The sequence below is a fragment of the Pyrus communis genome, chromosome 17 (assembly GCF_963583255.1).
Source record: "Pyrus communis chromosome 17, drPyrComm1.1, whole genome shotgun sequence".
NCBI classification, from domain to species: domain Eukaryota; kingdom Viridiplantae; phylum Streptophyta; class Magnoliopsida; order Rosales; family Rosaceae; genus Pyrus; species Pyrus communis.
In genome coordinates, this window is record NC_084819.1 from 4,986,718 (window position 1) to 5,130,896 (window position 144,179).

Consider the following 144,179-nt stretch of genomic DNA (forward strand, 5'->3'; position numbering starts at 1 on the left):
TACTGGGGGCAGGGGCATGATGATGGTGGCTACTGACTACTTCATCAAATGGGTAGAAGCTGAGCTATAACAACCCAAAAATTCTTATTTGGAAGCTAATATCCGGTGATAGGCCAAAATTAAAATCATGGTTAATCGCTACGCTGTTAGCCATGAATGAATGAATGAATGGATGGTTAAATGGTGCGGTAAACACTTGTATTTATAGGCTAAGTTATGCACAATTTCTGAAGGAAAAGGACTTCACAATCCAATGTGAAAAGGAATAGGTTTGGCAGAAACTAAAGGGGAAATGGATAGGGAATTTCGCCAGAAATTAGGGCTTCTAGAAACTAGGTATTTTGTGGCAGAAATTAGACTTCTAGAAGGGATACAAGGCAGATTTCTAGAAGAACTTAGGCTAAGGGGTGCGGCACCTTTGTAGGAGAGGGATTACAACTCCTAAACCTTCAAGGAATGGCATATATGCGGCACATAAGGGATTAGGCTTCTAGAATATGAGTTTATGTGTTTAAATGTATAACTAATCCCTTCTAAATAGCTAGATTTAAGGCACAAACTGATTTGGATAAGATAAGATAGGATAGGATAAGGTTTAGGAAAGGATAAGGTTGGTTAGGATAGGATAAGATAAGGTTGGATAATGTTCCTTATTTCTTGCTCTTTCCTTATCTTCTTTGTATTTTAACTTCTTTCTCCAGATTTGTAGCCTTTCCTAGATTCTCTTGACTTCAATTTCGTCCATCCACTTTGCTCCATAGTTAAGCTATCCAATCCATGCCCAAAACTGCCCCAAATGGCTCCAAAATGCACTTTCTTGCTCCTTTTGCCATTAAGACCTACAAACATACGAAAATAGCTTAAAAGACTATAATAAGTAGTAATTAACTAACTGAATGCAAGGAAACAACATAACTAAGTAGCATAACTATGCTCCTATCAATGTTCTATTTGGAGGAAACATGGCAGTGATATTTGATGACAGTAGCCTTGAGAATGTAGTTGCCAAGGTTATTATGACTGGAAACAGATGTTTCCCATTGCAGTTGGAATTCATAAACTCCGTGGCAAGAAAATCATCAACTGTTGATGATTCTTAGAACTGGCATAAAAGACTAGGACACCTAAGCTTTGACAGTATGAGAAAGATGATGCAAAGTGAAATGGTACTAGGCTTGCCTGAGTTCTCAAAAAAGCAGGAATTGTGTGAAAGATGTGTATCTGGAAAGCTTCACAGAGAACCCTTTAATAAGGAAAAAGGATGGAGAGTAAGCTACCCACTTAAGCTTGTACACACTGACCTATGTGGCCCTATGCAAAATGAGTCGGTTGGTGAAAAAAAATACTTTGTAACATTCATTGATGATTTTTCAAGAATGTGTTGGGTGTACTTTCTTAGAAACCAATAAGATGTGTTCAATGTTTTTAAAAAATTCAAGGCATTTGTCGAATTGCAAAGTGGTTTCAGTTTAAAAAGGCTAAGAAGTGATAGAGGTGGGGGGTATACATCTTATGAGTTTCTAAATTATTGCACTGACATAGGAATGGAGAAGCATTTGACAATTGCCTACTCTCCTCAGCAAAATAATGTTGTTGAGAGAAGGAATAGAACAATTAGAGAAATGGCTAGGTCCATGATGGTTGAAAAAAGGATTCCTATTGTTTTTTGGGGAAAAGCTATTGCAAATGCAGTGTATTTGCAAAATAAAAGTTTTAGGCAGGAAACTAGGCATAAAACACCTGAAAGTGTAGACTAAAGTTTGATGAAAAGGCTAACAAGGGCATATTTATGGGATATGTTGGTTGTGAGAAGGGTTATAGAATATATGGTTTACAAACAAACAATATCATCATCTCTAGAAGTGTTGTATTTGATGAGCTTGGAACTAGGAATGTAACCAAGTTAAGTCATTCTCACTACCTCCCAACCTTGTAGTGAAATCCTTGAAAATGAAGTGCAAAAGGGATCAACGGATAAACCTCTTATTAGTGATTCTCATAACCTGCAGCTAAGTTCAAATTCTGGGAGTTCAATAGAAAGTAACTTAGAGAACTCAAGTTAAAACTCAACTCTAAGTTCAACTCCTATGAAGTTGAGAAGTTTAGAGGAAATATATGCAAGATGCCATATGTGCATCATTGAGCCTGAGAGTTATCAAGAAGTTGCAGAAGATCAAGCCTGGCAAGAGGCTATGAACTCTGAGATTAAAATGATTAAAAAGAAAGATACTTGGCAACTAATTAAGTGACCAACTAATAAGCCTGTCATAGAAGTAAAATGGGTATTAAAGCCAAGCTAAACTTGGATGGAACTATTCAAAAGCACAAGGTTAGACTTGTAGCAAAAGGTTATTCACAAAAACCTGGTATTGACTACAATGAAACCTTTGCCCCAGTAGCAAGGTTGGATACAATTCGAACTCTCATTGCTTTAGCAGCATAAAAGGAATGGAAATTGTTTCCACTAGATGTTAAATCAGCATTCCTGAATGGGGTACTTGAAGAAAAAGTCTACACTAAGCAACATGAGGGCTTTGTGGTGAGAAATGCAAGTAACAAAGCATATAAGCTAAGGAAAGCATTGTATGGCTTAAAGCAGGCTCCTAGAGCTTGGTACAGTGAGATTAACAATTACTTGATCAGTTGTAAGTTCAAGAGGAGAACCAATGAAGCTACCCTATATACAACATCTGATGAAGAAAAAGGATTGATCATTGTATCAATATATGTTGATGTTATTGTGTACACATGAAGCAGTGAGAAACTATGAATGATCCTAGAAGTAGGATCTCACTAGCCCTCTATATGCTAGGGTTTTTGAGTGAATCATATAGAAGAATCACTGGGAGAAAAAATAAAATAAAAAATAAAAAATAAAAAACCACCTCTGCCTCTCTGTCTAAGTTTTCTGCAACATTTTCAAATTTCAAAGCTTCAATCTTTAGCTTTAATCAAACAAGAAAAGCCTATGGCCAGGTACCATTTCAACGGATTTTTGAAAGCTGGACTGATACCTACTATAGGTATTTGATTCTGGGAAAATAGCCCTAATATTGTAATGTTTGTTCATGACTCTACTGCGGATTATTTTTCTCCGAACCTAATATTCGAAGTTTCACTTTGATGTTCAAAGTAGGAGCTATATTGTGTTTGGTGTACTGTTTCAAATTTGTTTAGCACAAGTACTAGTAAGCAAGAAATCTTGTTGCCGATGAATCGGTTTTTTCCCTTGTCGAAAATTGCTCTTATTTGGACAGATTTGGACAGAGGCCTAACGGGGGCTTTCGTGATTTGGGATTAGAATAGATTGGAAATTTGGAAGGTTGAAGCGATATGTTTGGGTGTTTGTCTTCTGTTCATTTGCATGATTAAAGGTGGTTTCTACTTTCTATAGCAACAAAATAAATAGTGTACAAGTTATATCCCAAAATAAATAGTGTACATTTTTGTGAAGTAGAATTGGTGAATGAGAAGGGAATGCAGAAAAATTAGAACGAAAACTAATTACTGAAGTTATCATTAGAAAAAAAAAAGAAAAAAAAAAGAAGAAAAAAAAAGTGAATAGAAATTGAAAACGAAAAGTTATCAAAAATAAAAATAAAAAATAAAGAATTGAAAACGAAATGGTTATGAAAGAACTCTTAAAAGAATGAACAAGAAAGTAAGGTGAAGAACAATATGTACGTGTGGACTGCAATCACGGTTGAAAAGGTGGAAACCTATCTCAAAGTAAACAAATTGTAATATATATTTTAACGAACAGAAATCCTGACTTGATAGTAATATAGATTTTCTATGATTGAAAAGAACGAACCAAATAGATGAAGAAACACAAAAAGTAAAAGGCTTAAGAAGGAAGACAGTCACACAACTGGAAATATATTTATGGGTAAATGAAGAGTAAATTGTACCATTGATCCCTCAACTTTAACTACATTAGCGTAATGGTTCCTTAACTCAAAATCCATTAGCATTAGTCCCTTAACTCATCAAAATGTGCAGCTATAGTTTTTTTCGTCAACTCTGTTAGAACTTCCGTCAAAATGAGTCACGTGCCATGCACGTGAGGCTAAATCAAGGGGCAAATATGGAAAATCAAATAAGAAAAATGATATCAATGGTCCCTCAACTTTATTTAAATTGGAGAAATAGTCCCTCAACTTTAACCCAATTGGAGCAATGGTCCCTCAACTTTAACTCAATTGTAGCAATAGTCTTTCTGACATAACTCATTTTAACAAAATTCTAACAGAATTGACAAAAATGACCATAGCTATATGTTTTGATGAGTTGAGGGATCAATGGTAATGAATTTTTAGTTGAGGGACCATTGCTTCAATTTGATTAAAGTTGATGGATCATTACTACAATTTACTCGGTAACAGAAACACAAGGCACATGTTGCATCTCCTTTTTGGAGGGTGAGCACATTTCCTCACAAATAATGTATCTTAATCATACAAATTTCATAATCTCAAACGTTAAATTTTTTAATCTTCATTTGAAGATCACCCCTAAAAAAACATTTCAATCAAAAATTATTTAGGCATGAACGATCCATTTATTCATAATGAACTGGACATTTATTTGATATGTTTGGATGTTTAAACGATCTCGAATTTGAATGATTTCTTGTAGGAGTGATCTTCAAATAAAGATTAATAAATTGAACGGTTTAGACGTTGATTCATTTGGTCCATATATGGTATTCGCAAACAGAGAATATGTGCATCCCCATATACAGGGACGTAAGTATTATCCAATACAAGATTAGAGATAAATCAATGTTGTTACAGACTTACATTAAATTAAAATATAAAATTTTATATATGCTATTAAAAATTAAAAGTGAGAACAGATTTGTAAATGTACAACACAAATTGAGTACATTTCGATTTGGTTAAATGACCATCGATAGAAGCATTGTTCCACAAGAAAGTAAAAATCAGATTTTTGAAAAACCAAAAAACTAAAATCAAACTTTTGCAATTGACGACAAACCCCTTTACATTTTCCAACAGTGGTAAGGACTACTATACTGTTAGAATGTAATTTTTTATGATGAATTTAATGGAGAATTTAACAACCTGAGAATATATCTCAGAAACGATCACAAGAAAATTAGAGGGAATTTCACAGATATTTTTGGAATGCTTATTCGATTGATTGTCTCACAAGGTGTGAGGAATATTACCGTTATAGAGTGGAGCTCTCTCTCTCATGTATCATTACACAAACTGATCTCAGCCGTTGATCCATAACTAAATGAATACAATGATTACACTTGTCATGAGCAATGACTCACTACATCTAATCTAAGATCTAACGGCTCATATTAATCATTACATAAATCAGCAAATACATTACTAGGAACGAAGTGAACGCGCAACTGGGAGGTTGCTTGGATTGCACGAATCCCAACTAAAGTAGTAATCCAATCCGACTACCGAGTTGCTTGCCGCCTTTCCTGTTAGGTCAGGAACTCATAAATTGCAACCCTCCTCACATTTAGAAGTTTAGAAACTTGCCTCTCTCTGTGTCTCCGATCAAAACGCTCTCTAGTTTGTCAAAACTGGTGCTTTTTCCTTAACTTTGTCGCAGATTTCTTTGGCTTTAGTTTACTTCTTCAAGTACTCATAATTCCATCAGTTCCTAGAGACCCATCATGGAAAAGTTCGAGATGATTAAGAAACTCGGGAGTGGTGCTTTCGGGACGGTATTTGCTGCGCGGCACAAACAGACGGGCGAAGTTGTTGCAATCAAGAAATTGAACGGGAGGTGCAGTTCGTTGCAGCAGTGTCTTAGCCTACCAGAAGTTCAGTCCCTTTCCAAACTCAACCATCCCAACATTGTCCAGTTGAAGGGTGTGGTTGCCGAATACGAGTCTGCTTTCTTTGTGTTTGAGTACATGCACAGCAGTCTGCTTGATCTTATTGAGAAAAAAAGGCAAACCGGATTCACAGAGGACGAAATTAGAAACATCTGCTATCAGATGTTTCAGGGCTTGGCCTACATGCACAAAACTGGCTATTTCCATCGCGATATGAAACCGGAGAATGTCTTGGTTAAGGAGGGTGCCGTCAAGATTGGGGATTTGGGTTCTACTAAGGAGATTAATTCGCCTCCTCCCTATACAGACTACATCGGCACTATTTGGTATCGAGCTCCCGAGGTGTTGCTTCGGTCAGAACGCTATTGTCCTAAGGTCGATATGTGGGCAATGGGTGCTATCATGGCAGAGCTGTTCTCACTCCAGCCTTTATTTCCTGGTCGAAGTGATGCTGACCAGATATTCAAGATTTGCAGCGTGATTGGTAGGCCAACTTTGGAGTCTTGGCGCAACGGGTTTCTTCTTGCACACAAGATGAACTATCAGATTCCGCAAATTGACGGGGTTGGTCTATCTGCGATGATTCCTTCCGCAAGTGAATCAGCTATCAAGCTGATTTCTTCCCTTTGTTCTTGGGACCCATCCACGAGGCCTACTGCTGCTGATGCACTCAAGCATCCTTTCTTCATTGGCAACCACAGGATTCCACGCGCCATCCCTTTGAGACAAAGCAATATTCAGCCTGCGTCGAATTCTTCTCTTATTTTCGTGTAGATTGGACACGAGTAATATGGGTAGTTAACTGCTTTTGATTAATTAGCTTTCAAAAAGCTACAGATTTTATTTTAGCGGGTGTATTTTATTTTAATGCTCAAAGAAGAGCGGCAGCAAGCCAACAACTAATGTCTATTGTATGAAACAAGTTTTGTAAGCCCCTCATTAATCTGCAATATATAGCTACAGATTCCATTTTATTGAGTCACATTGTTTTGTTTGGTTCAAATTTCATTATTATCCGAAACATATGACAGACATCGAAACTAGTAAGTTGTTCCATTGAAAATCCTGGCAAAACTGTAGATTGATCAATTCCTTCAAAACCCGATCATGGAACACACACTTGAAATTATAGTAAAGTTCGACAGTCTCTGAGAGCCTCATATCTTGGGACGTTCTCCATCGCATGCCTAAATTGAATATAAGTATCGCATATAGTTTGAATATAAATCTCCATGTTTACAAAACAAAAATAGGAGAAACGTCGAAGGCATGCGGTGACAACCCAAATTCATAAGAAATGCACAAGGTTCTCCAGTCTTCTTATTCCTTTTCTTTCCTGTAATGTGCATACCGTGACAAAAAAAAAAAAAAAAAAAAAAAGTAAATCACTATTTTAAGAACAAAAAATAAAAACAAACCCTTTAACTCCACACATCCGTCCAACTACTACATGTGAAGAAAGCAAGACAGCACAGAGAACTTGATATGACCACACGTATCGGAGTTTTCGCCCAACTCTTTTGACCGAACGATATCCTAATAAGCAGTAACAACTGGACATAGCCCTTTGATGAAAATCACAAAACAAAAAAAAAGCAGTAAATTATGCTTAAAGATAAAAGCTTTTAAATTGTATGTATTCATGAATGCCTTTGTTTTCTCAGCAACCAAACAGATAAAACCCAATTAGACTCGCTAAATTAAAAAGATAAAAACGTTGAAGGTCTCAGAAACCCAGAGCACTACATTGAAAAACAACTTAAATTTGAAAGTGCTCCCAACATTGTCAGCACTAGTGACAGCACCCGATTCCGAGAAGCGATTGAATTGATCTCTGAGTGGCGTATATGGCAGTAGATCATCTGCAATTGTATTTGTAGGCCCGCAGACACACATTGACTTGAACGTAATGTAGTTCCTGATACCTAATTGTTAATGTTAGCTGGTGTAGATACAAAGAAAGCTGATGTGCTGAAAAGGACATGGAAAATTTAGAATAATCAGTTAATATATGCAATGTCCAAAAATATTACAATCGATAAAGTTGAAATACTTACTGTAGAAGTTGCAAAATTTAGGTAATTAAATTTACATCATAACTTATATTTATCACAAAAGCTAAGGCTGGAAACCAATTCATTGGAAACTGCTCACGCGTAAGGTGAGAACGCATCATAGTAATTGTTTTCCATTTTTGGTAGTTACTTCTGAAAGCTCCAGGGATTTACTAGTTCATTGGAAACTGCTTACGGAAAAGATGAGAACATATCTTAGTTTCTATAATCTATTGGACACTTGCTTAGAGAAGACTTGGTTTAGGGTCCCCCAACCCCAAGGGCCAGAAGTACGTAGCTGAAAATCTTCCTTGCTGGGCCTCTGGCCCCTAACCAGAGAATGCACATGGCGCAGGTCAGCACAGATGTCGGGAAATCACAACTGTAGTTGCATAAATTTGATCCTCTTCCTTTCTCGACTGCTCCATAGTCCATGCAACAATAGTACATTGATCAATTCACACTTAAATACTTTAAACAAATAAATTACTCATACATCCATACATTTCAGAACTTGGAAGTGAAAAATCTCACATCCATTGACTGGAAGGACATTGTCTAAATACAATAAATGTGAGCCGGTGCGCGTAAATACCATAGGAAACTGATATAAACAACACTTGTAAAGAAAATATAGGATATGTAATCATGAAAAAGATTACCAAAGAGCTCATCAATTAATGGAGCAAGACTATCACGAAAAAGACTACAAGGGAATAAATTAGTTGAAAGTAAATTTTCAGAGTTGAAATATTTAGGAATGAAATTGACATCAATACTTGCACTTAACCGCAAAAGCTCTTAAGCTAAAGCTCGGCTAGTACATTTGTTGAAGCCTTCATCACTTGCTTGCGCAACGCGGGCGTCGTAGCTCAGCTGGTAGATTGAAACCTTCACCATTTGCAGGCTTCGAATGCCTTTGAGAGCCCATCCTTGCAATTCGATTCAAATTGCACTGTTGGAAATTCAAATTAAAAGTCATGTGATCTGTCCATGTGATGCTAACCTTTCTTTATAGATTGTTTCCAGCAAAATATAATCATCATTGCTCCTTCCATGTTCAGCCGAATGGTGATGAAAGACAGCAAGTGTGTTGCCATGTGATGTGCTAGCAGGAAGACAGCAGTGTGCTGCTGTGTGCAAACCGAAAGGTTGTTATTACAACCTGCCATGATGCAATGCATGTGTATGCCAACTATCAAAGTTGCTGCATGTGTTTGAAAGGGTGTAAAGATGTGGAACACCATCATTCATTATATGTATTGTTGGATTGTTTATTTTTTTAGTTTTGTATAAATAGGCCATCTTGCTAAGCCTTATATCATATCATCCGAATCTCATTTCCCATTCTCATTTTTCAGCTTGTAAGCTATTGATTTTTGTAAACTCTCTTTTCATATATCAAAGTCTAAGTGTTTTATCAAAGCTTGTTGCTTCCCTCCTTTCTCTATTTCTTTGTCCAATTTTATTGAGAGTGAAAGTGAGAGGTGTGATAGAGTTTGTAAACTTAGCACCCACATATTTTGGTATTGAGTTAGTAAACTTTAGAATACCAACAATTGGTATCAGAGCCAGAATACCATTCTGGCAGGTGCAGCAGTTATGGCGTCCAACTTAGTGCAACTCCAAGTTCCCACATTGAAGAAAAAAAATTATGAAAGATGGTGCATCCAATTCAAAGCATTGTTTGGATCACAGGAGCTATGGGAAGTTGTCAGTAGTGGGTATGTTGTACCCACTGCCGAGCAAGAAGCCGTATATACTGCGGATCAAAGGAACACTCTCAAGGACTTACGAAAGAAGGACCAAAAGGCGCTGTATCTTCTGTACCAGGGTTTGGAAGATTCAACGTTCGAGAAAGTTGCAGAAGCAACAACGAGCAAGCAAGTATGGGATACACTCAGTACAATCTACAAAGGAGTAGATCGAGTCAAGAAAGTGAGATTACAGTCACTTCGAGCAGATTTTGAAACTGCTCACATGAATGAAAGAGAGAGCATCTCCGACTATCACACAAGGCTCATTGCGATAGTAAATCAGATGAGGAGAAATGGCGAGAGACTCGATGAAGTACGAGTTGTGGAGAAGATACTCCGGTCACTCACATCTAAGTTTGAGCATGTGGTGACTGCCATTGAGGAATCGAAGGATTTGGAGACAATGAGCACAGAGGAATTGCTAGGATCCCTCCTAGTTCACGAGCAACGCATTCAGAAGAATGCAAGCCCCACAACGCTAGAGCAAGCTTTGGAGTCAAAGTTGAATATTGACAAACCAAATGGAGGTCGTGGGCAGTGGAACTCACGTCGTGGGAGTTCATTCAACCGTAGCCGAGGACGAGCCCGAGGAAGAGGTCGAGGCTATGCACAAAATCAAGGTCAGTCTCAGGAGTGGAGATCTACTCGAGGAAAGGCGCATATCCAGTGTCACAACTGTAAGCAATATGGACATTATGCCAATGAATGTTCACATAAAAATGGTGAGCATGTCAACATGGCAGAATCAAGTGGAAATATTGATGAAGAACTTACAGTATTGCTAGCACACCATGATTCCAGTAGCCAACAAGATATTTGGTATTTGGACTCTGGTGCAAGCAATCACATGTGTGGAAAGAAGGAGTTTTTTGCCGAACTCAAATATGGGGCCTATGGATCTGTAAGTCTTGGTGACTCCTCAAAGTTGCCAGTTGAAGGCAAAGGGAAGATCAAGATCATCCAGAAGGATGGTAGAGAAGAATACATCTCCGATACCTACTACATACCAGGTATGAAGAGCAACATTCTGAGCATTGGTCAACTGCTCCAGAAAGGGTACATTATACATATGGAGAACATGCTTCTCACTCTCAGGAATGCAAGGAGAAAGCTTATTGCACGTGTTCGAATGTCAAAGAACCGGATGTTTCCGTTGAATTTGAACACAAAGATTGGAAGCTGCAACATCGGTGTAATGGAAGATGAGTCATGGAAATGGCATCTTCGATTTGGCCATCTTCATTTCAATGGCCTAAAGTTGCTGTCAAGTGGAGGAATGGTTTGTGGTCTACCCCAAATTGAAGCCACACGCCAAGTATGTGAAGGTTGTGTGCTTGGCAAGCAAGCACGACTATCGTTCCCTGTTGGTGATACATGGAAAGCAAAGGCACCACTGTAGTTGGTGCACACAGATATATGTGGTCTATTGGATCCCATGTCTTATGGAGGTAATAGGTATTTTATTACCTTCATTGATGATTTCAGTAGAAAGACTTGGGGGTCTATTTTCTCAAGGAGAAGTCAGCTGCCCTAAAAATTTTCAAGGAGTTCAAGGCACTCACAGAGGCTGAAAGTAACCACAAGCTTGTGGCTGTGACATCAGATAGAGGTGGAGAGTACACCTCCAATGCTTTCCAAGCATACTGCAAGGAGCAAGGAATTAGGCATCAACTTACTGCTGCCTATACCCCATAGCAAAATGGGATAGCCGAAAGAAAGAATCAAACCATCCTTGACATGACAAGGTCCATGCTTAAGGAGAAGAATTTGCCAAAAGAGTTATGGGCAGAAGTTGTAGCTTGTTCGATTTATTTGTTGAATCGATGTCCAACAAAGAGTGTCAAGAGGATGACACCACAAGAGGCTTGGAGTGGATACAAGCCGAATGTTACACACCTAAGAATTTTTGGGTGTGTTGCATATGCTCAAGTTCCAGAAGCCAAGAGGAGGAAACTTGATGATAGAGGTGAGAAGTGTGTGTTAGTGGGCTATAGTGAAGAGTCCAAGGCATACAAGCTCTACAACCCACTAACTGGCAAACTAGTGGTTAGTAGAGATGTCATCTTCAGTGAGGAAGAGACATGGAAGTGGAACAACAAAGAAGTCAGTAAAGAGAAGATCGTCTCCACTAATTTTGAAGAACCAGAAGTTGTACCACCTATTGAGCAACAGCCTGCTCAAACAATCACAACAACTCCAGTGCACAGAATTGCAAGGAGTGGTCCTACATCTAGTGAGGAAAACAGCTCCTCAACTCCAGTGAGGTTAAGGAGTCTCACAGAGATTTATGGACAAGAAGAAGAAGAAACCAATTTTTTCTGCTTCTATGCAGACCATGAGCCTCTCTCATTCAATGAAGCTGTGGAAGAAGATTGTTGGAAGAAAGCCATGGAAGAAGAGATCCATGCCATCGAGAAGAATGACACTTGGGAGTTAACAAAGCTCCCACCAAATCAGAAGGCTATTGGTGTCAAGTGGGTTTACAAGATCAAACGCATTGCAAATGGAAGTGTGGATCGATACAAATCAAGGCTTGTAGCAAAGGGCTACAAACAGAAGTATGGAGTGGACTATGATGAAGTCTATGCTCCAGTTGCAAGACTTGACACGGTAAGATTACTAATCTCTCTTGCCGCTCAGCATAAATGGAAAATTTATCAATTAGATGTCAAGTCAGCCTTCCTTAATGGAGTTCTTGAGGAAGAAGTGTACGTGGAACAACCAAAAGGCTTCCAAGTACAAGGAAAAGAAGATAAGGTGTATCGTTTGAAGAAAGCTTTGTATGGCCTCAAGCAAGCACCACGAGCTTGGAACTCAAGGATTGACAACTTCCTTCACCAAAATGGATTTCAGAAATGTCCATACGAGCATTCAGTTTACATGAAGAACGGTGAAAAATGGGAGTTCTTAATTATTTGTCTCTATGTAGATGACTTGTTGTTTACAGGAAACAATGAAGCAATGTTCTATGAGTTCAAGCAATCCATGTTCAGTGAATTCGAGATGACTGACAATGGATTAATGTCATACTTTCTTGGCATAGAGGTGAAGCAAGAAAGTGACGGTATCTACATCTCTCAACAAAAGTACATGAGAGATATATTGGAGAAATTCAATATGGACAAGTGCAATATTGTCAACACTCCAGTTGCAACTGGATTGAAGCTGTCCAAGGAAGGAGAAGGTGAGTTTGTAAACTCAACCGTGTACAAAAAGCTTGGTTGGAAGCTTAAGGTACCTTACAATCACAAGACCTGATATAGTTTATGGTGTTGGACTCGTGAGTCGATACATGGAAACACCAAGGGAGTCTCATTGGCTGGCCGCCAAGAGAATTTTGAGGTACATAAGAGGTACTCTAAACTATGGTCTATTTTATAATTTTGGTGAAGATGCAAAATTATTTGGTTATTCAAATAGTGATTGGGGAGGTGACTAAGATGAAAGGAAAAGCACAACTGGCTATGTGTTTTTTCTAGGATCAACCGCTTTCTCATGGACTTCAAAGAAGCAATCAATTGTTGCTTTGTCATCGTGTGAAGCCGAGTACGTTGCTGTAGCCTCAACTGTGTGTGAGGCAATTTGGTTAAGAAATATGTTGAAGTCAGTGTGTCATCCACAAGTGGAATTGACTGTGATTCATGTGGATAACATCTCAGCAATCAAGCTTGCAAAGAATCTTGTTCAACATGGAAGGAGCAAACACATTGATACCAGGTTCCATTTTCTAAGGGACCATGTGAAGCAAAAGACAATTGAGCTTGTCTATTGTCACACGAAGGAACAAGTGGCAGACATCTTCACTAAGCCATTACCAGTTGAATCATTCCGGCTGTTACGTGAAATGCTAGGCATGAAGGGGTTTTAATTTGAGGGGGCATGTTGGAAATTCAAATTAAAAGTCATGTGATCTGTCCATGTGATGCTAACCTTTCTTTACAGATTGTTTCCAGCAAAATATAATCATCATTGCTCCTTCCATGTTCAGCCGAATGGTGATGAAAGACAGCAAGTGTGCTGCCATGTGATGTGCTAGCAGGAAGACAGCAGTGTGCTGCTGTGTGCAAACCGAAAGGTTGTTATTACAACCTGCCATGATGCAATGCATGTGTATGCCAACTATCAAAGTTGCTGCATGTGTTTGAAAGGGTGTAAAGATGTGGAACACCATCATTCATTATATGTATTGTTGGATTGTTTATTTTTTCAGTTTTGTATAAATAGGCCATCTTGCTAAGCCTTATATCATATCATCCGAATACCATTTCCCATTCTCATTTTTCAGCTTGTAAGCTATTGATTTCTGTAAACTTTCTTTTCATATATCAAAGTCCAAGTGTTTTATCAAAGCTTGTTGCTTCCCTCCTTTCTCTATTTCTTTGTCCAATTTTATTGAGAGTGAAAGTGAGAGGTGTGATAGAGTTTGTAAACTTATCACCCACATATTTTGGTATTGAGTTAGTAAACTTTAGAATACCAACATGCACAGGGCAAATCAAAATCACAGGTTAACTCCAAATTAATCGAAAGCTACTAAATTTGAAAATTAAAAACGTGTTTTATAGTATCTGAATCGTTGACAGCTAATGACCCAAGTAAAAAACGTGTTTAAAAGATCCTGACCGTTTGAGAAATCCTTGTGCCCAAAGTAATAAAATCAGATTTTCCAATTGATGAAAACGCCCTTCCCTTTTCCTACAGCAGCAAGGACTAAGTAGCGAAGTGAATTGGCAACTGGGAGGTTGCTTGGATCGCAAGAATCCAAGTATAAATAGTTGACTAGAAATCCAATTAAACCAAGTGAGTGTTTCTTTCCTCATTCTATCAGGAGACGATATAATGGAATGAATTAATGAATCTATAAATTGGAACCCTAATTTCCATTCTCTAATTTTCCAAATCTCAGATCATTAGAAACTTGCCTCTTTCTCTCTCGTTGGCCAGTTGAAGGATGTCATCACCAAATGCGATTCTGCGTTCCTTGTCTTTGAGTATATGCAGAGCAGTCTGCTTGATATTACGAAGAAAAGGCAAACCAAATTCACCGGGGATGAAGTTAGAAGCATCTGCTTTCAGATGTTTCGTGGCCTGGCGCTTATATGCACAGAAATGGCTATTTCCTCCGTGATTTGAAGCCTGCTAACTTGTTGGTTAATGATGGTGCGCGCATGGTCATGATTGAGGATTTGGGTTCGCCTAAGGAGATTGATTCACCTCCTCCCTATACAGACTACGTCACTACTCGTCCATATCTTGCTCCTGACGTGTTGCTTCAGTCAGGCTTGTATGGTCCTAAGGTCGATATGTGGGCAATGGGAGCCATCATGGCAGAGCTGTTTTCATTCCGGCCTTTATTTCTCGGTTAAAGTCCTGACGATCAGATGTTCAAGATTTGCAGTGTCATTGGCAGTCCCGCTTGGGAGTCATGGCCAGAGGGACAGCTTCTTGCCCAAAACTTGAACTATCAGTTTCCACAACTTCACGGCGTTGGTCTATCTGCGATGATTCCTTCTGCAAGCAGATCTGCCATCCAGCTGATTTCTTCCCTTTGTTCTTGGGACCCTTCAGCAAGGCCGACTGCTGCTGAAGTACTCCGACATCCCTTCTTCATTGGCAACTACAAGATTCCACGCGCCATCCCTTTGAGACAAAGCAATATTCTACCTGCATCAAATTCTATTATTTTCGTTTGGCTTTGACGCAAGTGATTTGGTAGTTAATTGCTTTTGATTCATTAGGTTTCAAAAACTAAGTACAAATTTTACTTTAACAAGTGTAGTTTATTTGAATGCTCAACGTAGAGTGGCAGGAAGCCAACAACAACTAATGTATGATACGATTTTGCAATATATAGCTACAAAACTTATAAAAATTGAGTCATGTTGTTTTGTTTGGTTCAAATTTCATTGTTTGAAACATGTGCCAATTATACCTGTTAAAGAGTACAAAAATTTCAAGCTCAGTTCATAACAGTCAAACCAGCAGAGTGTGAGAAAGGTCCGAAGCTTCTTCCAAGAGTATCACACCAATCTTCTTTCTTGATTATTCATTCAGAGACTGAACATTGAACAGACGCTTGTAATCAAATTAGAGTTCGACAACCCCTGAGAGCCACGGATCTTGAGAGGTTCTTCGTTGCAATTGCATGTCTGCATTGAATGTAATCATGTTATGACATCTATTAAAAGCACAAGGATTGAGATGTTTAATTCAGATGTCTGCATTGAATAGAAACCTATATGTTTACAAAACAAAAATAGGAGAAAAGGCATACCATTCACAGGCATACGATGACAGGCCAAATTTATAAGAAATGCACAAACTTCTTCACAGTATTCCTTGTCCTTTACTTTCATGTAATGAACAGACAGTGACAAAAAATAAGTAAATCACTATTTTAAGAAGAATAAAAAACAAATTCCTTTTACTCAACACATCAGTCCAACTTCTACATGTAAAGAAAGCAAGAGAACACATAGAACCAGGAAAAGATTTCAAAACTAAATTAGTAACCAAATGTGCTTTATAAGCTATATCCCAACTCCTTTGACCAAACGATGATCCGAATAAGAAGTAAAAATTGAATGCAGCCCCTTGAAGAAACATCTGGAAAAAAAAAATGCAGCAAGTTATGCTTAAAGAGAAAAGCTTTTCATTTGTATGAATTCATGAATGCCTTTGTTTTCTCTGCAACCAAACAGATAAAACCCAATTAAACTTGCTAAACCAAACAGATGAAGAAGTTGTCTAAAGACTCATTAAAGAAACTCGGAACAGAAAGTTAACAGCAGCCAAAACTCAATCACAAAGTTCTAAGAACAACAGAAACTAACAGATTAAAATGAAGGGTTTCAGAAACCCAGACCATTACATTGAAAAACAAACCTTGAACTTGGAAAGTACTTCCAGCATTGTCAGCACTATTGGTACCACCCGATTCCAAGAAGCAATTTACTTGATCTCTGAGTTTCATATTTGGCAGTGGATCGTCTGCCAATGTATTTCTAGGCCCACAGACACACACTGAATAGAACATAATTTAGTTCCTGATACGTGACTATAAATCCGAGTGTTGTAAATACAAAGGTAACTGATATGATAAACAACACCAGTATGGAAAATCAAGGATAAACAGTTAAAATGATGTACAGAAGACCTCATCAAAGGAGCAAGACGAGTGTTAACATTGGAAGTCTTACTTTATAAGTTGAAAAGTTTAGGCAGTGAAATTTACATCATAACTAAAGTTATCTCAAAAGCTCTTAAAGCAACACTTGCTTGTTGACACAGCATCTTTCATCACTCCCTTTCAATGGGCTATGCTGCAAGGAAGTGATGAAGGCTGTTTTAACTAAAACTTATCACAGAAGCTCTTAAAGAAACACTTGCAAGGGAGTGATCCACCTGAGCTACACTGCAAGGGAGTGATCCGCCTGAGATACGCTTCAATAAGTACCCAATTCAAATGAAGTGGATCACTTATCCTTTTACAACAGAAACATCAATTTACAAACTACAGACATACGAATGCAACCACCATTGACTTGAGGGACACAATATAAATTAACTGGAAGGGTTTTTATCAAAATGGTCTATGATCAGATGATAAATGGCTGCAGAATTTTACTGTGTTAATTAGGCTTTAAATGAATACTCCTAAACGTTTTTCCTCACTATAAATCTAGACCGTTGAAAGCTATTGATGCAAGTAACTAAGCAAACACAGGGTTTTTATCAAAATGGTCTATGATCATTTTAGTCACTCATTTTGACAATCGGTCAATGTTTCCAACACACTTCCCATGAAAAGCATTAGGCAAATATTAGTTTAGCCAACAGTCAATAAAAACTTTACTAATTAGCGATATATCAATAATATATTTTTGTTTTGGACTTAATTAATGAATATTTATATTAATTTAGCATAAGTCAACGATGAATGACACATTAGCTTTAAATCATTATAAATAATTAGAATTTTACTCTTCTATTGTTCCCTCTCTTTCTCTCTATATGAATGTCACATGAACTTTTAAGTCATTATAATATTGTTGGAAAAACAGAACCAACAATATTAGCGTAGGTCCTCTTTTTGTTTAAATGCATTCTTTTGAACAGATGAACCAAATTGCAAAATTCAACCGAAAAACATTGAATTGAAGCTTGAAAATGAAATAAGTCATCTCACCTTAAGGGACGATGTTGTCATTATAATTAGCAAGTACGTTCAACCGAATATCAATCTGAAGTATCGATTATAGAAAAACACTTTCGCTTCTGCCGAGTAATCTCGAATATTGGAAGAGGAGGAGGTCGGTGGTGTGAATCGTATAAAAAGGAATAGGGTACTCCCTCCAACTAAGGGGAAAGATGATAGTTTCCTTAACCCACACATGATTTTGGTAGTCCTTCAAAATCCATAATTTTGCCGATCACCTATTAGCCAAACACCCTTCCATTTCAAATATATTTCCAAGCTTATCGTTAATACCATGAATATCGTAAGCATAATCTTTTGGGAGTGGGATGACTCTGAATCTCTCGTCTTCAAGGTCGAAAACAGCCATAATAATTAGTCTTGATTCATGCATCCAATGTATGGCTCCATGGATGCACACACTTATCCTGTCAAACTGGCACTTCAAGAGATAAAAAGGAGATCGTTAATGTCTGGTTTGTAATTGGCTATTGACTATTAAATTTCAAAGTGTGTCAAATATACACTTTAAGCCATTATAGTGTCAAATATACACTTTAAGCCATTATAGTGTGAAATGTAGGAGGCCTGTGAGTGATGGAAAAATAGAACTAGGAAATGAATATTGCAACGGAGCATCTGAATCCAAATGTAAAAACAGACATGTAGGAGGTGTGTGGGTGATGAAAAAGACGAAACCAGAAAATGAACACTGCAACACAACGCTTGAATTCAAACATGAAAAAAAAAAAAAAAAAAACCAGGAAATGGACGTTGTATTTAGTATCCGAATCCAAATGTAAAAATAGACACGTAGCAGACATGTGATTAATGAAAAAAAATGAAACCAAGAAATGGCAGCATCTGAATCCAAATGTAAAAGCAAACACGTAGAAGATGTGTGAGTAATGAAAAAACGAAACTATGAAATGGACACTGGAACGTAGCGTTTGAATCCAAAAGTAAAAAAACAAAACCAAGAAATGGACACTGTATTATAGTCTGAATCCAAATGTAAAAACAAACACGTAGGAGGCGTTTGAGTGGTGGAAAAAAACGAAACCAAGAAATGGACACTGCAACTAAACGTATGAATCCAAATGTAAAAACAGACACGTAGGAGGCGTGTGGGTGACGAAAAAAACGAAACTAGAAAATGGACACTAGAACACAGCCTCTGAATTCAAACGTAAAAAATAGAACCAGGAAGCGGACATTTCATTTAGTATCTGAATCCAAATGTAAAAATAGACACGTAGGAGATGTGTAAATGATGAAAAAAAATGAAACCAAGAAATGGACAATGCAATGCAGCATCTGAATCCAAATGTAAAAACAGACACATAGGAGATGTGTAAGTAATGAAAAAAAAACAAAACTATGAAATGAAGATTGGAACGCAGCGTCTAAATCCAAAAGTAAAAAACAAAACCAGAAAATGGACACTACATTTTAGTCCAAATCCAAATGTAAAAACGGATACATATGAGGCGTTTGAGTGGTGGAAAAAAAACGAAACCAAGAAACGGACACTGCAATGTAACTTCTGAATCCAAATGTAAAAAACAGAATTAGAAAACAAACATTGCATTACAGTGTCTTATCAGTATTTGACCTATTCCAAAATAAATAAATAAATGTGAAAGTGAGTGTCTGTTAAAGTAGATAACAGTTGTAGTGGCAGATTTTGTTATTTTTTTTATTATTTTAAATGTATTTATGTATCACAGTACATGATTGACATATTTATAATTAACATAAATATTGATGATATTGTAATTTTTTTATTAATTTATACAAAATCACTCTACTTTACCTTTTCTAGCATGAGTCAAATGCCACAACTTGTGGATCATGGCTTTCATGCCATAATTTTTTTTTTTTTTTTGGCATAATATTAGCTATGTATTGATTGTAGTATTCTGTACATAATACCTTGTCCGGGAAAGAATTATTTAATTGAAGAAAATTATTAAAGACAATTCCACCTTCTGTTTTCTTTACAAAAAGCATAACTATCTATTATATATAAAGCAGGTAGTGTGATGAACAGTGGAGAGCAGTCTGATGAACAATGGAATTTGGGGTCACGCATGAGACAAAAATTTTGGTGTCACCCACTTTGACAAAAATAACTGGACCAAACTGCCCCTTAGCTAAAAAAATTCAAAACTTGCCCAAAATAATATATCAAATTATGCAAGGGTAAGTTGGTAATTTGGTCATCATAAAATATAATATAAATATAAATGGGGAGAGATAAAAGAATAAAAAATGAAAGGGAAGAGATAAAATAATAAACAAATGACAAAGTTGATGATGCCCACGTGATGGGGAAGAAAAATATAATAAAAAATAAGAAAATCATGAATGTTGTGTTCAAAACATTTTAAGAGGCACGTAGCGTCAGTGATAAAAAAATTAACGAAATAAAAAAAAAATATTGAAGCAATTCACGCATATAAATACATTTAAAATGTCTAAGTCACGCTTAGCGCGCTGTGATCCAAAAAATGTCTTTTTCACACACACTTAAGAGGTGCATAGTGCCAGTTATAAAAAAATCTCTCACACGCGCATAATAATGTGATTCAATTTCAATTAGTTATTAAATGATCATTTTTTTTTTTTACCAAATGATGTTATCTACACTAAGGGGAGGGAGTGGACTTAGGGCTGGTTTGGTATTGTTGTGCTTTGAAAAAAAATTGCTTCTGCTGTGCTATGAGAATAAGCAGCTGTAAAATAAAGCAACAGAGTGTTTGTTAAACCTTTTTGTAAAAGTGCTTTTGAAAAAAGGAAAAAAAAACAATATTATAGTGTTTGGTAAACTTTTATGTAAAACAGATGTGAAAAAAAGCCGGTTTTTCAAAGCTGGGTTTTGCAGTTTCTTGTTTTTGGCATTTTTTTCACCCAAAACTGTGAAAAAAAGTTAAAGCTGAATGTTTACCAAATACAAAAACAGCTCCCAGCTTTTTTTTATTCCAACTTTTTTCAGAATCACCTCAATACCAAACCAGGCATTAGCCTCACAATGGGCTAGCAATCAGTTGTTTATTAAATATTATTTTTTTTAATCTTAATGTAAATCCAATAAAATGTAGATGAAAATTGAAATACCGCTTTTATTAAATGTATTTATTATTCATTTCCATCTACATTAATAAATTTAAAACATGTAAATCGCGCGTAACACATCATGATTCAAAAAATATCTTTTGCATGCACGCCAGCGCGTGCATGGAGGCTAGTTTTCTATGAAATGGATTGAAGTCAACAAAAGAATTTGAATAAAATAATCAAGTATTTGCATTTTTTTTTTTTCGGGCAAAAGTAATTGTATATTATGCCTGTCTGTCTGAGAAATTTGAAAAAAAAAAAAAAAAAAAAAAAATGAAGAAACAAGATGGAAGTATTTGGAGGAGGTGGTAACTCATATGATTTCAATTGGCCAACAGTGAATAAAAGTCGTCTCCCTTCCAGCACTGATCGACGGTTTTCTCTTATCGAATTTACTCTCAGTCCACCTTCCTTGAATCAATTGGCCAAGACAATGTGTGTGTCATTTACTTCAAAATTGAGACTATTCTCGTAAAATAGAACAATTTAAAATATCACCTCTAAAAAACCCTAACTTTGTTTAAGATTAAAATAAATCAATTTTCTTAACTCACGCATAAATTCCTCTGTCTTCCTCTACGCCTCTGTATAGAAAAAGAAGAAAGATAGTCCAATTATTTGTGAGGGGACAGAAGAAGCTTCATATCTGTTAGGGCCATTCAATCCCACTTGGAGAACTTGCCTAATTTTTATATGTATTAGATTTCTTTCTTCTCCTTCCCATGATTCCCAGTTGCAAAGCCATGCCTCCCTACATCTTCTTTATCCTCCTCAGCTCAATATTTCTTGATACAGAGGCCTCAAATGGAAACTGCACGTCAATTAAGTGTACTCATGACGACGCTCCCGATATTCGGTTTCCTTTCCATGTAAGAGGCCAGCACTCCCAACATCGTGGTCACCATGGTTATGAGCTTCACTGCAACAACACCACTACCTTAATTCACTTCCCATCTTATGGTGATTTGGTAGTGAAATCCATCTCATACAATGTCCGAAAACTCGATCTCATCGATCCCAAGAATTGCATCCATCAAGTCTTTCTTAATCTCAATCTCTCCCTTACCCCATTTCGATATTACTATTCTGTAAAAGAGTACTCTTATCATCAATCGCTCTGTTAGGCTTTCGCCTTCTTTCACACAAGTCCCCTGCCTTAGCAGCTCCGGCTATCATGTTTACACTGTGGAGCCTTCTTTGTCTGTCCCAGATTCTTGCAAGGTAGTAAGAACGATATCGGTTCCTTTTAGGTATAGTCCTTATCTCTCAGATAGTAGGAGAAAAGGCATACCATTCACAGGCATACGATGACAGCCCAAATTTATAAGAAAAGGCATACCATTCACAGGCATACGTTGCTATATGTTTACAAAACAAAAATAGGAGAAAAGGCATACCATTCACAGGCATACGATGACAGCCCAAATTTATAAGAAATGCACAAGCTTCTCCACAGTATTCCTTGTCCTTTACTTTCATGTAATGAACAGACAGTGACAAAAAATAAGCAAATCACTATTTTAAGAAGAATAAAAAACAAATTCCTTTTACTCAACACATCAGTCCAACTTCTACATGTCAAGAAAGCAAGAGAACACATAGAACCAGGAAAAGATTTCAAAACTAAATTAGTAACCAAATGTGCTTTATAAGCTATTTCCCAACTCCTTTGACCAAACGATGATCCGAATAAGAAGTAAAAATTGAATGCAGCCCCTTGATGAAACTTCGGGAAAAAAAAAAATGCAGCAAGTTATGCTTAAAGAGAAAAGCTTTTCATTTGTATGAATTCATGAATGCCTTTGTTTTCTCAGCAACCAAACAGATAAAACCCAATTAAACTTGCTAAACCAAACAGATGAAGAAGTTGTCTAAAGACTCATTAAAGAAACTCGGAACAGAAAGTTAACAGCAGCCAAAACTCAATTACAAAGTTCTAAGAACAACAGAAACTAGCAGATTAAAATGAAGGGTTTCAGAAACCCAGACCGTTACATTGAAAAACAAACCTTGAACTTGGAAAGTACTTCCAGCATTGTCAGCACTATTGGTACCACCTGATTCCAAGAAGCAATTTACTTGATCTCTGAGTTTCATATTTGGCAGTGGATCGTCTGCCAATGTATTTCTAGGCCCACAGACACACACTGAATAGAACATAATTTAGTTCCTGATACGTGACTATAAATCCGAGTGTTGTAAATACAAAGGCAACTGATATGATAAACAACACCAGTATGGAAAATCAAGGATAAACAGTTAAAATGATGTACAGAAGACCTCATCAAAGGAGCAAGACGAGTGTTAACATTGGAAATCTTACTTTATAAGTTGAAAAGTTTAGGCAGTGAAATTTACATCATAACTAAAGTTATCTGAAAAACTCTTAAAGCAACACTTGCTTGTTGACACAGCATCTTTCATCACTCCCTTTCAATGGGCTATGCTGCAAGGGAGTGATGAAGGCTGTTGTTAACTAAAACTTATCACAGAAGCTCTTAAAGAAACACTTGCAAGGGAGTGATCCACCTGAGCTACACTGCAAGGGAGTGATCCGCCTGAGATACGCTTCAATAAGTACCCAATTCAAATAAAGTGGATCACTTATCCTTTTACAACAGAAACATCAATTTACAAACTACAGACATACGAATGCAACCACCATTGACTTGAGGGACACAATGGAAGGGTTTTTATCAAAATGGTCTATGATCAGATGACAAATGGCTGCAGAATTTTACTGTGTTAATTAGGCTTTAAATGAATACTCCTAAACGTTTTTCCTCACTATAAATCTAGACCGTTGAAAGCTATTGATGCAAGTAACTAAGCAAACACAGGGTTTTTATCAAAATGGTCTATGATCATTTTAGTCACTCATTTTGACAATCGGTCAATGTTTCCAATGACAATCGGTCATTTTAGTCACTTCCCATGAAAGGCATTAGGCAAATATTAGTTTAGTCAACAGTCAATAAAAACTTTACTATTTAACGATATATCAATGACATATTTTTGTTTTGAACTTAATTAATGAATATTTATATTAATTTAGCATAAGTCAATGATGAATGACACATTCGCTTTAAATCATTATAAATAATTAGAATTTTACTTTTCTATTGTTCCCTCTCTTTCTCTCTATATGAATGTCACATGAACTTTTAAGTCATTATAATATTGTTGGAAAAACAGAACCAACAATATTAGCGTAGGTCCTCTTTTTGTTTAAATGCATTCTTTTGAACAGATGAACCAAATTGCAAAATTCAACCGAAAAACATTGAATTGAAGCTTGAAAATGAAATAAGTCATCTCACCTTAAGGGACGATGTTGTCATCATAATTAGCAAGTACCTTCAACCGAATATCAATCTGAAGTATCGATTATAGAAAAACACTTTCGCTTCTGCCGAGTAATCGATACTTCAGATTGATACTTCAGAAGCGAAAGTGAAAGTGTTTTTCTATAATCGATACTTCAACTAAAGGAATAGGGTACTCCCTCCAACTAAAGGAATAGGGTACTCCCTCCAACTAAAGGGAAAGATGATAGTTTCCTTAACCCACACATGATTTTGGTAGTCCTTCAAAATCCGTAATTTTGCCGATCACCTATTAGCCAAACACCCTTCCATTTCAAATATATTTCCAAGCTTATCGTTAATACCATGAATATCGTAAGCATAATCTTTTGGGTGTGGGATGACTCTGAATCTCTCGTCTTCAAGGTCGAAAACAGCCATAATAATTAGTCTTGAGTCATGCATCCAATTTATGGCTCCATGGATGCACACACTTATCCTGTCAAACTGGCACTTCAAGAGATAAAAAAGAGATCGTTAATGTCTGGTTTGTAATTGGCTATTGACTATTAAATTTCAAAGTGTGTGAAATATACACTTTAAGCCATTATGGTGTGAAATGTAGGAGGCTTGTGAGTGATGGAAAAATAGAACTAGGAAATGAACATTGCAACGGAGCATCTGAATCCAAATGTAAAAACAGACATGTAGGAGGCATGTGGGTGATGAAAAATAAGAAACCAGAAAATGAACACTGCAACACAATGCCTGAATTCAAACATAAAAAATAAAACCAGGAAATGGACGTTGTATTTAGTATCCGAATCCAAATGTAAAAATAGACACGTAGGAGACGTGTGATTAATGAAAAAAAATGAAACCAAGAAATGGCAACATCTGAATCCAAATGTAAAAACGAACACGTAGAAGATGTGTAAGTAATGAAAAAACGAAACTATGAAATGGACGCTGGAACGTAGCGTTTGAATCCAAAAGTAAAAAAACAAAACCAAGAAATGGACACTGCATTATAGTCTGAATCCAAATGTAAAAACAGACACGTAGGAGGCGTTTGAGTGGTGGAAAAAAACGAAACCAAGAAATGGACACTGCAACTAAGCGTATGAATCCAAATGTAAAAACAGACACGTAGGAGGCGTGTGGGTGACAAAAAAAACGAAACTAGAAAATGGACACTACAACACAGCCTCTGAATTCAAACGTAAAAAATAGAACAGGAAGCGGACATTTCATTTAGTATCTGAATCCAAATGTAAAAATAGACATGTAGGAGATGTGTAATTGATGAAAAAAATGAAACCAAGAAATGGACAATGCAATGCAGCATTTGAATCCAAATGTAAAAACGGACACATAGGAGATGTGTGAGTAATGAAAAAAAAACAAAACTATGAAATGAAGATTGGAACGCAATGTCTGAATCCAAAAGTAAAAAACAAAACCAGAAAATGGACACTACATTTTAGTCCGAATCCAAATGTAAAAACGGACACATATGAAGCGTTTGAGTGGTGGAAAAAAACGAAACCAAGAAACGGACATTGCAATGTAGCTTCTGAATCCAAATGTAAAAAACAGAATTAGAAAACAAACATTGCATTACAGTGTCTGATCGGTATTTGACCTATTCCAAAATAAATAAATAAATGTGAAAGTGAGTGTTGTTAAAGTAGATAACAGTTGTAGTGGCAGATTTTGTTATTTTTTTTATTATTTTAAATGTATTTATGTATCACAGTACATGATTGACATATTTATAATTAACATAAATATTGTTGATATTGTAATTTTTTTATTAATTTATACAAAATCACTCTACTTTACCTTTTCTAGCATGAGTCAGATGCCACAACTTGTGGATCATGGCTTTCATGCCATAATTTTTTTTTTTTTTTTGGCATAATATTAGCTATGTATTGATTGTAATATTCTGTACATAATACCTTGTCCGGGAAAGAATTATTTAATTGAAGAAAATTATTAAAGACAATTCCACCTTCTGTTTTCTTTACAAAAAGCATATCCATCTATTATATATAAAGCAGGCAGTGCGATGAACAATGGAATTTTGGGGTCACGCATGAGACAAAAATTTTGGTCTCACCCACTTTGACAAAAATAACTGGACCAAACTGCCCCTCAGCCAAAAAAATTCAAAACTTGCCCAAAATAATATATCAAATTATGTAAGGGTAAGTTGGTAATTTGGTCATCATAAAATATAATATAAATATAAATGGGGAGAGATAAAAGAATAAAAAATGAAAGGGAAGAGATAAAATAATAAACAAATGACAAAGTTGATGATGCCCACATGATGAGGAAGAAAAATATAATAAAAAATAAGAAAATCATGAATGTTGTGTTCAAAACATTTTAAGAGGCACTTAACGTCAGTGATAAAAAAAATAACGAAATAAAAAAAAATATTGAAGCAATTCACGCATATAAATACATTTAAAATGTCTAAGTCGCGCAGTGATTCAAAAAATGCCTTTTTCACACAGTTGTTTATTAAAAATTATTTCTCAATTTTTAAACACTTAAGAGGTGCATAGTGCCAATTATAAAAAATATCTCTCACACGTCCATAATAATGTGATTCAATTAGTTATCAAATGATCATTTTTTTTTTTTACCAAATGATGTTATCTACACTAAGGGGAGGGAGTGGACTTAGGGCTGGTTTGGTATTGTTGTGCTTTGAAAAAAAACTATTTCTGATATGCTATGAGAATAAGCAGCTGTGAAATAAAACAGCATAGTGTTTGTTAAACCTTTTTGTAAAAGTGCTTTTGAAAAAAAAAAAAAAAAAAGCAGTATTATAGTATTTGGTAAACTTTTATGTAAAACAGATGTGAAAAAAAGTCAGTTTTTCAAAGCTGGGTTTTGCCGCTTCTTGTTTTTGGCTTTTTTTTCACCCAAAACTGTGAAAAAAAACTGAAGCTGAATGTTTATCAAATACAAAAACAGCTCCCAGCTTTTTTTGATATCGGCTTTTTTCAAAATCATCTCAATACCAAACCAGGCCTTAGCCTTACAATGGGCTAGCAATCAGTTGTTTATTAAATATTATTTTTTTAATCTTAATGTAAATCCAATAAAATGTAGATGAAAATTGAAACACCACTTTTATTAATATGGATTCAACTACTTTGATTAGTTAAAATACCGCTTTTATTAAATGTATTTATTATTCATTTCCATCTACATTAATAAATACATTTAAAACATGTAAATCGCGCATAACACATCATGATTCAAAAAACATCTTTTGCATGCACGCGAGCGCGTGTATGGAGGCTAGTTTTCTATGAAAGGGATTCAAGTCAACAAAAGAATTTCAATAAAATAATCAAGTAATTGCTTCTTTTTTTTTTTTCGGGCAAAAGTAATTGTATATTATGCCTGTCTGTCTGAGAAATTAAAAAACCAAAAAAAAAAAAAAAAAAAAAAAAAAGGAAAAATGAAGAAACAAGATGGAAGTATTTGGAGGAGGTGGTAACTCATATGATTTCAATTGGCCAACAGTGAATAAAAGTCGTCTCCCTTCCAGCACTGATCGACGGTTTTTCTCTTCTCGAATTTACTCTCAGTACACCTTCCTTGCATCAATTGGCCAAGACAATGTGTGTGTCATTTACTTCAGAATTGAGACTCTTCTCGTAAAATAGAACAATTTAAAATATCACCTCTGAAAAACCCTAACTTTGTTTAAGATTAAAATAAATCAATTTTCTTAACTCACGCATAAATTCCTTTGTCTTCCTCTACGCCTCTGTATAGAAAAAGAAGAAACATAGTCCAATTATTTGTGAGGGGACAGAAGAAGCTTCATATCTGTTAGGGCCATTCAATCCCACTTGGAGAACTTGCCTAATTTTTATATGTATTAGATTTCTTTCTTCTCCTTCCCATGATTCCCAGTTGCAAAGCCATGCCTCCCTACATCTTCTTTATCCTCCTCAGCTCAATATTTCTTGATACAGAGGCCTCAAATGGAAACTGCACATCAATTAAGTGTACTCATGACGACGCTCCTGATATTCGGTTTCCTTTCCATGTAAGAGGCCAGCATTCCCAACATGGTGGTCACCATGGTTATGAGCTTCACTGCAACAACACCACTACCTTAATTCACTTCCCATCTTATGGCGATTTGGTTAGTGAAATCCATCTCATACGATGTCAGAAAACTCGATCTCATCAACCCCAAGAATTGCATCCGTCAAGTCTTTCTTAATCTCAATCTCTCCCTTACCCCATTTCGTTATTACTATTCTCTAAAAGAGTACTCTTATCTCAATTGCCCCGTTAGGCTTTCGCCTTCTTTCACACGAGTCCCCTGCCTTAGCAGCTCCGGCTATCATGTTTAAACTGTGGAGCCTTCTTTGTCTGTCCCAGATTCTTGCAAGGTAGTAAGAACGATTACGGTTCCTTTTAGGTATAGTCCTTATCTCTCGGATAGTAGCTTTGATCTCGGATTAACTTGGGACTTTCTTGGGCAACAAGATTGTGAAGCAAACGAAGTCCAAAGTATATCGCAGATTGAAACAGGCCAACAAACACCTGCTAAAGGTAGATTAATTACCAGACTCCATCGTCCTTTCCTTTTCTTTCTTTTGATATTTTTATGTTCTTAATGATCATTCTATAACTTGGTTTATAGTAAACATATTAACTCATTTGTTTTCATTGTAGTTGGAGGATATAAAATAATTCCGTCCAGAACAATGAAACGCCAGGTTATCGAGTGGGAACAAGGATGGAGCTATATGCAGGCAGGGATCACAAAGCTAAAGAGATTTATACAAGGATTATCGGAGCCTCAGTTTGGCACGGAAGATTATATGATGCTTTACGCAACTGTCTACAACATGTGTACTCAAAACCCGCCTTATGATTATTCTCAGCAGCTTTATGACAAATATCGGGAGACATTCCAGGACTAGATTACTTCAACAGTCTTGCCCTCCCTTAAAGAGAAGACGGCAAGTTTATGTTGCAGGAGTCTGTCAAAAGTTGGACAAACCGTAAAGTTATGGTTAGAAGGCTGTCGCGCTTCTTTCATTATCTTGATCGCTACTTCATCACTGACAGATCACTCGCGAACCTAAATGAAGTTGGACTTAACAGCTTCCGTGATTTGGTCTATCGAGAGACCAAAGTTGATGCCAGAGTTGTTGTAATTGGTCTTATAAATAAAGGGTGCGAAGGGGAGAAAATTGACAGAAACCTACTGAAGAGTGTGATCAATATATTTGTTGAAATTGGCATGGGACAAATGGATGCTTATGAAGAGGACTTTGAAGCGCATATGCTAACGAACACTGGAAAATACTATTCTCGTAAAGCATCAAGTTGGGTTTCGGAGGATCCTAATATGAATTACATGTTAAAGGCTGAGGAATGCTTGCGAAGGGAGAGGGCTAGAGTTTCTCATTACCTGCACTCAAGCGGTGAGCAGAAGCTAGTGTAGAAAGTCGAACATGAGCTGCTGGCGGTCTACGCAACTCAATTGAAGCATTCAGATTCTGGATCTGGTGCTTTGGCTAGAGATGACAATGTGGAGGGTCTGATTCTTTCTATATAGAAATGCCAAGCCGTTGCCAATGTAATAATGTATTTAAGCTGCAACGTTTCTGCAGATCGAATGTTTTCCTGCGCCAAGTTAATCAAACTATTGCCTATGATTTTTGCTACATAAAAAAACTGAAGAGAACTTCCCTTCCAAAGTAAATTTCCGACTTTGTATAGCTTCAATTTCGCTAAGTCCCTATTAACAGTACAGAAATTCAATGTGGGATTGCGTGGTCTCCTCATAGCGTATCCGTCACATCTGATTTTATTCTTGAACAATAACATGGGGTTAGGGATTTGGATGAAAGTTAATTAAGTTATCAAATGCAGAACTAGAGTTAATTATGTTATCAAATTGCAAAATGGCTCAAATTACATGGACTAAATGTGTAATTTGCTCTTTGCAGTCAAACAATATCCAAGGATCTATGTAGTCGCGTACAGTGAGGAGCATATCTTGTTATACTTAATAAGCACGTTAGGAAGACTAAATTTTTAAATCGAATTTGCAAACCAAATGATATGTCATCAATTCGAAATACGCACGTTAATTAACACTTGAGTAATAATCCAATCATCAATAACCACATCATTTGATTTACAAAATTTGATATAAAAAATTGGTTTCTCTAGCATTACCCAATACTAAAATATGAATTTGGGTGAGGGTAAGCTAATTAGTAATAAATGAGTTAAAGATTTTTATTTTTTATTTTTTTTGTAAGATAGATTTTATTTATAATCGAATGGGAATATTTACATCTTCTACCAAAAAATTGAAAATAAACTCTGACCCAATATAGTTCCGTGAATTGCTCCCCAAGTTTAGGATACATAGAAAGCTATAGCATGCACAGCTTGGTTGCACTTTCGATTGGTGAACTTACATGAGACTGATTGGAGTCATTGGGCAAGGAGCCTAATGTCATGTACGATACTCTCAAGTATAGCATCATGCATGACATTAGGTTAGGTTAATAATGTTAGCAGTGACGTTTAATCTACTAACTCGAAAGCTTGTGACATTCTTAATTTAACTAGAGCATCAGGTGATAATGAATCTCTCATCACTTTAAATTATCCGTCATTCAAATTTTCTGTTAATTACAAAACCGACGCTACCTAGTATCGTTAAAAGTAAAACTAAGAGATAATTAGTGAAAAGCCGGCCCCAATACAAACAATGGGGACTCAACTGAAACAAGCAGAAAACAACGAGGACTTGAAGGTAACAATGAAAACTACACGGACCATATTGAAATATCCTTATTTCTCTGTGGTATATGCAAATGGGTTTGGGCGTTTCTCTCCTCGAGCTCTTAGCTCTGCCTCTCATGGCGTCTGACAATCTGCTTGCTATCAAATGAGCTTCTGAAAAACTACCTCTCCTTTTGCTTCATTGGGATCCTCTTCGCAGTTCTCTCGTCACTTGCTATCCAATTACTTCTTTCAAATTACTTTGATCGGAGACCAAGATTGTTCCCAAATTCACAAGGACCGAAGTCGATTGCGGCCGAAAGGAGAAAAGCAAACCAAAAATTTTCACCGGCGAACAAGTCAAAGGTGAATTCCTTCTTCCCTTTCTGCTGCTTGTTCATAATTTCTGTTCATTTACTTTTTTAATTTTCGGTTATTTTCCTCTTTTAATTCTTTAGGAATTATTAGTATTATAAATACAATCGAAGTGAACAGAATGCAATTGGATTTTAGAACACTTTATTTGAAAAGTAGGAAGTTAGAAACATGAGGAATATTTACTCAAGCTTTGAAAGCATAGGATTATCCAATTCCTCAGACATACAAAATTAATTTTTTTATAAAACGATCGATACATTATACGAACAAGAAAAACTCGAAAACCGTCGTGCTTAAGGTGTAATGAGGAGAGTAGTTGAGATGCTGCAGGGATACAGATGCCGATTTCTCTATAAAAGAAAAATCTGTCCAAATGTGTATATTATTTTTCAGTCATTGCTACCGGCACTGAGTTTAGTCCAATACCCCTTTGAATCGTTCCTCGTAAAGTCAACATCATAGCCCGTTCATGCTGAATATGTCGAAAATGGAAATCAAGGAGAGCTTTCAGTTGGGTTCTGTTGTTTGTATGCTGTTTTTGTCATCAAGGTTAGCTTACGGGGAAAAGGAATGCTATTATGGATTCAGAGTTTACTAGTTTAACATGTTAGCTTGTGGTTGTTATGAATTGATGAAAGGAGAACAATCTGATACAACATCCAAATTGTAAATTTTTAATCACTCAAGGTATCTTGCTTGATGGAAAATCTTGTGTGTGTTTTTTTCAATAGTTGGAGGATTTTAAATTTCTGGCAACAACAATGGGTTACCAAGTTATCGAGTGGGATCAAGGATGGGACTACGTACAGCAGGGGATCGCAAAGATGAACAGGATTATACAAGGATCATCAGAACCTCAGTTCACCTCAGAAGAATATATGAGCCTTTACACAACCATCTATAACATGTCTATTCAACAACCTCCTCATAATTATTCTCAGCAGCTTTATGAAAAGTATCAGGAGACAATTGAGGAATACATTTCTTCAACAGTGCTGCCGCCCCTAATGGAGAAGCATGATGAGTTTATGTTGCAGGAGTATGTCAAAAATTGGGTAAATTATAAAGTTATGTTTAGGTGGCTCTCACACTTCTTTGGTTTTCTTGATGACCATGGCATCACTCGGAATCAGACATCACTTCCTGGGCCGAATGAAGTTGTACTTAACTGCTTCCGTAATTTGGTTTATCAGAAGGTAAATGCTAATGTGAGATATTATGTACTTGGACTTATGCATAAAGAACGCGAGGGAGAGAAAATTGACAGAGAACTACTGAAGAATGTGATAAATATATATGTTGAAATTGAAATGGGAGAATTGGATGCGTATGAAAAGGACTTCGAAGAATACATGCTCATTGATACTCGCAAGTACTATTTGCATAAAGCATCAAGTTGGATTTTGGAGTACTCGTACGCAGATTACATGTTGAAGGTAGAGGAATGCTTGAGAAGGGAGAGGGATAGAGTTTCTTGTTACCTGCTTCCGAGCAGTCAGAAGAAGCTAATGGAGACGGTGAAACATTGCTTGGTGGTGGTTCATGGAAATCAACTGATTCAGAAGAAGCATTCTGTATCTGGATGTACTTTGCTCACGGTTGAAAATCTGGAGGAGCTTTCTAGGAAATTTATTGCTAATTTGGCATTGGAACGCTTGAGTCTCTGCTGAAGGTTCGCCCTTTGTTCGACAGGCAGAAGATGTAGCAATGATTGAGGATTGAGGTGAGTCGCACTGCAACAATTGACCTGTAGAAAAATGGTAAAAAAATGTTCAGTTATTAGGAGTTTTACTTTCGGATATGCAGCAAACTGTGCGCTCCTTGTTTTGAGATCCTTTGACCCACGCTCTGATGTGTCATATAACTAACAACTTGGTGCCAAGTATGTTTTGTAATTGTTGTCACTGTGGCATTAAAATGAATGTTTCGATAACAATGGAAAACGTGGTTGATAAAATCGCTGCCGTTATGTCTTAGCTTTGCGTACTTGTGTTCAAGCATCAAATTGTAGTTTCAATGCAGCGTTTGAATCCAAATGTTAAAAAACAGAATCAAGAAATAGACATTGCTTCACAGTGTCAGAACATCTTCCCCAAATTCCCCCGTGCCCACCCACCCTCGACCCGTGTCCGTCCCCTCCCCCCCCCCCCCCCCCCCCTCCCCCAAGGCAACCCAAACCTTCCTTCACCACCTCATTCTCACGGTCGCAAGTGACGCAGAGGGTCGGGACTCCCTCTCTCGCTCTTCCACATTCTTTCTCTCTCTCTCCCTCGAACCTTCTTCTTCTTCTCCCAACACAGAAAGCAGAAAGCCACGATCTCCCTTCCTCCTCCTTCGGAGACGTCGTTCCCCTCCTAACTTTCTCTCGAATCTTCCCATCCAATCCAGCGACCAACCCCTCTTTCTTTTCTCCCTCTCTGCTTGTCCCTTGCGCTCACCACCAGTGCCAGCACCATCAGCTTGAGTTCGCACTCTACCTGCTCAAGCTTGCCCATTAGATCATACGACGGGCTCTTTCAAGCTGTCAAGATGCCAAGGGGGTCGAAGAGGATGCCGAATTGGTCCCCGTCTCTATCTTGGGCGTCGGTGAATTGAATGGTGAGGCTGTCGAGGAAGAGGAAGGGTTTCTCGAAAGGGTTTCCCGACTTGAACGACGTTGTATGATCTGCGGTTAAATTTGGGGATTATTACAGATTATTGAAGTTGGGAGATGAATTGATGTGGAAATTTTGAGATGATTAGGAAATTGGGATTAAGAAAATACAAATGATGGTTTTGGGGGAGGAAAGGGCGAGTAGCTAGAGTGGGCACAATGCAGATTAGGGTTTGGTGGGTTGGATGGGTGGAGTCGAAGATGGAGGGGGAAGGGTGGATGTATGACGAGTCGAAGAGGAAAGGAGAGGAAGGTTTGGTGGGTTGGTGCAGGGGAGAGAATGGAGGGATATATAAGGGAGGAAGAAGATGTAGGGGGAGAGAATGGAGGGATAAGGAAGGAAGAAGATGTTGGTGGAGGTAAAAGAGGACCAAAAAAGAAAATTATTATTTTTTGAATTTTTAATTTCCACGTGGACCCCTTAATGACACGTGACGTCTAGTCATTGTCCATATGGGCGCTACGTCATCAGATAACGGGAAACTTAACGGTTTGACTAACGGATGTATGAGATTGTCCCAAAATTAACACTTTAGGTATGACTCTGGAACGAAAAAAAAAAAAACTTAATGTAACAAATGTTGAAAACCACGAAACATGAGGGTATTTACCCTAAAAAATTTGATGAAACGGGATTTGACACCCCAGTTACAGTTAGTTGCTGAAGGGCATCCTGCTTCTTACCTTCAAATCCTAGTCAGACGTAACCCTTCGGTTCGAGCACTTTGACGCCCCCAATTAGTTAATGCTCTAAATAAGCCTAAAGTTGCGTAATTAATTAGAAGAATTAGGTCCCTTAGTATTCCGGTCTAGTAGTATTTCTCTTCATTTGTAAGTGAGAGGCCAATAGCCTACGGTTTAGTGGTATTGCTAGCTCATTGTGAGACTAAGTATTGGTTTGGTACTGATGTACTTTTATAAAAAGTGGGTATCAAAAAAAGTTGAGCTAAAAAAGGTGTTTGGTAAACACTTAAAAACAACATATTTTCACAATTTTTGGTAAAAAAACTGAAAACGTGAAGCAGCAAAAATGAGTTTATTCTCACAGCACAATAGAAGCAGTTTTTTTTATTCAAAGCAGAACAATACCAAATCAGCCCTAAGTCTACCCCTCTTAGTGTAGATAATAAAAAAAAATTAAAAAAAATAAAAGGAAAGAAAAAAGAAAAGAAAAGAAGTGAGAGGTCTCAAGTTTGAGCGAATTTAAACCACATTATTGCTGACTCAGGCTAAACCCATCCCTTCTTCTTAGTATGAATAATATCGTTTGTTAAAAAAAAAAAAAATGCATGAGAGATAAAGCTTTGCTGTTATGAGGGGGTTGGTTTTGTTGTTTTTGCCTCTCCTTTTTAGTTTAACGACTTCCGTTTTCACTTCATAGCTTCACACAACCGTGTTTAATATCTGAACCGTTGACAGCTATTGACCCAAGTGAAAACGCGTTTTACAAAATCCTGACCGTTGGAAATCCTACCCTTGTGCCCAAAGTAAAGCCAATTGACGAAAAAGCCCTTTCCTTCCTAGGGCGGTCAGGAAGTCGACTCTCTGAAGTAGCAAGTAGCAACTGGGAGAGTGGGATTGCTTGCGTTGCACGAATCCAATTACAAATCCAATTAAACCAACTGAGTTGCAATCCAATTACAAAGCCCTTTCCTGTTTCAGTCGGGAGATAGTGGAATGAATGAATGAAGCTATAAATTGGAACCCTAATTTCCACACTTCCCAAAATTTCCCGAATCTCAAACCACAATTACCAACTTGCCTCTCTCTCTCGTTATCTCAAAAACTCTCAGCTTTCAAGTCTTCTGTTCTCAGAGATTGGAACCCTAATCAGTGTTCATACGGTCTAGGGTTTTTCCTCAGAGATCGCAACTAGTTCTTTGGCGTTGAGGGGTTCAGTTTGGCCCGACATTAATTGTTGGAGGGTTGGTTCGGTTCCTTACGAGTTACGACCCGATCATGGACAAGTTGTGGATTACTAAGCAACTAGGCGCTGGTTCTTTCGGGACGGTATTTGAGGCGCGGCACCAACTGACGGGTGAAATCGTCGCAATCAAGCATCTGAGGGAGACATTCAGTTCCTTTGAGCAGTGCGTAAGCCTACCAGAAGTTCAGTCCCTTTCCAAGCTCAGGCACCCCAACATTGTCCAGTTGAAGGATGTCATCTTCGAATACGATTCTGTATTCCTTGTCTTCGAGTATATGCAGAGCAGTCTGCTTGATCTTATGATGAAAATGCCAACCAAATTCACCGAGGAACAAGTTAGAAGCATCTGCTATCAGATGTTTCAGGGCCTGGCTTACATGCACAAAAAGGGCTACTTCCACCGTGATTTGAAACCCGCTAACGTGTTGGTTAACGATGGTGCGCGTATGGTTAAGATTGCCGATTTGGGTTCTGCTAAGGAGATTGATGCACCTCCTCCCTATACAGACTACGGCACTACTCGTCCGTATCGTGCTCCTGAGGTGTTGCTTCAGTCAGGGTTGTATGGTCCTAAGGTCGATATGTGGTCAATGGGCGCCATCATGGCGGAGCTGTTTTCGTTCCGGCCTCTATTTCCCGGTCAAAGTCCTGATGATCAGATTTTCAAGATTTGCAGTGTCATTGGCAGTCCCACTTGGGAGTCTTGGCCAGAGGGACAGCTTCTTGCCCAAAACTTGAACTATCAGTTTCCACAGCTTCACGGTGTTGGTCTGCCTGCGATGATTCCTTCCGCGAGCAGATCTGCCATCCAGCTGATTTCTTCCCTTTGTTCTTGGGACCCTTCCGCGAGGCCTACTGCTGATGAAGTACTCCGACATCCCTTCTTCGTTGGCAACTACAAGATTCCACGCGCAATCCCTTGGAGACAAAGCAATATTCTGCCTACATCGAATTCTATTATTTTCGTGTAGCTTTGACACGAGTGATTTGGTAGTTAATTGCTTTTGATTCATTAGCTTTCGAAAACTAGATACAAATTTTATTTTAACGAGTGTAGTTTATTTGAATGCTCAAAGTAGAGTGGCAGCAAGCCAACTACATGTAATGTATGTATGCATGATACAATTTCGTAAGCTCTCGTTAATCTGCAATATATAGCTACAAATTTCATTTCAATTGAGTCACATTGTTTTGTTTGGTTCAGATTTCAGTGTTCGAAACATAATCAGACATCGACGCTTTAGTAAGTAAACGAACAAATTACTTGCAGGCTAATTTGCGAGTAAAAGGAAACTCAGATAACATAACGCAAGGCTTTAATTTACAACTCAATCCGTACTTTACAGTACGGATTAGTCAGGAACTCGTCTACAACCCTATGATTGACCGAGAATTTTAGGCAAAGTACAACAGAAATCGAAGTGAACAAAATCTAAAATCTTCTGTATCTATTGATCTGATCATGCTGAAACCGACTTGAGCTACAGAAACCACTGTTGAAAAACAACGGATATGATACTGGTATCTCTGTGGATCGAAGATGAAAAGGAAAAAGAGGTGAAATTCATACATCGGTCAAGATTAACGAAGATACAATCACAACATATGCCAGGAAAAAGAAAATGGCTATCTGCACGTAGAACTTCGGGTTTTCCCTCATGTTTGGAGATGTAACAGCCCTGTAAACAAAACCATACATTCTATTTGTTAAAGCTAGAAATAAAGCAGCAGTAAGCAGATGAAACTGAGCAAAATGTTGGAGAAGAGAAACCGATTAAGTTCAGGTACTTGACTATCTCTGCGGAATTTATGGTTGCAAAAAAAAATTACCTAGCAATACGCTGAGAAAATCGATGAAAAGGTAAACTCTGAATGAAGACGATGCCTGGCCCAGTTAGAACAGCAGTTACCAGATTGTCACTCTGTGATTTGGTCAACTGTTAGGAATACTTGATTCTTGGAAATTGGAAATGGAAAGAAATAGCATGCTTAAGTTATATAATTTAGGGAGCTGGAAAGCATATTAGAAAAGGTTTTCACTCAAAGTATCTTTTTCAGCTTGGGGGAGGATTCTTTTAATAATCCGCCGGGGATGGTTCAATTAAATTGCCTCTTATGTGTCATGCCGATAAATTTGGACAGCAATATTTTAAATGTAATGCAACTATACAAGGATAACGCTAATTTTGTTCAATGTGCTCCAAAGCAATTCCTGAATCTTTCAGTTGCATTAGCAGCTCATAATATAAACAGAAGCAATAAAAAAGAGTGCAAACTGAAGGAAATGGAAGCAACTTACACCAAACAGTGCTCTTCTCATGGTACCACTAAATTTGATTTGGATATTAACTGTAGCAGTCACGGCAGCTATACAAGACACATCAACAGATAACACCTCGCCGACTTCAAGATTTTTCTGTACAACTGGCAAAAGATGAAACCAGAAAGGCTTGCAATTAGTCTTGGGGTGATAAATCCTTCCGTAACTTAAGTAATCCTTAATCCTAGCTAATTTAGGGGTTCTTTGATAACCATTTTGTTTTGAGTTTTTAGTTTTCATTATTCAAGTTTTCAGTTTTTAGAAAAAGTGAAAACAAAACTGATAATTGATAACATAATGGTTATCAAATGGCACCTTATACTTTCCAAGAAGAGGTAATCAGTCTTTTAACGTTATTTTCTCATGCATAAAAAAGACAAAAAACAAAAAACAAAAAAACAAAAAAAAAAACAAAACAAAACAAAAACAAAAACACACTATAAACAGGTTGGTTTGGAATTCAAGGCAACCTGTCAGATCAAAAACAGAAAGGAAAAAGGTGACAAAAAATGAAGGTAATCCGATTTGGAAAGTACACCAACACATCTGAATTGAGAATTATAAACTAAATGACTGAACAAATTATGGAAAACATGGAAATAAACCACCGAGAAATGTAAACCTTATACAGGCATAAAATGCCTTCACTTTAAAGCAAGAACTGAAATTCTCTGCAGATATTGGGGCACACCCAAATTTTAAAAGGGTGAATCTGAAATTTAAACACTTACCAGATCCACCTCCAAGGATAAATGCAAGACCTCGGCCAGACAGCTTCTGTCTTAGAAATATCTGTAATAGCGTTATCACAGCCGTCAGAAAGATAAAGATAATACAAATGACTTTGAGAAACAATTAAAGTGACGAATTAGAAAAGGCTGTAAGAGCAGCCTAAGAAAATTCAAAAGAAGTTCTGAAACTTCCGTTATATCTCACCTCTGGACCAGGAATAACATTACGTGCCCTTTGGTCGAGTGTAGTACTGACTTTAACATCATTCACAGAACAAAGGAATGCATCTGGCTACAAAAATTGTAAAGAAGTCCATAAATTTCCAGTTGATTAAGACTAGTATAAATTGACTGTAACAGAAAGCATGCAATGGCTAAATTTGTTCACCGAAAACTAGGAGAATAACAGAAACTGACAGGAAACAGTTACTCAACAGAAAAATTATATATACCTGGCACAAAATCTCTCCACCAAACATAGCCAAATCAATCTGTCCAAAGAAACAAAAAAACAGACAACCAAAACTAAACTAAGCCATTTACCGTGTTTGGGGTCGAGCAATGCTAAGTAATAAAAAAAAGTGCTTTATTCACATAAATTTGGCATGCTTAAAATCACCAACCGGGAGAACTCTAGCAAGATAAGGTGCACCAATTCCAACAAATCCATCACCTTGACCAGCATTACGAAAAACTATGCTAATGACTGTCTTCCCAAAAATCCACTGCCACATGCTTCCTTCATTTTCAGGAACAAAGACATTTTCCAATTCCATCGACCCAGACATGAAGCACATTGAACCTAAAATTTATTCCTCAATCAGTTGCAAATGCGATAGCGACAACAAATTACATGTTTTCTAAGGGCTTGGAAACAATTTAGATAACTTCATCATGACAATGCACCTCAAAGAAAGTAAAGCCCAGGCTTGCAACTTACCAGGCTTGGCTACAACCTTTTCGTCTGGCTTCAACATTATCTGATAAACCAAATGCAGAAGTTTTTAAATCTAGTGATGAAAACGAAATTGAGAAGATGAGGAGAAAATACAGACAGGAGACACACACACACACATGATATAGGTTGGGATTCTTATAGCATGTACCTGAACCAGTTGAGCTTCACCACCCAAAATTTGAAAAGGTGTCACGGCATCTTGTGGACTCTACAGTACATTATAGAAGATACAAACATTAGTGACGTTTAAGTTACGCAATCCAACTTCATTTTTTTCCATTAAAGTTGACAATTAAATATTGGCGGAACAAACCAGACACCATAAACCAGCGTAATAACCATTAACATGAGATTACTACCAATACCCACCAATGACTAGACATTTCGATTCAAAGTGTATTATAGATTGCCATGTATCAAACTACAATGTTTATACCAAAAATGTAATTCAACAAAATCTTGCAAAAACGAAGACAAAAGTTGGTTTGTTGAAGGAGGCCTCTTGTTGCAGACAGAAGGAATTCTACTCAAATTACTGCATTTGTCTGCGAATAAATGTCCAAGTGGCAGAAATAGTAGCAGACATAATAATATAAGAAATAAAAATCAGTAGAGAGTAGTCCATGTATAGTTTATACTTCCTATAGAACATGCATGTGTTGGTTTAAATCATATACTTCTATACAAGTCAAAATACATTCACCATTCTTTCTTAATAGTAGTTCTGCTTGTACAAAAGGAAATATGAATGGCTATAGAAGCCACTATCAAGTCAACCCGTTAACGAGCGGCTGAGTATCTCCGTTTGGAGGATGAAGTTATAGGTTAATGGTAGCACAATCCATGGAAGCAGCATCTATCACCTGTACATCCAGACATGTTAATGGCATAATGAACCTCTTACCACCTCAACCGACCACTGAAGTTGGAATGTCGATTTGATGGATCATACTACCCGCGTACCCGCAATTTCTTCCCATAATACATGATTTTCATAAACTACGAGGCAGAGATGCATCCAAACATCTATCAACTGAACACTACCTAAGCAACTCTTACACAATGAATTAAACATTGAAAGAAATTAAGCCAAACAGTACAGCTGATAAATACAGATCAATTTTAGCCAATCACCAGCACCACACGAGTAACACGAATCAAATCCCTAACTTGAAGCAAAAACACCAGATCAAAACCAAACAAAAACCCAAAAAAAAAAAAAATATTCAAATGCTTAATTCAGTCTCTGCAATTCAGTAATCAACTGAATTTATCTACATAACAGATACGGAAACTAACCAATTTTCTATATTTTTTCCAGAGCTTTCTCGGCAACCAAACAGATGACTATAAAAAAATAATAATAATGTATTCATAAAATAATAAATAATAAATGAGTACCTGGTAAACGTAAGGCTGAAAAGGCGTTGAGAAAAACGGAGCAGCCATGGGAGGATGATTAGAAGCTCTGAATTCGACGAAGATCAAACAGAATTGATGAAATCAAAAGTCGCAATCTGGCGATTTCAACAACTACTCACTGCGCCATTTACACACTCTTTTTGTTTTTTATTTTTTATATTTTTTAATTTACGACCAAAATAATTTCATTTCGTTTTTCTTCCGGTCTTTTATTTGTTTTTGTTTATTTATACCCGGTTTTAATGGGTACAGTAATAAGTGTGATTGAATTCCAACAATAAATAAATAAAAACAAAATTATTGTTTTGATTTATGATTTCGTCTAATTGACTAAAATAACCTTTTTTGGAAGCTTTGTTAGGCATTATGTGGAAGGATTATGTAGTTTATGCAAGTGACAATTTTGTCAGTCTGAGAGACGCGTCGACTTAGTTGACGTGGCGATTTCTCATTGGAAGCAATGACAAATCTCGACGTGTTAAGATGTAGTCAGTCATTCCATCTCTCAACTCCTTGTGGCACTAGCAGAGTGCTCTCATAACTATTTAGTGAGGTCGGAGGTCTAATATACAGGAAGATGATCCTCTTCGGATTCATTTTGTAGGTATCTTTATATTCTAGTTGTTCATCGTATATTGTATGGTTAATCTTCATCAGATGTTATTTGTGTTTAATTTTAAATAAAAAAAAATTAAATGATTTCTAACCGCACGAGACATGATGAATGGTTAAAATGTAAGCATCTTTAGGATTCCCACAAAATGGATCCGGATGGAATCCAATTCCTAATATACAATACTTGAAGAGAGAATTGCAGAAATATCTTCCTAGATGAATTTGTAAGCCTTACATTAAACTCTTTATCTCATTAAAAAGAAAAAGATAACAGCAATGACGTTGCCATCCCTGAAATAGCGTCAATAAACCTATGAAACAACTTCAATTTGTAAAGCATGAATTATCATACGTTGAAACAAAACAACATATGCTGACACACTCCAACTCCAGTGGCAAAGCCATGATTTGCCGAGGGGAGGGGCGAAATTCAAAAAAGTGCAATATTCAATCGAAACGGTTGTATATTTTATAACGTCAGAGCATCGGTATAAATGCAGCAGAGCATAGTGTGGAATGAATCCTTAATACAATGCATACAACGTCAGAGCATTGGTATAAATGCAGCAGAAAAGAATATTATCATCCTGGCTATGATGAATATTTTATAACTAACAGCAATAAATTTCCTACACTGTTAAAAGTGTAATATGCTCACTAAAAATGCAGACAGACGAGTTCATGCAAAAAGTAACAGTCTGGGTGCAATAATCTACGCTTTGGTACTACATACATGTGAAGCTAGCGCTAAGCATGTCGTTGAATTTGAATCCTAAGATTAACGTTGAATTTGAATTCAAACAAAAATCAACCTTCAAGTAATCCTACAAATTAGTAGGAATGTAATTACGGACTAATATCAATGATTTAATCACAGGCAATTAGCTTGTTGACTGTTATATATATCAAAGGGCAAGTTAATGTCATGAACTGTTGATATTATTTACCAAAACTAACTACATATTATATCGCTGTGATGGAGAGATTTGACTCTCTTTCATGGACAGAAGTCAAAACCTCCTATGGTAGTCTCTGCAACAACACAACATATGGACTTTCTATTGAGTGTTTATAAGGGTGGGTAGTTTGTAGAAGACAATAGGCATTCAAATTCGCTTCCCACATATATCAAAATCTCCGCATCAATTTATGAACCTCCAATGTCTAAGTCAGATTTTATAGGGAGAGAGAGAGAGAGAGAGAGAGAGAGAGAGAGAGAGAGAGATTTAGGGTTAAGTTATAGAGAATTCACTTCAACTTTGTTGAGAAGTGTGTAGAATGAGTTTTTTATAAGAAGCATGACCGGCCACATGTGTAGGTTTTTCATGCCACATGTTAATGTTTAGTTGGCCAAGGTGTGTTATCCAATGAATGGAGTTGTACTTTTGCAATGATGGTACCACAGATAATTCTTGAAGACATTATTAAAATAATTAATAATATCCTAAGAATTATTTGGGAGAATCCTTGATTGGATGTGAGTGGGTTTGAATAAAGGAATATGTCTTCAATTATGAAAGCTTAAAGGTAGGAATTAGTTATTAATTCTACCTTCAATTCAATTGCCTTATCTCCTTGCTATGGCATAGTCAAATCTCACATCTCTTGGTGGTTGAATTGCGTCTGGAATTGATATGGGCATTGCCAATTTAATCAAGGGCATTCTCGTTAATTGTGAATAAAAGTTCACGTGTCAAGTTTAGGTGTATCCAATCAGAATTTTAAAATAGTTTATGACATTCCAAGTGTACTTAATTAGAAATTATTTTTTAAAAGAATTTTAAAAAGTTTGGGAATTTGAGAGATTTCATAATGTAGTTTAAACATTCTCAAATCTCATATCTCCTCAGAGAATTTGAGGGCATTCGGTCAAATTTACAAGTAAAATCTCTAGAAATCAATTCAATTGGGATTTTGAAAGATTTTAATTCTTTTAAGTGATTCTCTAAAATTTAACCTATATTCAATTAGGATTTTAAGATAGTTTATTAAAATCCATAGAAATCCGAGTGTATTCTATTCAGATTTTGAAGAAGTTTATAACATTCGCATATTCAATTAGAATTGTATTTTAAAGAATTTTAAAAAGTTGAGAAATTCGAGGGAATTGAAGAGATTTTGTAGTGTATTTTAGGGGAGAAAAACTTGTGTGGGGTTTGGCATGCCACTGGACTTTGCTAAGTGGCACTACAATCCACTCAAAAATCACCACGTGACAAATTTTAAATATAATTTTTTTTTCTCATTCTTTTATATTTAAAATTTTCATAATTATTTTTGTCACTAATTAATATGCATCAATTTAATGGGTTATATTTTGTTCGTCCACCCCCCCCCCCCCCTCTTTTTTTTTCCCAAATATTCCCTCCAGTTTATGTTGCAGGGCATGCCTGCCTTCTTTAACTTCCCAAACAATCTCATTGTGTAATATTATTTGATTTATCTCTTCGAATATGCTCTTTACGAAGACTAAACCATTTCCTCATAGCATAAGCATTGTGTACTTGAAAGGCTTCAATGTCAGAATTCACCACCATTCTAATTTTTACATCTTCTTAAAACTCCATTGTCTCAGCAGCAACCTACCAATTTAATAAAAAATAAAAAATAAAAAATAAAAAAAGACTACCACATTAATAAAATACTCATAGTAAAGAACGGAAAAAACTATTGTATAAATATGTGGGTAATTCGTATCAACATATTACCCATAACATTGAATAACATTTGAGCCCAAATATTAGATTAACATGTTAACGAAAACACCTACATATATGGGTTATTCATGTCAAGTTCACATGATCAAATCAAGTATTGTATAAATAACGAAAAAAATTAAAGATTATTGATTGATTTCCATGACAAAAGTTGGAGAAAGTGATTTTGTTTAGGGTACAGAATTTTTTCTGAAGAACAATGAGAGAAAAAAGTCGGAGAGACAAAGAAGTAGGAGAGAGAAGAAAGTGAAAGAGTCCTGCAACATAAATTGGAGGGAATATTTGGGATGGATAACCGTATCTTACCACCAATTGTTCATTTTTTTTAAAAGAAAGAAAACAAAAAAAATATCCATTAGATTGATGTATATTAATTAGTAAGAAATATAATTATGAGAATCCTACATATAAAAGAATGGGGAAAAAAATTACATTTAAGACTTGTCACATGGCGATTTTTTAGTGGATTGTAGTGCCCCTTAGCAAAGTCCAGTGGTAAGCCAAGCCCCACACAAGTTTTTCTCATTTTAGTGGGGTGTATTCAATTGGGATTTTAAGAGAATTTCAAGGAATTAATAATTTCAGGGGTATTCAATTGGGAATTTAAAAGACTTTATAAAAGTCTTGGTGTATTCAATTGAGATTCTTAAAGACTTCTTACAATTCCCTATAAATTTAGGTGTATTCAATCATAACTTTTTTAAAGTCTCCACAAGTTGAGGTGTGTTGAAAAAGGAATTGGATTTGAATGGATTTGTGATTTGGTAGATTTTGAAGGATTTCAAGGTGATATGTGTAAATACCAAAGAGCTTGGCAAATCTCACCTCAACTCTAGAAACTTTGAGAGATTTTGAGCGTGCTGCTCTCTCCTCGAGAGAGTGTCTTCTCCTCTCCAGAAACATCGGGCTCCAAGGTAAAAATTTTCTTACCTTGTACATGTCATCTTTTTTTCTCTCCTTCAAGCTTCATGATTTTTCTTGTTTTGATAGTGTTGTTCTAGGGTTAGGATTTTTCTGGTTACTTTGGAGTCAAGGTTTTTCTTGTTAGGGTTAGGGTTTTTCTTGTTAGAGTTAAGGTTTTTATTGTTAGGGTTAAGGTTTTTCTTGACGACGTTTTGTTAATTTCATACCACGAAACTTTAGTTGAGCACATGATTATGTTTATGGCTTCTTGATATTGCAGTTGATGACTTATGTTTAGGGGCCCTGATGTATTGTTCCAGTATGATCTTTAGAGATATGAATTCACATGGATGTGTTTCTGTAAGCCATAACCTGAGTCTTGCAACCTCATTCTTTATCTTTTCATCTTAAATAATAAAAAATTATTTCATGGCTCAAAAAAATTTGTTTTAGTCGAAACATGGTAGGGTGAAGTTGTTCCCTTGATTTTTCAACCTTTGTATCGAAACCAGTGGACTTTCCCCTCCAAAAGATGTTGAGTTTCTGCTTTCTTTATTCTTTTAAAATGTTTCTTGCTCACTTATATGAATTAGCTGTGAATAAAGAATCCTTGTGATCATATAAATAGACTAATTAATCCTTTTTTATCTTATAGGGAGTTCATTTGGAGTTGCAAGGCATCGATTTCAGAGGTGAGGCATTTTAATTGTATGTTGTATTTTTAATTCCATTGATGTCCAATATTCTTCTAAACTATTGTCCTAATATTCAGAACTCACCTTGATATGTAAATATCTGATTGGAACGATTTATGAGCTTATTTAGATTGTAATCCCTATTACCATGTTATGCTTTTATTGTCATGTCTCATTGTTTTATGATAATGCGTCATCTAGTAAGATTATAAATGGGAGATTCACAACAAGAAAAGGCAAAAAGAAACTATAATCAGTGGTCCGTGCAAGAGAACAACATGTTGTTACAACTACTTGTTGAGGTCGTAAACAATGGATGGCGTGATACTAATGGTATAATAAGCAAGCACACTATAGAAGCCAAAATTGTTCATGTGCTCAATGAAAAACTTGGGTGTAAAAAAACTGAAGATCATGTTAAGAACTATATGAAAACATTGAAGGGTCGATTTCAATCAATTTGCCAGCTTTTTAGACAGTTCTGGATTTGGATGGGACCCTGTCACAAAGAAGTTCACAACTAGTGATGAAGTATGGGAATGTTTCCTTAGGGTGAGTTTTGTTTTTTATTTTTATTTATTTATTTATTTATTTTTAAGAATATATTATTTACACATGATGATCTTTCATGTTTATACATTTTGTATTTAACAATTTTATTTTATTTTATTTTATTTTATTTTTTGCTAGTCTCACCTAAAGAGTGAAGGTGTTCGCAAAGAGACAGACTATGAATATTTGATGATTGTTTTTGGTGATGGAACAGCTAAAGGAAATAACTCAATTGGATTGGGCAATGATGCTGATGCCACAACATATAGAGTTGAAGAAAGTAGGCCAGTCTGTGTTAGCTTGTGCAGGGTTGCACAACTTTCTTCGCAAGTGCCGTTCTAATGAATTTCCAATTGAACTAGAAGACGATGAATCTAGAGATGAAGAAAATGATGATGAACTAGGTAATCAAACTCATTAGCAACAACGACAAATTGCTAATATAGCTACAAATATGTGGACATATGCTGGGAGTGATAGCATTCAAAGATGAGAAATAGATAATTAATTATTTTTACGGATTGGACTATGCAATTTGTGTTTGAGAAATCTTTGATAGCTAGTTTATTTTGTAAGCCTTAACTTTCAAGATTTTGGATGCCAATGTTAATTTCACTTTGATAGCAACTTGAAAACATTGCGATTTGGGTCCTAAGGCCAATTGTTGAGATTAATAGAATAAAACTGATTTTGGCTTGTAAAGGGAAGGAAATTATTGATCAAATTCTTTGAAATTCTCTAACCCCATGTAAAGAATTCTCTTACAATTCATGTGAATTCTCTGAAAATTATAATTAATTCACTCAAAATCTCTAGGAATTCATATTTTTTTTCTTTCTCTCAAACTATCTCAAAGTCCATAGATTTGAATTCTCTGAAACTCTCTCAAAATCCTAATTGAATACACACCCCTTAAGCATTCACAAATCTCACCTCTCCCTGAGAACTCGAGAGAATCAAATCAAAATTTTACAGGGAATCTCTACAATTCAGTTAAACCACATCAGCATTTATGGATTTATAAATCCACTAAAATCCTTCAAAATCTCAATTGAATACCCTCTCCTAAAATTGCATCAAAATCCATGAATTTATAAATCCATTAAAATCTCAATTGAATACACCCTCCTAAATTGCATCAAAATCTATGAATTTATAAATCCATTAAAAATCTCAATTGAATACAAACTCCTAAACTCCATCAAAATTCATAAATTTATAAATTCATTAAAGTCCCTCAAAATCTCAATTAAATACAACTAATTCTAAAAGCAAACGAAAATGTTTAGAAAATTATCAATACAATCCCAAACTTGTATACCCAGACATCATTTACTAAATAAATGTCACGCTATCGACATTTCAATTATCGAATCACGTATTAAATGCAAGAAAAAAAAATGTAAATCTGTGTTGATATCATTTTAATTATTCAAGCAACTCTATAAATTCAATCCCACAGGCCACAGCAACAACAACGAATCACAAATCCAAGTCTAATAGTAAAATTGTTCTATTTTTTTTTTAGAAAATAGTAATTGTAAGGGGATAAGATGGCGAAGGTGGTACCTCAACTCAACCTTGTAATCATCATGGTTATGCTTGGTTCAGGTATATTGCCTTTATGTTCCATATTTGTCAATTACCCAAAGAACAAAGTTTTTAATGACCATTTTGTTGGTGGCATCAGCAATCGTCGCCAAAGCAATCATTCAAGGACGTGACTCAAATGGTAAGTTTAAAATCATTTTATCTTCGTATTATACCAATAATACTCGACCTATTATAAGGTCCAATTTTGATACAAACAATGAGGCTCTAATTAAATGGACTGAATAAGACATTTTCATAGGGTTCGAAACCCGCTACTGTTATGGAAATCAGATTTGTGGTCAGAGAGAGGCTGAAATGCCTCTATGAGTTTTTCTGGCTTCAGAATAAGAAGATAACCGTGTCTTACTACCAGTTGTTTTATTTTTTTTTTTTTTTTAAAAAAAAGAAAAAAAAAAAAGACATTCTCAGATCACTTAACATGTTCATATTAAAATTTCTCAAAAACATGACGTTTTTATGACCATCAACTCCAACTTGGTATGGATAATTTTGTAGGCTCCGAAAACCCCAAATTAAAAATCGAAGCGAACAAGTTTGGGAATTTAAAATATTTATCGAAACCGAACTGTAATGTTTGATTTCTTGAAATTTAGTAAAATTGGAAAAAATTTAGTATTTCGAGTCGGTTCGGCGAAAGCATATCGAAAAGAAGGAAGGAGAAATTGCAGGAGTATTCAAAGTGCTTCAAATTGCAAGAGGATTCAAATCTTAGAAACAACCAACAACTGCAAACAAAAAACAACAGCAACCATCAAAGTCATAACCCTTAAATTCAGCCAATTCTCTAGTAATTTACCCCAAATTCTATAACTCATCGCCAATTTGAAATTAAAATACTTAATTTTAGAATTTCACAATTTGTAATTAGACTTATTTTGAAGGAGGGAGACAAGCAGGATGGACTGGTGGTGTCTGGCCACCGTTTAGAATGAGAGGGAGAGAGACGACCGACAAAGTGGTTGTGGTGGCTTGGTTTGAGATTGCAAAGATGGTATGGGTTCAAGATTTTCCCGATTTGCAATTGAGAGCGACGTTTGGTGTGGGCGGCAACGTTTAGATAGGTAGAGAAGAAAGTAAGGAAAGATCGAGAGACGGCGTCAGGGTCGAGAGAGAGAGGGAGTGAGATACTGAGGTCAGGTTGAGAGAGAGTTGAGTTTAAACGAACGGTTGAGATTCAATCTCAAACAAATCCAACGGCTAATATTAATTCAATTAAATATTAAATTGTATTAAAAACTATATCAGTTCGGTTCGAGATTACTGAACAAATGTTTAATGAAAAACGAAATCATAGCGAAACTTTCGGTTTTAATTTTTTGGTTTTCGGTATAGTTTGTTTTCGAATAGTTCGGTTTTGGGTTCAATAATTTTCGGTTCTAGTTCAGGTGTTTTGAGAATTTTATTTAGCCCTATAATTTTGTAGAATTTATTGCTTTATTGTTGTTGTTGTTGATGTTGTTTTTTTCATGTAAAATTGGCATTTGTGCAGGTAATATGGTGACGACGACAGTTGAGAATGGGTGCAAAAAAGTGTTGTACGATGTGTATTGCAGCAAACCAGGACATGACAAGAAATGCACTAAGAAATGTTTGGAGATAGATTCCCAAAGCAATTCATACTGCGACCTACTAGTACCGGGCCAGACCAAGCATAAATATTTTTGTATATGTATCTTGCCTTGCTAGATGCTTTTTTGCTCCATTTTGGTTGTCTATCCTTTGAATAAATAAAAAGTGTCAGTAGGGATTGATATGGAACATCCTGTACCCCATGTTCACACTCAAAATGGCTTGGCAGAAGTTTTCATAGAACGCCTTCAATTGATAGCTCGGACTTTAGTTATGAGAACTAAACTGCCGGTATCTGCTTAGGGCCATGCAATATTACACGCAACTATGCTGGTCCGCCTGAGGCCCACCGTTACCTAACCACATTCACCGTTACAGTTGGTTACTAGATACTAGCCTGACGTCTCGCATTTACAGGTGTTTGGGTGCATCAATTATGTGCCAATAGAATCGCCACTACATACCAAAATGGGTCCTCAAAGAAAAATGGGAATCTATGTCGGTTATGATTCGCCATCAATTGTTCGCTATTGAGAACCTTTGACAGGAGATCTTTTTACTGCACATTTTGTGGATTGTTACTTTGATGAGACAGTATTCCTACCGTTAAGGGGAGATAAGCATGCTAACGTTCATGGAGAACACTGCAAATTATCGTGGTATGCTCCCACTATGTCTCATTTAGATCCCCACACTGCCCAGTTTGAAACTGAGGTGCGATGAATTATAAATCTACAAAGCATTTTTCAAAGCATGTTGGATGCTTTTAATGATCTAGCAAAGGTGATAAGATCACATATACCCGCTGTAAACAGACCTGAAGGGATAAATGTACCCCGCGTACTTCAACAACCTACCTAGGAAGGCTGGACTATCCTCGAAGGTAGGGAGGCCGCACCTTCCACGTGGCATGATACATTGGTGGCTAGCTAATCATCTGCTCCGACCTTGAAGTGTGGCAAACCCCTTAGTTCAAAGGATTCACAACACCAGAAGAAGTTATTCTAGATTACGGTGATGCTTTAGATGAAACATATCGGCCTCCCGAGAATCGTGAAATTTCGGTCCACTACACAGTATTAGATGAGGTTTAGAATCAGAATGAGATGATTGTCGACGATGCATTTGCATACTCAGTAGCTACTGACATTATGCTTAGCGATGACATTGCACCACGTTCCGTCAATGAATGTCGACGTAGAACAAATTGGTCAAACTAGAAACAAGCAATCCTAGTCAAACTCGATTCGCTTGTGAAACGTAAGGTGTTTGGACCTATTGTTCCTACACCACCACGCTTGAAGCTCGTTGGCTACAAGTAGGTTTTCGTGAGAAAGCGTAATGAGAATAATGAAATAGTACGATACAAAGCATGTCTCATGGTGCAAGGCTTTTCTCAACGCCCTGGGATTGATTACTAGGAGATGTATTCCTTCGTAATGGATGTTATAACGTTCCGCTACCTTATCAGTTTGGTAGTTTCTGAAATACTGAATATGCAGCTTATGGATGTGGTAACCACATATCTCTATGGGGATCTAGATATGGAAATTTACATGAAAGATCCAGAAGGACTTCCATTGACTAGCTCACATAGTTCTAGACCACGGAACACTCTCTCAATTAGGTTGAGGGGGTTACTCTACGGATTGAAACAATCCGAGCGGATGTGGTATTACCGTCTGAGCGAATATTTGACAAGTCAGGGTAATGTGAACAACGAATTATGCCCGCGTGTTTTCATTAAGAAGTCACATTTCGGATTTGCAATAATTGCAGTTTATGTCGATGACAAAACCTAATCGGGACTCCAACAAAGCTTGAGGAAATTGCTATGCACTTAAAATCGGAATTTGAGATGAAGGCTCTTGGGAAAACTCGATACTACCTCGACCTGGAGATTGAGCATTGTTTGGATGGAATCCTAGTACATCAATCGAACTACACCCAGAAGGTGTTGCAATGTTTTAATGAGGATAAAACGAAGCCTTCGAGTACACCCATGGTCGTTCGGACTCTAGATGCTAAACGCGATCCCTTCCGTCCAAATGAGGATGAGGAATAGATTTTGGAACCCGAAGTTCCTTACCTAAGTGTATGTCACGCCCCAAGCCAAGGATTAACGTAAACCTTGGTTCAAAACGTGAATCACACCTTAATTATAATCTTAACTAATATAATTAAGAATGTGACTTGAAATAAAAACATGTATAACTCGCTTGGAATAAAATTCAAATTTAATTGAACAACATATTACTAAAAGTTTCAGCCAAAATTACAACCTATGAACTACTCAGAGTTCACGTAAAAGTAGTTCTTTATTCAAACAAGAAAGCAAACACCAACAAGCTCACCTTTTTATTTCTTTATACATAGTTACACAACAGACAGCAAGCAGACCTTTACGTTTCTAGTTTTGTATCTGCAAAATTTCGTTAGGGTTAGCTTAAAAAGTTCAGTAAGGACATATCTACTAAAATAATAAAGTATAATTAACATAGCAGAATTAAAACCATGATCAAAATGATGCGTAAGAATGCAATGCAAATGCCTTAACTATACCCATTAATCCACATAACTAAACACCCAGACCTTGTACGTCCCATTCCGTACTTATACCACTTGATTCCGAGTGTTTAAATATATGAACTAACCCACATCCCTAAATATCCCCGAACTCCCCTTTTTGTTAGTCATCTTGCCTAAACTCTTCGTCTCCAGTCCCGAATTACCCTTAAAGAATCTGTGCATTGTGGGCTCGCCTGAGATCTGGTAGCTATTAAGAGTTTGGCTCAACTACACAAAAACTAATAGTCACCACCTTAAATTTCTGAAGTTCTTTTTGACAATCCCACTTTACTCCCACATCATGGATCTAAATTTCATTTCGAACATTTATACTCAAATAACCATAAAAAACAGTATTCATATTCAATTTGAATTCAATATGTATATCAAACTTGTATGTATACTTAAGTAAGAAATAATTAAATTAATACATATAGAAGGTTTCCCGCAACCCCTACCTTGAATTTGATTAATTTTGTTCCTCTGAAGAACCTAATTGGAACACAAAAATACAACCAAAAGTATAAACACAAGTAACACGTATTAGAAACCAAACTAAGTGTTCACTCACAAAATTGATATTATCTATGGAAAGTATATAAATTCTGGAATCTTATAACTCAAATAATGTTACTTAAATAAACTAAAGAAGACTAGAAAGGAATCTGGAAAAGAAATTAGATGTGGTAAAAACAGTACTTTGCATCTCCACAAAACCCAAATACTTCCTGGTAGTCCAGAAATCATGTATACAAAACCCAAATATAACATGATTCAAAATTAACAAGAAAATAACCTTTTGAACCCTTGATCAAGAAATTTGATCTACACACCCAATCTGAATTACCCAACTCTAATGCAAGTTCAGATTGGTTCATTGAATTGTAGAAAACCCTAAATAAAACTAAGAACTCCAAATACATCTCATGGCAGTTTCAATTCAACTAAGGACATTAAATTTGAAAACTCTAAATAATCAAGGAACAAGAAAGTTCCCCTTCAAATCTCTGAATCCTTCCTTCAAAATCACGTTCTTTATCTCTCAATTTCTCTGCACCCTTTTCTATTTCTGATGTTTTCCCACTTCTCTGCAACCCTTTTATAGTTTCTTTAATCCTACTCAATCCTATCAGAGGCATGATGAAAACCTAGCTTCCTAGGCCATCCACCTCCTGCTTATAGACCTCCGTGTCTCTTCTCAGTTCATCCTCTGCCGTACACACTCCTTAGTGCAATAGGAGATGATCAACTCTCTATAACACACTCCTTTGATCAATCAAATCTCAACCTATCACAAGATTTCCTAACCTTTATCTGATTTGAATATGAAGAAAGAAGATTTTTTTCTTCCTAGAGCTGTGGAAGAGCCACCTCCTCCCTGCTTTCTTGTTTCCATCGCACAGAAAGGAAGAACGTGAAAGAACGTTCTTTTCCTTTCTTTTGTAAATATATATATATATATATATATATATATATATATTAAATACTACTTCATTACTATACCAAAAAAAAATTAAATCCTTATTTATACCCTAAAACAATTATAATAATAACAATAATAAGAAATCTAATAAATAAAAAGTATAGTATTAAAAGCTATTAAACAAATAAAAACTAAGTAGACTAAAATTTTGTATAAAAACAATTATAATCACACTTCACTCTTAATTAAACGAGGGATATTACAATCTACCCTCCTTAAAAGAAATTTTGACCTCGAAATTTAAACTTACCCGAAACAATGAAAAGTTCTAGATATTTCGTACACATTTCCTTCTCTAACTCCCATGTAGCTTCCTCTACATTGTCATGTTGCCATAAAACTTTGACAAATGGAATAGTTTTTGTGTGTAGCACTTGCATTTTGTGATCTTGTATTTGAATTGGCTTATCCTCAAATGATAGTTGTTCATCCATTGTGAGTTCTCCCCAGTCGATTACATGAGATGGATCTAGTTCATACTTTCTAAGCATAGAGACATGGAACACATTACGTATGCTTGAAAGTTGAGGAGGTAGTGCTAATTTGTAAGCGACTTCACCTATTCTTTCCAATATTTCAAATGGTCCAATAAACCGTGGTGATAATTTTCTAGACTTTCCAAACCTTTTGATCCCTTTTCTTGGTGATACCTTAAGAAATACATTATCTCCAACATCAAACTTTAAGGGCTTTGTCCTTCTATTTGCATAACTTTTTTGTTGACTTTGAGCCGTTAAGAGACGTTGTCTGATGACGTTGATCTTTTCAGTAGTCTCTTGTACATAATTGGTTCCTATCAACGCAATTCCCCCTACATCTGTCCAACATAAAGGCGATCGACAAGGTCTTCCATACAAAGCTTCATATGGTGTCATTTGAATGCTTGATTGATAACTAATATTGTAAACGAACTCTGCTAATGATAAATGATCTTCCCAACTTCCGCCAAAGTCTAAAATGCATGCTCTCAACATGTCCTCCAAAATTTGAATAGTTCTTTCCGACTGCCCATCTGTTTGTGGATGAAAAACACTACTTAAATTGAGCTTTGTTTCGAAAGCTTTTTCTAAACTTCCTTATAATTGAGAAGTAAATTTAGAATCTCTATCTGACACAATAGAAATAGGAATTCCATGTAATTTTACTATCTCTTGAACATAAAGTTTCCCAAGAACTTCTGTAGAATAGGTGGTTTTAACTGGTAAGAAATGTGCTGACTTGGTCAGACGATCCACAATAACCCATATCGCATCTTATTGTTTTGGAGATTTTGGTAAACCTGTATCAAAATCCATAGTTACATGATCCCATTTCCACTTTGTTATGGGTAACGATTGTAGTGGGCCTGATGGTTTCTGATGTTCGGCTTTTACTTGTTGAAAAGTGAGACATTTTGCAACAAAACCCACTACATCACTTTTCATACCGTTCGACCAAAATTGACGTAAAAGATATTGATACACCTTGGTTCCTCCAGGATGAATTGTGTAGGATGAATAGTGACCTTCCTGGAGAACGTCATTTCTAAGATCAGAAAAATTTGGTACGTACAATCTATTCAAATACTTCAATCCACCATCTGCATGCAATTTCCATCCTTCAATTGTCTCTCTAGTTGAATTTTTTATTCGAATGGATTGAGATAGAGAATTAGTTTGTTGTGCATCACTAATCCTTCCAACTAAAGATGGCCGGGTAACTAAATTACATAAATATGCACAACCTTCTTGTATTCCTACATGTAACTCAAAATTATAAAGGCATTCTATCATCTTTGACTTTTGATAATACAAATTAGCCACAAATCCTTGGGGTTTTCTACTTAAGGCGTCTGCTACAAAATTAGCCTTTCTTGGATGGTAATGTAAACCAAAGTCATAATCTTCTAAATATTCCATCCACCGTCGTTGCCTTAGATTTAACCCTTTTTGTGTGAATAAGTATTTCAAACTTTTATGATCATAATAGAGTTCAAATCATTCCCCGTACAAGTAATGTCTTCACGTCTTCAATGCACGAACAGTGGCTACCAATTCAAGGTCATGTGTCGGACAATTTTTTTCATGTGGTTTTAGTTGACGAGAAGCATAAGCAACAACTATGTTTGATTGCATCAAAACACATCCTAGTCCATGTAATGACGCATCCATGTAAACTATATAGCCAACTCCTGTTTTAGGAATGATTAACATAAGAGCAGTTATCAATCAAACTTTTAACTCTCGAAGTGATTTTTCACACTCATCAGTCCAAACAAATTTAACTTCTTTTTGTGTCAACTTGGTCATTAGAGCAACTAATTGAGAAAAATCTTTAATAAATCTTTTATAATAACCAACCGAACCTAGAAAACTTCATATCTCATGAAAATTTTTGGTTGATTCCAATTTAACACTGCTTCCACCTTTGAGTTGTCCACTGCGATGCCTTTATTTGAAATGACGTGTCCTAAAATTGTTACTTCAGTCAACCAGAACTCACACTTACTTAACTTGGCAAACAATTTATGTTCTCTTAATGTCTGTAAAACGATTGACAAGTGTTCTTCATGCTCCTCCTTAGACTTGGAATAGATAAGAATGTCATCAATGAAGACAATAACAAATTGGTCCAAATATGGTTGGAAAACTCAATTCATTAAGTCCATGAATGCTGCTAGATCATTTGTTAATCCAAATGGCATGACCAAAAATTCATAATGTCCATATCGAGTTCTGAAAGCAGTCTTTGGTATATCTTCCGCCTTTACTCTAAGTTGGTGATAACCAGAACAAAGATCAATCTTCGAAAAATATCTAGCACCTCTCAGTTGATCAAATAAATCATCAATCCTAGGCAAAGGGTATTTATTCTTTATCCTGATTCTATTTAGTAAACGATAATCGATACACAACCTAAGGGTTAAATCACTCTTCTTTACAAATAAGGCAGGAGCACCCCAAGGTGATGTACTAGGCCGAATAAAACCTTTCTCTTGAAGCTCTTGAAGTTGCTTTTTGAGTTCCTTCAATTCCACTGGTGCCACACGGTATAGAGGTATAGAAATAGGTGATGTTCCTGGATACGTCTCAATGGAAAATTCTATTTCTTTAATAGGAGGTAATCCTGGTAAGTCTTCTGGAAATACATCAATGAAATCCCTCACCACAAGAATAGATTCAATTTTGGATTCACTTATACCTTTTGCAATCATATGTCCAATTTGGCTCAAATAATTCACTTTTCTTTTATCCAAAATCGAATTAGGTTTTGAGACCTTTGTATCACCATAGAAACTAAACTTTTCTCCACCTAGGGTTGTCAAGGTTACCAATTTCTTTCCACAATCAATAATAGCTTCAAATCGCTTAAGCAAATCCATTCCAAATATTACATCATAATCCAACAAGTCCAACAACAACAAATCACAATCCAATTTATGATGTAATATATCTATTGTGGATGATCTACATACTTGATTTACTTTTACGCAACTTCCCCAAGGAGATCCGATCAAAAATGGACGTTTCTATAGATTCAGACTTTAACTCTAGAATAGATGCAAATGATGTAGATATAAATGAATTTGTAGCACCAGGGTCGAACAATATTCTAGCTAATGAGTTAAAGATTAGAAATGTACCTTCCACTAATCCTGGATCTTGTTGCTCAGCTACTTGACCAACAGCATAAACTCGACCTTAAGCAAGTTGTCCAGGTCTCCTAACACCTGGCGATGCCTTAGGTCTCATTGATACAGGTTGTCCTCTTAGACGTTGTGCCTATTCATTAACAGGTCCTCTAAATTGATTCAGTGGAGGTTGGTACGGAACACGATATGGTGGTGATGGTGGTGCATGGAATTATGGTTGTGGAATTCTAGGTGCTTGGTTCATTTGCAACCTTGGACATTCCCTTTGATAGTGTCCTAATTGCCCACAACAAAAGCAAGATCATCCTCGAGTTTGACCAAAGAGTGTTTGATTGTGTTGAAAGCGAGGTGGAACAAATCTTGGGCGTTTACTATTTTGCCCTGCACTTGGGTTCTTATCCTCTAAAGCTCTTTTAGAACCTAAAATCATCTGTTTTTCCATTAAAACACAATCAACAATCTCATCATACCTCTTTAGTTTAAAAGAAGGCTATTACTTCTCCCAACATATATAAGGCTGCACACTAATTACACCAAAAATCAACCACTCATATCAGCACTTCACTGCAAAATATTTACACCAGTCACTTCCCAAACCTGAACTTAGTCTTCATTTAAATGGAACTAACGTTCGGGAAGTCCAACACTTTCAAAAGGTTCAACAAGGTCCTCTTCATCATCAAACTCAGAATGGATGGAGATAATAGGTGGAGGAGTAACTGATGGTGCAGGAATAAAAGCTACATTATCATATAGGTCTTCCGGAATTTTTGGTACTCCTTGAGCTGGAACTTGAACAGGAACCTGGGCTAAGTTAACACCTGGCGGAGGCCATATATTTCCACCTAAAGCTGTCACATGGTTCATAACATCACCATGAAGATTTTCACTGGACTCTATCTGGATACGATATTGAGTCTTGATGTTCAGCGACTTCTTTATATGCCTAACTACTTCCTATTGCATCTCTAGCCTATAAAACATTCTTCTACGGTTGCTTTCGTATGTATCATACACCAACTCCATAAAGGCTTCATTACGAAGGTTGGTATGGTACAGGTCTTCATTATGAGGCTCTAAACCGTTGGGTCCCAGCTTAAATATGCCCCATGCATCATTTCCATTTGCAGGATGCATCTAAACATCATCATATAAAGTTAGTAATCAAATAACAAATAAACACATACAGTTAAACAAAACCTAGAGCTCTGATACCAAATTGTCACGCCATAAGCCAAGGATTAACGTAAACCTTGGTTCAGAATGTGAATCACACCTTAATTATAATCTTAACTAATATAATTAAGAATGTGACTTGAAATAAAAGCATGTATAACTCGCTTGGATTAAAATTCAAATTTAACTGAACAACATATTATTGAAAGTTTCAACCAAAATTACAACCTATGAACTACTCAGAGTTCACCCAAAAGTAGTTCTTTATTCAAACAAGAGAGCAAAAACCAACAAGCTCATCTTTTTATTTCTTTATACATAGTTACACAATAGACAGCAAGCAGACCTTTAGGTTTCTAGTTCTGTACCTGCAAAATTTCATTAGGGTGAGCTTAAAAAGCTCAGTAGGGACATATACCTTCATTACTAAAATAATAAAGTAGAATTAACATAGTAGAATTAAAACCATGATCAGAATGATGCGTAAGAATGCAATGCAAATGCCTTAACTATACTCGTTAATCCACATAACTAAACACCCATAACTTATACGTCTCATTCCGTACTTATACCACTTGATTCCGAGTGTTTAAATATATGAACTAACCCCCATCCCTAAACATCCCCGAACTCCCCTTTTTGTTAGTCATCTTGCCTAAACTCTTCGTCTCCAATCCCGAATTATCCTTAAAGAATCTGTGCACTGTGGACTCGCCTGAGACCTAGTACCTACTAAGAGTTTGGTTCAACTACACAAAAACTAATAGTCACCACCTTAAATTTCTAAAGTTCTTTCCGGCAATCCCACTTTACTCCCACATCATGGATCTAAATTTCATGTCGAACATTTATACTCAAATAACCATCAGAAACAGTATTCATATTCAATTTGAATTCAATATGTATATCAAACTTGTATGTATACTTAAGTAAGAAATAATTAAATTAATACATATAGAAGGTTTCCCAGAACCCCTTACCTTGAATTTGATTAATTTTGTTCCTCTGAAGAACCTAATCGAAACTCAAAAATACAACCAAAAGTATAATCACAAGTAACACATATTAGAAACCAAACTAAGTGTTCAATCACAAAATTGATATTATCTATGGAAAGTATATAAATTCTGGAATCTTATAACTCAAATAATGCTACTCAAATAAACTAAAGAAGACTAGAAAGGAATCTGGAAAAGAAATTAGGTGTGGTAAAAACAGTACTTTGCATCTCCACAAAATTTTCAGAAAAACAGCACTATTGAACCAAGTTTAGACTCCTTTTTGAACATTTAAAACTAAACCAAATCGTATAATATTGAATGGGTTTTGAATTTTGTGTTATGTTCTTTAAAAGCATATAAAGTTTGTAAAAAACAGAGCTCTAAACTGGAAGTTATGCCAAAAGAAAAATGGAGTCTTAAAACTGGAAACCCAGTTTTCTGCTGCTGTTTGGCAGCTCGCGACCCAAATTTAAATAAGGTTTTGATCAACCAAAACTCAACAGAACGGAGTGAAAACAATTGGATTACGATCATGGACATATGCATTTTCAACACACTAAATGTTTTCTCTAAAGGAGCACACAAAGACCTATACATTAAGAGCAAAATAAGGCTACACGAAACTTGAGTTTTCTCTGCACAGAAATCAATTTTCTGCAACTTACATAACATTACACTTCCAGTTCATATAACAAAACCCGAAATACTTCCAGGTAGTCTAGAAATCATGTATACAAAACCCAAATATAACATGATTCAAAATTAACAAGAAATTAATCTTTTGAACCAAACCCTTGATCAAGAAATTTGATCTACACACCCAATCCGAATTACCCAACTCTAATTCAAGTTCAGATTGGTTCATTGAACAGTAGAAAACCCTAAATAAAACTAAGAACTCCAAATAAATCTCATGGCAGTTTCAATTCGACGAAGGAAATTAAATTCGAAAAATCTAAATAATCAAGGAACAAGAAATTTACCCTTCAAATCTCTGGATCCTTCCTTCAAAATCACGTTCTCTATCTCTCAATTTCTCTGCCCCATTTTCTATTTCTGATGTTTTCCCACTTCTCTGCAGCCCCTTTTATAGTTTCTCTAATCCTACTCAATCCTATCAGAGCCATGATGAAAACGTAGCTTCCTAGGCCATCCACCTCCTACTTATAGACCCCCGTGTCTCTTCTCAGTTCATCCTCTGCCGAACACATTCCTTAGCGCAATAGGAGATGAGTAACTCTCTATAACACACTTCTTTGATCAATCAAATCTCAACCTATCACAAGACTTCCTAACCTCTATCCTATTTGAGTATGAAGAAAGAAGATTTTTTTTTTCCTAAAGCTGTGGAAGAGCCACCTCCTCCCTGCTTTCTTGTTTCCATCGTAAAGAAAGGAAGAACGTGAAAGAACATTCTTTTCCTTTCTTTTGTGTGTGTGTGTGTGTGTGTATATATATATATTTTTTTTTTTTAAATACTACTTCATTGCTATACCAAAAAAAAATAAATCCTTATTTGTACCCTAAAACAATTATAATAATAACAAGAATAAGAAATCTAATAAATAAAAAGTATAGTATTAAAAGCTATTAAACAAATAAAAACTAAGTAGACTAAAATTTTGTATAAAAAAAAATTATAATCACACTTCACTCTTAATTAAACGAGGGATATTACAGTGCAATAGGGGCTTTATTGTACTTGGCTCAATGCACTAGACCCGACATCTCATTCGCTGTTAATATTTTTGCTTGGTACAGCAATGCGCCCACACGCAGGCACTGGAATGGTGTTAAAGACATTTTCCGCTATCTCAAGAGTGCAATAGATTTGAGCTTGTTTTATACCCACGAATCTTCGAGAGGACACGCCGCCCCCTTGGTTCTCAGGTCGATTCTCGCTTTATTGGTTACGCAAATGCTGGATATCTGTTTGACCTACATAGGGCTTGTTCTCAAACGGGTTATGTCTTTACCATTAGGGACACCGCTATATCTTGGAGGTCTACCAAGCAAACGCTAGTTGCGACTTTTTCGAACCATGCAGAGATTCTCGCCCTGCATGAAGCATTGCATGAGTGCTTTTGGTTGAGAGCAATTATGGAACATATTTGAAGCACTAGTGGTTTTACTTTTGTCGTGACCTTCCTACGATGATCTTTAAAGACAATGCAGCATGTATCGAGCAGTTAAAGAAAAGTATACATCAAGGGAGACAACACCAAGCATATGGCACCGAAGTTTTTTTACTTACACCAGCAGCAACAGCATCAGAACATTGAAGTCAAGCAAATCCATTCCCAGGATAACCTGGCCGATCTCTTCACCTAGTCATTGCCAAAGTCTATTTTTCATAAGCTCGTTCAAGGAATCGGTACGCGTAAATTATTTGAGTTGAATTGCTTGTTGTTCTTTTATTTAGAAGTTATGTCTTACTCAGGGGGAGTATCCAGAAGCATACTCACTTGATCTTAATGTACTCTTTTTCTTACGATTATGGGCATTTTTTCCACTGGGTTTTTGCTACCTAACGGGATTTTAATGAGGCACCCATCCTGGGATGATCATACTCCATTAAGTTCACTACTTTCGTCCCGTTTGACGTTTGTTTTAGACATTATGCATACTTCTCACTTTTCTTCTTAGTCTATGGGTTTCCCCATACCTTAGGTTTTACCATAGCGAGGTTTTGTGAATTTTACTACAAATGCATACTTTCTTAAAATTGAGCCTCGCATTCACATGTTGTGCCGATGACTTAATCAACTATGAGCCTCACATTCACCCGTTATGCCGATAACTTAATCAACTATTCTAACTTCTCTGCTAAAGATTTGATGCGATGGTTTGATGATTATTTACACACTCAAGGGGGAGTGTTGCAGTCATATTTAGAATAAGAATGTGATTGTGTAAATCCTAGTGGATCTAGGAATATCTCTTATATTCCTATTAGAAGTTGATTACCTATTAAGAGTTGTAATCCTAAAAGGGTAAGGCTTTTCCCTATCCTACTACTATAAATAAGGGCATAATGGGATGACACAAATACACCTCATAATTAAATCACTCTCTCTTCTCCCTCAATACTGCCGACCCCTTTTCTCTCTAAACCCTTAGGTTAGTTCAATCAAATAGGCCTACAACAAGGTATTTATAAAGTTTTAAGTTAAATTTGATTTAAATAATTTTTTTAAATTATTGTAGACGTTAGATTTAATTTTGGACCGTTAAATCTTTTTTTTTTTTTTTTAAACCTTTAGATTTGATCATAGCCGTTATATTATAAGTAAAAAACAAAATAAGGTTTGAAATATGATAGTTTGGCGAGTTTAGAATAATTTAAGTCATGCTTAAATCCTAGGGGAATCTAGCCCAAAGCTTATTTTAGCTCAATGGTTGGAGATGGTTTATGGAGTTTTAAAGCTTATATTTTAAGTTTTGTCCTATGGGTTGGAAATGATCTTAGTGTAGATAATATTTTTTGTTAAAAAATGATAATTCAACAAAAAAATTAGTTTATGTAGTAAAATAAGCATACCCGTGGCCCTACTAGTTGTGCAAATTCCCCAAAATAAAAATATAGAAGTTAATTTGGTTGACAACGTAGAAGCCAAACTCGTAAGCCACACGGCGAAAAGATATAACTAGCTTGCGTGAGATGTTGAACTTGATCCATTGAATAGTCAAATATTCAGAAAGTCTATTTTTGTTACCAAAAGTGCACAACCGTTACCGTCTGGCTCGCCAACTCTCTCTCTCTCTCTCTCTCTCTCTCTCTCTCTCTCTCTCTCTCTCTCTCTGAGAAACACTGAGATTCATCAGTTTCTATGAATTCGATTCCTACAGTTCAAGGTATAATTTCTAAACACATACATATAACTTATATGTTGTTATATTTACCGATCATTTATTTTCCTCTTTTTCTTTTGCTTTCGTTATATCTAATTCTGGAATTCGAATTTCATTTAATATCACCAAGAAAAAGTTGGAGTTCATTTTACAGTGTATCATACATAGATATGATTGTTTTGGTTTCTATTTTATTTATTTATTTATGGTACAAAAAGAATCTCCTATTAATTTTTGTTAAGCAATCATGTTCCTCATATTTCTTGTGCTCTTTAAGTGTGTAAAATTGAATTCAGTGTATTGGGTTTTCTCCAGACTTTTAAATTTTGATTGTTAGCAAGATTACCAGCATGATTTGATTGTTTTCTTGGCAAACCATGTGAGGAAGGAGCTTGCATCATAAATTTGAGAATTACTTGTATTATGAAGTTTCCTTGTAAATAGACCCAATTTGCATGCATACACACACATATATAATACACAAATCCACACCACATCAAACTTCAACGATCCAAACTGCTTAATTTTTAAGTTGTGCATTATAGATCATCCTTGCAAAATATTAGTCAATTCAGATATGTTTGAGGCATGATTGTGGTTAAAGAAACAGACAAACACTATGCTATATATCTATATTTGTTTTGACTTATGGTAGAATTATATTTGGCTTCCCATAAAAATTGTCTTTGATCACTGCAATCTCTTGGTGAAAATCATATTGATTACTCCTCTAATCTCTCTCTCTCTCTCTCTCTCTCACTCATTCTTTACTAGGAAGATGATTTTGTCATTTTCCGGAGTTGGCGCCTTTCAACAGAGGGATCAGGCTTGCACATTACCAAACACCTGTTGAAACTTTGGGCAGACCTTGTTATGAAAGCTGAAACTTCCAAAGCTGGACCGTTCATTGAGGTGAATTGTAGATTAATATGCTCATGATATCATGAGGTGTAAACCTTGTAGTACAATGCGATGAAAAATTTACTTGAGAGCCTTGCTGTGATCCTGATGAAAGAATTTTTCCGGTTCTTTGCCGGGCATAAAATTGGCTGGAAAAAGATATTTTTTATTGGGGCCATTATGACAGCGGTATGTGTCATGCTGCAAATGTTTATACTTGCTGATCCACTGGACTTGTGGTTCCTCTCTCTGCCCGTTGAGATGCCATCAGATAAACTCTTGAACGGTAGCCTGCGCTTGAACAAGAACTCTACCGAGGCAAGGATCAAGCGGTTGCAAATCTTTCCTCGTGCTCCGATTGTTTCACCACAACCTTCTATTGAGTTGAATCTTTCAGTGGCAATTCAGCCAGCTGCTCTCTCAGTTCCTCCGCAGAGAAAATCTCCATCTAGAAGGAGAAGAAAAAATGCCAGGGGAGATAACATTGCAAAGGTCACACCTCCTCCTCCTCCCCCTCCATATCCAAAGGTGCCTCATCGTTTGCAGGTAATCTCATTCCTTTTTTTTTTCATTGAATCATGATAAGGAAAGATCTTACCAATGATCTTAACATTGTAGAACACATGTTTTAGAAATTCATTTGGTCATTGACACCAAATGAGGCACTTGTGTACGCAAAGAAAGAGATTGAGTATGCCCCAGCAATCACTGAAGATGATCCTGATCTATATGCCCCTATATTTCGGAACGTTTCAGTTTTCAAAAGGTAATCTCACAATTTATCACCATCTTACTCCATTATCCCAGTTAATCTTTCGTATGTGTGCCTAGTCGGTGTGGCAGATTTTCACATACAAACCTCTAGGCATTGTGGATGATCCTTTAGTCTTTCATGTGGGAAAAATATATTTGTTAGGAGGTCAATTGAGCAAGAGCAATTAAATCACACGGACTTTGGATGGCTTTTGGATTCATTAGTTAAAAGCGTTTATCCATGTTTTTATTTTATTTTTTCCGTCTAAAACTTACACAGTGTTTGATCATGATTGGAAACCATTCTTTCGTAGTGACAAAATTATATATAACAGGAAAGTGCATAACTTCATCAGGAACCTATGCCATAACACTGTTTCTCTCTCTAGAAGCAATAATACTTGTTAAAACTACAATATAAACACGAGAAAATACTTATTGTCATTGTTCTCGTTTACTTTATGTTTCAAAATCATGGCTTTCTATGTCTATGTTCACTTGTATTTATAGATATCTAAGAATAGTTGCCCAGAATGTTGGGCAGAAAACTCAATCTTGGGTTTTCCAGGCTTCATAAAGGCGGAACTTTGGTTAAATTTCAGGAGCTATGAGTTGATGGAACTGATACTTAAAGTTTACATATACCGTGATGGAGAAAGGCCCATTTTTCACAGACCTCATCTCAGAGGAATTTATGCTTCTGAAGGATGGTTCATGAAGCTGATGGAGGAAAACAGGCAGTTTGTCACAAGGGATCCAGAAAAGGCTCACTTATTTTATCTTCCTTACAGTATGCGGCAACTGGCGATGTCACTTTATGTTCCCAAATCACATAATTTGAAACCACTCTCAGTTTTCCTGAGAGAGTATGCAAACATTATTGCTTCAAAGTATCCTTTTTGGAATCGCACACATGGGTCAGATCATTTCCTTGTTGCTTGCCATGACTGGGTATGGTAACTGTTTCTTCCTTTCCACAGAATGCTTTGATGCAGATTAAACTATCTAGGAAGAATAAAAAAAAGATCCGTGTTCTTAGCAGTCTTTATTGTATATGTTTCTCCAATTTGTAGAATAGCTGAAAAGGTATGCATGAGATAGAGATGTTTGCTGATCTAAGTTGAAGTTTACTTTTGACAGTAAATATCTATCCAAATTAATATCTCGACTTTAAGTAGCAATGTTAGTGAAGATCAATCAATGAATACAAGTTGATGCCGTAGCGATATATTTAACTAAAATTCCTCCATTCTGTTCTGACCTTTTGCAGGGCCCGTACACGTTGACTGCGCATGAAGAACTAACCAAAAATACTATAAAAGCTCTATGCAATGCTGACACCTCTGAAGGAATCTTTGTGGCTGGGAAGGATGTTTCACTGCCAGAAACAACTATCCGGACCCCGAGAAAGCCTCTCAGAAATGTTGGTGGGTTAAGAGTATCCCAGCGCCCACTTCTGGCCTTCTTTGCAGGAAACATGCATGGAAGAGTCCGCCCGACTCTTCTCAAGTACTGGCGGGACAAACATGATGACATGAAAATCTATGGGCCCCTGCCTCTTCGAGTCTCGCGAAAGATGTCATATATCCAGCATATGAAATCAAGCAAATTTTGTATTTGCCCTATGGGATATGAAGTGAACAGTCCTAGGATCATTGAGTCCATCTACTATGAGTGTGTCCCAGTGATCATTGCAGATAATTTCCCCCCTCCCTTGAGTGATGTGATAGATTGGAGTACATTTTCTGTTATTGTGGCCGAGAAGGATATTCCCAAGTTAAGAGAAATTTTAGTGGCTATTCCTATGAGAAGATATCTTACTATGCAAATTAATGTGAAAATGGTGCAGAAGCATTTTCTTTGGAACCCGAGACCAATCAGATATGATTTGTTCCATATGATTCTGCATTCGATTTGGATTAGCAGGTTGAGTCAGATTCAAATCCCGGAATCCTAGTATAGCGTAAGACTAGTGAAGAGTGAAGTGTAAGACTACTGACCATGATGCAAGTCCAAGAAGTGGCTTGGCTGTTGACTTTATGAAGGACTTCAAATAACATTTGGTGCCTCCAGCCGGGTTTCATTAAGTTTCCAAGTTCTTTGAACTGAACCACGGATGAACGTTTTCTGGGAAGACCGGGGTGGATGCCAAGATGAGAACTCATGATGCAGGTATGCCCGAAAATATATGCATCCTTCATTCTGCAAATGATTTGTTTTTTGTTACTATTTTTCTCGTGACTGCTAGCTCCAACACCGGCGTGCACTTCTTCTTTCGCTGTTTTACTGTTTTGGTCCTCGTCTTTTTTTATTTCAATTTTCTTTTGTTCGTTCATATCCTTCTTTCATTTTATTTCATCAAACAATAATTCATAGAACATTCTTGTTTCTTCACTATCTTGTATTTTTGGTGCTGATAGTTAACCAGAGTCAAATAAAAGCCGCTGTCTAGCAATATCACTTTTCTGCTTCGCGTTGCAGTTTCAATCGACAACGATCTTTTTCGAGAGTTCATTTGATGTTCAATCTGTGACATGACTGCGACCTTAATCAGATACGTACTACTCTACTAACTTGTTAATACATTGCAGGATAGACGAGAAAGGGAAGGAGTCTGCGTTGTTCTGTGACATTTTGTTGGACCCAGATAAATCTTAATTAGACGCTCCATCATAATAAAATCATTGTGCATTTACCGTACACAGACGATCCGATATGATTCACTGTACATCGAAAATTTTCCGTTTTTAGGAATGTAAGTCCATAAGTCGTCAATTTTGAAACAAGCACTACGTGGTCCTTTTTGTTTTCAAGGTAATAATGGGATTTCATTTATAAAACGACCAAATAGTAGAATACAGTGAGCATGGAAACAGGAGTGGCTCTGGAAAAACCCTGTCCCTTGTAAGCCACTTGGGAAAAAAACTTGAGGGAGGATAAAGAGCCACCATTGGTAGAAAAACAAATAAATCAAGAACATAATCATCTAAAATCATCCCAAAAAGAAATAGAAATTCGATGGCTGGATAATTTGATAAATCTTATTAATTCTCTATAGTTACATATGCCGTATTCTACAAAGAAATTAGGAAAATACCCAAAAATAGGACAGTTTCTTAATTTTGGGACAAAAATAAGACATTTAAAATATGCACACGTCATGCACAACAATCGGACAGAAATAGGACTTTCTACACCTTGAAATGACTTAATTGCCCTCGTATATAAATGAGTTATTTTCTTCCATTTTCTGATTTCCCTCTCTCTACTCTCTCTCCCCCTACCTCTCTTCTCTCACTTTCTTCCTCACGCACTCTCTCTACCCTTCTCATTGTGCACACACGGTGCACAGTCCTCCTGACTAACACTGTCCAAATCAAAGCCACCACCAATTTCATCTCGTTCTTACGAGTCCAAACCACCTAACCTTGTCACAAATCTCATCCCCAATCGTTGGGATCAAAACTCAAGCAACCACGAGTTTTCCAACAACACGTCAAACAATCGAGGCTTGAGACCACCACCATTGACTCGCATCGACAGTGGGAACAAAGCCCAATCATTAACTGCTGTGCACAAAACCCATTTGTTTTTTGCTCTCTTCCTTCCAATATTTGCATATTAGGGGGATTAAAGAAGTGATTTTTTTTTCATATTTGGGGAAGGGAGAATAAACCCATAAGTTGTACGAAGTTGTGATGGGATTCCCTACCTTGTTGGAATGATGTGATGGTGTTTACTAAACTTGGCAAAAATTTGTGTTTTGATGGATGAAATTTTCAGGATATTTTCACTGTATGTACACAACATGCATATGATATGCTCATAGATCTAAGCCAACCCAAAAACCCATATCTCACAGCTCTCTCTTCGAAATAAAAAAAATGACATCATCACATGTGATGTCACCACCATATACACTATATGCACACCACAGGCACATCATATGTATAGTACATGCACATGATATACACAGAACTGGAGATCGAGCAACAAGCTGTTTTTTGTATTAATAAGAAACTTTAACGGCAACCTATTGGTATAGTGGATACAATTAAAATATAATTGTTACGTATATAAGGTTACAGTGGCGGTTTGAAAGTCTTGTTATGTATATCAATCACCATTTAATCGTGCACGTAGAAAATATGATACTCGTTGTCGTTATTTCATGGACACGCATGATCCTTAATGTCCTTTAACTTTTTCTTAATTTTTTTTCTTTCGTCGAGGTTCATACTCGCTAAATTCCGGGACACAACATACGTGCATCATAACTAGTGAACATTCTTGCTTCTCCTATTAAGATGTAGCCACGCACATTATATGCACACCGGATGCACATTTACAAAAAAAATTTCACAAATTTCTGCAATTGAACACTTGAACCAAAAGTTGTTCCATCCCAATTTTGCAGCACATCAAAACTTGAAATTTAATCCACAACCTGTAAGCCCCAACATGAAACATAAACCCTAATTTAACTTCTAAGTTTTTGGATTGGTTCAGATATGTGAGCATATCATGTCGATGTCGTGTATATACAGTGAGTAAATCTTGAAAAATTCATCTAACAAACACCATCATTTAATGACTAGGCTTTGTTCCCACTGTCGATGTGAGTCTAGTGGTGATGGTCTCGAGCCTCCATTGTTTACTGTGTTGCTAGAAAATGGCCGGAAAACTCGCAGTTGCCTAATGATCGGGGATGAGATTCATGACAAGGTTAGGTGTTTTGGACTTGTGAGGATGAGAAAAAAATTGGTGATGGCTTTGATTTGGATGGTGTTGGTCGGGATAACAGTGCACCGTGTGTGCATAGTGAGAAAGGGAGAGAGAGTGTGTGAGGGAGAAAATGAGAAAAGAGAGAGAGGAAGGGGGAGGGAGAGAGTAGAGGGAGAGAAATCAGAACATGGGAGGACATAACCCTTTTATATATGGGTATTTTAGTGATTTCAGTTTTATTCATGGTTTGTACATGGCTGATTTTTCTTATTTTTTTTCCCAAGATTAAGAAATTGTCCCATTTTGGTGTATTTCCAAAGAGATTATAATTAAATATAAACATCTTATTCCTACAAAAAAAAAGGACTCGTAGAAAATTTACTAGTTTGTAGTATCGTGATTTTCAAACTGTCATGAATCAAATGCTTTTCATCCCAGTGTCGCACCCCTAAAATGAGGATTGAGGGACAGTTTCATACTTATGTTAGGCTTTCTATCATAACCTACATTAACGCGTAACGTGACACCCACGTGGACAATGACTGGGCATCACGTGTTAATCTGGCCCCACATGGACATTAAAAATTTTAAAAGCTAAAAATTAAAAAAAAAAAAAAAAAAAAAAAACTAAATATCTAATGAAAGTAGAACTCTAGGTTTGGCTGGGGTCGATTGTCGTGTCCTCTTCTCTTCCCTTTGCTTCTTTTCACATCGCCTCTACTATTGTTTCTCCCAATCTTTAACTATGGTTTGTCCAATTCCTCTATCCCCGAGGGTAAACCTCTTCCCAGCTATCCCTTGGTCTGATCATCAACCATGTTTCCTATTGAGATCGTGTGTAAAGTTCTGGTGCTTACACCAATTCGGGTGTTTCCAACACCATCACTTTCCCTTTGTTGTATGCCGGTTCTGGCAATGTCGCTCGTTGGTTTCCACAAGCTTCATACTGGTAGTTTGCTTCTATCACTCTGTTTTCGACTATCCACTGTTTATGGCTGTGCTCAGCTATTTTATCGGGATTGGAGGTGGCGTTTGGTGAGGCATTACTCTGCGGCAGTGGACATGGGTTCGTTTGGATGGACTGGAAAACTGATGGTGGAGATGGCGGTGGAAGCTTCCTAGTTTCTTGGTTGCTGTGTAGTTTTCAAGGCCTTACTATTTTGTTGGGCTTTCTTTCTGTTTGTTTTTAGTCGTAGGTCCTTTTTTGTTTGTTTATAGGTGTTTCTTAGGCCTTTGTTTTGCTTGTAAGTTGTGTTGGTTGTTTAACAAAATCTCCATTTGACCAAAAAAAAAAAAAAAAAACTACCTAAAATCCAAAATTATGGAACCCATAACGAGTTCCTTCCAAACCCTAGCAGAGCGTACTTGAACATTGTTGCTCGAACGCCTTTGCACGCATTAGCACGAAGGCATAGAAAACTGCTAACAACTCATGGACTGCTACAAAAAGTGCTCGGCTTTGCAGCACCGCCATCTTCTCGCCGTAATGCACTTCATCCTAACAGTCAAGTCCATATCCCTCACTCTGTATCTTCGAAATCAACGACATGTCGTCCTCCTCGTCCTAGACCTGGACCCCACCACCACAGCCACACAGTTGTGTTCTTGGCCATGGTGCTCTCGCTGGTGCCTCTTGGTACCATCTCGTTGGCCAAGCGGCGAGGTGGTGTCGATGTTGATTGAACTTCTAGAGAGAGAATAAGCTATCCATGCCTGCCATGAGAGCCTTGATAAACTGCGTAGGGGTTTTGGTATGGTTTTGTGATTTGAAGGCTTGGGGATCCATAAACATGCTTTATTTTTTCTTTTTCTTTTTTATTGTTCACATGGGTGCCAAGTCACACGTTTGTAGAGGTTCTGACTGAAAGCCTAACAGAAGTATGAAAGTGTCCTACAATCCTCACTTTAGGTAATGACATTGGAATAAAAAAAATAAAAATTGTTGTATGAATGTTTCAAAATCACAATATTTCAAGGTAGTAAGTGAGAATTACCCTACAATTTATGACTTATATCACATTACCCCATAAGTTGGTGCATAGATATCTAACATATATAATATGCCCAACTTGATGAATGAGTCATTAAACACCCTACTACATACTACATGAGTAAGAACATCCGCAATTTTCCTCTCGAAATTCTCCTTGTCAAAGTGTCGATCGACCTCTACATACTACTTATTATATCATGTTGTACAGGATTACCTTCTATTTTCCTTGTAGAACTTACTATCACAATATAATTTCAACACTTTCTTTGGTTATAAACCAAGACATCCCAAGAGTTTACGTAATCAAAGAAGGTCATAAACTCCTTGTGCCAAATTCTTATATTCAGCCATGGTAGAAAACGTTGACACCACTTGTTGTTCTTACTACACCACATAACCAGTTACCTCAAACAAACGTAAATACCGAAATGTAGAATGCCTATTAGTAACATTACCAACCCAATTTGCATTTGTAAATCCCTCAACTTTAAGGTACCCATGTCTCCTACATAGTATTCATTTACTAGGTGCATACTTCAAATACGCTAAAATATTAATTACAACAGCCATGTGATCCTCACTAGGTAGGTGAATAAACTAACTCACAACACTTACAACATATAAAATATCAAGATGAGTGTGAGCAAGATAAATTAATCTTTCCATAAGCCTTTGATATCTACCCTTATCAATTGGAAATTAATAAGGATAAATACCTAAGTCTACTTTACATGTTTCTTTTGGCAAATCCAACACATGTTTTTGCTAAGACAAGAAAATACTTTAAGTCCTCAAATCTTTCATCCCAATTTAGATTCAAAATTTGCCTGTAACTTCTAATCTCTTCTGAATCATCTCCTGTAATAATCATATCATTCACATAATTAAAGCAGTTATTTTTACCATACCTATGCTTCATAAACAAAGTGTGATTTGAATGAAGCTGGCGATACCCGTACTTTTTCGTTGTTTGAGTAAACCTATCAAACCATACACGAGACGATTGCTTAAGCCCATAGAAAGACTTACGCAATCTATACACCCCAATATTACTACTTGCACCTAGGGCTGGAAAAAAATCCCAAACCAAACCGAAAAAATCCCGATCCCAAACCAAAATTCCCGAAATTTTCGGTATGTCATCCCGAACCAAACCGAAATTTTCGGTATGGGATTCGGTATTGCATCTCCATTTTTTCGGTATTCCCATACCGAATAGAAATAAATATTATATATATATATATATTATTTTGGTTCCTTTTATTTGGTTTTAGGTATGCAGGAAAATACAGAGCAATAGCCCTCTGCATAATACAGTGCCAATTTATCTCCTATATTTTTCTCCAGACAATTTCATCCTCATTGTATAGTTTTCACTTCCACGATGCTGATCATGTAATTCTTTTGCCTAATCTTCTGATAGTCGTCTGTTATCGTTTTTCCTTAAAGCTATTTAACTTCTGTATCAACCTTTTCAGTTACATAAGATAAAATCGAGGATACAACTATGAATTCTGTCGCTTCTGTGGTGATCTCTTCTTGTACACGTATCTCACCAATAAAATACATTTCATTACATTCCGCAACCAGTACTAAACAAAACTTGTGCCATCAAAATGTCAAAAACTAACACGAATACATGAAATTCTTAATCATATTTAGCAGTAGCTAGCTCAATCTCATTTATTCCATGGAAAGTACTTTGATAAGGGCATTCGGAAGTCCTTATTCCTGATTCAGAAGTATTCGAGTCTTCATCTGTTTCACTCTGCTGGGTTAAACTTCGCTGAGGAGAAGGAGAAGGCGGTTGAGTAATTTCTTTATCGCCCTGCAACATCTTCACCACATTGCTCATGAGAGGTCTTGCATTCTGAACGCACAGCAGAGCTACCAATAACATCCTCTCCGATTTTTCCATGTCTTCTCTTTGATCCCACAACGCGACATTAAAATTGCTTGTAGAGACGAATGACATGCCTTTCTGAAATACTATAATATATGTGAGTCATCTATAACATACAAGCAATCCTTGTAAGTTTTACCGATGAATGTAAAGGGGAGTCATCAATGTTCGCAATGCATTCAAGATACGTTTTTAGCAAACTGCGATTCATTACCTTATTGTCTTGTTTAGGACATTTCTACCTGACGTGTTCTTCCCTGTATGCATCATATGTGGATATTAGTTTCCTGCATACCTAGGCAAATCAAGGAAACAAAGGAGCAAAGACCATTATGCATGCATGAACATATCAGTATACATATATTTCGGGATTCCCGATTTGTCCCGAAATCCCGAAATTATTTCGGGATTCCCGAAAATTGGGATTCCCGAAAATTTGGTTTGGGATTGGTATTGAATTTGGGATTCCCAAAAATTTCGGTTTGGGAATCGGGACAAGGGTTTCGGTATGGGATCCCATACCGAACCACCCCTACTTGCACCATAACTTGGTGGGAAAACCACATACACTTCCTCTTCCATGTTCTGGTGAAGAAACACATTCTTCACATCAAACTGCTTAAGAGGCCAATACATATTTGCAACTAAGGAAATCAAAACACGTACCTGATACGTCTTTGCTATCGAAGAAAAAGTTTTTTTAGTAATCTACACCATACGTTTGAGTATACCTCTTAGCCATTAACCTTGATTTGTATCTAACAATAGCTTTAAAAAATAAAATACTTGCTTGTTATTATAGTTGGAAAAATAAAAAAACTCTTTTGATTTCTATGATATCAAATCAAAGTGTCATTAGTCGATCCTCTAAAAAAAAGCAGCAAAGTTCATTCAAGCGAGAAATGGAAAATTCATGGAAAGTTACAAATCCCCATCACGTAATAGTGCACCTACACGCCTCAACGTTGTTTTTGACTGGAAGACCAACAGCTAACTATCGAGACTTTCGGTTATCTAGACACATAATTCGTGAAATGGTTCATGCAAGTTTCCATCAGCCTTGTACTTGACTTCTCTTTTGGTAACTGCACTATCTCCAGGTTTTGTTTTTCTGCAAACCAGACATTTCTTCATCCATAACTTGTCTCCATTTATGATCCTGTAAGGCTTCTTCCACTTGAGTTGGAATTTTAATTGACTCTATATAATTTACCAGTACTTTACGCTCAGGTGCAATGTGTTGGAAATTCAACTCAAAACAGGCTGTAAAAGGTTGCTAATGGCTGTTAGTTTCTTTACAGGTTGTATCCACTCATGCTACAACTACAAAGACTAAAGTTTCCTCCATGTGCTAGCTGAAAGTGTGTTGAAAGACAGCAGAGATGTGAGCTGCTGTGTGCAAGCCGAAAGGTTGTGATTACAACCTGGAATGATGCAAGACATGTGTGTGCCAACTATCCAAAGTTGCTGCATATGTTTGAAAGGGTGTAAAGATGTGGAACACCATCATTCATTGCAAGTGTTGTTGCATTGTCTATTAATTTCTGTTTTGTATAAATAGGCCATCTTGCTAAGCTTAAATCATATCATCCAAATCCCATTTCCATTCTCATTTTCAGCTTGTAAGCTTTAAGAGTTGTAAACTCTTCTAATATTTCAAAGTGTTTGTTATCACCAAGCTTGCTACTTCTTTCATATATCAAAGTCCAAGTGTTTTACTAAAGCTTGTTGCTTCCCTCCTTTCTCTATTTCTTTGTCCAATTTTATTGAGCGTGAAAGTGAGAGGTGTGATAGAGTTTGTAAACTTATCACCCACATATTTTGGTATTGAGTTAGTAAACTTTTTTGAATACCAACAATTGGTATCAGAGCCAGAATACCATTCTGGCAAGTGCAGTAGCTATGGCGTCCAATTTAGTGCAACTCCAAGTTCCCACATTGAAGAAAGAAAATTATGAAAGATGGTGCATCCAATTCAAAGCATTGTTTGGATCACAGGAGCTATGGGAAGTTGTCAGTAGTGGGTATGTTGTACCCACTGCCGAGCAAGAAGCCGTATATACTGCGGATCAAAGGAACACTCTTAAGGACTTACGAAAGAATGACCAAAATGCGCTGTATCTTCTATACCAGGGTTTGGAAGATTCAACGTTCGAGAAGGTTGCAGAAGCAACAACGAGCAAGCAAGTATGGGATACACTCAGTACAATCTACAAAGGAGTAGATCGAGTCAAGAAAGTGAGGTTACAGTCACTTCGAGCAGATTTTGAAACTGCTCACATGAATGAAGGGGAGAGCATCTCCGACTATCACTCAAGGCTCATTGTGATAGTAAATCAGATGAGGAGAAATGGCGAGAGACTCGATGAAGTACGAGTTGTGGAGAAGATACTCTGGTCACTCACATCTAAGTTTGAGCATGTGGTGACTGCCATTGAGGAATCCAAGGATTTGGAGGTGATGAGCGCAGATGAGCTACTAGGATCCCTCCTAGTTCACGAGCAACGCATTCAAAAGAATGCAAACCCCACAACGCTAGAGCAAGCTTTGAAGTCAAAGTTGAATATTGACAAACCAAATGGAGGTCGTGGGCAGTGGAACTCACGTCGTGGGAGTTCATCTAACCGTAGCCGAGGACGAGCTCGAGGAAGAGGTCGAGGCTATGCACAAAATCGAGGTCAATCTCAAGAGTGGAGATCTACTCGAGGAAAGGCGCATATCCAATGTCACAATTGCAAGCAATATGGTGAGCATGTCAACATGGCAGAATCAAGTGGAAATACTGATGAAGAACTTACAGTCTTGCTAGCACACCATGATTCCAGTAGCCAACAAGATGTTTGGTATTTGGACTCTGGTGCAAGCAATCACATGTGTGGAAAGAATGAGTTTTTTGCCGAACTAAAAGATGGGGCCTATGGATCTGTAAGTCTTGGTGACTCCTCAAAGTTGCCAGTTGAAGGCAAAGGGAAGATCAAGATCATCCAGAATGATGGTAAAGAAGAATACATCTCCAATACCTACTACATACCAGGTATGAAGAGCAACATTCTAAGCATTGGTCAACTGCTCCAGAAAGGGTACATTATACATATGGAGAACATGCTTCTCACTCTCAGGAATGCAAGGAGAAAGCTTATTGCACGTGTTCGAATGTCAAAGAACCGGATGTTTCCGTTGAATTTGAACACAAAGATTGGAAGCTGCAACATCGGTGTAATGGAAGATGAGTCATGGAAATGGCATCTTCGATTTGGCCATCTTCATTTCAATGGCCTAAAGTTGCTGTCAAGTGGAGGAATGGTTCGTGGTCTACCCCAAATTGAAGCCACATGCCAAGTATGTGAAGGTTGTGTGCTTGGCAAGCAAGCACGACTATCGTTCCCTGTTGGTGATACATAGAGAGCAAAGGCACCACTGCAGTTGGTGCACACAGATATATATGGTCCATTGGATCCTATATCTTATGGAGGTAATAGGTATTTTATTACCTTCATTGATGATTTCAGTAGAAAGACTTGGGTCTATTTTTTCAAGGAGAAGTCAGCTGCCCTAAAAATTTTCAAGGAGTTCAAGGCACTCATAGAGGCTGAAAGTAACCACATGCTTGTGGCTGTGAGATCAGATAGAGGTGGAGAGTACACCTCCAATGCTTTCCAAGCATACTGCAAGGAGCAAGGAATTAGGCATCAACTTACTGCTGCCTATACCCTACAGCAAAATGGGATAGCCGAAAGAAATAATCGAATTATCCTTGACATGACAAGGTCCATGCTTAAGGAGAAGAATTTGCCAAAAAAGTTATGGGCAGAAGCTGTAGCTTGTTCGATTTATTTGTTGAATCGATGTCCAACAAAGAGTGTCAAGAGAATGACACCACAAGAGGCTTGGAGTGGATATAAGCCGAATGTTACACACCTAAGAATTTTTGGGTGTGTTGCATATGCTCAAGTTCCAGAAGCCAAGAGGAGGAAACTTGATGATAGAGGTGAGAAGTGTGTGTTTGTGGGCTATAGTGAAGAGTCCAAGGCATACAAGCTCTACAACCCACTAACTGGCAAACTAGTGGTTAGTAAAGATGTCATCTTCAGTGAGGAAGAGACATGGAAGTGGAACAACAAAGAAGTCAGTAAAGAGAAGATCGTCTCCACTGATTTTGAAGAACCAGAAGTTGTACCACCTATTGAGCAACAGCCTGCTCAAACAATCACAACAACTCCAGTGCACAGAATTGCAAGGAGTGGTCCTACATTTAGTGAGGAAAGCAGCTCCTCAACTCCAGTGAGGTTAAGGAGTCTCACAGAGATTTATGGACAAGAAGAAGAAGAAACCAATTTTTTCTGCTTCTATGCAGACCATGAGCCTCTCTCATTCAATGAAGCTGTGGAAGAAGATTGTTGGAAGAAAGCCATGGAAGAAGAGATCCATGCCATCGAGAAGAATGACATTTGGGAGTTAACAAAGCTCCCACCAAATCAGAAGGCTATTGGTGTCAAGTGGGTTTACAAGATCAAACGCATTGCAGATGGAAGTGTGGATCGATACGAATCAAGGCTTGTAGCAAAGGGCTACAAACAGAAGTATGGAGTGGACTATGATGAAGTCTATGCTCCAGTTGCAAGACTTGACACGGTAAGATTACTAATCTCTCTTACCGCTCAGCATAAATGGAAAATTTATCAATTAGATGTCAAGTCAGCCTTCCTTAATGGAGTTCTAGAGGAAGAATTGTACGTGGAACAACCAGAAGGCTTCCAAGTACAAGGAAAAGAAGATAAGGTGTATCGTTTGAAGAAAGCTTTGTATGGCCTCAAGCAAGCACCACGAGCTTGGAACTCAAGGATTGACAACTACCTTCACCAAAATGGATTTCAGAAATGTCCATACGAGCATTCAGTTTACATGAAGAATGGTGCAAAAGGGGAGTTTTTAATTATTTGTCTCTATGTAGATGACTTGTTGTTTACAGGAAACAATGAAGCAATGTTCTGTGAGTTCAAGCAATCCATGTTCAGTGAATTCGAGATGACTGACAATGGATTAATGTCATACTTTCTTGGCATAGAGGTGAAGCAAGAAAGTGACGGTATTTACATCTTTCAACAAAAGTACATGAGAGATATATTGGAGAAATTCAATATGGACAAGTGCAATATTGTCAACACTCCAGTTGCAACTGGATTGAAGTTGTCCAAGGAAGGAAAAGGTGAGTTTGTAAACTCAACCGTATACAAAAGCTTGGTTGGAAGCCTAAGGTACCTTACAATCACAAGACCTGATATAGTTTATGGTGTTGGACTCGTGAGTCGATACATGGAAACACCAAGGGAGTCTCATTGGCTGGCCGCCAAGAGAATTTTGAGGTACATAAGAGGTACTCTAAACTATGGTCTATTTTATAATTTTGGTGAAGATGCAAAATTATTTGGTTATTCAGATAGTGATTGGGGAGGTGACCAAGATGAAAGGAAAAGCACAACTGGCTATGTGTTTTTTCTAGGATCAACAGCTTTCTCATGGACTTCAAAGAAGCAATCAATTGTTGCTTTGTCACCGTGTGAAGCCGAGTATGTAGTTGTAGCCTCAACCGTGTGTGAGGCAATATGGTTAAGGAATCTGTTGAAATCAGTGTGTCATTCACAAGAAGAATCGACCTTGATTCATGTGGATAATATATCTGCAATCAAACTTGCAAAGAATCCAGTTCAACATGGAAGGAGCAAGCACATTGATACTAGGTTCCATTTTCTAAGGGATCATGTGAAACAAAAGACAATTGAGCTTGTCTATTGTCACACAAAGGAACAAGTGGCTGACATCTTCACTAAGCCACTGCCAGTTGAACCATTCAGGTTATTGCGTGAAATGCTAGGCATGAAGGCGTTTTGATTTGAGGGGGCATGTTGGAAATTCAACTCAAAACAGGCTGTAAAAGGTTGCTAATGGCTGTTAGTTTCTTTACAGGTTGTATCCACTCATGCTACAACTACAAAGACTAAAGTTTCCTCCATGTGCTAGCTGAAAGTGTGTTGAAAGACAGCAGAGATGTGAGCTGCTGTGTGCAAGCCGAAAGGTTGTGATTACAACCTGGAATGATGCAAGACATGTGTGTGCCAACTATCCAAAGTTGCTGCATGTGTTTGAAAGGGTGTAAAGATGTGGAACACCATCATTCATTGCAAGTGTTGTTGCATTGTCTATTAATTTCTGTTTTGTATAAATAGGCCATCTTGCTAAGCTTAAATCATATCATCCAAATCCCATTTCCATTCTCATTTTCAGCTTGTAAGCTTTAAGAGTTGTAAACTCTTCTAATATTTCAAAGTGTTTGTTATCACCAAGCTTGCTACTTCTTTCATATATCAAAGTCCAAGTGTTTTACTAAAGCTTGTTGCTTCCCTCCTTTCTCTATTTCTTTGTCCAATTTTATTGAGAGTGAAAGTGAGAGGTGTGATAGAGTTTGTAAACTTATCACCCACATATTTTGGTATTGAGTTAGTAAACTTTTTTGAATACCAACATAATGTGCTTACAAAATACATAATTAGCATTTGGATACTTCACCTTTTCCACATGAGGGAACTTGTCAGGTGGCACACCTCGATGTTGTGCCAGTTACAATTTATACTCACAATAGTATTTGGCTTAGTTGAATTATCATCTAAAATACTTACCTGCAGAATATTCAAAGGAGATGGAACAGACACTAGAGAGTCAGAGATAGGGCAATAGGCTACTGTGGTCAATGATATCATCTACGGTTCTACAATTGGCAGCTCTGTACTAGACTTGATGTTATGTACTAGGCTCAGTGTTGGGTTGCTGCACAGTACTGGGCTCGATGCTTGGTTGTTGGCCTTATCAAGTCCAAAACGGAGCTATAAACTTCAAAAGCATTTGCAAACACATCTTCAACCACAGTTTTGTTTCTCTTATCTCCCCTTGGAGAACATTGTAACCAACATACATCATCTAAATCATCATTCTTTCATTAGATGACCTAAATTGGATAGAGAATGAGCATAAAAATATGCGGACTCAGACATGGTCACATTCATTATAACATACATACACCGAGTGGATGGGTGATAACACTTGAATCCTTTTTGCTAAGTTGAAAAACTCAAAAATACACAGCGAAACACACACAAATCAAGCTTACTAGGGTGGACTTTCTGGATGAGAACATAAGACTGCACAAGCAAAGATATGAGGCAGCAAAGTATTTGTAGAAACTACATGAACATGTTGGGTAGGTACTTGAAGTGTTGTTTTAAAACTCAAGACCCGCGAGAACATTCGGTTCATAACATTAACCGCATATACTACTGCTTCTGGCTATAAGCATTTGGGAACAGATGCACCAATAAACAACACACGGGCCCGTCTCCAAGATATGGCAATTCTTCCTTTCTGCCGCCTCATTTTGTTATGGGTTGGAGGACATGTAGTTTCAGGAAAAATCCCATGATTTTGTAGAAACTAGGATAAGTCAAAATTCATATACTACACATCATTGTCAGAAAGCAACACTTCAGTATCAAAAGAATATGGAGTTTTAGCCATCTGACAAAATTACAAACTATATAACAAACATCACTTTTATTCTTCAATACACACAACCAAGTCATACAGTCATACAGGTGCAATTATCCACGAAAGTAACAAACCACTTAATTCCAAAAGTAGTACTAATAGGGAAAGTCCCCACAAATCAAAGTGTAATAGTGCAAACAGAAACAACTTTTAATTCATACTGGAAATGAAACATAGTGGATTTTAGCTAAAATGCATATTGCACACCTCAATTCCAAGTCTTTAATGTTGCGAAATAAACTAGGTAACATGTGCTTCAAACAACCAAAATATGCATGCATGTCCCAATCAACAATGCAATAACCACAAATTTTGTAAATTACTATCACGCGACATATGAACCAAATTACCACTTTTAGGAACCACGTCATCCATATAATATAACCCCCGCCCCTCTCTTAGTGCCACAACCAATGATCTTTGTTTGAATATCCTCAAGCAAGCAAAATAAAGGATGAATTAATATAACACAATCCAATTGTTCAATAACTTGTGGTGCAGATAGTGAATGATAGGACCACGATAAACAGCGGTATAAGAAAAGAGACGGCGTTAGACATAGTGTTCCCACTCCGACAATAATAACATTTATATCATTGACAGTTGCTAAACACTTTCTCTAAGGGTACGTCATATATTGAAGCAAGTTCCAATAAAGGATAAAGTAGAGACTAGAGATGATAACATTTCCTTATTCAAGTGACATTGGCAAAGAAATCTCATTGTACTTCCGTTGGTGAAAGTGAAAATATATCATACAAGATCCCATATTCGAAAAAGTTTTACAAATAACTACATCATAAGTAGTTTACTGTTAATAGCACTTAGGTCTTTTAGGCTAAAAATCCACACCCCAATGATGGTGGAGTTGGGGATTAATACTTACATCGGATTCAGTAAAGAAAAGAAATTAATTAAATTCTTCTTGTCATTTGAGCAAAAGTTAAACGAGTCTCCTCTCCTACAGTTGAAAATCAAGGGTCCATTAGTACCCTTTAATTTAGATATATATAGAGCCAGCAGAAATTAAGTGAAAAAACAAAACCTAGTGCTTTAAGTATTACAAGTTGACTCTGTGCACTTAATCAATCTTAATTTATGATCAAGTGACAACCAGCTGATGATTACGACCTTGATTGTTAGTACTGATTTCTTATCCATAACAGCACTTAGATTTATGTTGACTACTGAGTTGCCTACCAAGATTCATAAATCTATTTAATTACCAAGGTTGGATATTTCAAGAGATAACCGACAATCATAAAATACTTAAATGAGCATTCATTGTGTTCCGTATAGATTAATTAAAAAATTTGAAAAAAAAATGAATCACTTAAATAGGAGATTTTTTTTATGTGTCCATAACACATGAGCCGACACATCACATGTCATCTAATAAGTTTTATAACTTGACAAATAATTTGTTGTTTGCTACTACCTAGTCATGGTGGATAGGGTTTGTGTGCGGGCTTAGGGTCAAACTCAACCATCACGTACAATCAATCACTTTAACTCCTGCTACTAGATTTAATTGAAGGGAACTAGTACTATAAGTGGAGATAATTTTTTTTTTCCCCAAGTGTCTTTCATGTTGTATTATGCAATGTGGTGTATCGATTTGTTTTCCATGACACTAAAATTTTCTCCTTAAATAGGTATTGGATATTGAACTACTGTTGAGATCAATGGAAGGAAATATACATGGATCATTCACCCAAAAAAAAAAAAAAGATCCATATTTTGATATAATTGTCCTCTAACAGTATATGCGAGGATGAGAAGAAATGTTACAAGCTTGTCAAATTTTATGTCTTTATAAACAGTTGCATGCTCCTTAATTGGTTTTTTTTGTGGAATTTCAACTTTTTTTATGGTATCAGAGCATATTGGTCAATGTGTAAAGTCCAATGGTCATATGAGCTCAATATCATGTGGCTTGTGCTGTATACACGTAGAAGGTTTGAAAAAATGCCGCACCTGAGGGGCGTGCAAGGATTTGAAAAAATGCTAACATCCAATTTGTGTCACGTGTTGAACTTACAAATTTTTCGAATGTAAACTTTGTGTGAAGAGGTGAAGAAATGTCCCACATCAAAGCTTACCAAACTTTGTGTGTCATTATAAGGAGTTAGGTTATTCTCCATATTGTCAATAATTTTATGATCAACCTCAACTTCTTTCATTTTTTGTGCTAATTTTGTGTGTTAAATCCAAAACCACTTCATTTTTATGTTTAAGAAGTGCTTGAGATCTAGAGTTTAGTATTTACGATTTATATTATTGTTAAATGAAAATGTAGCAGGTCAAGACTAAATTGATGCATAAACAATCTAAATCCCTAACAAGACATTTCTGGAGTTTAGGATGTCGACACAGTAGCAATATTTACGATTACGTCGTTTTGAATTTTCATATACAAATGGTAAGCAGAATATTTTACATTCATAAATGCATCTTCAAGTAGATCTTAAACTCCAGAAATGCATTGTTAAAAAGGACACTTGTAGACCTAAAACTAAAAAGCTTGTTTATAATTTAGAAGTAAATTTAATTAATTTTGTCAAACTTTGTAAAAAAGAACTTTGATTTTTGAAAGTGGTTTTAGGTTATGTTCGGAGGGAGCGATTTCCAAGTTTCTCAAGCATCCGGGCAGTGGGTAAATTTTTCCAAGAGTAGTGTAGCGTTTAGTGCAAATGTGGGCAAGTGGTGGAGCAGCATGAATGCTACTTGGGGCTTCCTATCTTTGTGGGGAAAAATAAGAAACAAACTTTTTCTTATATCAAGGAACGAGTCCTGAATAGGCTATGTGGGTGGAAAGGAAAATTTTTTAGTGGTGTGAGGCAGGAGCTTCTTATCAAAGTGGTTGCTCAGGCTCTACCAGCGTATGCTATGAATTGATTCTTGCTTCCCAGGACCTTCTGTGATGATCTTCTCAACTTGTTGGCTAGATTCTGGTGGGGCAGTGATCCGAATGCACGGAAGATTCATTGGTGGTCTTAGGATAAGCTTTGTAAGTCGAAGGAGGAGGGGTGAATGGGCTTTCAAGATTTATTTGCAGTTAATTTAGCGGTTTTGGCCCAGCAGGGCTGACGTATTGCCCAGCAAACTGGTTCTTTGGTGGCACAATTTTTAAAGGCTCGGTATTTTCCCATGGCCTCATTTTGGGAGGCCCCGTTCCGAAGAGCGGTTCGTATTACTGGTCTAGTATCTTAAAGGCACGGGAGGCTTTGGTCCATGGGTCTAGATGGGTTGTTGGAAATGAAGAGTCTATTCAGGTGTGGAAGGATAGATGGCTACCCCGGCCTCACTCATTCAAAGTCCAGTCCATTGATGTTGAAGACAGGAGGACATGTGTGTCGAGGAGCTTATTGATACGAAGTCTTGCTCATGGAAAGTGGAAGTGTTACAGGAGTTGTTTTCAGAGGAGGAGGCGGGGTTGATTTGTATAATGCCGATTAGTTTTCACTTACCGCCGGATCGATTTGTATGGCACTATAACTCTCGTGGTGCATATAATATTAGTAGTGGCTAGGGAGGTGGTGCAATCCCCCTTGGTGGGTGCATCTACGTCCAAAGGGAGCAATGCTTTTTCACCCCTTTGGAAGTCCATATGGAGGTCTAAGATTCCCCCCAAGGTAAAAAAATTTACGCGGAAAATTAGTCATGACATTATTCCAACCAAAGTTAATCTTGCTAGGAAGGGGGTGCATCTTGATTTAGGGTGTGGGGTGTGTTCGGGGCATCCTGAAACGGATGGGCATGCGTTCCGGGAGTGTGTGTTTGTGCAGGAAGTGTGGGTGGGGTCTCCGTTGGGGGCTGGTATATTACCGGAATCGGGGGTGTTAATGTGGGAGTGGCTTTTATCAGTAGTTGAGACTCAAAAAACTAAGTTTGATTTGGTTTGCTTGGTTCTTTGGGGTTTGTGGCAGGCTCGTAACTCCCTAGTCTGGGATGGGCAATGTGGACAACCCATGGAGGTTGTGCAGAAGGTAGTGTGCTGGTATCAGGCGTTTTTAGCAGCCCATGTTTTGCCGAAGGTCTCCAAACTGGTTCCTCACCTCAAATGGATGACCCCCACTGATGGGTGGGCTAAAATTAATGTTGATGGGGCCACACGGCTGGAGTTGTATTCGGGAGGAGTGGGTGTGGTGTTGAGGGATGGGATGGGGCAGTTTATAGTAGCAGGAGCTTGGAGGAAAGAGGGTATTGGGTTGGCTTTTCAAGTGGAATTTGAGGCGGCCTTGGAAGGGTTCGGTTGGCGGGGAGGCTGCAGATTAAACGGGTTATTGTGGAGAGTGACTCCACGCTCGCTATAGCTGCTATCAATAACTACTCTCAGGATTTGGCCGTGTTTGGTTTGCTAGCAGAGGATGTCAGGTTTGTGGTGGAGTTGATTTTCCCGATCCAATTTGTGCATGTGCCAAGAACATGTAACGGGGCTGCCCATAGATTAGCTAAGTTTGCCATTTCAATTGGTAATGAATTTGTATGGTTAGAGGACCCTCCAAATATCATTCAGGACCTCCTCAACCAGGATCTTATGTAGTACGTTGGTTTTCATTAATATATCGCGTTTCTTTCAACAAAAAAAAAAAAGAAAAGAAAAAAAAAAAAGAAGTTTAGCTTAAATTGATAAGGGATGAAGTACAAAACACAATGATAATTTATTGGCACTCTAAACATCTAACTGTACACTTCAAATTTTTTTATATTTAAAAAGAAAAATACTCTTATGAAGAGTGCATAATTAGATTTTTTTAGCACAATTAGATTTTCGGAGTACCGTTCCCTTCATGATTATTGCAAATGCATTTGTAAAGGGTTTAATTATTGCAAACACATTTCACATGACTATCAACCTTTGTATAATGCTTCTAAAAATCATTTCTCATCCCCACTATTTAAATTTTGTCGTCCACTCTTAACTAGTTCGGTCTCAATATTTTACAAATAGAAAATTTCTCACGCAAACATTGCCTTACTATTTTAAAAAAATAGTGCCAAACTTGTCTTCAACTTGTGGGGCTAGTTGTTGCCGTAAGCACCAAATAGGCCATTTGTTGTGCTCCATTTTTCAAGTGATATTTAAAATAAGAACGATTCTTGCCGACACAAGCATGAATGAATAGCAACACAAAACTTCTAGAATACTACTTCTGGTTTGTTTGCATTGGCCACAAAACCTAGATTACTCAAATACAATAAACGTTTGGTTTGTATTTTCTACTAAATATAAAAAGTTCAGACTACATAATTAGATTTATAGACGGTCCATAACAAATTCTTTTTGTAATACTTCAATTACACAATGCTGCTGACCTTTTCTTGGTAACCCGTGGTGTTTTCATCAAGCTCAAGAAACTTGTTCACCCACTCCAACCCATAAGAACCTTCGGCAGAGAAGTCAAAGAACTCATTCACATCAAAGTTCGTATCGGCGCAATCGTTTGATGCTTTATGGGAAGGTTTAGTAGCAGTAGCAGTCTTCGTCGTCGTGTCTTGGGCTGTTGAAGTCTGCAGTTTTTTCTCCTTCTGACTCATTTTTTTGCTCAAATGAGAATTCCAGTAATTCTTTATTTCATTGTCTGTTCGGCCTGGAAGTCTCCCGGCAATCAAGGACCACCTATACAATACCAACTTATGGTCAAAAACTTTCTCGTCTGACATGTTATGCTATTAGATTGTCAATATACATGTGATCGTTGTCGATTCACTCAAATGTGCGGTCTAGATTGACATTCAGACAAGAAACTGTTGACAATGGTGACTAAATTAAATCAATTACCTGTTTCCCAGTAGTTTATGAAGTCTAATTATCAAGTCCTCTTCATCATCAGAAATGTTGCCTCTCTTAATATTGGGTCTCAAATAGTTCAACCATCTCAACCTGCAACTCTTCCCGCAACGATTCAAACCTGCAGGAGAAGTAACAACAAGAGATTAACCCTATTGTTTGGGCTCAAAATTAACGTGGATTAGTTAATTAACTAACCTGCTATTGAAGCAATTGTCTTCCACCTCTTTGCACCATGAATTTCAATATATTCTGCAAGTTTTCTATCTTCCTCCGCTGTCCATGCTCCTTTGTTCATAACCCTTTTTGCTGACCCATCGTTCTTTCGAGCCATGATGTACGTACGTAGGGGGGGAGGGAGAGAGAGAGAGAGAGAGAGAGAGGGAAATTTGGTGTTAGATGTATCAGATATTAGCAGGAGAGACTGATTGTTGGCTATCAACAACTTCTGGGGGTTTATATCCTGCTGGTTGGTACGGTTTTCTGAGAAGAAAATTGGAGGGTCAATGAGTACTCCATCAATCTAGCTACCCTTCCAAGAGAGAGAGAAGTTCCAAGTCCCAAAAACTCACAACTACCGGTTAGGAGTCAGAAGATTGTGTGAGTGAGGAGTTGAATATGAATCCTTTTATATTCATCTCTTTGTCCTTCGAGACACGTTTGTCATTATTTTTCACTTGTACAGTGGTCTGATCTCATGAATATATATTGTTTGTTATCCTTCAATATCTAAAGAAAAGATGCTTTCCCTTAAAAGGAGGCAGATTGTCTGCCCTCCTGTTTGGATATTTTTCTCATCCTTTCTTATTTGTGTGGTTACAGTTAAGTCACGTTAACATTTTATATTCCTATTACTTTTTGTCTTATTATCTCTATAAAAAAAATTAATATATAATGTTGACGTGGCTTAACATTTACCGTCCAAAATAGGAAAGGATGGGAAGGGCATCCAAACAGGAGGACAGACAATCTACCTCCCCCTTAAAAACCAGTCCATTTCGGTCTTTCAGTGCCACCAAATTATATGTTATACAATACAACAGCAAAAATTCCCAAAATTGAAAATTTCCATGAACCCTTTATCACTTTATAGTTTAGCGTTAATTTATGTGTCAATATTATAAAACATTAGCCTAAAACATGAAGTAACAGAGAGTACTCGATAAAAACTCTCACTTTGAAAATCTCCTTAACATTTGTCATACAACAATTATATATATTGTCACATATCATGTATATACGGAGTGCAAGAATAATATATATTATCACATATCATGCATATATGGAGTGCAAAAATAATCTAACGCGTAGAAGCCGATAAAAATAAAATTATAATTCACTTCATTAGTAAGCTTTTCCTCTATATCATAATTTCAATGTTCTACTAACAATAAAATTTAATTCAACAATAATCATGTATTTTATGAAAATAGTGACCCCTATTTATATTTTTTTATTAGAAATTTAAAATCTATATAGAATATTAAAATAGTCTTTTTCTTTTTCTCTACTATATATATGGTGGAAATTAAATATTATTCTGCCTGTATATGTCATAGGAGCTATTGAAGACCTTGGGAAGAGAGACGCGGGGGGTGGTGGTGGTGGTGGTGTGGGGCACATGGTCCCCTTCAATTGCTTAGAAGAGGATCCGGATCCCTTCAATTGTGCCTGAGGCTCTCTTTGCTAGTTGTATACTGTCTGTAATATTATATTTGATTGTCATGTGAATTTGTGTACAAAACAGTCAGAAAACTTGATTGATATGAGAATTTGTGAACCACAGTATATTAAACTCTATACTCTTTTTCTACTATATAAACTTGTGGAAAGGCAGAGTGTTGTCTTGATACCAAAGTTTTAGAAGACGCTAGGTGTTAGTCAGGTGATGGGCTAAGCCTCTAGGTGGCTAGGCGACACCTAGGCGGATTTAAGTAAATTTATTGTACATCGCATAAATGAGTGCCTATTTATACTTTAAAAATACATAATTATATTGAGATACATAAATTGCATGGTAAAATGATATACAAATTAAGTATTATAACATATTGAAAATATGGAGAACAAGCATTTAATGAGTGTTCATCCAAATATTCAACAAGTCTCTTACAATTTACTGAACAAAAATAAAATGTAAAATAAAAGTTATCAATTTTCTGTCTAAATGAGAGTCACAACCTAGGCAAGTGCACAGGCGGACACCTAGGTGGGCTAGGCGGACGCCTAGGAAGGTATAAGCATCATTTCTTGATTTTCAAACACTTAGGCCCAGCCGCCTAACGACTATACGGAAATTTTTAGAATGGTGCTTGATACGCATGCAGGCCTCCGGCCCTTGTTGTATTCAATCATTAGTTTAAGCCTCTTTGGGGTCAAAACGGAAAAAGAAAGTAACAATTTTGGAGTCCAAAGATCACAGATTAATTGAAGGTGTTTCTAAATGCATGACCGTTACATGTTTCTACTAATTAATCGAATGATTGTGCTACTAGTTAATCGAAGGTGTTAATTCGCAGGAAGTAGTCATTTCAACAGTCTTCCTTAGATATACGGGTGTTAAATATCTTGCCCCCGACCATTCCGGTCTAATAATAAACTTAATTTGGGCCTTAGTCTGGGTTCATAATTTCACTAAAAGACCAAAACATTTTTTTCAACACAACATAGCAAAAATCCTCAATTCTTTTTTCCCTTTTCTATATGCCTTTTTTTCGTTTTCAACAAGAATTCTCCCCCGCAGTTTTTTCTTCACCTGAGTGAAGAGTGAAATTTAACTAATTGAGATTTAGTTAAATCTCAACCATTCACACGTGAAAAAAAATGTGCGGATAAGTAAAGCTCTGTATACACCATCCTTTGTTCTATCCCCTAAGGTACATTCCGAAAGCTTTTTTCAATATACTATATACAGCAGACAATAACAAAACCATTACAACCTTCTTTGACGCCAACATCCTCAGATTCACCCTCAATCCATGTTTCCTCATTAGCTTCACCATTGCCACTCCCAACATCATAAGCCAAGAACCTACTGCCCCCAACACCGCCTTCATCGTATCCATCGGTCCAAAGACATTGCCCAAAACATCTCTCGACACTTCCACATATGTAGGGTCTGCTTGGCTGCTCTCTGACTGGTTTAGTCCAAGACGCTCATTTATCCAACTGGAAAACTCAACAAGCAATCTCGCGAGCCAAGCAACCTCATTGTCGGAGATGGGGCGCTTCATCCAGTCACCCCTGTATTTGACACCATCCAAAGTGCGGTTGCTCACTCTCCTCGGCTTGAATATTTCATCACGGGGTTGCGGTGGCTGTTTTGGTTCAGGAGAAAATGACAGTACCTTTACAGTATGCCCACCAAATAGACAGCTCACCTGAGCTTTCAAAGAGTCTATGCACTGAAGGTTGCGCGCACCATTATCACCGGAAACAGCTAGCAACTCAGATTCTGCACGTAATATGAACAGCTGCAATCACAAAATCGCAAACATTGGATGAGATCTTGTCAAGCAAACAGAAGTTTAGTAAACATACACAAATAGAGAAAAAAAAAAAACAATAATAATAATAATTAATACCTGAAGCAACTGTTGCCCGCCATCTTCTCCATCACTGAACAATCGTAAATCTTTGTTCCAATTCTCATGCAAGAAAGACCCATCTGCATCACTCTCAGATAAGCCATCCTCCCAGTCCTGAGATACCAATAGATCACACAAAGAAAACCAGTCAAACACTGATTCAATCAGTTAGGCAATCAAAATTCTAATGCAAAATATTAGAGGAGAGAGACGTAATCCTACCTGCAGCTGTTCGCGAATCGGAGTAACAAATCTATATAAGCTATTAATTATCGATTTTCCTGATTCTGCTTGTTTGGAATGAAAAGCAGTATCCACCATCTTTAATAGGTCCATCAGCTCTTTGGATGATGTCAATATAGTTAGGATCTATACAGAAATGAAGAATAATCAGAAACAAAACCAAAGCAAAAAAAGTCTTCATATTTATTTCTGACAGATAAAAGATGAGTAATGCATAGGAAGTCGACCAAGGATATGCATGAATTATCATCACATTATTCTCAATTAAGTTCTAACATATAGTACTAGTTTTCTGTAAACATGTTGCTGATATAACCAAAATTTCCCTCTTACTGAAGTTTTAATATCCCAAACTTTGAAATAATGAACATTGTATGATCTTCAATTCTCAAGAATCACAAATCTATTTGTATCAGGAATGCATCTAGAAAGGTCAAAGCTCAATAAAACCTTAATAAAGACCTAGCCAAGTTGGAAAGTACGAAATTCCAATGAAAACAAACAATAGTTTAATATGAGTATTTTTAGATGATAATTTGCAAGTCATAAATTGATGGACCCCCATAAAAAAACAGCATCATTATCACTGATCTACATTCAACTATAAAGAGTAGAAAAAAAAAATATCACCACCATTCAACTGACCTAATCAATCACTAAAATGGGCACTGCCAAACAGAAGACTTAGAGCTCAAAAAGTTAATTCTGGTACCCGTGGAAGTTACAGTCCAATGAAAAGCATCACATATTCATCCACCCCAGCGGTGGAAACATAATTCTGTTATGAATTTATAGTTATCGAGCTTTTCTTGCAACTAATAACAACCGTCATATCTAATGCAATCTGACAGTTTAAATTAAAAAAAATGAGCACATCAATAAGTCTCTGGAATCATCATCACCAGGAGAAGAAACTAAATCTCACAAAGGTACCTAATTTAGAAAAAGAAATGGTTAACAATCTGACCTTCAATACCATCTGGACAATTATTTCGGGATCAGTATGAAGAAACTTGTGCGCAAACCCAATGAAATGCATAACCAAGGAACTGTAGTACAAGTAGCTGGCCAGCACATAACCCTGCCAAGAAGGTGTATAACCATGGTTTTGAGGCTGCAGGTTATCATTTCTCCCATTCTTAGTTGAACCGCCAACAACAGCATCAAGCTCTGAAAAGTCCAAAATGATATCCCAAGGTTCAATATAGGTAATCCAAACCGAAAACACCTCTGATATATTTTTAATCAAAACCCCCACTGGACAAAATAAGAATGTCCTCAATATAAACCGGTACAGCGGCCTCTGTATCAGCAAGTTCCAAGATCCTGTACATGGTGAAACCGACATCACATCCCTCAACTTCAAGGCATCAAATGAACCCCTCTGCCTCGGACTGCCACAATGTTCCACATTCTCAATACCATCTCTATGCACGACCAAACCCACATTCAAGTATTTGACAAACAACTTCACCACCTCTCCTAACCCGGGGGTTGGAGGGGTCTCACCCAAAACTGATCGGAATGGGAACGAGACCCCAAATGACTTACACAGATTAACAGGTAGTGGTGAAAAATCATTATCAACCAACCAAAAATTCACCAAAGCATTCACAAAAAACTCTGCCTGAGCTATAACCGAGGTATCATATCCCGAAGAGTAATGTAAAAGCGAACTTCGGTATGGAAGGTGTTGATTCAAATCAGTTGCACCAACAAAAGCACGAAGATATGCATATAAAAGCCTAATATACAAGTTGCATTCAATTTTAACCTCCGCCTCACGCCTAGTGCTCGAAAACCCTGAAATTGATGAAACCCAATTCTCAAATTTAAACCTTCTGTTTCTTTTTATCGAAACAACATCACAATTCTCACTATTTCCTCGACAAACGGGATAATAAGCGAACCAAAACGCGTAATATTCAAAGACATTGAGCTGAACTTGATAGAAATTAGGTTTAATTGAGTCTTCTTTAACCCTATTTTTTAAAATTGGGGATAAATCGGATAATACCCGGATATCATTTTCCGAGGTGAGCATGAATCGGACCCATTCCGGCAACCGTTCAATAGGGAACACGTATTTGACGAGGGAGAGGCGATCAACGGCGGAGATTGCGTTGAAGAGGAGGCTATTGGGCGCGAGGAGGGCGAACAGCCTGTTGGCTAAATCTATGTCGTTGGACGCGAGGACGGTGTCAATCCAGCCGTTGGGTGAGGTGGAGGGGGCGGAGGGGGCGGAGGGCGAGGGTTGTTGCTGTGAAACTGGTTGTGGCGGAGGCGGGGGTGATGACGCTGCATCGTCGAAGCCGAAGAGCTTGCAGATGAGAGTTGGGAAGGTGAGGGAGAAGAAGTGGCGGGATTGGTCGGGTGAGAGGGAGTGCAGGAAAGACTCGATGGAGGCGCAGGTGGAGGAGATCTGGTGCGGGGCGGAGGAAGCGAGGATGGTGCAGGCGAGCTCTTGGGATTTGGAATGGGAATTGAGGGCGTACGAGTGCGGGAGCATGGTAAGGATTGTAGGGGCCGATTGTAGAGAGAGAGAGAGCGTGATGCTTTGATTGGTTTGGCTTCCTTCAATGGCCGCTAGGGTTTTTGCAGGGGAAGAGAGAGGTTTTGAAAGTTTTCAAATAAGAGGAGAAGGTGTGGCGAGTTTTTATGGGGGAATGAAGGGAGGGGCCCGAGGAGGTACGTGGCGCTAAACTAAGAGTCTACGAGTGTGACGTGGACTTGGTTGCGGGGTCCACTTAAATGCTTCGGTTTGGAAAGAGATCATTATGATCATCGGATCAATTGATCTAAACTTTTGAAATTTCATCTAACAACTCATCTGTTTTGATTACATAAAAATTATAATAACTTTTTATCATTGAATAAAATTTTAAAGATTCGGATCACTTAATACGATGGTATTAATACGATGGTATTAGTGAAAGAGATCCAGATTATTTTTTATTTTCCCTCGTTTCGTTACGAAAGGTTTTTTATTTTTTATTTTTATGAAAAAGAAATTTGTTTGGATGCGAAGGGGCGGGAAGGCTGTATTGATGTGGACGTGAGATGCCAATCGTTGGATGTTCCCAAATTTCAAAATAATTTTTTTTCTCTTTTATCTTTTGTTCTAGAGGAGTCTAATTTGAAGTCTTCAATGCAGGTCCGCATTCATGCCGAACTCATTGTAGCCGTCAGATATCATCCAAGGGTTGAGAATTCTAATCGGTTGACCGGTTGTAGACTTCCTTTTTCTTTCTCTTTTTGTAAAATGGGGGTGAATATCCCAAAAATACTACACCCTATCTTAAAAATTAGGCTGGTCGTAGCAACCCCAAAACTATTATTAGACGAAAAATCACTAATTTAAAAAAGTAAAACTCACGAAAAGTTAAAAAAAAAATTTAATTTTAATAAATAAATAAAACAAATAAAGGTGTAGTGAATAGTACTAGAGAAAGATAAAAATGTGGTATTTCGTTACAATTGAACAGTACCGAGAGTTTTCGTTAAAACTCCCATTTAAAAATGAGGTTTTTCAAGAAAATAAAACTTAGGCATATTGCAGTCCTATTAGATTAGAAATGTGATTGTGTAATATTAACATATCTAGGATATTCATATGGGATTCTACTATATCTCTTAGACTATATATTATTATCCTATTAGAGTTGTAATTCTATTAGGGTAAGGATTTAACATTCCTTACAACTATAATTAAAGGCATAATGGGGTGGAATAGAACACACCTCACAATTACGCATTTCTCTCTTATCTCTCTACATGCCGCACCCCCTTTCTTTCTGGCCTCCATAATTGTTCAGTAAATTATATCTACAACACGTTATCAACACGCTCTTGACGCTACACTAAAAAGAGTTTGTTCTTCAATCAGGGAAATATTACGTTTTAATCATTTTTTTTATAATTAATTTATTATTTTATTGAATTGATTTACATGCTATTGATTCAATTTAATTTTTTTTTTGTGTTGAACGTGATACAACGCATTGGAGATGCAATTCCAACTTTTTGAGAAAAATCTTCTACAGATTCAAAGGCTTTTGTCGTTTTATGCTGATCAAGTATGCTTAAAATAAAGAAGATATTTGAAACGGCCATGAAGTAAAAAAACATTCTCCATGATGCATGAACCCCCTACATTTACATTTACCTTCCGATATACATATATATATATATTGTATATGTTTCATATATTTGTCAATATATATATATATACGTTTCATGCATTACGCAATTTTTGCTATGTAGAATTTGTGAGTCAACGAATCAAAAGAAATTAGAAGCAATTAGGGTTTTTCAAACCCTAGAATTCAAAAAAAAAAAAAAAAAATCTGGGAATTTATGCCAAACCTATGAGCCAAGCTGTGCCTAGCTGGCCTGAAGTCAAGCCAAGTCGTGCACCAAACTAAACCACAAATAGCAGCCTTCTTTTGGGCTTTGTTATGTACGGAATCCAAAGCCCAAACATTGGGCTTCTGTCATTTGACAAGCCAACAGTTGAATGGGCTCGCCTCGCGTTCCATCTGCAAAGCTTCGGCTTGTTATTCTCGTATTGGACCTGGTCTGATTACTTGAGTCTTTAGTGATAGGTTTCACGCCCGCGTCTCATTCCAGAAGCTAGCGTGTCGCTGGGCTTCTCGCGCTCCAGCCCAAAGCCAAAGAATGCTAGGCTTTTATTCGCCCACTCTAGTGGTCCGCCTACAGCAGCCTATGAGCTGCTGGTTCTTCCCATCTATTCGGGCCAAAACTGCAGCAAGCCTGCAACTTGGGTTACCTTGTAGCCGTGTCCACAAGCCCAATGGCCTACATTTTTTTTTATTTGTTGTAGGGTTGTATGTTGTAGCCAGCCAACACGTACTAGGTTGCATTCTTTTTTCGACCCGATGCCATATTTTGACATCCCCTGCTTCTTAACCATACCTAAATATTTTTGGGACGTTTTTTGTTAACGCTAATTAAGTTATAATTCACTTGTCACTTGGCTCGCCGCCAATTGAAGCTAATAAGACCCGCATGTCATTATTTTGCTTCCATGCTCAACCCCATATGGTCCAAATCTATTAAATTAATTGAAAGTGACTAGCAGTCCATTAATTTGACAAGACATTCAAAATTATTGCCCTGAATATCACTTTTGGACATTAATGATTCAATCATTTATTTCTCTTCTTTGAACCGTTAACATCCTTTTGTAGTCCCGAAGCACTCACACTAAAGTTCCCGAAGCAACTCAAATCCATTGCACTTAAATCAACATATAATTATGTGTTATTGCAGGAACCTTTCTTTTATGAACTAAACATTCATAAACTAAATTGAATCTGTAGTTTCAAATTTAGTGCCTTTGAACATGAAGTTTAATAAAACAATACACCCATGAAAACCCTAATTTTTCATTTATACCATGTCTTAGAACCCCGAATGTTCTAACTTTGATGCTTATGGATATTTTATTTCCTATGGCATTATTCACAATCTTGTTCCCTTCATTCAGTGGATTGTCAAACCGTCACAAGTTTGATCTCACGAATTTGGACGTTTCTAACAAAAACCACTTTATGTGGGTACAAGACTTGAATCTCCACTTGACTATCAAGAAGTTGAGAAATCATTGTAGCCAACAATGGCATCGAAGAGCTGAATAAGCCTCCGCCATGATCTTCATTCAAAGATTTATGCCGAAGCATTACCCACAGAAGTACCTCCTGAACAAGGATTCCATGCTTCTTTGGCTCGCTCCTATGGACCGTCTAATCATGAAAGACATTACCTGAAGCAAACCATGATTACGTCCATGAATGAGTACGATTCTGAAGTTTATAGATCCAATAGAATTCCAACTCGATAATACTTTTTCTCGACCTTCCATGTTTCTAACTCGTTCCTAAGGCAGCGGTGTAGAAAGCGGAAGTTTACCAAATTCTTAGATCTGATTACGGCTGGAGTCTGCTAAATAGTGGTGTCCTGCTTCAGCAAAGGTGCACCAAACAGTATTGCTCTCCAGCTTTGCTTGGAGCCTACTGAATCCAATTTCGAGTCTATCTCTCTCACAATCTAATTTCGAGTTTGTTTTTACAATGTATGGTAGAATCATGGTACAGTTTTGGTAATGGTACGGTATTGTACCATACCGAAATTTCATGGTACAGTATTGGTAATAGATACCATTATCACAGTATTACCGCATTGTACCAAAAATATAATATAATATATAATATATCATTTATAAATTATATAATATATAATTATACAACACATATTTATAATGAGAAGTGTTATTGGCACTCCAAAAATTTCATTCTACACTCCTCAGAAGTGTATTTTTCTTTCTAAATATAGAAAGTTTAGAGTGTATAATGAGAATTTTGGAGTGCCAATAACAATTCCCTTTATATATATATATATATATATATATATATATATATATATAAAGCCTTTAAGGGAAGGGATCCCTATTTTTCAAAAAAAAAATAGGGACATCTTCTTAACTGTTAGATTTGGCTTTAATGAAATCCTGTGGTTAAGATTCTGTGGCCTGTGATTTAATCTCAGCCACAGAATTTCATTAAAGTCAAATTTAATGGTCAAGAGGGTGTCCCTTTTTTTTTTTTTGCAAAAGAGGGATCAAGGGCCTGTATATTTAAAATATTCCAATAATTTGAAAATAAAACTCTATGTTATAAACTTTCCTAGTTTAAGTGTGATTGTGTAAATCCTATATTAGATTTAATTCTAGTTATTATTTCCTATATGGACTCGTATTCCTTGGGGATGAAGGATTTCTTCTCCCTCTTCTTACTATACATAAAGGCATTATGTAGGGGAGAATAATACACACATCCCTCTACACAATTCTACAAACACATATCTCTTCTCCCTTTCTCTGTTGCCGGCCCCCTTTCCCCGAAACACACTTTCAATTTGGTTGAGACGTTCACTGTACGGTTTGAAGCAATCCGGAAGAATGTGGTATAACCGTCTGAGTGAGTATTTGACTAGTCAGGGCTATATGAACAACGAACTATGCCCTTGTGTATTCATTAAGAAGTCACATTTTGGTTTGCGATAGTCGCAGTATATGTCGATGACATGAATCTTATTGGAACTCCTGAAGAGTTCGCGAGAATTGATGCGCACCTGAAGTCGGAATTTGAGATAAAAGATCTAAGAAAGACTCGATACTATCTCGGTCTCAAGATAGAGCACCGTTCGGATGAAATCTTAATACATCAAACAAACTACACCTAGAAGGTGTTGCACCACTTTAACAAGGATAAAGCGGAGCCTACTAGTACTCCTATGGTCGTTCGATCGCTAGATGCAAAACAAGATCCCTTCTGTCTGAAGAACGATGATGAAGAGAATTTGGAGCCTGAAGTTCCTAATCTAATAATGATAGGCGTTTTATTGTACTTAACTCAATGCACTAGACTCAACATCTCCTTCGCTGTTAATCTTTGGGCAAGATACAGTAATGCACCAACATGCAGCCACTGGACTGGTGTTAAAGACATTTTCCGCTACCTTAAGGGTACTACGGATTTTGGATTGTTCTATCCCTACAAATCCTCATGTGATGCCGCACCCCACACTTCTTGATTCAATACTCGCCTTGTTGGTTATGGCAATGTATGATACTTATTTGATATGCACACAGCGCGTTCTCAAACGAGTTATGTCTTTACCGTTAGAGGCATCACAATCTCTTGGAGGTCAACTAAACAGACCTTAGTTGCCACTTTGTTTAACCATGCTGAAATTCTCGCCTTAAATGAAGCAACTCGGGATTGCATTTGGTTGAGAGCAGTTGTGGGCCATATTCGAAGCTCCTACAATCTTTACCCTGTCATTGATGTCCTAACGATGATCTATGAAGGCAATGTAGCATGCGTCAAATAGCTCAAGAAGGGTTACATCAAAGGAAACAACACCAAGCATATTACGCCGAAGTTCTTCTTCTCACATCAACAACAAGAGCATTAGAAGATTGAAGTCACATAAATATGTTCACAAAACAATCTGGCCAACCTCTATACCAAATCACTATCGAATGCGACGTTTCAGAAGCTTGTTCATGGAATTGGTATTCGTAAACTTTATGAGTTGTAACATCGTATATAAGACCACAGCTGCATTTAGGAGGAGTATCTCAAAGAATACTTCCTTGATTTTAATGTACCTTTTTTCCCTACAATTAGGAGCATTCCCACTGGATTTTTGCTACCTAACTAGGTTTTAACGAGGCACCCACCTTGGGTTGATTATATCCCTGATAACGTCTCATAGACTTTTTATTTGACTTTGCATTACTCATGCATTTTTCCTTAGACTATGGATTTTGTCCCTACTCGGGTTTTTGTCATAGCATTAGGTTTTTTAGTGAGACTTACTTCTTTATGCAAGTTCCTACCTTATTGAGAATAACGTTGTTCCCAGAATCAGTGCCAACGAGTCGACTTCCTCAACTTCTACATGATGTCGAATCTACCTTGAGTATTTACACACTCAAGGATGAGTGTTGTAAACTTTCCTAATTTAAGTATGATTATGTAAATCCTAGATTAGATTTGATTTTAGTTATTTTTACCTATATGAACTTGTATTCCTTGGGGACAAAGGATTTCTTCTCCATCTTCTTACTTTAAATAAAGGAACTATGTAAGGGATAATAACACACACATCCCTCATCTACACAATTCTACAAACACATCTCTCTTCTTTCTCTCTATGTCGCCGGCCCCCTTCCCCTTGTCAAATAAAATAGGCTACAACACTCTACTTATATTAGCATTGTTGTTGGTGACTTTGATCTCTTAAGTTGGTGGAAATCAAACACAAAAGAGTTCCCAATTCTTTCACAAATAGCCAAGGATATCTTTGCAATCCCTACTTCTACCGTTGCTAATGAAAATGCATTTAGCCTAGGGAGGAGGGTTGTGAACCCTTTTAGGGCATCCTTGACTCCTAAAATGGTAGAGATACTAGTGTGTAATAGTGATTGGCCTAAGGCAGACGAAGTAAACTTCTACAAAGAACCAACAGAAGATATACTTCAATTTACAAGGAAATGGAAAAAGTGGAAACAAGTAAGATGTGCTTTAATTTTGGGAATTGTTATTAGCACTCCAAAAATTTCATTCTACACTCCTCACAAGTGCATTTTTCTTACTAATTATGGAAAGTTTGGAGTGCCAAATGAGATTTTTAGAGTGCTAATAACATTTCCAATACATTTTTTAGTAAATTTGTTATTAAATGGTTTTTAACTTTAATTCCTCCTGCTACTAATATGTTTTCTTTGTTTGTAATGTAGGCTTGACACAAACTCAATCTTCTACAAGTTCAATGCCTCCTCCAAAAGTTTCGACATCTCAAGCTTGAAGAATTGATCAATGAATTTTACTTTTTGAAGTTTAGTTCCAATTTTCATTTGGTTTGAAACTTTAACTTCTATTTGGATTGTTAACTTCTATTTGTTTTGGTTCGTAACTTCTATTGGGATTGTAAGCTTAATTTTCATCATGAATCTTGATGCATCATTGGAATTATTTTGTGTGTGAATTGTGAATGATGAATAATAGATGAATTCAGGCTACAATGTATGAGATAGAGGTACAAAAAAAAGTTTTGCCCTTGAATTGGGTTAAAAAACAAAAACAGATTTTGTCCCAAAACAAAGTGGCAATTACCATTGTCATACCATGCCAGCCAAACTATTTGGCAATACCGAACTTTGATATACCGAAAGTTTGGTATGGTAATGGTAATAGATTTTGTCAAATCAAAGGTTTGGTACGGTAATTGGTACGAGGTTTTGGTACGGCATCTGTACTGAACCCACCCCTAGCTCCATATGCCTCCAATGTTAAAGTAGACAGCGATGGAGTCAAATGGTTTCGGCTAAGTGGCAGTCGATCTGTAAAATTGTCACTCACAGTAGTATATGTGATGTATCGAGGGTGTTTTACTAAATGGAAGGTCATTGGCTTTTATAAACCATGTCAAAACCACAGACATTATTTGTAGCCTTTATAACTTATGGTCACATGTAATACCTAATAGCTGCCAATTAGTACTACAATCTGGTGGTATTTCTCTTCACTTGGAAGCGAGAGGTCTTAGGTTCAAATCTCGTGGATGGCGAATTCGATACCAAATTAGGTTGTCTATTGTGTGGCTTAGCCTAAATCTCTCTCCCCTTAGTATAAAAATATCGATGTATTAAAAGAAAAAAATCGGTAGCCCACCTCCCAAAACCTTATTACACAATCAAAGGCAAAGGGGAAAGGCACTGCTATAAGCTTTGGATTGATGTGGTAATAATGGGATTGCATTCCTTGACTTGTGTCCTCAACTGGGAAGGTTGTTTAGGATTTGTAGAATAATTTAAATTAAAATTAATAAAGAGCCAATTTGGTTCAAATAGTATACACATGTACTAAATAAGAGAATACTAAATATTCAAGCCATAAAATTTCTCAATTCTGACACAAAATACTTATTAGATCTAATAGAATTATTTTATTGTATCCAGCTAATATCAACCCAACCCATTTCATTAATAAAATGTGACCAATTAAAGAACCAACAAAACTACTTATTACAAATAACATATTGTTGTTACATCGAAACATATAAAATGTTGACTAAACTGACTAACATTGAACTTGATAAAATGAAATGGTTAAATAATTAAAAAATGAGATTATTCATGAATAACCAATGAATACTAAGAATACGTATTAAATTTCTAGTGGTAGATCCATAATCAAATTATTCACATCATTATTTCCTTACTATAGCCTTCATCATTAAGTTGATGGTGTTTCGTCATCTCACCATGAGGTTGCATTGTCAACTTGGTGTCGGCCAGCGCAACGACCCCATAGCTAGTCGGTCATCGTGTTGGGGTGTGTCACGACCAAACCCCATCCATCTTCACCCTCCGACACCCAATTTCCAGCGGCCCTCCCAACTCCGTTTCCACGGCCAAAAGTTCTCCTCTCTTCGTCTTTCTTTCTCTTATTTCTCCTCGCGCCGTCGACATGGGAGGTCGTCTAGGTCGTCAACCCTCAAATTCTACATATGCGAAGTCAGATTTAGTAGCCCAGATAAAATTGGATGAGGAATGGGGTCACCGCTGACAAGATTATGGGGAAGCTTCGTTGCTCCAAGAAGCTGAACAAAAATCAAATTGATAAACGCAGCGGAGAAGATGAACGAAAATCAAACAGATATGAGCTTCAATTTCAATTTCCAGTGCAACAAAAATCAACATTCAGATATAGAATGCGATGGAAAAGACCATATAATTTTTCAAACACAAATAAAAAATTAGTTATGATCAAATCTGTAAATAAGAGTGGTAGGAGTTCCCAATTTAAATAAGTATATTTGTTAATTTGGCCTTGAACCTGTATATTTGAAATTGCCAATTTCCCTCTAGAATTTAATTTTCGCCGATTGCTCTCCTAAACTTTTACAATTAGCCAATTCTCTTATTGAACTTTAAGTTTCATCGATTGCCTCTAAACTTTTGTAAATAGCTAATTTCTCCTATGATGTTAGATTATTTTTCATTCAATTTTTCATCCATCTTGATCATGCAGACAATACATGGCAATTTTATGAGGGCAAAAAGAATGGAAAATTAGATGGAAGAAAAACTTTAAAATATAAAGTTAGAGGAAAATTAGCTATTTAGAAAAGTTTAACAGAGTAATCGGTTAAAATTAAAATTCATGAAAGAATTAATTAATTATAAAAATTTAGAAAGCTAATTGGCTAAAATTAAAATTCAAAAGTGAATTGACAGGTTTGGAGCGCAAATTGACAAATACCACTTAAATAAAGGGATGATTGACGAGCTTGTGAATATGAACTTCAAACGAAAAAGAATTGAAGTACTGAAGCAGATGGTTTGATTGTCTTTATCTTTTGTTTTTTATTTAAGTTTTGTCAATTAATTAATACTCTTTTTTATATTCTAATTAAAAATTATAATAATTAGAATTTTTTATTGGTTATGTCCACGAAACATAATTTAACTGTCATATCAATCAATTAAAACATAAATTTATGTGGCCACATTGTAATAATTTTAAGATAATAGTTGCGTTACAAGTGCATTAAAACTTAAGAGTGCAAATTGTGTCTTCTTTATAGAAAAAGAGGTTTGGGCTTAACGAAATAAAGTGGCATTAACCATTTTCAGAGGTAGCTAGCATCAGCCCAATTAATTGTCAACAAGGGCCCAAAAGCTGAGCCCAAGAGTAAGGCTTCATAATGCGAGAGAGCGAGAGAGAGCGACCCCTCAAATTCCAGTATTCAAATGTCTCTCTGAAATAATCAAAAGCTGAGCCCAAGAGTAAGGCTTCATAATGCGAGAGAGAGAGAGAAAGCGATCCCTCAAATTCCAGTATTCAAATGTCTCTCTCTGAAATAATCAAAAGCTGAGCCCAAGAGTAAGGCTTCATAATGAGAGAGAGAGAGAGAGAGAGAGAGAGAGAGAGAGAGAGAGCGACCCCTCAAATTCCAGTATTCAAATGTCTCTCTCTGAGATAATCTAAAGGATTCTACCTTGTCTTCCAAGTTTGTCTTTGACTTTATTTTTCTTGGGTGCCCCTTCCTCCTTCTTTACCCAAATGAATTTTTTCCTTTTGTTTTGTCTTTTACCTTTCTTTTTTTTTCTTTTTTTTTTTTTCCCTCTGGTAGGAAGATAAATAGAAGTCATACACCATACCCTATTACCAAGTTTATATGTGTTCGGAACTGAAAGATTAGAGAATTTAGTCCACTTAATTTAAATCTTGTTGTCCTTATTAGTCCATCATATTGTCTCGCTTCACAAAAACAAAGCCCTTAAACAACCCGAATCTCTTTTTTTTTTTTTCTTGAATGGTTTGAATTCTCATATCTGTCAACTCTGAACACATAGATCCAGATAGGATTTGAATTCCCCATTACCTAGGTCTCCATTATAAAAGTATTATTATTTTCTTCTTTCGGATAATTATTGAAGCATCAAACTTTTTTAGCTCAATAAATATTGAAGCATTACAAATGAGGGAGAAGGACATTGCATATACCCTACTTGGTACTTGTCCTTTCTCTTTCGTATCTACTAAACCACGACAACATTGTTGATCATCATCATTAACCACCAATTTTGCTCCCACCTAATCCAATAAATCTTTACTCTACAGATATTTTGTTCCACACACACATAAATATATAGTCACTTAGTGGTTATGCACAAACCAACTTGATAAACTTTAATCATGTTATGATGTTGATTATATATTCATGCAGGATCGTCATTAGAGTCATGATCGATGATCAATTTGTCTTCGTTGAATGTAGCTTTATTCTATCTGATCCATGAGAATGTAAAGTTACTCTCTTTCGCTCCCTTTCCAGCTAACAGAGATCGCTGTTTGTTTCTTTCGATTGCTTACTATATATGCATGCATGCTTCACGTTTGCAATACAGTGAATTCCAAGAATAGGCACATACCGTGTGTGGTGGTGATGATTTCATTGGTAAAAGCCAAAGGGTGTAGGTAAATTTGTAAGTGTGCCAATGCAGCCAAACTTTAGAAACCTAAAATTGATCTGGTTAAAATGTTCACGTAGACTTACACACACGAACCTTTTGGGAGCAGAAATTTCATACTGTAGCAGTAAAGTGACGATAGAGCCCTTATAGAGATCGTGTCTTATAACTGTATAAGACCATTTTTATAGTAACAAAGAGAAAAACATTGAAATGTATAATGGTCCTATATATTACACATTTCATTTTCAGTTACAAGACAATTATATCCTTTGGTAACATATTATAAAAACTAAAAAGAAAATAGTTTAGTAGTATTTAGAATTCTTATGTGTAATAGAAACTTAACTCGTACCATCTGCTAGCTGTCACAAAATTATAGTACATAAATTAAATTTTGAGTGAATTTTATTAGACTCCAAAGCAGAGGGGGATGTTGGGGGTGTGCAAAGGGTAAAGTGGCATAGGTTCTTAATTTCTGAAGGGCCCCAATATTTTTGGCCCTCCTATATATTACTATAAATTTTCTAACAAAAAAAATTAACTGAAAAGAAAAATCATCATCATATGATTTTATCTATATTACAATTAGTTAAGTGGAGCTTATACGTAATATATTAATTTTTCACTTTTCTCTAGCAATAAAAAAAAACTTGTGTATTACTTTGTTCTACTTTTCTTTTCAATAAAAAATTAACTTGTGTGTTACTTTCTTCCACAAATAGAAGCGTATTTCCGTTTGTCTCTTTTAGTCGTGCTTCACTTTTTCATGAATGAACCCTAATGGCAATTGCAGATTATTCAATTAGTAAGAGTGAGAAGCTGATTTCAATTGAGTTTGGATATTGGTTGTTGAATTCTGTATGAATATATTGTGCAAAAAATTATTATTCATTAAATAAGGAGGTTCTTTTATTAAAATCGCACATGGTCTCCAAAATGTCAGATACGGCCCTGCTCCAACGCAATTCTTTAAGTGTATATAAAATGTTTTTGTTGTGATATAATTCTGAATATTTTATTCTTAACTAACATCTATTAAATTCCACAAATTCTAAAACCTTTTTGCGAAATAGTGGTAACGAGTAGAGAAGAAGTAGAAACATTAAAAATGAAATGGAACCTTTTCTAACTCTTATTCACTCCCCCATTGACCTTTTCTAGCCAAACAGAACTTTGACATATACAAATATTACTTGTGAGTCTATACTTTTTCGAAAGAGAGGAGTTTTCTGACTTTGCCACCAAGTGTAGATGTTCCATCCGTAATTTGTTTTGATAGACCCGAAATATCTTTGATCTTTGCTTTGTTATTTCTTTCTTGTGGAAATCGAAAGTGAAGCAAAAGTTACACTGGAATAATCATTATGCTAAATGATAGTTTGGTATGCCTTATGAAATCTGAGGAAATAAAGGGCTTACCCTACCTAGCTAATATGCATTGGCAATGTCAAAATATTCCTTTAGAAAATCAGACGGACACAACACCATGCCTTTTATGCATATTATGCTAATTGTACCTTCCTAACTAAGCTTTAACTATGTCTTTGTCTCACACACACAACCGTAAAAGGAAAATATATAGGGGTAATTTAGAAGCTAATGCATGAATATACGCAATTGATATATTTACTTGGATTTCAAGTTATCAATCGTAAAAGGAAAATAGTTGATTCTTTAGTTAGTTCTTCTTCAGAGTTGGCAATACTTGTTGTTAAACAGTGTCTTCATGTTCGTTATATTGTTATTTTTGTGCATAGAATTTCTCAAGTTTCAAAACGGTAAGTGTTTTGACTCTTTCACCCATAATAGAGAAATTTATTTTGGAGTGTTATCTTAGTCTTCTAAGTTTGGGTGTAGACGATTTTAAGACTTAGATGCTTTTTAGGTGTAGATGATTTTAAGATTTGGCTGATTTCCTTTGCTTATTCTCGGGCATGTCTAGCCCTCAAATCCACTAGTACAGTGGCAACTAGTTTGGCCAAGTTGATGTTTTATATCTCGTTGAAGTTTCTTTGGATTCAAGTCTATGATGGAGCCACAATTTCAGTTAAGGATGGTCATTTTAAGTGACTATAAAATTATGATAAATTGAACTTATATATGAAAATTATTTAAGAAATGATCGTAAGTAACTTATTAAGAAATGATCGTAATAACATAAAAAAGTACATATAAAACTCATTGTGTAATTTAGATAGGCTCGTCTGTTATGTTTCGTTCTTCTTACTGTAACTATTTCTTCAATTCTTATTTTCTTCTCTTTTGTTGTTATTCAAATGCTCAATGCACCTACTATTCTTTAGACACCAATGCTTATTTTCTTCTCTTTTATTATGTAAGGATAAGATGAAGAAAAAGAAGGATGGAGTTAAAGGAGAAAGTATTCAAGAAGCATCTAAGATAGTGATGGTGATCTTTCAAATGACAATGATACTTGTGCTGAACTAAAGACCATGATATGGTTGATGACTTATATTATGTATCTTGTTGTTAGTTTCGAACATGCACACGGTATACCTATTTTGTTACCGACTCAATGCCTTAGAATCTTGTTAGCATCTCAATATGTTTAGAGGTGTTAGGATGCTTATGTCAGCTTTTGGGATATACCCTTAGTGTATGTATTGGATGTAACCTAACTTATTGATTGATCAATGAAATGTGATTAACCAAAGTATTGCCTCATATTTGTTATGAATTCTAATTCTACATGACGAAGCAGGGAATAAGTGGTAATTGGTTCGTCACGAAATGTTTCTAATAGGTATATGATTTTGACACATGTGGCACAAATTGCACCATATGCCAAAGGAATATGTGATGCTTTCAGTCTCTTATCCTCAGCAATAGCATTCTAGGATTAGATTGGGTGATAGTAAATTCCTCACTTATACATTTGTTATGTGACGAACTTATAGGTCACTAACTTTTTTGTTTTGTGATGCTTATTCCGTCACAGTTAAAGTTATTAAGTGATAAAGTCGGCGTCAAAAATACTAAAAATATGTGGCAAATGTAAAATTAGTCACAAAACTATAGGTGACGCTGTATAGATGACGAACATAGTGACGCTGGATTTTCTTCACATATAATCAAATGTGACGAATTTTCATGTTTATGTGACGAATGTCTGTCGCCACCGAAGCCATGTTTTCTTGTAATGAAATACAACATTTCTAAATTGTGAGATGGGTTATATGACCCTCCTAGGCTTTAACTGGCTCCGCCAGCCATTTAAGACCTCTTGGATTTATCCTGAATGTCCTAGTTAAAGTCTCAAGTTCAAATCATCCTTTATACATATATTTAAAATTTGAAGTGTTTTTTCTACGTAAATAAGTATAACTAATGGTGCTAATGTGAAGTGTTGTAAAACATGAGGACAAAAGGCATTATTGATAGTTTCCACACTACGTACATGGAATAAGGAATATAATGCAAAAAAAATGTAAAAGTTTGGTTAACCTAGCATTACCCGGAGATAAAACCCATGACAAATCGCAGATAGTTACACGGGAATTTACCTTTTTACCCCTGTCATTAAAGTCCACTATAGGCAAGAATATGGCCCATGCATGGTTTGATTGTCATAGTGATTTTAGACAGTTCATCAAGAAGTCTCTCTCTTTCAAGAGAAAGGGGAATTGAATAAGAAAGAAAGGAGATGTGCATGAAAAGCATACAAGCATCTCAATCATTAAGACAAGGAGGGTTCTTCTTCTTCCACAATTTTATGCTTTTGCTTCTGTTCAGGACTCTATAGTTCTATTCCATAATTTGGATTCTTTCTCTTTTGAACTTTGCCCGGACCAGTAATTGTCCTTTTGGGGGGTGTATTTTGTTTACGTGGGCCTTTTGTCTCTCTTTCTTTTGGATTCTTCTATTTTTTTATTTTTTATTTTTTATTTTATCTGTTTTTAAGTAAACATGCATTACTATCATAACCTAAGGCTTATCTATTCTCGATTAAACATTTGGGGTTATGGGTGATAGATTCGGCCTAAGATTTCAAAGCGAGAGAGTGAAGTCGCTCACGTTTATTGGTTCCCTACGCAAGTTACAAGGGAGCATCACCGGTTAGAATGAGTGTGCGCAAGAGAGATTAAAACTTAAAACTCGTTTCAAAATACATTTAAAATGATTTAAAGTGTTTTTTTTATGATTCAATCGGATTTTTACTAATAAAGAGTGATTTCAAAATATTTTTACAAAAAATACTTCAAAACGAGCCCTTAGATTTTGAAAGGGAAAATTTCTTCAAGGTATCACCAAATTGTTGGCATGATTGACCGAACCACTATAATTTTTTTTTTTATTTTTTTTTTTTTGGAAACAAAGAAGTAATTTATTGAAGAGGGAAACCCAAATATAATCATTCCCTACATAATCAAACCGGAGAGCATCTAAAGCAAAGGAGGAGGACAGTGATCCTAATTATGACAATCAGTAATAAGGTTATGGCGAGCAAATGCATCGGCGACAAAGTTCGCCTATTTGAAGATATGGCTCCTATTGTGTGTTATTTTTACTTGTGTTTTTGTTTATGGTATGTGTATATATGGCTCCTATTGTGTTGTTATTTTTACTTTTTCTTTTTGTTTAAGATATGTGTGTGTATATACACACACACACCCCAGCATTATGAGAAAAAAGTCAATAATTAGACAATTAACTCAAACACATTTGTTTCTGGCAAATCCAATTTGCAAGTGAATTGCAACATAGGATGCTGCCATCAACATGGCACCCGTCATTTTCAATTGGACATTAAATTTTACAACTTTATAATCAATTGCACAAATTTTTTTCTGTTCAGCTATAACATGTTTACTTTTGTAATTTTATCTCTATCTCTAGATTCTCTACCACTAATTCTTTTCCACAGGAAAAAAAATGCGCCATTTATTTGCTAAGCTAGGGTACACACATAATTGAAGTGGAAGTTTCATATCTCTTCCACTCATTCTTTTTGGGAACGGATCCCCTCCTAAGCTTAGGAGGTTGAGCCTCCTGATCAAATCACACGAACCGTTGAATTTTGATCCAACGATTGCAATTATTATAACTTTTAGATGAGCCCCCTATTTGTAGTTGTTGGATCAAAATTCAACGGCGTGTATAATTTGCTCAAAAGGCTCAACCTCTTAAGGTCAAGAGGGGATCCGTTCCCATTCTTTTTCACTCTTAAAATAGCTTTTCCAGGATTTGTCTAGTGGATGTAAATGGGAGGATAGGGCAATCATCTATGTCATAATTTACAGAAACCTTACTAGGCTTGGCATTTCACTTGTGCATATCAGTAAATTAAGATGAAATATCAAGTTGAAAACAGGTTCTAAGAATTTGTATCCTCTCCGGGCTTTAGTGTCCGGATCTCAAAGAACATTGGTTTGTGTGAAAAAGAAATAAGAGTTATTGATTTGTGTTAGGTGAGTCAGCAGAATAAGTTAATGGGAACTATGTGATTTCATTTGAATGGTCCAGATTGTCTGGTCTTTGAGTTCTAGACAATAAGATTCGGAGTAGGTATCTGTCCAGTTCTAGGAAGAAAAAAAAAATCATGTTTAAGAAAAAAATACCAAGTTCATCTTGTCTTCAAGTATTATTATTATTATTATTATTATTATTATTATTATTGTTGTTGTTGTTGTTGTTTTAGGATTTTAATCTCGGGGTTGACATTGAGGTTTTAAGTTTTAGATGTCCGTAAGGTTTGGTGTTAATCATTTTGGAATTTAGGTTTTAGAATGTCCTTGGATGAGCTTAGGGTTTAGGTGTACGTCACTGATTTTGGGCGAATTAGACCTATGCCCTAAGCGATTAACGTAGTGATTTTTTTATGAGCGTTTTCATACAGTTGCCTAACTTTTGAAATTTTGAGATTAAACATTCATGTTTTAGGCGTTTGATTAAATATTTTTCCTACAATTTCGGTGCCTCAATATTAGATATGGCCTTTTTTGTAATGAGGAATTACCCAACTTGCCATTATATTTAGGGTAATAAAAGGAAGACCAATTATTTAGATCAAATTTTGTAAACCATATAACATAGTTATTAATGATTGAATTATCACTTAAATATTGTTTAACGTGCTTATTTATTATTAGTGACACATCACACGATTTACAAATTTGATCTAAAAGATCAGTCTATCTACCATTACTGTTATATTTAATATACTTTTTAAAACCTGGATAATATATAAAAACTTCTAAAATCTGGTGGATATATGTTGTAGTATTCAATCTTGAGATAAAAAAAACAAACTGAATGATATCTTGAAGAACTGAATCTGTTTACTCAACTCAGTGAATAGAATGACTGATGTACATTAGAGTGAGTGGCAAAGAAATCATGAATAATTCTACTTTTGAGAGAGTCTAGCTTGATATGTTTCTTTATATGCAACATCCATCGGCCCTTAAATTGTTTTATTATATTCCAAAAGTAGCAATTTTGAAAAACATACATTGGTAAGAGAGTAGAGAAGGCTTTGATATATGCTATACCAATAGCAAGTTTAGGGGCTTGCAGAAAGGCAGGGCAAGGGCTGCCCAATTGCGCTTTAGACTGAAAAAGCACTTTCATCGGTTCATTTTGTGGACGGCAATTGGTGGGCAAATATATATTCGTATAAAATCCCCGAGCAATTTGAGTTCAACCTTACGCTAGCAGGCAAGACTGATGCCAGCATGAAGTTAGTCACGCTTTTCCATTTTTTTTTTTTTTTTTTTTTTTTTTTTAAGTAGGGATGGGTTGGTTTCATTTGGTTCGGTTTTTTACCAAAATCAAAACCAAATTGAAATTTCTGTTTGGTTCGGTTTGATTTTCTTTCAATTCATTTTTTTGTTTGATTTTGTTCGGTTCGGTCTCGGTTTAGTTTCAATTTTTCTATTTTATCAATGTCGCACACTTAAACAACTGACCTTACTAATCCTCTAGTCTTGATAGTAATAAAAGTAAACCAACTTTTATCTTATCTCTTCTGTAATTAGGAACGCTGGAATGACTTTTATCTTGTCTGCACTGTACATTAAGGTAGTCTTGTGTACTATGCCAATCAAATGGGGAATTTTAGCAGAAAGCGTAGAAGGAAGTTAGATATTATCTACCAATTTCAAGGCCACATGATTGCACATGGTGGCATTTACTTATTATTTAAGAAGAATGTTAAGATCAGTTTAGAGACTTAGGCTTAGGTTTAAATACTAACATAAAACGACATCATTTTAAGTGTAAATGCATTTGGATTGGATCGGTTTTCAGACCTGTAAAACTGAAACCGAACTAATAATTTTCGGCTTGGTTCAGTTTTTCTTTTTTCGGTTTTTGGTTTTTCAGTTTTGGTTTGATGTTCGGTCCAGATTTTTTCAGTTTTCAATTTTTTGAACCGACCCCTAGTTGTGAGCCCCGCTGCTACAGAGCCAAATCACGGGTCACTTGCTGAATGATGTGGCACAACAATAGTCGTTGGACTTCTAATAGACTAGTCATCTAGGCCGTTGGATTTTAAATAGTAAACAAAAATTGAAATAGTTATTGTTGTGCCACGTGGCACTAGAAAAAATGAAAAAAAATATATATATATATATATATTTCATCCTATAAATTTCCAATCATCTTTTTGGTTCGCCTTTTATTTTTAATAATTATGTTTATTGTAATGCTATGCTTTGTTCTGCATTTGAAATTAAATTATCGGAGTTAAACAAAGAGTTTTCTTTTCAAAGAACAAACTACAAAGTTCACACTTAAACATTCTTACAAGTTATAAAAAAGAAAAATATATATATTTATGTATAGTAGTAACTCTTGTCCTTGCCAAACAGATGGAGTTGCACAAAGGCAATCACTTTACAAAAGGCGATTAACATGCCCTTGCCTTCAACGAGTGAACTTGCTCTAAATTATCATCATGCTTCACAAAAGCTGCATATATGCTATTTCCCCTTGAAGTTTTATAACAATTAGTGTCCAAATTTTCCACAATGGGAAAATTTAGAGTCAAATATCTCAAGTACCCCTTCTCTTTACTTGTAAGTGACAGGACTTGGTTTTGATCCTCGCCAAAGACGAATTTGAACCACTTAAGTGCTAGGTCATTATAAGGGTCAACCCACTCCTCCACCCCTTATTATAGATAATATCGTTTATTTAAAAAAATAATAATAATAACTCTCAAGTACCCTAACCGAAAACGGAGTAACTTTATAGCATATATGGAACAAGGCCAAGTAACCTTATTATTGTAATTATGAGAGGCTCCGAACATTGTTGTTTACCTCATATATATATTTACATTGTAATATTGACACATTAATTAAAGGGTACATTATTCATGTTTTTAACAAAAACTAGTAGGCATGGCCAATATTCCATACCCACACAGTAGTAAATTTATTAATTAAGCTGAACTTTTAGCAACATAATCCCAAACCAAACCTGTGGAAATTGAAAAGTTGCGCTTCCTGATTTGAGTAACTACTTGGACTTTGGAGCAGCAGCAAAAGCAAGCAACATATATCAACTTTAAACAATTAAAACTTGCCAATTAAGCCGCTGATTTCTTCAATCCTTCGATGCATGTTTTTGACCCATTGTTTCTGACATCTGCGTCACTGCCACAAGAACTCCGGCTCTTCATCAAGCCATGGCACAGAGAAGCGAAACCCAGGATCACTGTGATGCCCAACATCTAAAAGCAGATCAGGAAGGTTAAAAAACATGTCATCGTTGTAACTGTTTGATGGGGAAGTTGATGATGAATCATGAGTACTGCTGTCATGAACAGCTTGGCTGATCAGCTCTGTTTCGGCTTCCGCTTCTGCTTCAAGGCTGCTGCTTCTGCAGCTTCTAGTTGGGTAGGTACTTGCAGCTGCCTTGGCAGCGGCAACTTGGATGTCCTTTGGCAAGGCGGAAGCCGGAACAGGAAGCTCTTGAGCCAGCTCAGGGAAGTTGAGCACCGCAGAGCGGCCTTTGATAGTAAGAGCGGCGACATCATGTGCGCGAGCGGCCATTTCGGGGGTGGGAAAAGTTCCAAGCCAAATTCTTGACTTCTTTCTGGGCTCTCGGATTTCTGAGACCCATTTGCCCCATTGACGCATTCTCACTCCCCTATACGTTGGTTTATGAGGATGCCTCTGCTGCCTCCCATCACCATTAATACCATTGTTAATCTTTGCTTTCTTCTGACTAATTTGATCATCATCGTCATCATCATTAGTAGTAGTAGCTTTCTCATGACCATCAAGTAGTTGTATTTGATTTGATGACGACGACGATGATGATCTCTCGCTAATTTTTCGTGCCGGAGATTCTGCAGAAGGAGAGGTGGTAGAATTCGAGTAAGAAGATGTGGTCTGAGCCTCACAATCTATAAAATTGAATTGTTCTTCTTCCATGTTTAAGTGGGTAGAAGAAAGAAGAAGAATGTGGTAGAGAGCTCTCAAAATAGGGGTATGGGTTCTTCTCTTATGATTCTTACACATGAGAAATGGTATATATCATATATATATATATATAGATATATACATATATATATATATATAGATATATACATATATACTTAAAGCAGTGGCCAAAGTACAAAAGACTACGAACACTGTTCCATGCTTGACCTCTGACCAGTCATTTCTGTTTACTAACAAATTACAGATATCCATATACGCGTCAGTATGTAATTTATCAATACGAAGAAATGATTCGTAAAATATAAGCAATGCAAATCAAATGACAGAGTGAATTGAAGATCAAGTCAAAAAACAAAGAAAAAAGCTTGCAGATTCAGGCTCTGGTGTCCCATTTGGCCATGACCCGTCATTTTTAAGAGAACAACGATGTGCACCAAACTCACTGTCATGATGTGGTATATGGGCATTTTCAATCAAATTACATTTTTTTCTCTTAAGTATTTTAAGATTTAAGCCCTTTCAGTATTTTGTTATTTGCTTAATAATTTTATTTTTATTTGGACTCTTAAGGCTTGTAGGGTTAAGTTCCATTATTAGTAGCACGTTTTGGTATTGGGGTTGTTATCTTCTAATTTTTCAATATTGAACGTTGAAACTTTTTGATATTTTTTAAGTGAATTCCGGTGTACTTGTTCTTTCAAACTAACGTCGTTTATCATTTTCTTCGTCAAGCTGGGTCAAAAAGGAGACTCAGTGTTTTCCAAAGAGTAGATTGTTGGTAATTTTGCAGCCCCATGTTAATGTTTGAATGGGGTATGGTTTTGCATCATCTTTTATAGTGGCTTTGTATCCTTGGCCTCTCTCCCACATCTTATTAACGAAAGTAGGGCATTTAGATGTGCTATTTATAATTTAATTGGTTGCAACTTTACACTACTTAAGGAGGTGGGCCGTTCAAATAGTTGCTTATAATTGCTTCCCCAACCCCCAAGAAAACGTTTGTTTTTTATCAAGCCACGAATTTCACATGGAAGCTGGTTTGATGTGTTTTTGGCTTCATTATCTGGTCTTTACCATATGGAGCTTTCTTATAGTTACAATTACTTAACTTCGAACTGGTTCACTAATTAACACCGATCGCTCTCCGTTGATGTTGAAAGTATGTCAAATTTCGTTTCCTGACCTCAATGTATATAGTTCTCTTCGATACATGGAAACCTAATTTTCCCACATAGACACGTACATATAGGATAATTCATATATATCAGTTACTTTCTGTTGAGGCATTCTTCAAATAATTTTATCAATAGTGCTAGAGAGACCAAATTTTTCAAACAAAATTTGCAAACCAAATGATGTGGTTGTTGATGACCGGAGTATTACTTAAACATTGATCAACGTGCTTATTTCTTATAGATAACACATCATTTGATTTGTAAATTTGATTTAAATTTTTGAACTCTATAGCATTACCCTAATTTTATTTGAGGGACATCTTGTGGGGCTCATTTTACATCGCATTTCAACAATCCAACCATCCATCTTTTAGATTTTCTCTCAACGATCATCTTTACAAAAAAAACCACTCAAATATGAAACTATTTTACTGTTGATTACATTGTAGTCATATTAGTCTTTGAGTAAAAGATTTTTCACGAGTCTTAGACCTGGAGTCGGAATAAGATGGTAGTTCGATTATCACAGTGAAATTTTTTGAAAACACTAAGCTTAGAAGATAGCATTTTTTATTGCAATGTTATCAATGAGGATCTAGAACTTTGTCTCGGTCCTCCAAGCTTAACTGTGTTTGACTCTGCCATTCAAACTCTGAACTTGGTTTGCTTTGGAAAAATTGTTGGACTAAAACTTTATTTTATGATACAGGACGCAAATGATGAAAAGTCCTAAGTATTTTACTCTAATAACTAAATGATTTGAGTAAATAATGCTTAGCAAAAATATGCAGGCACACATTTTATTAACATAGAATAATCGAAGACTCATGAATAGGGCAAAATGAGCATGCTCTCAGGGCGCAGCTCAAGGGATCGGTGGCCTAAAGTGCAGTATATTCCTTGAACTGTTGTACACAAATCTCCACACAACTGTACATGTTAGATGTGACTAGTTAGCGATTTTGTGTCTCCACAAAGCCTTATCACATAGTGCTACGGGCTATGTAGCTGAAAGGATCAGTGACCTCATTTAATAAGTAAACACATTCCCTGAACTGTTGCTCGTGAAGTTCCATATAACTACACTCATAGTTAGCGTTATCATGTTGCGCTATAGGCTACGCAACTCAAAGGATCGGTGACCTCATATTACAAGTGCAATACAACTTTCTGGCAGCGTATGTGAGACTTCATCGTGTTGCACGATTTAGCCCTTTGTGAAGTACAAGATCTCACAAGCTCAGTGTGCACTGCCCATATAACCTTGCCTCAATCACACAAATATGTTCTCATGTTAGACAACTTTCGTTCGAGCCATTGAAGTCAACGACCAGCTTGGTAGTGTCAGGGCCACACGGTCAAGTGGCAATATCGCACAATGAACTCGTAGCTCTATATCAACTAAGTTTCAAGGAAATTAAAGGCTTTTTAGCCAAAATGATCCTTGAAATTCGCATAACTCCTCACTTTGGTCGTTGAGATTTGAAATCAATAGAAGTGGTCATTGAGATTGTTCACCATTAATCATTTTGGTCCTTCGGTAAAAAATTATGTTAAGTAAGGATTAAAATGACAAAACTACCCTCAATTTAATAAAAATAGTTCAAAGATTTGACAACAATTGAGGGTATTTTGATCATTTTATCCTTAATTTATGGACATTTTATCCTTATTCAAAAACTCATTAGCGAGTAGCACGCCCTTCAGCTTCTCATCCTTGGACTCAAATTCATTGGCAGTTCTGAAGACAATTGATCTCATTGGCAGAAGTTAAAATTTCCTATATATCCTTGGCATAACAAGCAGAACGAAGCTCATAGTTGATCTTCCGCATCTTGGATTTTCAACTGGTACAATTCTTTATCTTCTATGCAGCTTCCATTGATGATCGAAAAGTAACAAGCTTGAGCTTCGGATCCTCATTCTCTTGACAATCTGCTTCCAGCTGCGGAATTATTAGGAATTTGTTTATCAGCAGATTTGTATGCACGCTTCGGTTGGAGAATGATTTTTCTAGTATTCTTCTTGTCTCCATTCGAATAACTTTGTTCCTCCTTGGCTTCTTTTTACACATCACTTTACCTACTTTGTCTGCATTCGAGAGATGATTTTTTTTTTTTATCTCATATTTACTGAGAAGGGAATATGGTTGCGAACATGTAGTTTATCTAACATGGGTTTGCCTTTCCTGACTATCGAAGGTTTTCATGTCTTTGCATTCGGATTTTCTTAGGAGCTGTCTAATAACCATTTCGTTTTCATTTTTTTGAAAACTAAAATATTGTTTAGTGACTATTTTTTCAGTTTTCAAAAAAACAATAACTAAAACCTACTTTCTTGAGTTTTTACATTTTGATTTTCAGTATTCACTTCTTCTTTTTTTAAACTGAAAGTAATTATCAAACAGTTTAAAAAAAAACAAATGAAAAATTAAAAATAGAAACGAAATAATTATCAAACACCCATTTAACTTCCTTAGAATCTAAAGTCAAATGAGTGTGAGATGCAGCTTATTTTAATGTACCTTTCATTTTCAAATTCTCTTTATTACGAGGGGGCATGGTTTATGTCATGGCTGACAGAGGTAGAGTTGTCTAAGAGCTGGTTTGGTATTGATGTGCTTTGAAAAAAAACTGTTTCTGCTGTGTTGTGAAAATAAGCAGCTATGAAATAAAGTAGCAGAGTGTTTGGTAAACTTTTTTGTAAAAGTGCTTTTGAAAAAAAAAAACAGTATTAGAGTGTTTGGTAAACTTTTATGTAAAACAGATATGAAAAAAAACCAGTTTTTCAAAGCTGGGTTTTGCAGCTTCTTGTTTTTGGCTTTTTTTCACCCAAAACTGTGAAAAAAAGCTGAAACTGAGTGTTTACCAAACACAAAAACAGCTCCTAGCTTTTTTTTATAGCAACTTTTTTCAGAATCACCTCAGTACCAAACCAGGTCTAAAGAACCAGCTAGGCTATGGTAGATAAAAATTCAAAAGGAGCAAAACAGTCATTCAGTTGGAAGGTTTTGACTCGGCATACATGTCAAAGGGAAGAAAGATTAGTTCAGCCCATCCCACTTTGTAATCCTGGTTTCATCTCTTCTGCTCTTTGACTACCTGTAACTTTCTTACAATGGTTATTCACTTTTCTCTCTTAAAAAGTTGGTCATTTATTTTATAAGAATCAAAATTATGATCATTTAATATATTGAACTGGAAAAAGAGAATCTCTCTCATAAACTTCAAATATTTCTGTCCAATTTGATTCCTATATATCGGAATCAAACTTTATTTTTCAACCCACTATGGAACACCTAAAAATCAATTTGAACATTTTTTTCGTCTAATTATTTTCTTTAAAACTTTTCATTGTCAGAGTTTATTAATAAAAATACATTCAAACCTTACTTTCAACATTTCATCATGAATTATTTGTTCTTGTTTGCCTAATTTGTCTATCATTTGTGTGTCTGCAATACGGTTTCTCACGTCGTTGATTTTATTACAGAGCTTGGCCTAAGTGTTCAAGATCTTGGTCAATAGTATCGGAAGGATAGATGTATAAAATTAGGTATTCAACCGGTAGTAATACTGTTTCTGTTTGTAATTGATTTGATTTTTCTAAGCAGTCATATTTATTCCTAGGGTTAGATGATAATATAAAGGAATATAGACTCAATTACACCCAAAACTTGAGAAATTTTTATGTGTTATCACGTGCTGTATTATTTCACATGTTATAAGATAATTAGTAACATAATCTATATATCCTGCTTTCGGAGTATCTTAATAAAAAATAAATACACGTATTATAAATTTAAATGAATTAATAACACTACATATACTTTTAGTACACCAAAACATCTCCCCAGACCCTAATCTTGGTCAGCGCTGCTTTGTGCCAACTTTGCCTAATGAGCGTTACTACTTTTATTCCTGGGATATTGGATCTTCTCTTAACCCATTGTTGACTAAACAGCGGAATGATATAAAAGTATTCCATATCTGTTTATTTTTTCCAATAATATGCTGAAAATGAATGTGTTTCAACATTTTGGCTACAATGCACCTACGTTGGGACCTCTATTCGAAGTTTAAGGAATTTTATCTAATACACAAACACACTTATATATATATATATATATATATATATATATATATATATATGCGTGTGTGTGTGTGGATTTGGTCGGTTTGTCAGAGCATTGTGCTCATCCCTTGCACACAAGTTCGAATTGTCCTCCCTTAACTATAATAGTTTTGTCTCGTTAAAAAAAAAATTAGGCTTTTTAGCCAAAATGATCTCTGAGATTTGCATAATTTCTTACTTTGGTCCTTGAGGTTTGAAATCGATAGAATTGGTCCCTGAGTTTGTCCACAATCAATTATCTTGGTCATTTCTTAAAAAATCTCAATAAAATAAGGATTAAATTACAAAAATACCCTCAATTTTTGTTAAATCATTTTGGCCTATTGTTTATTATATTAAGAGTAATTTTGTCATTGAGATCTTTATTTAACATAATTTTGTATTGAAAGACCAAAATGATTGATTGTGGACAAACTCATGGACCACTTCTATCAATTTCAAATCTCAACAACCAAAGTGATGAATTATGCAAATCTCAGAGATCATTTTGACTAAAAAGCCAAATATTTAATACATCCAAACTACATGAGTAAATAACTACTAGGGACATTTTTTCTCTTCAATTAAAAAACATCGAATGTATGGTTGATAACTCCTAGCTCTAAGTCTATTTTGGTTGATAGTTTGGCAGTAAATAGAACATGTTAGATGGCGTGACCAAAAGAGCAGTTTTCCACATTTCCTCCACACATGAAACATTCCATAATTAATTCGTCAGGTGAGATACTACTGCAATCATCAAAAGTGGAATGTGAACGAATGCAAAAATTATCCCGGAAAGTGAAGGTTACCAAACATTTCAGGCTTTTAGCCATTTACTAGTTGGGTTTCAGGTTCTTGACAATTATGATTTGTTCGTTTAAGTTATAACATATGTAGATAAAATTTTAAATTCTCTTATAATTATGAAATTTTGTTCGTTCAAGTTGATCCCAAATTTTATATTAATGGGTAATAGAACCTGTCTCCTTACTCGTTAAAGAATATATATTTTACTTCAATAAAATAATCAATTGAAAAATATTATACTAAATTAGTATCTATATACCACTTTATCACTAAAACATTTTTGCCTTTCATGTGTTACATACCCCAAAATAGGAGCCTAATGAAAAAGCATTAGTACATTACTATAAAATTCAAAGAGAAAATTATAGCATTGGTCCATGAACTTTATCCCAATTGGAGCAACTGTCCCTCAACTAAAAATTCATTACCACTGGTCCCTTAACTCATCAAAACGTGCAATTATGGTCATTTTTGTTAAAGCTCAGGTTAGACTGTGCCTGATTAATGTTTAGAAATTCTCTTCCACATATTTTTTGTCACGAGCAAACGGTTAAGATTTAACTAAATGAGCTATAGTTGAATCTAAACCCTTCTCTTTTTTTTTTCTTTTTTCTTTTTTTCTAAAAATAAGTGCAGGTAAGATTTTCTCTTAATTCGGAAAAGGAAGCTCGACTCTAAATCCCAAGACCAATATCAATAGGCCATGGCCCATGGGTTATTATGTCAAATGAGGCCTTTGTTTTTTCGTTTATTTTATTAGGTGGTTGGTGGTTCACACTCTTCAGTTCTAATTTCGGTAGACATTATTAGCTACAAAAATAGGTTGGACAATAGTGACCATTACAATGCTACAAAAATAGGTTGGACAATAGTGACCATTACAATGCTACAAAAATAGGTTGGACAATAGTGTGACCATTACAATGCTACAAAAATAGGTTGGACGGTAGTTTTTATAGGGCCGGAGTCCGGACCATTGGCATTATAATGAAGAGACGGGGCAGCAGTGGAAGGCCGAATCACTTAACATAGTACTGCACTGCATGTTATTAGTATTGTACTCAATTTTTTGGCTGATTGTGGAAGGTCTTAGTACTGGTTTGGTATTAAAATACTTTTATAAAAAAAAAAATAGGTATCAAAATAAGTTGAGCTTAAAAAGATGTTTGGTAAACACTTAAAACCAGCTTATTTTCACAGTTTTGGATGAAAAAAAAAAAGCTGAAAACGTGAAGCAGCAAAGATGAGCTTATTCTCACAACACAGCAGAAACAGTTTTTTTTTTTTTCAAAACACAGCAATAACAAACCAGCCCTTAGTACTGGTTTGGTACTGAAGTGTTTTTATAAAAAGTGAGTATAAAAATAAAAAAACATAAAAAAAAGTTGAGCTCAAAAAGGTGTTTGGTCTCTTAAAAACAGCTTATTTTCACAGTTTTGAGTGAAAAAAAAACGGGAAGCAGCAAAAACGAGCTTATTCTCACAGCACAACAGAAGCAGTTTTTTTTCAAAACACAATAACACCAAATTAGCCCTTAGTTTTATTGTTTGAGGATGTCTGTTGTCTCACATTGGAAAAGTAAAGGACTTTGCATGTGATTGACAATAAGTTTTGGTGCGAAAGCTCAATTTCTTTCGTATATCAGAATAAGCATATGAGTTGAGTTGTTCACGTATTTGACTTGAGTTTCTTTATGCGTAAAAAAGCATATGAGGATATGAAGTGTTGTCCACGTGTTTGTAAATATCGTGTTGTCTTGTAACAAAAATAAAGGTTAAAACTCAGGTTAGACTATGCCTGATTAATGTCTAGAAATTATCTTCCGCACATTTTTTGTCACAAGCAAACGGTTAAGATTTAACTAAATGAGCTATAGTTGAATCTAAACCCTTCTTTTTTTCTAAAATAAGTACAGGTGAGATTTTCTCTAATTCGGAAAAGGAAGCTCGACTCTAAATCCCAAGCCCAATATCAATAGGCCATGGCCCATGGGTTATTATGTCAAATGAGGCCTTTGTTTTTTCGCTTGTTTTATTAGGTGGTTGGTGGTTCACTCTCTTCAGTTGTAACTGGTAACTTGTATTCGAAGAAAAGAGAAAAAGCAAAACCCTGTAAGTGAACTGAATGGCTTTTGGGAGAGCTCGAGAGGCATCTTCCACCCTCTTCAGTTGTCTCTTTCGCCACTCAGTCAACACCAACGTCACCACTTCCTATCGCTCTATCTCCACCGAAGTCGCCGCCCGCTAAACTCCTCATCCATCAAGCACTAGCAAAGCCAGTCAGTTTTAACTTTGACATCAATTTTCCAATTGGGACGTTGCCTGCCGCTTAGTGCTTTTGAACATTAGGACCAAAATACACAACATCGAGATGTACTCGGGGCGAGACGGAAAGTTGGTTCGACCGCCGGAAACTTATGCAACGGTTTGAAAGAACCCTCCTGAGCAGGATGCCTAGTGTAGTTGCCTTCCCGTGCTGAGAAGTGGATTGATTCTAAGTTCCTGGCGACAATTGGGACCGTCCCAAGTGAGCCAAATCTAGGGAATAAGGAGAAGCAGTTGTATAATGCTGGGCAAAGCCGGTGGTTGGGGCAGCGGCCCAAGGTTCGAGGAGTTGCGATGAACCCGATTGATCATCCGCACTGTGGAGGTGAGGGTAAGAGCAAGGGAAGGCCTTCTGCAACACCTTGGGGTAAGCCTTGTAAGGATGGCTACAAGACTGGACCCCTCAGGCGAAGAAAATAGACGGCTTGTTTGGGAGAAAGTAAATGGTATGCGTGAATATATCCTTAATGTTGAAATTTGGTGACAGGAAGTAACGGGACCCTTCCAACAACATTCCGACTCCTCCAATTTACCAAAAACGAGGTTCGAACTCAAGTGCAAGAAGACGTAACTCCTAATGTTTGTGCCTAAAACGCCGCCCTTTTCTTATGCAAGCGACGATGGAAGAGAGGAGAATCAAACAATAAACCTCATGCACAACTAAATGCCCTTAGACCATTTTGCAATCACATTTCCATCTTAGGCAGCAAAATTGCCGTCAAAACTTACAACATAACTTTTATTTATACTCTGTTAGCCACATTCATAGAGTCAATAAGATTACATTGTTTCCCATATTCAGGAACAAATCATTACAATTACTTAAGAAAAGTTTCACGCTACATAAATACGAGTATTCGATGTTGATCAGCAACCACCTGCTGGTGCTTTTATTGGCGACGACAAAATCCCCCATCACACTATTAATCATAGTCTTGCGTTACGGAGCTGGTTCTTCAGCAGGGGCTGGACATATTCCCGATAGCCATCGGGCACAACTGACTCGTTAAGAGGATCTTTCCAAGCCTCCGCATAGAGACTCGGGTACACATTACCATCATAGCGGCCTAGAACTGAGCCGAGGTAGTGGTCGGTGAAATTAAATGCATCAACGAGGGCAATGGCATTGGGACGGAGCTACCATAAATAAAGATTTACGAGCTATTAGACGAGAGTCACCATTAAAGAACGAAATGTAGACTTAAAGCAAAGATGATTGGGCAAACCTGGGAATAAAGAGATCTAAGTTGATCATTTGCAAGTGAAGCTTGCTTTGCTGTGATGCTTCCAGTGGAGAGGAAATCACCCAAATGCTTGTGAATAGTGTATAAAGCATAGATGTTGCAGAGGATCTCCAGCTGTTTTTTCACCCCCTTTCCCGGTATGTCTTGTTGGACTTTATCGATGAACCTATCATGAAAGAAAAAGAAGCAAGATTACCAAAGTGGAAATTAACTACGGGTCTTTCAGAATTAGATCCTGCCCGGCAGTGCCCTCGCTGTCATTTCATTGAATTAGGAAACGAAGGTACATGTGCCACACACACACAGGAATTCAGAGCCAAAGAATTGAATTCAAGGCCAAAACATTTTAAACAAAATGATTGGACGAAACTTACTTGGAAACAACAATTAATTGGCAATGAGCTACTGCTGCCTCAGCTAAATTAGATGAGAGTTCTGCAAAGCCTGAAGCATTGGAAATGCATCAAAATTAATTAATATATCATAACGGAACAGCATGAGCTGTGAATGACCAAGAAGATTCATTGAAGTGAATAATTAGTATCTATCCAAGAGATTAAAATACAAACAACGAACTAAGGTCTCAGAAAGACTATAAAATGTCTACAATGTGTCCCATGTATAAAATTGTTTGTGAAATCCTTCCGTTTTCATCAGGTTAAAAAACAAAAAAAACGTGAAAAAGCAAGTGACAAACTCAGAATAGAGGCAAAAAAATTTAAAATAAATAAATAAAAACACAAACCTTCTTCTTGATTTGAAAACTTGCTAAGGTCTTGAGCGCAGGCAATCGACATCCTAATAGCCCTTGCTTCAAATACCTCAAGTATCACACTAGGGTTCAACCAATCCTCAGCTGCATGCCAACATAAGTGTATATGCATATTACTAAAACAGAATCTGTGCTTTTATGCAATGTAAAATATAGCAAACTTGTGCGTGACAATGTGAAAGAGGTAAAGAAAGCCAACAGATTGGATATGGAAAAAAAAAAAAATACAACCTTTTTGAGCACTACAACGACATTGGATCAAATGTTGAGCACGGCCCATATAAGTTGTGGTTCCAACAGGCTTTTTTCCAGATGGTAGCTGAGCAACAGTCTTCATAAGAAACCTTGCAACCTAAAAGAGAAATTGTCAGAAATACTTCAGCACACAAAATATACATTCTGATAGCAGCATGTTGAATTCACCACTGAATAAACCAAAAGTAAATTCCTCCAAATTACTACAGAATAAGAGATCGTAAACCTATTTCCAGAAAATTCAGGATGTAAAATTTTAAAAAGATGAAAACAAAATCACAAGCACAAGCACATTTTCTTAAGCAGAGCACAGTAGCAAAGGATGTGGCACAAGTGAGAGGCAAGTTACTGGGTCAAGACAGAAGCAGCTCTTAAATCATAGTAGAACAGACGAGGAATAAGCAATAAGCAAAGTCAAAAGGCAAATAAAAGTCCGGTCTAACGAAAATAAGATCAGGGTTTCTTAATTCAAGTACCTGTAGAAGTAGAACAATGTTGTCTCCTTCATATGTACATGCTGGTACATAAACGGCAAATAATTCAGGAAGCCCACTGTTAGATAGATAACCATGGCCACCACATAATTTCCTGCATTCTTCAATGCCATCCTGTCAAGAAAATGAATAAATAAATAATGAGTGAGAGAGAGAGTCTGTCAATGAGATAAGACAGTTCCATATTTGTTGTCAAGCTGAAAAGCTTCACAGGCCTCCCAAAGAAAAAAAAATGGAAAGGAAGCAAGGGCAGCAATAATCACGTACAGCAGTTGCAGAAGTGGTCAATGATTTCAGACCCGCAGTGCATGCATGAGCCTCAGGCAATGTCAAGAAATCATTAGCTTGCAACTTCTCTGTCACATCCGTGTATAGCCATTTCAACCACTCACCAACAAATCTAAAAGCATAGGCAGAAGCCAGCAAAGGGAAGAGCCTACTTTGCTGAGTCTTGTAATCAATGACCTAAAGCAAAACATGAACCAAAACCAGTAAATAAAACATCTTCATAAGAAACAAATAAAACCGGCATCTCTAAACTCATGGAGAGAATAAGAAAACTAATGAAACAATTTGCCATCGTACCTGTGTTTCAAGGCCACCATCTTGTGAACCAAATTGTCGACGAACGACACTATACCTAGTAGCAATACATACTGCCCGTGATAAAGCAGAGGAAGCATCAGCTACAATCGTTTGCCGCACATAAACCATAGTTCCGTACAGCAGCTGTCGTGGAACATTGGATTGTACGTATTTTCCTTCTCTTGTGACCTGTGAGACCCTGGCACATTTGAAAGAAACATCAGGATAGTCTTCCTATCTATCTAACTAAATAAGTAAAATAGGCAGTTAAAACTTTTAAATATCAGAATGCCATTTTGTCTATCATTAAGTATTACATACCTCATCAACATTTGTTCCCTTGGTATACGGACATGATCAAGTCTAAGAACACCATTGTCCATGGAGTTGTATGCCCCACTTCCAAATTTCATCCCAATATCGCCAACTATTATGCCTGGAAGTGGTAAGTGATCATCCAAGCTCCGAAGTTGGACAATGAAACCTAAAATCAGAATTTTATAATTAAATTCAATCAATCATTCATTTCATGATAGGAGTGTCAAAATAATATAAACTTGGTACTTACCATGCACTCCATGGTCTTGACCATCAGTAATAAGACGGGCATAAACAACAGCATGTGTAGCAGCCTTTCCTAAACCACCAGGCCACCACTATTCAAAACAATAAGGAAGAACAATAAGAACGTAACTTAGTCACTTTGATCATGTATGCATAAAGAACACTCTACATTATGGTTGAATATATAATATAACAATACTAAAGAAATGGTAACAAGAACAATTCTGCACAACAAACTTGTATTATCATAGATACTAAAATTTCACTCAATTAAAAAATAAGAAGATTAAGCAAAACACCATTATAGAAATAACTCACTTTGCTTGATGTGAGAGTAGGACTATTAATAACAAACTCGTCAGTCTTTGGATCGAAAGTTGCAGTGGTCTCCAGCCCTTGAACATTGGAGCCATGACCAAGTTCAGTCTGAGCATAGCAACCAATGATTTGCATTTTGTATGCCAGCGGCAACCACTTCTTTTGCTGCTCCTCAGTACCTGATCCTTTAATAGCAGGCACGAACATTCCCTGAAGAGAAGACAATAAAATTATGTTACACTAAAAACACATAGAGCACTTTATCATACATGAAAGTGCCCAAATCAATGTAAATAAATACCATAGAACAAGTTAATCCAAAAAGTAAAAAGGCATGAAGAGGAGGAGTTGGAGCATACCCAATGAAGATCCGTATACGCTGGTTGATCCACATAATGCCTTAACCAGTACGCCTCTTCCTCTGCAATAATAGCAGCACAGTTGAATTAATAAACCAAAACAAACAAAAAATAGTTGTCTACAAAACGAGAACTCCCGTGTGGAGACATACCGGATAGCCGCAGCTCTGTGATCCGTTTCCAAGCATGAGCCGCTTTTTGCAGAGTATTTTTAAACAAATCCTTCCTACTCAGCAATGTTCTGTTATCCTTTCTAAAGACCTGACAGAACAACAATTCCAATTAAACGAATCTAAATAAATATAAAATAATATTCACGGCCGAATTGCTTTCCGTGTCTTAATCATTGACCCCAGCCCAAGAAATACAACTGAAAACAACAAATCACAAGAAATTTTCAACAACTTTTTTGAAAGAAGGAAACTTTCAAACAATTCAACAAATTAACAATTTTTAACCGATCAAAAGAAAAACAATCACTCATCTGTTCATTCACAATTATGCCTATGCATCCTGGTGCGGCTTCGATCGCCACCAATTTCCCTCTCCACTAACAACTACCAATGCAACCCACTAACGCTATCGATCTACTTAAAAAACAATTGAATTTATCAGAAATGATATGAAATTAGAACCAATTACCGGATCGCTAGCGACGAGGCGAGCAATTCGATCGGACACTTCCAAGGTGTGGCGAGAGCCGGCCCAGATGACTTTCATCTGGTCGACATCGAACTGCGCCTTGCTCCGCTCTTGCGCCAAATGATCCACCCCCTCCATTTTCACAGAAAGAGAAACCCTAGCAACCCAATCACTATGTCAATCGAAAACTCAGATTTCTGCTCTCTCTCCTCAGAGGAACCGATGAGAAGAATCGTCAACGTCCGTGAACAATCCACTGTATATATAAGAAAAACATGGGACGATTTGCTTTGGTTTCTAATTATTAATTCAATAATTGTTTTTTATTTTTTAATTTATTTGTGGTCGCGGAGGATAAGGGTTTCTTGATGTCCCCACCGTTGTGTTTCCTAAAGTTTGTGTTAGAAGATTGACCGCTTTCTTTTTCCTTTTCAATTTTGAATTTTTTTCTTTTCATTTTTAACGTGCAATTACATATGAAATCTCAGGTTACCCTTAACCTTGGCATTGAAATTGATCCCTTTTTTCACCCAACAGCTTTCACAACCATTAGGTTTTGAACGAAAATGCATCTACAAAAACAATTAACATCTTAGGTCAAGACCAAGAACTTCACACGCTTACGATGAATGAGGGGCTTTGGTCGAAGAACCTCCGATGTCAAAGTTAGAATTTTAAGAAAAAAATGTTTGGAGAATTTAGAGAATTTTGTAAGAGGATTCAACTTATATTTTTGGAGAAATTGAGTAGTATTTATAGGGGTGTGGCCGGCCCCCTTTGAAAAGGTGGGAACCGGCCGCATTTAGTGGTTTTAGGGTGTAATTGCAAGATATTATGTCACCATAATATCTTGCAATCAATTAGAAAATTAATTAATTAATTTAGGTAATTAATCCTATTTTGAATGAATATTTGGAGGTTACCTTGTGGTGAGAATTTGATGAGGATGGATGAAATAAATTTTGAATAAATACCTATTTTGATCATTTTTGACCTTGATTGAGTGGGCAAAGCACCTGAAACCATGGATGCGGATATGTGTTATCGCTATGGTTCAAAGGACCATTGGTCCTGTGTTTACTGAGCTCCCCAGAAAGTTGTAGCTGAATATCATTCTTGTTGTAAGAAGTTTGAATCAAATTTTATACAAGTGGACGAACCGGAGAGTACTAAGATGGAGGTTTCTGACTCTCAAGAGGCCGTTACCCCTATGGAAGATTAGAATCTTAGACATAAACTATTTTTCTAGTTGAAATTTAGACATTGAGGCTGAATTCCACCTAGTGGCCGAACCCTTTTGTGTTTTTGGTTAAATTTAAACAATTTTCATTTATGTTTGGATTATTTGTTGGTGATTTGTTTTTTGGATTGTAAGTTTTTAACTAATTACCATCCTTGAATACTTAAATTGTTTTGAATGGATATTTGTTTTGAAGAACTTTTATGCATGTGACCAATTCAAATTAATTTTTCATTCTAGGTATGACTAGTGGGGAAGTTAGTTGTCTGGCAAATAGTGCAACCACGCACACCGTTTTGCGTGATCTATTTCACTAGCTTCATACCTAAGAATGCATCTCTGACAATCTTCTCAGGCCCATCCAACTTGATTGAAAGATACGGTAAGACACGTATAATGTTGTCCAATGGTACAATTTTGACCATTGCTGAGACACTTTATTCTCCAGAACGTTGTTGAGTTTCAAGGACATTAGAGATAATAATTACCACGTTGCAACTTATGTAGAAAATGGAGTTGAATTTATATGCATTACTTCCTACGAATATGGTCAAAAGCATATTCTAGAGAAAATGGAGCGTATCTCAAGTGGTTTGTATACTATGACCATATGACTTATAGAAAGCCCCTATGTGGCCGGCCCTACCTCTGGGACCATACAGGAAATTACATTTTGGAATGATCATTTGGGATACCCTTGACGAACAACGATGCGTCGTATCCTCAAATCATCACACAGGCATCCACTAACTCGCAATTTACGTTCAATTCAAGGAATCGCATGCCAACGCTGCTCCATGGGAAAACTTATTATTAAGCCTTCTCATGACAAGATTCGCTTGAATCCTCCTATTTTTTCAACAAAGGATTCAGAGGGACATTTGTGGACCGATTCACCCTTCATGCGGACCGTTTAGATATTTTATGGTTTTGGTTTATGTTTCCACACGTTGGTCATACTTGTGCTTGTTGTCCATAAGGAACGTTGTATTCTCCAAACTGTTGGCTCAGGTTATCAAGCTCATGGCTCACCACCCTGATTATCCAATCAAATCTACTCGATTGGATAATGCTGGACAATTACATCTAAATTTTTTTATGACTATTCCATGTCGGTTGGGGTTGAAGTTGAACATCCAATACCTCATGTTCACACCCAGAACGGCCTGGAAGAGGCATTCATTAAGCGCTTACAAATGATTGCTCGATCGTTGGTCATATGTACCAAACTCTCGATTGCTGTTTGGGGCCATGCAATATTGCACGCAACCATGTTTGTCCGTCTGAGGCCTGTTGCGACCCAACCATACAACGCCCTTCAGTTGGTTACCATACACGAACCCGACATATCGCATCTGTGCATTTTTGGTTGTGTGGTATATGTGTCGATTTCGTCGCCCTTACGTACAAAAATGGGGCCTCAGCGAAGGATGAGAATCTATGTCGGATATGATTCTCCTTCGATCATTCATTACCTAGAACCTTGGATAGGCGACATGTTTACCGCTCGTTTCACAAATTGTCACCCTATGAGACAGTCTTCTCGTCGTTATAGGAAGATAAGAACGTCAACTTTCCTGATGAACAACGCGAATTATCGTGGACGACTCCCATTTTGTCTCATATAGATCTTAGCACTGCTCAGTCTAAAACTGAAGTGTACGCACCGTCAAAGTCGGAGATGTTCTCTATAATAGGCCGAGAGCGACGAGTCATACACAGTACCTAAAAAAAACAAGGAAACAAACAAACTAAGAATCTGAAATAAGAATGCACGAAAAACTAAAAAAAAAAAAAAAAAAAAAAAAAAAAAAAAAAAAAAAAAAAAAAATATATATATATATATATATATATATATATATAAAAATAAAGACAAAGGATTAGCAAAGTTGCTAATCCCCGGCAACGGCGCCAAAATTTGATGCGATATTTATACGCACACAAACTAAACCCTATTTGTGACAATTGTAGTAATGATGTAAGTAGGGATCGTTCTAACCGGGGATTAACTAGGGATGCTAAATACTTGACTCAAATAAATAAAACTAACTTTTAAAACACTAAGACAAACTAAAAGACTCAAAACAAGTTTAAAAGACTCCAAATACTCAAAAACATAAAATAAGACAAATCAAATCAATAAGACTTAACAAAATAAGGGGGGTGATTGTGGTTGGACGAGATTAAATTAAACGGACAGATTATAATTTAAAACAGATAGTAAAGATGAATGTGATGAAAATATGGATGATGGAATAGCCAAGGGGTTCTTCTCCACACATGTTACACTTGCATAAAATATTGATTCTCAGTTGGTCTTTCAATAAGTTGTGAAACTCAATGCTCCAAGTTAATTAGGTCCGCTTAAATTAACTTTCAGATTTCCCTAAATTCATTGGATTGAATGGAATACGCATTACAACCAAATTATTCTTAATCAAAGTCCCTAACTATGGAATACGCATGATAGAGACATTCAACAAAGATCATTAAGTTCAATGAAAATTATAAGTGTTGACGAGGCATTCGTTACTATGGAATACGCATGAAACTTATGCCAAGAATTCGTTTAACGCGATTGTTTATAAGCAACCTCCACTACTTGTGAATATAAGTTCATAACGATTAGGTGAAACTCACTTATATTCTAGCGTCATATTCATGCATGAAAATTAAGCTTGCAATCTCAATGAACATACATAAATACGTTATCCATCAAACAGTTAAACGAATTGAATCCACAACTTATGAAATTCCAACCAAAAGTAATCAATTCATATTGCAAATATAAACATAGTTTCGAATCACCCCCTAGCTAAAGGGGGTTTAGTTCCTCATATCTTTGAAATCAAAGAAACACCTAAACATTCCAACAACTCAAAATTTGAATTGTATGAACGTTTAGGCACTCTTCTCTTCCTCGTTGTTGTAGCACAAGGTTTAAGGATAGGTTGGTTGATGGGATGGAAGTGTGGAATGGAGTGGAAATGGAGAAAATGGAGAAGGGGAAATGTTTGTGTATTACAATGGAAAATGAGATTATGGTGCGGATTCCTCCCCCCTTAAACATGAATGAGTGATAGGTATATATAGGTGGAAGTGCATGGATTGATGAAGATTAGTGGGAGATAATGGCAATGCATGGATAATGGATAATGAGAAGTGGACGATTAATGGGAAGTGGAGAGATGGTTTGCACGGTTTTGGGTGGATTAAATGGATGGCTATGGATTAAAGGGAATTAAGGGGTGGTGCGGCTGAATGAATAATGGGAGTATTATAATGGAGTGAATGGCTTAATGGTTGAATAATGGGAGTGTTAGGTTTTTATTAATAATGGGAGGTCACGGCTTGAAACTTTTCTTTTGTTAAATGGGGGGGTTTAGTGGGAAGGTATAATGGCATATTAGGGTGATGGAATAGATAATAAAATGGCATGAATGGGTGCTCCGAATTAGGGAATAGAATATTAGGGTTATGGAATTATGGTGGCTGATTAATGCACGGTTTTGGATTAAAGGGAATTAGGGTTTATGGATGATGGATAGGAATGGTGGGATGCACGGCTTAGGAGGAAGATTGTGTGATGCATAGTTTTGGACGTTCATTCCTCGTGCTCTATTTGCGTACACCACATTCCAGCTCAGTTTTGCTCCAAAAGCTCCAAATTGCATCATTTCATGTAATATGTCCTTTAAACCTGAAAACACATGAAAGTAGCTTAAAAGACTACTTTAACAAAGAAAACATAACAAAAATGCATAAGAACTAGCTAACTAAGGCGCATAAATATGCTCCTATCAAATTCCCCCACACTTAACTTTTGCTAGTCCTCGAGCAAAACAAAACAACTAAAGTAAACAAAACGAAACAAAACAAAGAAAACAACCTAAACCTTCCAACGTTTGCCTCAGGGATTTCCAATGAAACATGACATGTCAAAGATCATTACTCACATAGCTTTTAGTCCTACTTCCCCTTAAGCACATACTTTAATCATAGTCACCATTCACTAGTTCGCATTTAATCAATTAAAACATATTTTGAATGTAGTAACATGCCTTAGAGAATTCCCTCAATTCCTCACTCGTTATGCACTCAATTTTCACTCAAATTTTCTGACTACACACCCTACACTAGTTATATGTGAGAAGATTGATGTAAACATGAAAGACTAGTACTCACATACGTTATACAAAGAAAGCAATTTCGGGAGTAATTAAACGTGTATGGATATGATCTCATGAATGGGATTCTACTACTTAGATGCGAGAACCAGTGATACCATATGCTCATACCAAATTCAAACTCCACAATTGAAATGCACAACACTCAAGATAGAAGTCAAGGGTTGTAACGGGGCTTGGGGTATTGGCTCACAAGGGAAGGTAGGGATAAACAAAAGTTCTTTAAGCAATAGCAAGTAAAGCAATGAAATTAAGACCTAGAATTCCCTTAGAATGCAAAAATCAACTTTTAGACAAATAGGGGAAACACAAACAACTCTTAGGGCCTAATTCATTGTTTTGGGCCCTTACTTCAACAACCAATACTTTTCAATTTTTTTTTTTTTTTTTTTTTTTTTTTTTTTTTTTTTTTTTTTTTTTTTTTACCGTGCCTATGGCATAAAAAAAAACTCACATAAATACACTTTCCCCCACACTTATTTCCTGCAACACATTAATCAAAAGGAATTCATTGCTTACTATGCTTCAAGAACAAGGGTAAGGATGGTCCTAATCTAGGCTAGGTGAGGATAATGCGGGTTAACAAAGAAAGTAGGCTAGACAAGGCTCAACGGGGTTAAATCCTATAAAACAAATGAAAAGGGAAATATGGCAATTTGGCTATGGTGTTCACTACACAACTTCATCTTGAATACGTGTTATGCAAATCAATGACATGCTTTGAATGAAATGGGCATGAGTTCTAGCGTTTGGAACTAAGTGATGAAACGCCTTCTAAGTAGCAACCAAGCAAAGAATAATGAGATCATGCAACGACTTTAGAAAACAAAGAATGCACAGATTTTAACTCTCCAAATAAACATTTAAGCTCAAGTCTCACAGGGATGTAGTGTTAGTTTGAGCTCATTCCTTCAAGCATGTTATAAAAACTAATTTTTTTTTCTTTGTGATTGCATGTGAATTCGTGAACTATAACTACAACCAAGCATAAACCAAAGAGTATATCAAACGTCCATCCATGTTTGTAACTTTCTTTAACCGTCATGCAATTAAAAACCAAATCCTCATCATTGTGTTGGAAGGTAACCTACGACACAAACACACAAAAACAACTCTTTTTGGTTTTTCAAAACAATTTTTCAAATTTTTATGGGATTTTCGAATTTTTAAGTCAAAACACATTAAAACAGTTTAAAAACATTTTAAAACAGCAAGGATCAATACTTGAAGTTATGGGTGATAAAATCCAACAAATTTGCATCAACATACTTAGTTACCCCCCCACACTTAAATCAAACATTGTCCTCAATGTTTTAAGCTTAAAACACACCAAACAAAAGAAAACATATAAAACAGCAACTAAACATACTAAACATGGCAGAATGTAATTAACAAAGAGAAGAGTTTAGGTACGCAAATCTGGTTATGGAGTGTAAATTCCATCTTCTCCTTGATAATTGCATTGAGGCTTTATCTTGGTGATTCCACAGGCTTACTCTTGAACTGGTTTCTGCCCATCGTTGATTTTCCTTTGTGCTACTTCTTGAACTGGGCAGCATGATGGTTCTTTTGGTCTTCCCCGAAGGTCTGAGCTTTCCCCCTTTATCTGTTTCTTTGTTCAATCTTTGCAGGAGTGGTCCCTTCTCTGGAAGTGTATCAACCGTTGAAGATGACTACTCGAGAGCAACGCTAGGTAAGCAATCAGGAATAGGTTCCAGGCAGTTGGCTCCAGATCGGAAGACTGACTCCAAGTGCCGGCTGATTGCTTCTTTCACTTTGCCATGCGAGTAAGAACAAGGACAAAGAAAAAGACAGGGAAAGAGCATGATATGAGATACTTTTGCTTTTGACCTTTATGATATGAGATACCTTTGCTTTTGAAGAAGCGGTGCATGAATCAGCACATGCATTTCCTCCTGGGTCATCTTTACTCCAGGCGTCTGGTATCATCTTTGGGGAAGAAGAAAATTTTGAGTAATTCAAAAGGCTTTGCTGGGAGTGCGCCCTCAGAGGTGAGAGAGAGTTGGTGGGCATTTTCTTCAAGTCTGCCTTGCCATAAGAGATGAAGGTCGACAAATATAGGGATTTTCTGAATAGAAAGTGGTGGTACTGCTCTTTTACCCTCTGTCGACAGACGTCTCTTCGATTTCTGAACGAACGGCTCTTCGATTTCTGCATGGCAAAAGTAGTCACGGGTGCGGCTCTTTTGACAAAGCTGCACGCGTTTTCTGAAAAGCAGAGAAAGCGTCGCCGAACTTTGCGCTTGTCGGCTAAAGACGTGTAATTGAGATGATGGCCTCCACGTGTTATCAGCTTTGTCAGATATCTTTTGACAAAGCTGAGCGCGTTTTCTGAAAAGCCGCGAATGCGTCGTCGAAATTTGCGGAGGAAAATCCGGATCTCTGAATCGGTGGACGCGTCGCCATGGCTTTTTATGGAGCTATCGATCACCCCAACAAATACACTCTGAAGAAATCCCATTCTTGAAAAATCGACTCCGGCCCTTTGAGAATTAATTCCATCCACCCCTTGAACACTTTTGAAAAATGGCAAACTCATCGAACCTTAGCTTGGAATTGAGCCTTAGCAGTGATACGGGCGCGCCGCGTCAAGGTAACGTATGGCGCCCTTCTTTCTTTTCTTCTAACGGTCCTCTCACAAGTGAAGACTCCGTGATGCAGGACGCCACAACAGCTACAATAGTAGCTAAGAACCTCCTCACTCCAAAAGATAGTAGGCTGCTGTCAGGACGGTCCGATGAGTTGGCCGTTCAAGAGTCCCTCGCACTTAGTGTTCAGTGTGCGAGCTCTGTGTCCAATATGGGCCAACGCCTGCTTGCCCGCTCCCGTCAGGTGGAATCATTGATGGCAGAGGTGGAAAGTCTCAAGCAAGAGATCAAGCAGCTGAAGTATGAGAATAGAAGTTTGCATGTGCTTGCAAACAACTATTCAACGGGCATGAAGAGGAAGCTTGATGAGCTGCAAGAATCCAATGTTCGAATGCAAAGTGACCGTCAAAGTGACCGTCAAAGGCTTTCGGCTTACTTCCAGAGGCACATTTTTCCTGGCTCGTCCAGCGTTTGGCCAAGTATTGGGGCCTGGAATGCTCCCGCTCCGATGCCTTCTGCTCCGATGCCTTCTGCTCCGATGCCTCCTGCTCCGATGCCTCCTGCTCCGAGAGTTTTGCCCAGTAGTGGGGCTTCAAGTAAACGCCCTTTGTGAAGGCTCCATCTTTCTTTGTTTAGCAGTGCATATCAATAAACAAAACATTTTCTTAATGTTACAATCATAGACTCACAGAATTAATAAACAAACAAACAATAACAACTAAACAACCTAACAAGTCAAAAACGAAATAGCAACAAAGAAAAGAATTTTAATAATTTATCTTTTTATTTATTTATTTTTTTTTTTTATTTATTTATTTTTTAAATTTTCGGAGTTTTATACCAAGACACTATAAAACACACTAAAACACTCTAAAAATGCTTAAAACAGCAAGAAACAACATTCTAAGTGATAGGTGAATAAATCCCACGAAATTCATGCAAATACAAATTGTTTACCCCCCCACACTTAAATCAAACTTTGTCCTCAATGTTTTAAGCAGAAAGTCACAACAGAGCAAGCAAATAAACAAATACGAGAAAGAAAGCAAAGTAAAGTCCGTAAAGAAAAAGAAAGGAATAAAAATAAGTTTCTTAAAGGGGTTTCCAAGTTCTTCTCTATTCGGATGCATGGGTTGCCTCCCACTAAGCGCTTTCTTTTACGTCTTGCAGCCGGACGGTACCTCCGTTTAAGTTTGACTAGGTTCCACGGCATGGAGGGGTACCTCCTCCACAACATGCTCCTCAAATGTCTCGTAATAGGGCTTCAATCGATGCCCATTCACTTTGAATTCTTGCTGCGTCCTTGAACTTTTGATTTGCACTGCACCATGAGGGAAAACATTAGTAACAACAAACGGGCCAATCCATTTGGAACGCAACTTACCAGGAAACAAACGTAGGCGAGAGTTAAAAAGTAACACTTTCTGCCCAACTGTGAAGGTCTTGGTTCGAATCATTTTATCATGGAATGCTTTGGTCTTGGCTTTGTACATCCGGGCATTCTCATAGGCTTCATTCCGAATCTCCTCAAGTTCATTCAATTGGAGCTTCCTATGAACTCCCGCTGCATCTATGTCCATGTTGAAAATCTTCACGGCCCAATGTGCCTTGTGCTCTAACTCTACAGGCAAATGACATGGCTTACCATAGACGAGCCGAAAAGGTGACATCCCAATGGGTGTTTTGTATGCCGTACGATATGCCCACAGTGCATCATCTAAACGTAAGCTCCAATCCCTCCTTGTTGGTCCAACGGTCTTCTCCAAAATTTGTTTGATTTCTCGGTTAGACACCTCGGCTTGGCCATTTGTTTGAGGATGGTAAGGTGTGGAGACCTTATGGTTGACATGGTACTTTCTTAGCAACGCCTCAATGGTCCGATTGCAAAAGTGAGACCCTCCATCGCTTATGATTACTCTTGGCATTCCAAACCTAGCAAAAATGTTAGTTTTTACGAAATCTGCAACCACCTTAGAATCGTTAGTACGGGTGGCTTTTGCTTCCACCCATTTAGAAACATAATCAACGGCTAACAAGATATAAGTGAAACCATAAGATGGAGGGAAAGGGCCCATGAAATCAATGCCCCAAACATCAAAAATTTCAACATTAAAGACAGGGGTTTGCGGCATTTGGTCCTTGGTACCTATGTTACCCATTCGTTGGCAACGATCACAAGACATACAAAAGGTTCTAGCATCCCTAAATATAGTCGGCCAATAAAAACCACATTCTAGAACCTTAAGGGCAGTGCGTTGTGTGCCAAAATGACCACCACATGCATATGTGTGACAAAAGCTTAGAATTGAGTGAAATTCAGAATCATGCACACATCTACGTACAATTTGATCTGAGCAATACTTCCACAAATAAGGGTCATCCCAAACATAGAAACGTGCATCATTTTTAAGCTTATCACGTTGGTGCTTGTTTAGTTCATTGGGAATTTGTTTAGCCACCAAGTAATTCACTAAATCTGCATACCATGGTTCACTTACCTCAATGGATAGCAGCTGCTCATCGGGAAAAGTTTCAGGGATAGGTACGGCATGTTCATGCTCCTCGTGGATCATTCGGCTTAAATGGTCAGCCACTACATTCTCACTTCCTTTCTTATCCCGGATTTCAATATCAAATTCTTGAAGAAGAAGAATCCAACGGATAAGCCTCGGCTTTGCTTCCTTTTTCGTGAGCAAGTACCTCAAAGCTGCATGATCAGAATAAACGATTACTTTAGTACCAATTAAATATGAACGGAATTTATCTAAAGCAAAAACCACAGCTAGAAGTTCTTTTTCTGTCGTGGAGTAGTTCAATTGGGCATCATTGAGAGTCCGAGAGGCATAGTATATGACATGCGGCCGCTTGTCTCTTCTTTGTCCTAGAACAGCTCCTAATGCATAGTCGGATGCATCGCACATGAGCTCGAACGGATGGCTCCAATCTGGAGGTACAATAATGGGGGCCGAGACTAGCTTCTCCTTGAGTTGGTTAAATGCCGAATTGCACTCTTCATCAAACTTGAATGGCACATCTTTTTGAAGCAATCGGCAAAGAGGGTTGGACATCTTGGAGAAGTCCTTGATAAAACGCCTATAGAACCCTGCATGGCCAAGAAACGAACGTACCTCTCTAACCGAAGTAGGAGAGGGTAAGTGACGTACAAGGTCTATTTTCGATTTATCTACTTCAATTCCTTTTTCTGAAACAATATGTCCTAAAACTATACCTTGTTTCACCATAAAGTGACATTTCTCCCAATTCAAGACAAGGCTAGTTTCGACACATCGTTTCAAAATTAAGGTTAGATTATCCAAGCAATTATCAAATGAACTCCCAAACACACTGAAATCATCCATGAAAACCTCAATGATCTTTTCAACAAAATCGGAAAATATACTTACCATACACCTTTGGAAAGTGGCCGGTGCGTTGCATAAGCCAAATGGCATGCGACGATAAGCAAATGTTCCAAAGGGACATGTGAATGTGGTCTTCTCTTGATCATCCGGGGCTATCACAATTTGGTTATATCCAGAGTATCCATCAAGAAAACAGTAAAAGGCATGACCGGCTAACCTTTCGAGCATCTGGTCGATGAATGGCAAAGGAAAGTGATCTTTCCTAGTCATGGCATTTAGCTTCCGGTAATCGATACATACTCGCCATCCAGTCTGAATGCGTGTAGGCACGAGCTCATTCTCATCATTCTTGATAACAGTTACTCCGGACTTCTTGGGAACGACTTGAACTGGAGAGACCCAACGGCTATCGGAGATAGGGTAGATCACTCCGCAATCCAAAAGCTTGATTATTTCCTTCTTCACCACTTCCATCATCGGAGGGTTGAGACGGCGTTGAGCCTCTCGGGATGGCTTAGTCCCCTCCTCAAGAAGTATACGGTGCATGCATGTGGTAGGGCTTATTCCTTTAATGTCGGCCAAAGTCCACCCTATGGCCGTTTTGTGTTCTTGCAGCACCCTCACAAGCTTCTCCTCCTCCATTGCCGTGAGACTTGATGAAATGATGACGGGCAATGTTTCGCCTTCTCCCAAAAACACATACTTCAAATGGTCCGGCAACGGCTTAAGTTCAAGCGATGGTGCCTGAACAACAGAAGGTAGCATCTTAGTGGAAACTGAATTTAAAAGTGAGAGTGGAACCTTACCATATTGTTGTGGCAATGACTCAAGGGCTGCCACAACCTCAATTATTTCTTCACTAGAACCCATGGCAAAGAATTCCTCCTCCTTGCCGTGGCCTTGCATTGGCCCAAATCCTTCATTTTTGCGCTCTATGGCCTTAGTGATGGTTGTTTCCAGGGCGTCCTCGTTCAATTTTTCAAGGTATACCTGCGCCAAAGAATCGATAATATCAATGGAAAAACAAGAATGGTCATCAACGGGATATCTCATAGTTTCAGAAATATTAAAATCAATCACTTCCCCATCGAATTCCATTGTCAAGGTGCCTTTGTATACATCAATCTTCGTTCGGGCCGTCTTCATGAATGGCCTACCAAGGAGAATCGGCAAAGATGTAGAATGGGCTGAATCCTCCATGTCTAGGACGTAGAAATCAGCCGGAAAAATTAAATGGTTCACCTGCACAAGCACATCTTCCAAAACTCCTTTTGGATACGCGTTAGAACGATCGGCCAATTGTATAATTACACCATCTTGTTTTAATTCACCCAAATTCATAGATGCATAAATAGAATAAGGCATGACATTTATGGATGCACCTAAATCAAGCATGGCATGTTCAAAACGATTATGTCCAATCACACAAGGAATCGTGAAACTACCGGGGTCTTTGCACTTGGTAGGCAGTTTACGTTGCAAAACAGCGGACACATTCTCGCTTACCTTCACTACCTCTTTGTTTGCCCTTCTTCTCTTTGTATTGCATAGGTCCTTGAGGAATTTAGCATACTTTGGAACCTGTTTGATTGCATCGAGAAGCGGTATGTTCACTTGCACCTTCCGGAACGTTTCAAGAATGTCCTTCTCGCTTTCTTCCTTTTTTTCTTGCATGAACCTGCGAGGAAAAGGTACATTGGGCAGATTAGGACGTGAAGTACATGAATTTGAACTTAAATTACCTGATTTGGCCGAGTTAGGGTGATCTGCCTCAGGTTGTGTCGTCTCTTCATCTACTTTCTGGGTAGATTTGGGATTGTTTGGCTCGGTCCCAACTTCTTTTCCACCCCTTAGGGTGATGGCCTTGGCGGATTCGAATCCTCCCTTTGGATTGACTGTGGTTGAGCTAGGAAGCTTTCCTTGCTCTCTAATCTGTCCAAGGAACTCAGAAATCTGCCCTATTTGTTTCTTCACATCCATCATCTCCTTCTCGTTATTTTCTATCCGATTGTTTTGATTTTGCAACCCCTGCGAAATAGAGGTTAGTAATTGCATAGCTTGATTACTTTCCAAAGACGTACCTGAATGAGATGATGCCGAAGGTTGTTGGGATTGTTGGGGTGCATACGGCTTGGAATAAAAACTATGGGGGTTTGGCCTAAATCCTCCTTGTTGGGCAGCTTGTTGTGGCTCCCTCCATTTGAAGTTTGGATGGTCCCTCCATCCGGCATTGTAAGTGTTCGAGTATGGGTTGTTTTGATTTTGTCCTTGGAAACCAATTGCATTGGCAGATTCCCACCCACCATTCTCGATTAGTTGAGGGCACTTGTCGGATGGATGCCCTTGAATTGAGCACACGCCACAAACTTGGTGTTCTTGTGCTTTTGGACCAATCACAACCTGAGAAACAAGAGAAGTAAGATTAGCAAGTTGTGATTGAATTTCAGAAATAACACTCACCTCATTTACACTTTGTTGCCGTGGGGCTTCCCTTTGGCCCACTCCTTCATATTGTTGAGCGTTGAGCGCTCGGTTGGCTATGAGCATCTTGGCATCCCTTGGTGTTTTGTCCACCAATGCTCCTCCCGCTGATGCATCAAGCATTTGACGTTCGATAGGAAGGAGGCCCTCATAGAAATATTGAAGGAGAAGTTCCTCCTTCATTTGATGTTGAGGACATGAAGCTACAAGGCCCTTAAAGCGCTCATAATAAGCTGGGAATGTCTCACCATGATTCTGTTGAATACCACTAATTTTCTTCCGTAGGAGAATCACTCTCGAAGTAGGGAAGAATTTCTCCAAGAAAGCACGCTTCATACTCTCCCACGAAGTCACAGTTCCTGGGGCTAGTTCGTAGAGCCAATCTTTGGCCTTGTCCATAAGTGAAAATGGAAAGGCCTTCATCTTCAGTATACTCCCATCCACATTGACGGGGGTCATGCTCGAACAAACCACCTCGAACTCCTTCAAGTGTTTGTTGGGGTCTTCCATAGACAAGCCATGGAATTTCGGAATATGGTGTAACAAACTGGATTTGAGTTCAAATTCGTCAGTCTTCCCCTCTGCAGCCGTGGGGTATTGGATACAAAGAGGCAATGCATTATCCAAACCCGAGGCCGAAAGCTCCTTGATGGTTCTATTATCTGCTGCCATGGCTTGTTCTTCTTCAAAAATCTGATCCGTGGGCTTTTCTTCTACACCGACTTCGTCTTCTTCAAGCCTAGGTTGTGGTGGAGGTTGTGGTGGCTCTTGTTGACTCCTCGTTCTCCTCAAAGTGCGTTCAAAATCACCGTCAAAGTCGGAGATGTTCTCTATAATAGGCCGAGAGCGACGAGTCATACACAGTACCTAAAAAAAACAAGGAAACAAACAAACTAAGAATCTGAAATAAGAATGCACGAAAAACTAAAAAAAAAAAAAAAAAAAAAAAAAAAAAAAAAAAAAAAAAAAAAAAAAAAAATATATATATATATATATATATATATAAAAATAAAGACAAAGGATTAGCAAAGTTGCTAATCCCCGGCAACGGCGCCAAAATTTGATGCGATATTTATACGCACACAAACTAAACCCTATTTGTGACAATTGTAGTAATGATGTAAGTAGGGATCGTTCTAACCGGGGATTAACTAGGGATGCTAAATACTTGACTCAAATAAATAAAACTAACTTTTAAAACACTAAGACAAACTAAAAGACTCAAAACAAGTTTAAAAGACTCCAAATACTCAAAAACATAAAATAAGACAAATCAAATCAATAAGACTTAACAAAATAAGGGGGGTGATTGTGGTTGGACGAGATTAAATTAAACGGACAGATTATAATTTAAAACAGATAGTAAAGATGAATGTGATGAAAATATGGATGATGGAATAGCCAAGGGGTTCTTCTCCACACATGTTACACTTGCATAAAATATTGATTCTCAGTTGGTCTTTCAATAAGTTGTGAAACTCAATGCTCCAAGTTAATTAGGTCCGCTTAAATTAACTTTCAGATTTCCCTAAATTCATTGGATTGAATGGAATACGCATTACAACCAAATTATTCTTAATCAAAGTCCCTAACTATGGAATACGCATGATAGAGACATTCAACAAAGATCATTAAGTTCAATGAAAATTATAAGTGTTGACGAGGCATTCGTTACTATGGAATACGCATGAAACTTATGCCAAGAATTCGTTTAACGCGATTGTTTATAAGCAACCTCCACTACTTGTGAATATAAGTTCATAACGATTAGGTGAAACTCACTTATATTCTAGCGTCATATTCATGCATGAAAATTAAGCTTGCAATCTCAATGAACATACATAAATACGTTATCCATCAAACAGTTAAACGAATTGAATCCACAACTTATGAAATTCCAACCAAAAGTAATCAATTCATATTGCAAATATAAACATAGTTTCGAATCACCCCCTAGCTAAAGGGGGTTTAGTTCCTCATATCTTTGAAATCAAAGAAACACCTAAACATTCCAACAACTCAAAATTTGAATTGTATGAACGTTTAGGCACTCTTCTCTTCCTCGTTGTTGTAGCACAAGGTTTAAGGATAGGTTGGTTGATGGGATGGAAGTGTGGAATGGAGTGGAAATGGAGAAAATGGAGAAGGGGAAATGTTTGTGTATTACAATGGAAAATGAGATTATGGTGCGGATTCCTCCCCCCTTAAACATGAATGAGTGATAGGTATATATAGGTGGAAGTGCATGGATTGATGAAGATTAGTGGGAGATAATGGCAATGCATGGATAATGGATAATGAGAAGTGGACGATTAATGGGAAGTGGAGAGATGGTTTGCA

General features: G+C 36.8%; 10 protein-coding genes and 2 pseudogenes across 13 annotated transcripts; 7 read left to right on the plus strand and 5 right to left on the minus strand.

Annotated features, from left to right (window-relative positions):
• The first annotated feature begins 5,446 nt into the window (after positions 1 to 5,446).
• LOC137723705 (cyclin-dependent kinase F-4-like) lies at positions 5,447 to 6,786 on the plus strand. The gene has a single exon (XM_068462898.1). It carries the CDS (start codon positions 5,666 to 5,668, stop codon positions 6,602 to 6,604), a length of 939 nt encoding a protein of 312 aa, XP_068318999.1. The 5' UTR covers positions 5,447 to 5,665; the 3' UTR covers positions 6,605 to 6,786.
• A 7,441-nt stretch (positions 6,787 to 14,227) lies between these two features.
• Positions 14,228 to 15,340, plus strand: LOC137721914 (cyclin-dependent kinase F-4-like; annotated as a pseudogene).
• A 13,985-nt stretch (positions 15,341 to 29,325) lies between these two features.
• LOC137721916 (cullin-1-like) lies at positions 29,326 to 29,763 on the plus strand. The gene has a single exon (XM_068460938.1). It carries the CDS (start codon positions 29,326 to 29,328, stop codon positions 29,761 to 29,763), a length of 438 nt encoding a protein of 145 aa, XP_068317039.1.
• A 1,356-nt stretch (positions 29,764 to 31,119) lies between these two features.
• LOC137722678 (cullin-1-like) lies at positions 31,120 to 33,396 on the plus strand. Its single transcript, XM_068461740.1, has 2 exons — positions 31,120 to 31,427; positions 32,171 to 33,396. The coding sequence occupies exon 2, from the start codon at positions 32,201 to 32,203 to the stop codon at positions 33,107 to 33,109; it is 909 nt and encodes a 302-aa protein (XP_068317841.1). The 5' UTR covers positions 31,120 to 31,427; positions 32,171 to 32,200; the 3' UTR covers positions 33,110 to 33,396.
• Positions 33,122 to 37,196, plus strand: LOC137722681 (cyclin-dependent kinase F-4-like). The gene is made up of 2 exons (XM_068461742.1): positions 33,122 to 33,136; positions 36,052 to 37,196. The coding sequence occupies exon 2, from the start codon at positions 36,052 to 36,054 to the stop codon at positions 36,988 to 36,990; it is 939 nt and encodes a 312-aa protein (XP_068317843.1). The 5' UTR covers positions 33,122 to 33,136; the 3' UTR covers positions 36,991 to 37,196.
• Positions 37,197 to 37,441: 245 nt separating this feature from the next.
• LOC137722679 (uncharacterized) lies at positions 37,442 to 41,677 on the minus strand. Its single transcript, XM_068461741.1, has 10 exons — positions 41,430 to 41,677; positions 40,177 to 40,236; positions 40,011 to 40,050; positions 39,694 to 39,872; positions 39,523 to 39,561; positions 39,276 to 39,362; positions 39,071 to 39,131; positions 38,319 to 38,443; positions 37,850 to 37,941; positions 37,442 to 37,698 (listed from the first exon to the last, which is right to left on the minus strand). The coding sequence occupies exons 1-10, from the start codon at positions 41,475 to 41,477 to the stop codon at positions 37,584 to 37,586; spliced, it is 846 nt and encodes a 281-aa protein (XP_068317842.1). The 5' UTR covers positions 41,478 to 41,677; the 3' UTR covers positions 37,442 to 37,583.
• Positions 41,678 to 46,592: 4,915 nt separating this feature from the next.
• On the plus strand, positions 46,593 to 47,274 carry LOC137721917 (uncharacterized protein At2g29880-like; annotated as a pseudogene).
• A 16,449-nt stretch (positions 47,275 to 63,723) lies between these two features.
• LOC137721693 (probable glycosyltransferase At5g03795) lies at positions 63,724 to 68,279 on the plus strand. Of its 4 annotated transcripts, none has more exons than XR_011066700.1 (6): positions 63,724 to 63,829; positions 64,601 to 65,272; positions 65,359 to 65,492; positions 66,082 to 66,430; positions 66,750 to 67,651; positions 68,071 to 68,279. XR_011066700.1 is itself a non-coding variant. In XM_068460719.1 (5 exons), exons 2-5 carry the CDS (start codon positions 64,799 to 64,801, stop codon positions 67,434 to 67,436), a joined length of 1,644 nt encoding a protein of 547 aa, XP_068316820.1. In that variant the 5' UTR covers positions 63,724 to 63,829; positions 64,601 to 64,798; the 3' UTR covers positions 67,437 to 68,279. The 4 variants fall into 4 exon arrangements, 1 of the variants encoding a protein (XP_068316820.1); XR_011066701.1 differs by having other exon boundaries at positions 68,076 to 68,279; XR_011066702.1 differs by having other exon boundaries at positions 63,735 to 63,829; positions 64,605 to 65,272.
• An 18,475-nt stretch (positions 68,280 to 86,754) lies between these two features.
• Positions 86,755 to 87,884, minus strand: LOC137723540 (transcription factor MYB3-like). The gene is made up of 3 exons (XM_068462739.1): positions 87,689 to 87,884; positions 87,482 to 87,611; positions 86,755 to 87,319 (listed from the first exon to the last, which is right to left on the minus strand). Exons 1-3 carry the CDS (start codon positions 87,822 to 87,824, stop codon positions 86,998 to 87,000), a joined length of 588 nt encoding a protein of 195 aa, XP_068318840.1. The 5' UTR covers positions 87,825 to 87,884; the 3' UTR covers positions 86,755 to 86,997.
• A 2,184-nt stretch (positions 87,885 to 90,068) lies between these two features.
• On the minus strand, positions 90,069 to 93,927 carry LOC137723050 (uncharacterized). The gene is made up of 4 exons (XM_068462203.1): positions 92,288 to 93,927; positions 91,300 to 91,446; positions 91,075 to 91,191; positions 90,069 to 90,963 (listed from the first exon to the last, which is right to left on the minus strand). The coding sequence occupies exons 1-4, from the start codon at positions 93,827 to 93,829 to the stop codon at positions 90,355 to 90,357; spliced, it is 2,415 nt and encodes an 804-aa protein (XP_068318304.1). The 5' UTR covers positions 93,830 to 93,927; the 3' UTR covers positions 90,069 to 90,354.
• A 19,179-nt stretch (positions 93,928 to 113,106) lies between these two features.
• On the minus strand, positions 113,107 to 114,384 carry LOC137723804 (ethylene-responsive transcription factor ERF039-like). The gene has a single exon (XM_068462996.1). The coding sequence runs from the start codon at positions 114,382 to 114,384 to the stop codon at positions 113,512 to 113,514; it is 873 nt and encodes a 290-aa protein (XP_068319097.1). The 3' UTR covers positions 113,107 to 113,511.
• A 9,065-nt stretch (positions 114,385 to 123,449) lies between these two features.
• On the minus strand, positions 123,450 to 128,273 carry LOC137721717 (peroxisomal acyl-coenzyme A oxidase 1). Its single transcript, XM_068460743.1, has 14 exons — positions 127,962 to 128,273; positions 127,472 to 127,580; positions 127,320 to 127,381; positions 126,961 to 127,170; positions 126,647 to 126,734; positions 126,400 to 126,562; positions 126,079 to 126,277; positions 125,761 to 125,958; positions 125,476 to 125,607; positions 124,976 to 125,096; positions 124,718 to 124,828; positions 124,347 to 124,416; positions 123,955 to 124,138; positions 123,450 to 123,865 (listed from the first exon to the last, which is right to left on the minus strand). Exons 1-14 carry the CDS (start codon positions 128,097 to 128,099, stop codon positions 123,656 to 123,658), a joined length of 1,995 nt encoding a protein of 664 aa, XP_068316844.1. The 5' UTR covers positions 128,100 to 128,273; the 3' UTR covers positions 123,450 to 123,655.
• Between the last annotated feature and the right edge of the window lie 15,906 nt (positions 128,274 to 144,179).

Coding starts and splice junctions, on each gene's coding strand:
- LOC137721693 (XM_068460719.1), top strand. CDS start 64,799: ATGAAAAATTTACTTGAGAGCCTTGCTGTGATCCTGATGAAAGAATTT. Junction 65,273..65,358: donor AGGTGCCTCATCGTTTGCAG/GTAATCTCATTC, acceptor CACATGTTTTAG/AAATTCATTTGGTCATTGAC. Junction 65,493..66,081: donor AACGTTTCAGTTTTCAAAAG/GTAATCTCACAA, acceptor GTTAAATTTCAG/GAGCTATGAGTTGATGGAAC.
- LOC137723705 (XM_068462898.1), top strand. CDS start 5,666: ATGGAAAAGTTCGAGATGATTAAGAAACTCGGGAGTGGTGCTTTCGGG.
- LOC137722681 (XM_068461742.1), top strand. CDS start 36,052: ATGGACAAGTTGTGGATTACTAAGCAACTAGGCGCTGGTTCTTTCGGG.
- LOC137722678 (XM_068461740.1), top strand. CDS start 32,201: ATGGGTTACCAAGTTATCGAGTGGGATCAAGGATGGGACTACGTACAG.
- LOC137722679 (XM_068461741.1), bottom strand. CDS start 41,477: ATGGCTGCTCCGTTTTTCTCAACGCCTTTTCAGCCTTACGTTTACCAG. Junction 39,132..39,275: donor ATGTTATTCCTGGTCCAGAG/GTGAGATATAAC, acceptor ACGCTATTACAG/ATATTTCTAAGACAGAAGCT. Junction 37,942..38,318: donor TGAGAAGAGCACTGTTTGGT/GTAAGTTGCTTC, acceptor ACCAAATCACAG/AGTGACAATCTGGTAACTGC.
- LOC137721717 (XM_068460743.1), bottom strand. CDS start 128,099: ATGGAGGGGGTGGATCATTTGGCGCAAGAGCGGAGCAAGGCGCAGTTC. Junction 127,382..127,471: donor CACAGAGCTGCGGCTATCCG/GTATGTCTCCAC, acceptor CTATTATTGCAG/AGGAAGAGGCGTACTGGTTA. Junction 124,417..124,717: donor GTTTTCAAATCAAGAAGAAG/GTTTGTGTTTTT, acceptor CCAATGCTTCAG/GCTTTGCAGAACTCTCATCT.
- LOC137723540 (XM_068462739.1), bottom strand. CDS start 87,824: ATGGCTCGAAAGAACGATGGGTCAGCAAAAAGGGTTATGAACAAAGGA. Junction 87,612..87,688: donor GACAATTGCTTCAATAGCAG/GTTAGTTAATTA, acceptor CTTCTCCTGCAG/GTTTGAATCGTTGCGGGAAG. Junction 87,320..87,481: donor CATAAACTACTGGGAAACAG/GTAATTGATTTA, acceptor GGTATTGTATAG/GTGGTCCTTGATTGCCGGGA.
- LOC137721916 (XM_068460938.1), top strand. CDS start 29,326: ATGGTTAGAAGGCTGTCGCGCTTCTTTCATTATCTTGATCGCTACTTC.
- LOC137723050 (XM_068462203.1), bottom strand. CDS start 93,829: ATGCTCCCGCACTCGTACGCCCTCAATTCCCATTCCAAATCCCAAGAG. Junction 91,192..91,299: donor CGATTCGCGAACAGCTGCAG/GTAGGATTACGT, acceptor TTGGTATCTCAG/GACTGGGAGGATGGCTTATC. Junction 90,964..91,074: donor GCGGGCAACAGTTGCTTCAG/GTATTAATTATT, acceptor TTGTGATTGCAG/CTGTTCATATTACGTGCAGA.
- LOC137723804 (XM_068462996.1), bottom strand. CDS start 114,384: ATGTGTAAGAATCATAAGAGAAGAACCCATACCCCTATTTTGAGAGCT.